Consider the following 144179-nt stretch of genomic DNA (forward strand, 5'->3'; position numbering starts at 1 on the left):
AGAAAGAATGCTATAAATTAATTTAGCTATTTTTTTATTTTAATCCCATTTATATCCCGCCCTTCTCCGAAGACTCAGGGCGGCTTACAATTTAAGCACAAACCAATGTGCTTAACAGTAGCCTTCATTCTGTGTATATGCCTGCTTATTAGGGCTTTCACACACACCCCAAGCGGCATTATTACAAAGTCAGCTTAATTGCCCCCAACAATCTGGGTCCTCATTTTACCTACCTCGGAAGGATGGAAGGCTGAGTCAACCTTGAGCCTGGTGGGATGCGAACCTGCACTAATTGCAGGCAGCTGGTGTTACTTAAGGAGTATTTAGGGTATTTTTAATTCAGAATGTTCTTTGCAGCAAAGATTCTACTGAAAAAATAAAATGAATAAATTATTATTTTTTAAAAAGTTTTTATTGTTTTTCCCCCATACATTCAGTAATATTTATTCAACAAACGTGCTGAGTTTACATTCGCTAATACGTATTTAGTTCCTAATCCTTTATTCTTTCCTTTAGCCATCGATAAAATGTCCCAAGTTTGGTAATATTCCGTTTCTTCTTTTTCTTTCAGTCTCATACTCAAACTATCCATCTCTGAGCATTCTACTATTTTATTATTATTATTTCTTCATCTGGTGGCATTCCTTCATTTTTTAAACATTGTGCAAATATAATTCTTGCCGCTGAAGTAACATGCAAAATCATATATATACTTGGTTTATCAGTCTTTTCTGGCATTATACCTAATAAAGAAAGTTCAGGTTTAAAATCTATGTGTTCTCCCAACATATTTTCTAGCCAAACTTGGATCTTTTTCCAATAACTCTTTTACTTTGTCACATATCCACCAAACATGGTAATAAATACCTGACGTATGTTTACATTTCCAACATCTATCTGACATGTTTTTGAACACTTTTGCTAGTCTTGCTGGTGGCAAGTGCCATTTATAAAACATTTTATATAAATTTTCTTGGTAGGAAGTTGACATTGTCAGTTTATAATTTCTTTCCCGTAAATTTTGCCGTTTTTCTAATTCTATATTGTATCCAAAATTTTTCGCCCATCTTATCGTTGTTTCTTTAACTTGTTCGCTTTCCATTTTCAAAGTTAATAAAAATATATACATTTTCTTAATTAGTTTCTCATCAGAAATTAACAATATCTTATCAAACACAGTTTGTTCCTTATAAAATCCAACAGTTTAACATCTTTATCATAACTAGCTTGCATTTGTAAATGTGCCCAAATGATAAGTTGATACCCTCATTTTCCATTTCATGTTTAGATTTTAAATTTCCTTCAGAGTTTAGAATATCTCTCTATGTCCAGATTTTTCCAAAGTCTACTAAATTTGGGTGTACAAATGCTTCCATTGCTGACAACCACCCTGGAATTTTCAAATATATTTTACATTTTATTTTTTCCCCATGTTGTTAATAATGCATTTCTTATATAGTGATTTTGGAAGTATTTTATGGATTTTATTTTTCCCATACCATAAAAAAGCGTGCCACCCCACTTGTAAATCGTGCCCCTCCAGATATAACAACCTTTTATTTCTAAGAGTTATCCATTCTTTTACCCACGTTAATGCAGATGCTTGATAATATAACACCCACTCTGGTAAACCAAGACCTCCATTTTCCTTGGCATCTTGTAACATTTTCATCTTAATTCTAGCTTTCTTTCCTTGCCAAATAAATTTCAAGATTAATGAATTTAAATCTTCAAAAAAAATTCTCAAGTTTTATAGGTATTGTTTGGGATAAAAATAAGATTTTCGGTAGTATGTTCATTTTCATTGTAGCAATTCTTTCTAATATTGACACAGTTGCAATTTTTTTCCATTTTCCCAAATCTACTCTTATTTGATCCAATAGTTTTGTATAATTATCTTCTTTTATCATTGAACATTTTGCTGTTAAATATATTCCCAGATATTTGATCTTTTTAACTATTTGAAATTCTATTTTTTCCGACATTTTTTATTGTTTATCTGTAAGATTTTTAACTATTACTTTGGTTTTTTCTCTGTTTATTTTCAGTCCTGCCATTAATAAAACCAATAATTCCCAGAATCCCAGAGCCCAGAGATGCTTGATAGTGAGAAGTGTGGTATATACATTTAATAAATAAATAAATTCTATCTGTAATATCTACTTTTATCAAAAGTTACTGGGGTAATAGGGGAGCCATAATATTTCAACACTTCCTGTTATTGCTTTGAATACAAAATTGACTTCAGCACTGCAATCCTTCCTTACCAGAAGTGTTCCTACTAAACATAGTTGAATGCACTGTAAAACAGATAGCAGCAAAGGAAACAGGGTGGATTAATATACTATTCTAGGCATGTTTACCCAGAGAATAGTTCCATGGAGATCAGTGGATCTTGTTTCCATGTAAGTATGCTTTGAATGTCAACCAAAACAAGTTTTCCACATAGCATTAATTTTTTTTTTGTTTGAAACATTTATCTAGCCTGTTATTCAGATATGGGCTATTAAAACAAAAATGTATCTCCCAACAAATTGGAGAATATCATATAGTATGTTTGGATGGAGGGTAAGATCCCTAAATATTTGTTAAAGGTGCAATCAGTTAATGAACTACTTAAAATATGAAGATACTGCAAACAGAAATGTTCAGGATTTCTACTTTCTCTATCTGAATCACAGGGGGATCAATTTGAACTAAAATGTTGAAATATTCATTATTGCCATTGCAATCATTATATAATAAAGAGATACACAAATTCTTTGTGGAACTATGATCATATAAATTGTCACTTGACACTTATCAGCAATATTTTTTTTTTTTTTGCAAAATTCTAACTTGGCTCACCGCCCTTCAAAAACCTTCTATTTCTCTGCATATACCAGCATGTTATGTGTTACTTCAAGTCATTTTTTTTACTCCTGGCATCTACCTAGAGTAGGCCCTGCAGTTTTCTGGGCAGGATTTCAGACATGGTTTGCCATTGACTGCTTCCTAGCACTGAGACACATTTACCGGCCTAAGAACACCCAGCTGGCTTTGTGCCTAAGGCTAAAGTAGAACTCATGGTCTCTTGGTTTCTTGCCTGATGCCTTAAACACTACACTGAACTGGCTCTACATACAGTGTAACAGCATTCTATCACTTAAGCACCCAATTTCCATTGTTAAACTTACTTTTATGTTTTTCTTAACATTTCCCATCGTTACTTCCATAAAACAAAGTAGGCAGAAGTGTACTCTTATATACAGTCATTGTTATGACCAACCTTAATCCCTACCAACAGACAATATATTGGACAATGTAGTTGTTCTACTGGCACTTGTATGCTTTAAAATCTCTGAATTTTCCAATTTTTAGCCAACTTTCTTCCAAGAAAGGGCAATGAAGGTCGCAGTCATGTAAATAAACAATGGTGCTGAGGCAAGCCTCACCCCTTTCGTATACGCACAGCACAGTGATGTTGCCTGTATGCTGCTTTTATTCTTCCATCAGTAAACAGCCCAACCAAAGAATTCCTAAGACTGCCCCCCAGCCACACAGACAGACAAGACACCAGGATATGAACTGACAGCAAACCGCACTCCTTACTAGCACTGATGATGTGACCTAGTTAGGGAGATGAAATGTCTGCAAGAAAACAAGCAAGCTCAGAGAGCACCAAGGGCCCCTCATTTCAACCCTGAGCTACAAATATTCTCCTTCATTGGTTTTATTCTTCCAACAAAAGCGGCAATAGCCTGCAGATGCCACTGCTTTCAAGGTACACACATTCATAGTGCAGTGTTTTTCCAAACTTGGCAACTTTAAGATACGAAGACCTCAGTTCCGGAATTTTTCAGCCAGCTTGCTGGAATTCTGTAAGATGGATTGGTCCAAATGGCAGAGGTCCAGTGATAGTGATGGGAAGCGGCTGAGTGATAAAGCAGCAGAGAAGCTTCATGATATAGCCCTCTCATCAATCACTTATTACCTGGGCTCCTGTTAAGCACTGGTTTAACATTCTTTCAGAAGAGTTTTAAAACCTATGTTCAAAAGAAGCTGAAGAGCAGCTGTCTAATAAGGGAACTGCCCTGCCCTCTTTACCACATTACTGTGAAGCTCTTTTTCCATTATCAGTCATCTGCTAGTTGAGTTCCTTTTGACTCTTCTTCTGTAGAAGCAGGAAAGAGTTTAGCAATCTGTCCAGCAGTGTCAAAGCTTGCTTTCTACTCCAATCTCTCCCTTGATAAGGGACAATTATAGGAGGTTGCTTTCTCTCCAGGCGATAGTATTTGGTAACAAAGGAGGTTAATAAAATGGGAGCAAACCACCCATTCTTTTATGTTATATTTTCTGAACACAGCAATTCCCAAAAGGCAGAGTAGGAATCAGCACGGGGGACAGTGAATTTTAGGTTGGCTTATTTTTCCCCCCTGCTAGCTCAAGAGCTAATGGACAGCACATTAACTAAGACTCAAGGAAATCCTTACAGGTTGGATTGTTTTCTCTTGCTGGATTAATATACTGTATTGTATATGTAAACATTCTTTCAATGGAAGTGTACATATGTTAACAAGTATAAATATTAGGGCATCGTCAAAGTATATAAGTAAAGCCGCTTGACAAGAATACACGCGGGAACTTTGACAGCTGTCAAAGTTCCCCGCACTGCGCAGGCGCCTCCACTGACAGCTCGCGGCTGTCAAACTCCGGACCGTGAAGAAGCCTGAGCTGTCAAAGCGTCCACCGCACTGCGCAGGCGCAACCACTGACAGCTCGCGGCTGTCAAAACACCACACCACGCGGAAGCCGGAGCTGTCAGAAGAAGACGACGCTGATTGGTCCCCGTCTGACACGGCGCCAAAACAAACACTGCTGATTGGTCCTCGCGACCAGCTGCCGGCTATAAAAGCCGAACAAGTCATTCAATGTTGTCTTGCTCTAAATAAACTTGTTGTTAACTAGCCTGTCGTCCCGAGCGGTCCTTTGGCTACTTCACTGGCGACGAGGATGGGATCGCTCCGGAGCTGAAGTCACGGCCGAGGAAGAGAGTTCCCGGCAAGAGCTGACACGGAAGTTTTAACTTCCATCGGAGCAACCCAGGACCGGACGACATGGCAAACTTCGGCCGTGTGAGGGAGTTTGATACCCGCCATCCCGAGAGATGGCAATCACACCTCGGCCAAGTTGAAGGATTTCTCCTCGTCAGTAAAATCACTGACGACCGAGCAAAGGCCGCCGCCCTGCTGTACATCAGCGGGCCCCCGGTGTACGACGCAGCCGTCGGCTGTTCAGCCCAGTGCCCATCACGGACGTCTCCTACGCGGACCTGGTGGACCAGCTGAACAAGTACTACATGCCGGCTCGCTCGGAACTGTACTGGCGGGTGCAATTCGCACAAAAGAAACAACGGCAGGACGAGCCCGCCAACGAGTTCATCGCCGGGGTCAGACACGCCGCGCGGAACTGCTGCTTCCCCGACCTGGAAGACCGCATCAGAGACCAGGTGGTGATCGGTCTGAGGGACGAGAAGCTACAAAAAAAACTGACGTCCAAACCCGACATGAATCTGGCTGAGCTGACCAGGGAGATCATGGCATACGAACACAGCCACAAAAAGAAGCCGACGAACACGACCCCAGAGACCCCGGCGACCGTCTACCAGGAAAGCGCAACCTTCAGCGACAGCGGAGAGTCGGTAGATTTCACCGATGGAGAAGCCCTACAGCGCAGGATGGAGCACCGACAGCCGAGGAGGGGAAAAACGTCGGACCGCCGAGGATTCAGGGACCCTCCACCGCCACCCCCGCGTTACGTGCAACGAGCCGCCTGTGCCAGCTGCGGGGGCAACCATGCCCGTGGAAGCTGCCGCTTTAGGAACGCAAAATGCCACAACTGCGGGAAGACTGGCCACATCAAGCCGGTGTGCCGCAGCAAGGGCCGGGACAACGTCAATGAGGTGGAGGCAAACCCCCCAGGTAGGCCAGCTGCCCAGGCCAACAGGGAAACCCCACCAGGCAACCGGGTTGAGACAATCGATAGGGTAAACTGCATAAGTTCCAAGGTTAAGGTCTGGGTCAGAATTCAGGGGGTGCCTTGCCACATGGAGGTGGATTCAGGGTCAGCGGTCTCCTTAATTTCGCTAACAACCTATCAGGAGATCTGTCAGAAAGGCCGAAGACAAATTCCCCTGAAACAAACTCAGGTTCACCTTGCAGACTTCCAGAAAACCCCTATTCCGTTGGAAGGGAAAGCCAAGGTCCTTGTACAGTATAAGGGGTTCAAAGGTCCCCTGGAGGTTTTAGTTACGCCAGGGAACCGTACCAACTTGATAGGGCTTAACTGGTTCACTCCACTAGGCATCGCCTTATCAGGGGTTAATACCATTCAAACACCCAGCCTGGAAGCCGTTTGCGAAAAGTACGCCGACGTTTTCGAGGGCACTTTAGGGAAATATACAGGTCCCCCCATTTCCCTGCAATTAAATCCAGCAATCCAACCAATTAAAATAAGAGCTAGGAGGGTACCCTTTGCCCTCAAAGAAAAAATTGAAAACGAGCTTGACCGACTCGTGAGTCTAGGGGTGCTTGAGCCAACAGATGGGGGAACCTGGGAGACCCCTATTGTCACCCCAATCAAACCTAATGGCGAAGTGAGAGTATGCGCTGACTATAAGGCGACAGTCAACCTAGCCCTCAGCCCCCATGCTTACCCGGTGCCAGCGGTAAGGGACGTATTTGCTTCCATCCGCTCTGGCACCATTTTCGCCAAGCTTGACCTCACGCAGGCGTATTTACAACTGCCTGTCACAGACGACACCGCGGAAGCGCAAACTATTGTCACCCACCGCGGTGCTTTTAAAGTTAAGAGGCTTCAATTCGGCATATCTGCAGCCCCGGGTATCTTCCAGGGTATCATGGAAAAGACCCTGAAAGGAATACCCGGGGTCTGCCCCTATTTCGACGATGTTCTCATCGCCGGAGAAAATGAAGCTAGTTTAGCTGACAGGCTGTCAGCTGTGCTGAGCCGGCTCAGAGAAGCCGGTCTCAAACTTAAGCGGGAAAAGTGCTCCATTGGAGTCACTTCTACAGAATTCCTAGGGTATAAAATCGATAGCCAGGGCATCCACCCCACCTCTGAGAAACTAAGGGCTATTCAAACCGCACCCAGCCCTAGGAATAAGCAAGAGCTTCAATCCTTTTTGGGACTGTTAAACTTTTACCATGCTTTCATTCCCCACAAAGCCACTATTGCAGAGCCTCTCCATAGGCTCCTCGACAAGGGTACAACTTGGTCCTGGACCAAGGAACATGAAAATAGTTTCCAATCGTTAAAAAAGATTATCTGTCAAAGCTCAACCATCACCCTTTTCAGAGAAGACACCCCAATATGCATCGCTTGCGATGCCTCTCCCTACGGAATTGGGGCAGTCTTAAGTCACCTATTCAAGGATGGCACACAAAGACCCATAGCCTTCTATTCTCGCACTCTGACCAAAGCTGAAAGAAACTATGCACAAATTGACAGGGAAGCCCTAGCGATAGTAGCAGGGGTCAAAAAATTTCATGATTATCTGTATGGAAGACCATTTACGATATTTACAGATCACAAACCCCTGCTAGGCATATTTACTTGGAATAAAATTACACCACAAATCCTCTCTCCGAGAATCTTAAGATGGTCAACGTTCTTAGCAGCCTATTCTTATCAACTAATACATAAACCAGGTAAGGAATTGGGACATGCTGACTGCCTCAGCAGACTGCCCATACAAACCAGGGACTCAGATCCAGCCCCAGCCAGCCAAATTTTAGCAATCTCTCAACTTCCTGAATGCCCCCTGACTGCAAACATAATAGCTAATAATTCAGCAAAAGATAAAATACTTGCCAGAGTCCTCAAATGGGCCACAACTGGGTGGCCAGCTCAAAACCCACAACCCAAATTCCAACCTTATTATAATAGGAAAAACGAGATTTCAACACATAGAGGATGCCTGCTATGGGGAAATAGGGTCATCATACCAGAGGAAAACATAGACCAAACATTACACATTTTACATGAAGGGCACCCTGGAATTGTAAAAATGAAAGCAATGGCTAGAAGTTACGTGTGGTGGCCTAGCATAGATAAACAAATTGAAAAGTATGTGGGTGGGTGTTATACCTGTCAGGAGACCAGGAAGGAACCCCCCCAGGCCCCGATCCATAAATGGGAGACTACAAGGAACCCCTGGTCACGTATACATATAGATTTTGCAGGGCCTATCCAGGGCCAAAGTTTCTTAATAGCAGTGGACAGCTATTCCAAGTGGCTGGAAGTCACGCCCCTTAGGAAAACAACGTCCGCAGCCACTATTCAAGCCTTACGGAAAATATTCGCAACACACGGCCTACCTGACACCATAGTTTCCGACAATGGACCTCAATTCACCTCTCGTGAATTTCAGATCTTCGCTACGAGGAATTGTATTAGGCTGGTCACGGCGGCGCCGTTCCACCCATCGTCAAACGGGATGGCTGAAATTATGGTTCGATCCACAAAAGAAGCATTAAAAAAATTCGTTAAAGGGAACTGGCAGAGGCGCATCAGCCAGTTCCTCTTAGCACAACACACAACGCCATGCTCCACAACCGGCAAATCACCAGCGGAATTAAGATGGGGAAGGAGGCTAATAACACGTCTCGACAGACTGCACCCCGACACATACCCAGAAGAACCACAACACCCCCACCCCGGCCGCACACTTAACCCTGGTCAACTAATATGGGCAAGATCATACACAGATAAAAACAAGTGGGTCCAAGGGACTGTAATAAAACAAACAGGGCCCATCTCATACCTTATAGCTACGCAGGCACAGGGCAACATACGCCGCCATATTGACCAGCTCAGACCCAGACAACCACCACACAATGCTGAGCAACCAACCAGTGCCGACGTACAACCCCCACCGGAAATGCTGCCTATCCCAAACCAGGAAGTTGAACATCAAAATGAAGAACTAGACCCAGACCACCCACCGCCCCTTCGCCGATCAACCAGGAATCGGAAACCACCCACCTATCTAAAAGACTATCAGTGGGCTGGTTCAAACATCCAAGAGGAAAGAAACGCACCAGGGGAGGGGTAAGGGGTGTATTGTATATGTAAACATTCTTTCAATGGAAGTGTACATATGTTAACAAGTATAAATATTAGGGCATCGTCAAAGTATATAAGTAAAGCCGCTTGACAAGAATACACGCGGGAACTTTGACAGCTGTCAAAGTTCCCCGCACTGCGCAGGCGCCTCCACTGACAGCTCGCGGCTGTCAAACTCCGGACCGTGAAGAAGCCTGAGCTGTCAAAGCGTCCACCGCACTGCGCAGGCGCAACCACTGACAGCTCGCGGCTGTCAAAACACCACACCACGCGGAAGCCGGAGCTGTCAGAAGAAGACGACGCTGATTGGTCCCCGTCTGACACGGCGCCAAAACAAACACTGCTGATTGGTCCTCGCGACCAGCTGCCGGCTATAAAAGCCGAACAAGTCATTCAATGTTGTCTTGCTCTAAATAAACTTGTTGTTAACTAGCCTGTCGTCCCGAGCGGTCCTTTGGCTACTTCATATACGACTCTGGCGATGTGATTCCCTTACAAGGGTTATTCATAAAGACAAATTGTTTGCATTAATGTATGCAAAACCATGAATCAAGATTTATAAACTAGAATGGTTAGTTTCACACCCTTCTAAGTTAAAACCAAACAAAGATATTATGGCTTAGTGCAATCTGTGAACTCAGTCATTGTATTTCACTTCTGCTGGTATTGAATCTGTAACTATTTCAGAGACAAAATTGTTCAACATGATGCGTTTACTAAAATTTAAAGAGTTTCAGCTAGTTTAGTCATAACAGCTTAACATACACAGGATTTTGTAGTAAGTGTGAACTCTTAAAATTTCTTCTACTTGTTTACCATTACAAGAAAGCACATTTCTTTTAGTGGACGGTTGCTTCAGGTCTCCTAATTGGCTGGCACATGCCACAGGGAGATGATACGTTGAAGGTTCAATCCTATTTTGAGCACTCAGCTTCACTGCCAAACATGTGAGTAAAACAGCCTACTCCTGAGAGGGTCCAGCATTTTCCTACCAACTGATCTAATTTCCAAAAGCTAGCAGGAATCTGTTCTTGTTTCTCCACTAGTCTTGCCTATAAATCACTCCTGGAAAGTTAATTCTAGTAGAGAATTGTAAAAGAGAGAATGGAGCAAAGAGTGTCACATTTTGATAGAAAAGAGCTAGGAAAAACACAGCAAAGACAATCATCACTGGAGGGCTTAGGGGTGTTTCCTGTCAGTGTCCTTTTAGTGCTACCAATCACAACTGTTCTGGTATATTCCCACTGATTGTTCAGTTCAAGTATAAAAAGGTAAAGGTTCCACCGCACATGCGTGCTAGTCGTTTCCGACTCTAGGGGCCAGTGCTCATCTCCGTTTCAAAGCCGAAGAGCCAGCGCTTGTCCGAGGACATCTCCATGGTCATGTGGCCGGCATGACTAGATGCCAAAGGCGCACGGAACGCTGTTACCTTCCCACCGGAGTGGTCCCTATTTTTCTACTTGTATTTTTACATGCTTTCGAACTGCTAGGTTGGCAGAAGCTGGGACGAGTAACAGGCGCTCACTCTGTTACGCGGCACTCGGGATTTGACCCGCCAAACTGCCGACCTTCTGATCAACAAGCTCAGCGTCCTAACCCACGGAGCCACTGCGTCCCTATAGTTCAAGTATACCAATCCCTTTTTCAGGGTATGCTTCTCAATAATTTCTGTCTGCTCAGTGGTCACTCAAAGCCAGAGGTGTCCAACCTTGGCAACTTTAAGACTTGTAGACTTCAACTCCCATAATTCCTCAGCCACTATGGCTGGCTGTGGAATTAAAATCCATAGGTCTTAAAGTTGCCAAGGCTGAACATCCCTGGTCTAAGCTGTTTCATCCCATTTCACCATATTCTCTATTCATGTTTAAATAAAGCAACAACTGGCTAGAAGTCTTATTCCTGACTTAAGATAGAATTGAATACCGTATTTTCCGGCGTATAAGATGACCCGGCGTATAAGACGACCCCCTACTTTTCATGTTAAATTATAGGGTTTGGGCTAATAACTCAATATTTCACTTCCTGGCACACAATCTGCATATTAACAACTCGTTTAGCGTTAGTACCCTTTTTTTATAAGTGCCACAATGTTGCTAAAATAAAAGAGGTAAACTTCATGACCCTCCCAGCCCGTGCATAAAACAGAAATGAAAAGGCTTATTAAGCCTTTCCGTTCCCAAATACCAAGGTTTCCCCCAAGTTTTGCGCGGTTAAACAAACGGCATTTGCATATTGTTTCTCCACGGAGCACAAAATTCGCCCGAATTAAGGAAAGTGGGGAGCTAAAGAATCTGGGGCTACAGGGAATACCTCTGGCACGACAGGCAACCCTGGGAAACACGAGGACTGTAGCAGCACCCTCAATTCGCACAATCCGATCCAGAAAGCGCCCGGAGGCTCCTTCGTTACTTCTAACTGCAGAACGTCTCCACGTCCCACCTGCCTTGCCTTTCAAACCCCGCCCCCTTTTCCCCTGTAACATTTCTCTGCTCCGCCTGCTCTGTGATTTGCCCAGCTTTGCTCCTTCCCCGCCAAATGGGCGCCTCGCCTTCTTTCCTCTGAGCTCTCTCGCTTGGTGCGCTGCCGCTCAGTTCCGCACTCCGTGACCGGGTGATTCTTCTGGTCGGCGCGGTCAGGCAGTGCCTCGGCAGGAGCAAAGGTGCTCCCTTCCTACTGTTCAGCGGCGCATCTCTGGGGACCGCCTGCCCCTCCTCTCGTCGGGGACCTGACAGCCAGCATTGGAAGCGCCAGCATGACCAGTCCTAGAGAGAGCAATGGCAGCGGCTGCAGCAGCCGCCCCATGATTTGATGAGAGTTTGCCCTCCATCACCCGTTCGCTGTTGGCCGCCTAACCACGGGTCGCCATCGCCTACCTCCATTCACCCAGCGATCCCGCCATCCAGCAGAAAAGATCAGAGAGGTGAATAGTATTTTCCGGCGTATAAGACGAACCAGCGTATAAGACGACCCCCAACTTTTGAGAAGATTTTCATGGGTTAAAAAGTCGTCTTATATGCCGGAAAATACAGTAGTCTGGATTTTTCTTGTCAGTTTCACAATCTACCTAGGAAGTTTGCTTTATTCTATGAATTTCAATCTGAAGTTGGAAATTGACAGTTGGAAAAATTCTGGAGTTCATTATATCCCCAGTATAATCAAATGCTCCTTTTAAATCACTGTGTTATTTCCTCAGATTGGAAATGCGGTAGGTGAACTTTACATGACAGTGTCAATATCCCTTCCTTGCCTTCTTTTGCGATTGCAATATTAAAAACAAATTTTGCCTCTAATGATCAGTTTATACAATTGCTGAAGTAGTAGCACCATTATTCAGATTTTACTGCATTGGGTGAGAAAATCTGTCTTACCCTGGTATCCTTGTCTCTAAATCAGGAAATCAAGATGAGGGAAAGAAATCTTAATAGACAGAATAACGTTTTGGTGGTTACAATACTGACCAAATTCAAAACACTAATAATAATAATCTGATAAGAAAGAAAAAAATGTCTGAATAGTGGACATTATAGTACTTAGAGACAGCAAAATAGAAGAGAAAGAACTGGAGAAAATCACAAAACACAAAGACCTACAAATAAAAGTGGAATAACTGTGACAAAAGAAAACAAAGATAGTACCAATAGTAATAGGTGCTTTGGGAGCAATCCCATAACAACCTGAGTACCACTTGAACACTAAAAGCATTAACAAAATCCACCATCAAAGGCAATTGCAAAAAACAGAGAACATTTGCCTATCATAAGTCCTTGGGAAGGACTCAGTAGGTGAATAAAAATGCCAAATCCAGTCTAAACATCTGACTGCCTGAGTGACCAACAATAACATCTACTAATAGTAATAGCACTTTTTTTTTGTCTTGCAAACGTTTGAGGGAGCAGAGCAAAACTGTTCTTATTACTCAGGACAAGTTTTGGTTGGGTGATACTTCTCTGCAAAAACTTTAAAATTGCAAAGAATTGAATGTCTCCATTCCAGCAGCATTTGGGAATCCATAAATAGTCAGAAGACCTACTCAAATCCTGCCTTATTTTCATTGTGAAATCCAGGGACTTGGGAAAGTTGGTCATTTTGGGGTCTCTCTTACATTCAGCTGCTCTAAGTGCTATTTCCTTAGGCTTCTCATTATTCATGAGCTTTTAAAAATTTAGGAATTGGAAAAAGAAACAGCTTTGCTTTTCAGGGTACGAAACGACTGTGCAACTGAAAATTCCCAGCCTATGATGAAAGTTTCCTCAACACATCATTCAGCTTCCCAAGAGGCAGCAACTAACACTGTATCTTTTATGCATATGACTTCTGAATGCATAAGATAATCCTCTGCTTGGGTCCCATTCCCCACTATAAAATGTTTTGTGGTTAGAAAAAGAAGATGCAACAATTACAAATATTTTGTAGCATTATTTCAACCTTCTATAAAATTCCATGAATTAAAAAGTTGTACAAGCTGTTGTACACCCAAGGGATTTCTGGGAAATTCAAATTCTTATGGGAAATATAGATATTTGTGAATATTTATTATGCATAAATGTAGGAAAGAATTTTGCTTCCTGACCGAAAGTCACTATGAGAGACATTTATATAATTGCCAGAGAGAATAAATGTGCTCATCAGCCCAGCTGTTCAGGTAATAGAAGGAGCAAATTGTTGATTGGTTCACCAACTGTGCCAAGACATATTGTGGTTCTTTCAGTATTGGCTTAACGTATAGTGTGCACCCAGCCTTTTCTATTTATAAATGATGTTTTATGGCTACAAATGCACGAACCTTTTTCGTGCATTTTGTCAACAAGGCATTATTTTTATTTGAATAAGCTGCAATTATGGGTTAGTCAACATATTACAGTTTAAGAAACAATAACTTAAGAACCAGTTTGGTCTAGTGATTAAGGTGCTGGCCTAAAAACCTGGAGACTTGGAGTTCTAGTCCCACCTTAGGCATGAAAGCTGGCTAGTTGGCGTTGGGCCAGTCACCCTCTCTCTCAGTCCAACACAACACACAGAATGCTGGTGTGGAGAAAAGAGGAGGAAGAAAGAATATGAATGTTCGCCACCTTAAATTACTTATAAAGTATGACAAATTACACCAGTTATCAATGACAGGGTTTGAACATTCCATTTCTTTCCAATTTTCTTGTTAAATGATTCCATCTCTGGCTTGAAAAATGAACCTTGTTTTGTTTGTCAGATAAAGCCAGTAAGAGTAAGGAGTGACATTGCTGTACTGAATAGTAGAAAACTATGAAGTTGATTGAATTCTTCTTGAGTCACTGTTTAGCCCTGCTTATGCCAGGCTTCCCACCATTAACACCAATGTTTTGCTTTCCAAAGCTACAATAAGCATTTATTACTCAGACTTAATTATAGCAAACTCCACTAAGACTTGTCCATAATTTGAAAGCAGCATTAGGCAAGCAAAGAAACGTGGTATGTGTATCTTTCATGAAGAGAAAGTGTGACCAACAAGGGGAAAAAATTCTGAGGCTTGAAGAAAGACTTGGTCAGTGGCAAAAGAGTTTAAGCTTGGACACTTTTCTCCTTAGAATCTCCATTTTGTTTTAATTACTAGTTGAAAAATTCCTGAGCTTCAATGTTTTCCTCATGCCAAGGACTGCGATTCAGGAGTTCAAACAAACCCTGATTGGGAGGTGGAGGCAAGGTTGGAAATTTGAAATGTGTTAAGGCAGAAATTTAATTCCTTAGCCCCAAAATGTACCCCTCCCCATGCAAAAAGGATCCCATGCCTCCTGGGCTACAAAAGGACACTTGTAAATCACACTTTTCCACTCCTGTCCAATGGCCTTTAGGATACCCTCTTAATATAGTAAGATGGCACCCCTTGCTTTTCAACCTGGGAGTCAAAAAGAGATTCTCCTCACTATCTCAATAAACTCTTTGTATTACTTTGCTATTGTTAATAAAACAATAGAGTAGAAGCTGTAATGGCGCAGTGGTTAGAAGTATTGCAGGCTAGCTCTGCACACTGCCAGAAGTTCAATCCTGACTGGCTTAAGGTTTGACTCAGCCTTCCATCAGAGGTTGGTAAAATGAGGACCCAGATTGTTGGGGGCAATATGCTGACTCCGTAAATCACTTAGAGAGGGCTGTAAAGCACTGTGAAGTGGTATATATGTGCTATTGCTCTAAGAAATGCTAATAAAATTAATCCTTTTTATTGCATTGTTCTTGTTACAATCCAAGGTATAGTTAGCTGAATCCAGGGGGTTGGGACTGATGATTAGACTGAGCTGGAAATCATATTAATTTCTTCTCCAGTCCCATTAATTTCAATCAATTGTTCCCATCTGGTTGCATAATTATAAAGCAATTACAGGTTTTGGGGATATCAAACTTCTTGTAGAGAATGTTGTTTATTGGTATTTTATTGTCCTAAGCACATTAGTAATAAAATAATGCCATCTTGTGGTGCTTTACTAAAATATGTTTAATATATCAACAATATCTTATTATTTGTCTATAGCACATGGAAGAAAACCCCTACTATGTTTATACTTTATACTCAGGTAATACCATTTGACTTATCCAGGCAGTCGCCAGGAGTCAACATAGATTAGGAGGCACCAAGGTGGATGGATGGATGGTTAGCTAGACAGACAGACAGACAAGATTTTATAAGGTTTGGTAAATGAGGCAGAGCTACTACTATTGGGCGGAATGATTTGATAGTATCATTGTTGTTCACAATCCAGGGATAAGGGTGTATATGTATTTATCTCATAACGATCAGGTTATATTGATTTTATAGTTAAAAAAAATAAAAGTAGGGTGCACGCTTCCCTGCCTAGCAATACCAGTAATTAAAAAGCCATTTCATTCATTCCCTTTCTTTCCAAATAACCTGGGATTTTGTTTTGAATGATCATTAAGATACACTTTATAACTTTTTCAGTTGAGCAAATAATATATATTTTCACACACCAAAATGGAAAAGATACCTGTTATTCACTATGACATGTCTAGCTGTCAAAACAGGATTGGAGGGAGAATTATTGCATTTATAAATATAGAAGCTACCCCTTTTGCTTTTTATTGGTAGTAAAAACCCAAGGAAAGCTACCTAATACACTATGGCTATGGCTGCCAGATACAGAAAACTGATTTCTGCCACTCAGATATAGGACCAGTAATACGGTATTACCATCCTGGGGATACTTCTACCCAGGATGAAAATATAATTAAAAAATGTCTACAATGTAAGCACACTTCCTATAAAGTAAAATGTAATTTGACCCAGAATTTTATGAGCATAAAATGGTATGTGTGATCCTCCAAAGTAAAATAAAACACCTATTTTACAAAGCCTAAAGGTCTAAATTTTACATTAAACATTCACAGACAACCATATACTGTTCATGTCTATGCATAAAAACAAAATGCAACAAGAGAAAAAGGGAAACTATTGGTAAACATGACAAATTGTTTTCTTGGCCATTTCCCAAATCCTGCAAGCCTTTCTCGGCTCCCTATTTAAAAATATGCATAGCATTATGACTTTCAACAATGATATATCTACTCCTATTTATCTACTTGTGTCATTGACCCAAAACTATCCTGCCCATTAACATAATAAAAGATATTTATTCATAATACATATTTAAAAAGTTGGATGCTAGAAGCACCCTTCCAATATTATGAAACAGAATTGGAAAATTACCTCTAAAGAACTCACTGAAGTACCAAGATTTTCTTCTTCTTCCAAATGTCTCTGATTATTACTTTAAATGCTGGCTTTTCCAAAAGGAGGATTACTCAGATCTTGAGGCAATTATTCTGAGAAAAATGTAGCAGCATCATTGGATGACATCATTATGTTAAAGGAGAAGTACAGGACATGTAATTACTTAAGAGGTAATGTTATTTATCTGTTTTTATAAGATTCCTCATCACCTTTACCTTGCTATGGGAATTTAAAGAAACATCTATGTACTACAGTAAATTACACAATTAATAATGGGATCCTTTTTAAAGAAAAGTCCTGGCTGATTTGTCAGTGGCACTATTAGTTTACAATACTGCTTAGCAAACTGATGCCTTCACTTTGTATGAGACACATTGACAGGGTCATTTGGAATACTCCAAATATGTTAGGAAATTATGGACTGTTTGGAATGAAAAAAGTGAGCTAAGTGATTACCCAACATTGGAAATACCTAATACACAAGTTATTTGGCAAGGAGAAGGAAAAAATAAGTTTGAGACAATTCCCTAGTCCCATTTGTTTACCTAGTATACAGATTATATGCAGATAATACAGATAATATCCAAGTATCAAGATATGTTTGCATGAAAGCATGGGAGAAACACTGATATTTTTCCATTTCTGTTGTGATGCACAGTAATACAGCAAGATTCTTAGTAGGTTCTGGATAATGGCAATACAAATCTATTAAATTCAGCTCTAAGCAGATTGTACTTTGCTGGGGGGAAAAACAGCCTTAAATTGCTGTTGGTGTTGTGCCTAGACTAGTATAGTCCAGAATAGTTATTTGGACTATTTCAGGCTGCTTTATTTTTCCACAAATCTAATGTGTCACTTGGATTAGGGTTACTCACTATAATGTCTTGGTTCCAACAGACAAGAGACGAATAAAGCAGACTGCGAGGCTTGCAAATTCCTCAAAAAACATGTTTATTAGTTACAAAGTTTTGGCAACTCAAAAGTGAAACCAAGTCTGGAGACACATGTAAACAATTCCACAATACAAAGTTAAAAATCCCACCCCTAGAACTATGCAAGCAACTGCTTTCCCCAATACATCTTCTTGGCGGGTTTTGTACGCAACACCCAGCCTGCAGGTTGGCCATGGAGGCGTTTTTCTTGGACGCGCAGTGGCTTGGGTTCGTTGGTGCTTGACTTTCAGGGGCAGTCCAGCTTGATGTCCAGTACCACCACCATGCAGTACCACTTGCGCAATAGGTTAGGAAAACCTTGAATGATGCAGGCTTGAAGCAAGTCACAATCTAGCCCGTTTGAAATAGTTGATCAGTGAATGTTCTGGGCACTGCCCAAGCCGGCTAGCAACTCTCCTGAATTCTTGTACTCCTTAGCGGGGCGACGTCTTTTGCTTCAGGCGGTGGATTTCTTTCTCGGCCAACAGGGCTCAGGATTCTTCAAAATGACCCCTCAGTTGCTCCATGAATAAACTGTTGTGCAGTTCAGGAGTCCCTTGATCATGGAGGTTGGCCACCCAGTCGGCTGCTTCCCCCTCTAAATTTGCTGCCACAGCATTCACCATCATAGCCCCATACAGGTAGGCACAAGCCTAGCCATCTAAATGAGCTCACACCTGGTTTAAGAGGATCAGCTTCTCTGGATTCCCATCAAAGGTGGGCTTAATGGGACGTGGCTCAAACCTCGGCGGAGCTGCCTGTACCTGCTGCTGGGCTTGGGCAGCTTGCTGGTCCTGGGGACGAACCACTCTCTGGACTTCTCTTGGCTGGTCTCTGGGACTGGCATCCTGAAGCTGCGGCAATGGACTTGGCTGGGATACAGGGCTTGGTATCACAGCTGGTTGGGGGGATGGGCAAAGCAGGGGGGAAGAGATGGGTAGCTCTTGGCATTTCCCCCCACAGCACCCACCTTTTGGGCAACAGGAATTGTATCCTTTACCTCCAGCCAGCCAGCCAAACTTCTCCTTCAGCTGTTTGAGCAAGGGGCTGTGGACTGCACACTCTCCGGAGTCATCCCATCCCATCGACCCCTTTCCTTTCTTGCCACAGGTGAAGAACCCTGGGATGGCAGCAATAAGCACTCCTCTCCAGCGGTTACAGGAGTGCTCCTGCACTGAGGAGCAGCCTCGGCTTGAAAGAGGTTCACTAGGGCTGTAGCTCCTTCCTTCGGTACCAGCTTCTCAGGTTGGATCAACGTGGTTTTCAGCCGAGCCCCTGCCAATGACGCCTCCTTGGTGGCTGGAGCGCCAGCCTTCGGTCCAGCAGTCTGAGTCTTGTTGCAGCTAGCAGCGGTTTCAATTTTCTCCTCCATCTCGAGTTTTTGCCAAGTCTTTACCACTCTCCCAAAAGTGAGTGGGTTGGCGGTCGGGGCCCAACACCCCAAGAAAATGAAGTTTTAGGAGACTTGATTTAATGTCATGGTTCCAACAGACAGAGACGAATAAAGCAGAACTCCGAGGCTTGCAAATTCCTCAAAGAACATGTTTATTAGTTACAAAGTATCAGCACATCAAAAGTAAACCAAATCTGGAGACACACGTAACAATTCCCCAATACAAAGTTTAAAATCCCTCCCCTAAAACTATGCAACTGCGTTCCCCAATACATCTTCTTCACTTCACATCCTATCAGTGTGCCTTGTTTCACCAGAAGGGCCTTCTGTGCATGACGCATAAAGCAACTGGAGCATTGCAACATGAAGAACCACATCAGTTCCCATGGCCTCTTGACAATAGCACTTTTCGTCAGCTGATTTATGTCCACCCCACCTGTGGGTACTGAAACAGCTGCAAACTAAACTGTTGTTTAAGACTGTATGACTTCATTTCCCATTAGAGAAAACTGTTGCTTCAGTCTTCCTTTCATCTCTTGAGCTATAAGTGCTGGAAGAGAAGTATTAGTCTGAGGGCTTTGCAGCCTTGCTTCAATAGACCAGACCAAACAAGTGAAAATGAAAATGTTAAAAGAATTTGTCAGTTTCCTCATCTTCTTTAAGGCTGCATAGCTGGCATAAAAGTACCAGGTTGCCTGCGTTTCGTTTTTTATATCAGGTGGGTAAGGGGGATTTTTAAAATTTAATTTATATGTATTATTATTTACAGGGCAACTTCTTGCTCTCATCATCATTTCAAATCTGCAGAGGTGAAGATAACTGCAGATCATCTTCAAACTGTTTCTGAGGGTTTGAGAAGTGAGAATGATGGTACTATAAAGAATTTACAACTCTTTACAGAATACACTAAAAATAAAAAATATGGCCCTTAGAAATAATAAGTTGATAGCGTTAGAGCAAAATGTCCTCCTAGAAGTACCTATAAATTATTGTTTATTCATAAACTAGAAAGGAAAATGAGACTGTTATTCTAAGACTACTTAATTTACCACTTGTTCCATCAAAATAGAATTTCCTCCTGAAAAGGTACATTTAAAATAAGGATTTAAATGTGACCTAAATCTTTGTTTCATACTTTAGAATCAAACAAGAAGACAGAGATTGCTATTACCCAACCATATAACGTCGTTCGGCATTTAGAGTCACCTTTCTACAACTGTAGAGAGAGAGAGAGAAACAATACAGTTCTGAACATTTCTTCTATAGAAAGTTTTTCATGGAAGATATCATAGAAGCATGTCTCTAGGGGGACTAACACTCATTCCATCTATAAATGGACAGCCCTATGATTTATAATATATTAGTACATCAAGAAATATAATGGATATATCAAGCGATGCAATTTATTTAGTTGTATTTTTATTTATAACTTATTACCGGTATATTGTGTAAGTAACTGAAATTAATCATCAGTTCATATTAGGATTGGGCAATTTAATAGATTCCAGATATTTTAGAACACATTGCTACTTACTTTGGGCCATTTTGTCCACGGCAAGGGGAAGCTGAAGTCAAGTATTTGGAGAGCACCTATTCAGATTATTAACTGCTGATTTATATATTGCCATTCATACTGCACTGATTAGTCTATGGCACCTTAAGCTTTGTTCTATGTTTACTTGCAAGGCTTTATGGCTCCCCCATCAGTCCATTGAGTATATTGTATCTGCTTTGAAGCAGGCACTTAATTTTTCTCTTCCTGCTCCCGTCTCATGTCACTCCTGGCTTTCTTTTGAGACTATGAGACTTGCCAACTGGGATTTTAAAAAATAAAGAAGGACTCAAACCTTCAGCGCTGGATTTCAAAGACAATCAAATTATAACATCATCATCACTACAAGAATGTAATAAATTTTAAAGAGTTTCCATTTGGTTAACCTTGATGCTGAACAAGAATAAGCCTAATTTTATGGTATAAATATAAGAAATGATTAACAGCATTAATAAAGCTTATTAAGATATTGATATTTTATAATGCATTATTTAATACATTAAATGTATTAAATGTACAATTAAGAAGCTGATATACAATTTATTGATATATTTTAAGCCATGCGTCTCTCGTTCAGTTGATTATCGATTGGGGAGAAAGGAAAGGTGGGAAGGTGATTATCAGCGAGCAGGATCATTTCTGTTTACTTGCTACTACCTCACTACCTGTTTCTATCATTTGGAGGGCCAGAGGCTTCTTGCTTCTAGTCTTTGGACCCAAAATTTAACTTAATTACACCAGTGGCAGGTAAACAGTTTAAATTACTCACTTGCGCCTTGACCATACCAATTTATCTGGTTCTTGATTATTCAGGCATCTCTTTAAGAGTTAGTACTAGAATTGTCATTCATAGCAAAGGAACAAAGATGAAATCTGTGCTTAAGATTTTATTTATTTATTTGTCAAATTTATATAGTGGCCCACGTTCCCCGTAGGGGACTCTGGGTGGCATATAATAAATAAAACAGCCGATATAAAACAGACAAGACTCCAAAAGCCACAGTAATAAACAGCATAAATACAAAAATACTACCGTAGCTCTGGGACAAAGGGAAGATAAAAATGAACCCCTCAGCAATGGAGCCATTGGGACAAATATCTGATTCCCTGGCAATCTTGAGGGCTTTATGAAAAATCAAAAGGGATTAAACTTAGACGCTTATCAAAGTTTTATTTTAGAACAGAAGTGCAAAATGTGTGGTCTCAGGGATATATTCATCCCACGAAACCTTAAGAGTGGAACTCCCCAGAATCCCCTCCCACAAGTTTATAATTTTAATGTGAGAGAAGAAAAACTGCTCAGTGTAGGACTGGGGAATAGTCCTGTTAAGTATATTTAATCTAATTCAGTTTAGTTAATTTAAATGTAAATGAATAGAATTTGATTTGTCCCCTTGTTCCACCTGTTTTTTTGGAATATACTGTAATCCCAGGACACCACACAAAAGCAAGCCATTTGGGCTTAGAAAAACTGTTCTAAACTCTTGTGTAGTTGTAGAGGATTTAAAAGCTGATTCGACTTATTGGCCTACCTCTATGGAAAGCAAGATTGTCCCTTAGTTAAAAAAATGTATTGAAAAAGGCTTAGAATGAAGTGACAAAAAGTGACAGAGACTGGATTGTTTTCCTTTTAGAATCCAGTTGATCTCTGAGATTTCTGGGATGGAGATTTTCTCATTTTGACATGAACTGCGGAGGCAGCTATCTTAAGGGGAAAAAATCTATGTGATAAAAGAGAAATGATCAAGGGGTTGTTAATTCCTCTCTGGCTTTTAAGATAACATTTCAATAATCCTCAAGTACCTGTGTCTATTTGGAGTCTTGGATTATTGTTCTTCATAACATTATGTCCTACAATCAAAGTTGACATGTGGTTTGTGGGAGTAGCAAGAGCTGTAGTGAGAAGAACAATGAAGCAAAATGGAAGCCACAATATAAAATAAGTCACATGGCTCCAGGATATTTTGGGGGGAAGCTTCTTTTTAAGTAAGTATGAGAGGTTTCATTGAATTTCATGTAGTTTATTTTTCCCATCTCTGCATTAGTGCACATCTATGCCCTACAGGCTATATATCTCCCTCATGTCACACTTTCAATAATCAGTCTAATATCTCTCTTTTCCACAAATTTTAGAGCAGAAGCATATTACTATACTTCATTTGGATAAGTACCAGCTTATAGACAGACACCTTTTAGGTATATGTTAATAGCTTGCTAACAGTAGTAGTATTAGTAAAAAAGAAAGCTGATAACAAATATTCAAAATAGTATGCATCTAAGACTTTAGACCAGCTATAAAATGTAATTCCAGAAAAAAAAATCAGAATTGATTTATTGGCTCTTTTAAACCTCTCCCTTAATGACTAAATTGATTATTTGTTTAGTTGTCTTTTTGTGTGTGGGAACACACACTCACAATTCAAAACAATTGTTCAATTTAAAAAAAATACTGGGCAAAGGTTGGAAAAATATAAATCAAAATAAGTTGCCTTATCTCAAATATCTTTCCTATTAATCTTCTAGACTTCTTTGAAGAAATTGATTGCCTGCTATTAGTAGAATGCTTAATTTTTCCATATATTTACAAAAGCATTATAACCATACTTTGTGTCTACAACAATTAATTTTCAATACAATTTATACCAACTGTAAGATTGATGTTTCCTAGTGTTGTCTAAAAAGGGGGTCAAGTTTATATAAAGAATATATTTGATGGTGACAGAACACCATTATCTGTGTTTGTAAAAATACTACACATAGTAGTATAAATTAGTACAGCTTCATCTTCTTAAGATGGTTGACAGCTGGTGTTTCCTCCCCTCTCTAGTGCCTGCCGTTGGCCTAGTATAATTATTGGCCCTCCCATCTGTCTTATTTTTCTCAAACAAATTTTCTAAGTGGTAGTGGTCTAAAAGCAAAATGTTGCTCAACTTTCCATCCTAGAATGCTGCTATTATTGTTGTTTGGTCTGGATGTAACAGTGGATTCTGCTGAGAAACAAGAGACTTTTAGAATTGGAAGGTCATAACCTGAGGTTTGAATGGCATGGATATTTATGGTATGATAATGTTAAAATCGATGTGGATTTCATAAATCATTTTATTAAAATAGCCACATTGAGAATATGGAATAGATATAAAGTTGTGACTGAAAACTCTTCTATGGATCTCAACTCAGGAAACATACAATAGAAAACAAACAGCAGACAAGAACAAATGATTGACATATTGGGAATTACTGGAAAACCATTGAGGGAAATTTAAAATTTTACTTTCTGTTTTTTGTTTTTTTCTTTCTTACTTAAATTAGTTTGTATTAGCTTTCATCTTTTTTAAAACCTTCATTGAAAATGATATTTTTTTAAAAAATATATATATCATACTGCCGTTATCAGGTGACTATGCTTGAGAGTATGGGTTACAAAAAAAAGGACAAAAGGGGCATCTGCCAATTTACTTTTCTCACTTTGGTGAAAAGGAAGGGGAAAGCTGACAGTTGCAGCATCCTCATTGGAGTTTTAAGTGACAGTGGAGCCTGGGAAATGACAAGCAAGGTTTAAATCCCAGACAGCTCTGCTGTGTGAAGGGGGGGGGGGAAGTTAGTATATCAGTAGTGTACCAATGACTGATGCCTGGCTTCCTGTAATTTGGAATGTGAAATGACATTCTTCTGTTCTGATCTGATAGGTATGTTCTTGAAAACCAGCTTCATGTAATTCTACTGCGCTTTCCTTTATGCATGCTTAGAATACCAAGCAAAGGATAAAGGCAATACATCCTTGGCAATTAACCTTTAGGTAACTGACAGCATCAATACTGCCTAGAAGAACTGTTAACTTTTTGTTGTTGTTGTTAGTTGCGAAGTCGTGTCCGACCCATCGCAACCCCCATGGACAACGTTCCTCCAGGCCTTCCTGTCCTCTACCATCTTCTGGAGTCCATTTAATCTCACGCCTACTAACCTTTTTTTAAAGAACAACTAATACTTGCCCTCTGGACTGAATGGCAAATAATATTCAGGGCAGAAAAAAAATTACTATAACTTCAGTGAAGCAACTTTAGAATTTAAAAAATTACCTCTAATCCAGAGAGAGCTGAAGAAACTTTTAGGATGAGAAGTGAAATGTCTTCAAAGAAAAACAAGAATCTCCATAGACATTTACCTCTTATCCATGTGTCAACACAAATGTTAGATTTTCACTTTTCCAATTTAAGTTAATAGCTAGTCCTCCACAATTTTTAAAAAGTTTTGTGTACATATCTTCAAAGATAAGTATTTTGTAGATTATTTCCAACACTGCATTCATTTTAATGGACATATCCTCCTAAGAAAGCCATGCTGCATACATTTTGGATTAGATAATTGCATATCAAGAATCAGATAAATGTGAATACTGAAGGATAACTGTATTTCAATTATCAAATACGTTTGGAAATTTAAGAAGTTTTTACCTAACTGAAAAATAAATTTCTTTCTTCTCTATAAACAAAGAGAACAATGCTGCAGTTAATGATTTTAATCTAACCTATGACAATATAGGTTTATTGTAGCTTATTCTATTATTCTAAGAACTTATTTCCTTCCTTCAAATGTTATATAAACTGCAACAAGGAAGTTGAATTTTTTTGTTTAGTATTGTACATTTCATACTACATAACTTACTTTCTTCTCAACACACAAGGAAAACAATGGTGAAACTATAGTACTTTAATCCATCTACTACAGTGTAAGTTTATTGGGGCTTGTTAAGAACCTTTCTTCCTTTAAATGTTATATAAACTATAACAAAGAGTATTTGTCAAAGTACAAACTGCACATTCAGTACATTCTATACTATATTTCCCTCAAAAAAGTCAGGCCGGTATATCCACATTTCTCCTTTATATAGGTAGTCCTCAATTTATCACAACAATTGAGTCCAGAATTTTGGTCTTAAGTTGTACTCATAAGTCAAATCACCATATGACCAGAGTCAATTTTATGTCCATTTTTATAATGGTCATTAAATAGGCCATTGTGGTCATTAAGCAAATCACATGGTCATTATGGAAATCATGTGGTTATAAATCTGAATCCAACTTAATGAATGGGATTTTTTTTGCTGGAAAATGTCACAAAACATGATTACGTGACTGTGGGATGCTATAACTGATTATTAATGTGAGCTGGTTGCCAAGAACTTGAAATGTGATCACATAATCATGGGTGTGGTATTGTAGTTGTAACTTCAAGGACAGGTCATAATTAACTTTTCATTTCAATCCGTTGTAACTTTGAACTGTTGTTAACTGACCACTGATAGGTCAATAACTACCTGTATTCTTGCAATACCTGAACAGAACAGAACAGGACAGGACAGGACAGGACAGGATAGGTTGAGAAGAAGTAACTCACCAAAACAACTCCATGTCCACCATAAAACTCATGACAGAAAAATCCATGGTTAATCTACAGTATGTCAAATAAATGTGACATTTGTATAATTGGTACAAGTAAGATTTTTTGGGAAATTGTTTATTTATGCTTACATAATTACTTCTTCTTTCACATTAATGTATTGTTCTGTTCTAAACCAAGGTCATACCTAGTTATATTCAGATCACATCATTGTTATACAAAGGGCAAACATTTAACATTATAAACATTCTTTTCTTTAGGGCAGACATGTCAAACACAAGGCCCGGGGCCAGATCCGGCTCGCAAAGTGGTTTCATGTGGCCCACGAAGCCATCCTGGAAACAGTGAGGGAACGGCCCCCACTGCCTTGGCCCTGGCCCAGAGACCCTCCTTCTGCCAGAGACCCTCAGATCTGTCCCACTCCTGCCCAGGCCCCCATAGGCACCCTTGATGCGAATGATGTAGAGCTGGCCACGCCCACCCAGTAGGCCATACGCACTCTAGCCACGCCCACCCAGTAGGCCACGCCCACCCTGGCCATACCCACCCGGCCCCGAGGGCAACCGCAATGCTGATGCAGCCCTCAATGAAATTGAGTTTGACACCCCTGCTTTAGGGTATAGCCTTGAAAGCTCGACATTTTTACATTCTCTTGATTGTATTGCATTTTGTGTCTCTTAATTTGAGATGTGAGCCAGGAAGTTGAAGTACAGTACAAAATAAAATTATATGGATATATTTAGTTGGACCAAAGCTTTCATTGGAACTCCATTTACTAGATTATTCCATTCCACAAATATTTCTTTAAATCAAAGTTCTATTGTTGATTTCCTCACTTTTTAGTTAAAAAATAGAACCCCTAGTCTTAATCCATTTATTTGCCATTTGTTGAATTGATTTTGTATTTGTGAGAACCAACAAATTAACATAAACAATCTGACCACAAGCAATAATATTGTAGTTGTAGTGCAAATTAGAATGCATTATTCTTATTTACTTAATATATACTTCTGAGAAAACATTCCTAAATGTATGTTTATGCTATATATTTCTTACATATAGCTCAAAAATTATGTCTTTCAGGACATTTTATAAGCTTTTGGTATCAGTTACTTTATATCATCTAGAATCAGGGGTAGGCAATCTCGGCTCTTTTATGACTCATGGACTTCAACTCCCAGAATTCCTGAGACAGCTGACTCAGGAATTCTGGGAGTTGAAGTCCATGAGTCCTAAAAGAGCCGAGGTTGCCTGCCCCTGGTCTAGATGAAAGAACAATGAATATACACAAACTCGTTTAGTTGCTGTAATTTTTCATCATTTACATATAATTTACAATCATTCACTCTATTTTTCTGTCAAACATGTTGTTGTTGTTAGCTGCGAAGTCATGTCCGACCCATCGCGAACCTATGAACAACGTTCCTCCAGGCCTTCCTGTCCTCTACCATTTTCTGGAGTCCATTTAAGCTCACACCTACTGCTTCAGTAACTCCATCTAGCCACCTCATTCTCTGTCGTCCCGTTCTTCTATTGCCCTAACTCTTTCCCAGCATTAGGCTCTTCTCCAGTGAGTCCTTCCTTCTCATTAGGTGGCCAAAGTATTTGAGTTTTAGCTTCAGGATCTGGCCTTCTAAAGAGCAGTCAGGGTTGATCTCCTCTAGGACTGACCGGTTTGATCGCCTTGCAGTCCAAGGGACTCGCAGGAGTCTTCTCCAGCACCACAGTTCAAAGGCCTCAATTCTTTGGCGCTCAGCCTTTTTTATGGTCCAACTTTCAATGCCATACATTTCAACTGGGAAGACCATAGCCTTGACTATACACACTTTTGTTGACAGGGTGATATCTCTGCTTTTTAGTGTGCTGTCTAGATTTGCCATGGCATTCCTCCCAAGGAGCAAGCGTCTTTTAATTTCTTGGCTACAGTCCCCATCTGCAGTGACCTTGGAGCCCAAGAAATTAAAATCTGTCACTAGCTCCATTTCTTCCCCATCTATTTGCCAGGAATTGAGAGGGCCGGATGCCATGATCTTGGTTTTCTTAATGTTAAGTTTCAAGCCAACTTTTGCACTCTCCTTCTTCACCTGCAACAAGAGGCTCTTTAGTTCTTCACTTTCTGCCATTAGAGTGGTATCATCTGCATATCTTAGGTTGTTGATATTTCTTCCGGCAATCTTAATTCCAACTTTTGATTCATCAAGCCCTACCTTTCTCATGATGTGCTCTGCATATAAGTTAAATAGGCAGGGCAACAGTATACAGCCTTGCCGGACTCCTTTCCCAATTTTGAACCAATCAGTGGTTCCGTGTCCAGTTCTCACTGTTGCTTCTTGGCCCACATATAGGTTTCTCAAGAGACAAATAAGATGGTCTGGTACACCCATCCCTTTAAGAACTTTCCACAGTTTGTTATGATCCACGCAATCAAAGGCTTTAGCATAGTCAATGAAGCAGAAGTAGATGTTTTTCTGGAACTCTCTAGCTTTCTCCATGATCCAGCATATGTTGGCAATTTGATCTCTAGTTCCTCTGCCTCTTCGAAATCCTGCCTGTATTTCTGGTAGTTCCCGATCCACATACTGCTGGAGTCTAGCTTGTAGGATTTTAAGCATAACTTTACTAGCATGAGAAATGAGTGCAATGGTGCAATAGTTTGAGCATTCTTTGGCACTGCCTTTCTTTGGAATTGGAATGTAAACTGATCTTTTCCAATCCTGTGGCCACTGTTGAATTTTCCAAATTTGCTGGCAAATTGAGTGTAGCACTTTTACTGCATTGTCTTTTAAGATTTTGAATAGCTCAGCTGGAATACTGTCACCTCCACTAGCTTTATTGTTGCTCAGCTTTTCTAAGGCCCACTTTACTTCACATTGTAGGATGTCTGGCTCGAGGTCAGTGACCACCTCATTGTGTTTATCAGGGACATTAAGCTCATTCTTGTATAGTTCTTCTGTGTAATTTTGCCACCTCTTCTTAATCTCTTCTGCCTGTTAGGTCCCTGCCATTTTGGTCCTTTATCATGCCCATTTTTGCATTAAACGTTCTCTTCATCTCTCCAATTTTCTTGAAAAGATCTCTGGTCCTCCCTATTCTATTGTTTTCTTCTATTTCTTTGCACTGTTCATTTAAGAAGGCATTCTTATCTCTTCTAGCTATTATTTATTTATTTATTTATTTATTTGATTTATATACCGCCCTTCTCCTGAAGGACTCAGGGCGGTGTACAGGGCAATAAAATAAGAATACATTACTGTAGTTAAATAATTTTAAAACCCAAATCCATCAGGCCAGGCCGGCTTGTTCGAATAGATAAGTTTTTAGATCACGCCGGAAGGAGCGAAGGTCGGGGGCCATCCGGAGTTCAGCTGGTAAGCGGTTCCAAAGGATTGGTGCACCCACAGAGAATGCTCTCCCCCTGGGGGTCACCAGCCGACATTCTCTGACCGGTGGTACCCTGAGGAGGCCCTCTCTGTGGGAACGTACCGGACGGAGGGACGTTGACGCCAGCAGTAGGTGCTCCCGCAGGTAATCCGGACCCATGCCATGTAGGGCTTTGTATGTCATCACCAGCACCTTGAATTTCACTCGGAAGGCAACTGGAAGCCAGTGCAGCTCACGGAGCAGAGGTGTAATATGGGAGTATCGGGAGACCCCCAAAAGAACTTGTGCAGCTGCACTCTGTACCAGCTGAAGCTTCCGAGTGGTTCTCAAGGGCAGCCCCATGTAAAGAGCATTGCAGTAGTCTAGACGAGAGGTCACAAGTGCATGGGTGACTGTACGCAAGGCATCCAGGTCCAGATAGGGTCGCAACTGGCGCAGCAGACGAACCTGGGCGAAGGCCCCTCTAGTCACAGCTCCTATATGATCTTCTAAGGAGAGCTGTGAATCTAAGAGGACACCCAGATTGCGAGCCTTATCTACGGGGGGGTAATAACTCGCCCCCAATATTAAGAGATGGAATAATCTGAATTTCCTGACATGCCGGTATGTACAGCCATTCAGTCTTGTCCGGGTTGAGTTGAAGCCTGTTCCTCCCCATCCAGACCCGGACCGCTTCCAGGCAACGGGACATCACGTCAAGGGCATCACTGGTGTGGTTTGGGGTCGAGATGAAAAGCTGGGTGTCATCAGCATACTGATGATATCCCACTCCAAAACCACGGATGATCTCACCTAGCGGCTTCATATAGATGTTAAACAGGAGAGGTGAGAGGACCGACCCCTGAGGAACTCCATAAATGAGAGGTCTCGGGGTCGATCTCTGCCCACCTGCCAACACCCACTGTGAACGTTCCAGAAGGTAGGAGGAGAACCACTGAAGAACAGTGCCTCCCACTCCCAATCTCCTGAGACGCCGCAGTAAGATACCATGGTCGATGGTATCAAAAGCCGCAGAGAGGTCTAATAGGACCAGGACAGAGGAATAACCCCTGTCCCGAGCTCGCCAGAGATCATTCATCAGAGCGACCAATGCCGTCTCCGTGCTGTGTCTGGGCCTGAAACCCGATTGGTACGGGTCTAGATAATCAGTATCTTCAAGGAACAGAGGAAGCTGATGCGCCACTACGCTCTCAACAACCTTCGCAAGAAAGCGAAGGTTGGAGACCGGGCGAAAGTTGTTTAAAACAGCTGGGTCCAAGGAAGGCTTTTTGAGGAGGGGTCTCACCACCGCTTCTTTCAAGGCTGCGGGGAAACTGCCCTCTTTCAATTATCTGGAATTCTGCATTCAATTGGGTGCATCTTTCTTTTTCTCCCTTGCCTTTCGTTTCCCTCCTTTCCTCAGCTATTTGCAAAGCTTCCTCAGGCAGTCATTTTGCTTTCTTGCATTTCTTTTTCTTTGGGATGGTTTTGGTTGCTACCTGTTGTACAATGTTGCGAACCTCTGTCCATAGTTCTTCAGGCACTCTGTCTATCAGATCTAATTCCTTAAATTTATTTGTCACCTCTACTGTATATTCAACAGGGATATGATTTAATTCATACCTGAGTGGCCTAGTACTTTTCCCTACTTTCTTCAGTTTAAGTCTAAACTTTGCAATGAGAAGCTCATGGTCTGAGCCACAGTCAGCTCCTGGTCTTGTTTTTACTGACTGTATAGAGCTTCTCCATCTTTGGCTGCAGAGCATATAGTCAATCTGATTTCTGTGTTGACCGTCTGGTGATGTCCATGTGTAGAGCCCTCTTGGTTTGTTGGAAAAGAGTGTTTGCTATGACCATCGTATTCTCTTGACAAAATTCTATCAGCCTGTGTCCTGCTTCATTTTGTACTCCAAGGCCAAACTTGCCTGTTATTCCGGTTATCTTTTGGCTTCCTACTTTAGCATTCCAATCCCCCATGATGATAAGGACATCATTTTTTTGGTGTTAGTTCTATAAGGTGCTGTAGGGCTTCATAGAACTGGTCAATTTCATCCTCTTCAGCACCGGTGGTTGGAGCATAGACTTGGACTACTGTGATATTGAATTCTTTGCCTTGGATTTGAACTGAGATCATTCTGTCATTTTGAGGATTGTATCCCAGTATTGCTTTTCCTATTCTTTTATTTACTATGAAGGCTACTCCATTTCTTCTGAGGGATTCTTGCCCGCAGTAGTATACCTGATGGTCATCTGAATTAAATTCACCCATTCCTGTCCATTTTAGTTTGCTGATACCTAAGATGTCGATGTTCAGTCTTGTTATCTCTTGTCAAACATAACTACCTTTATTTTTGGTACATAAATTTTTCAAATTCATAAGAAGGCCTTGCCTTAATGGATCAAGCAGTTAAAAGTGGCAGCGGAATGTTTATACTTTCAGATGTGCAAAATTGATGTCTGCCCTTCCAGGTAGACAGGAAACATGACTAGATGAACTAATTCTACTTCATTGTAAGACTATATTAACAGAATCTAAGTTTTTTTATCTGACCGTTAAGACATTGGGGATTTCTCGTCCAATTGTTTCCTAGGCAGATCTCTTCCCCTTGTCCCCCCCTCTGCCAAATCATCCACACATCTGAACTGAAGAAGCTTCTTGGATGAGAGCAAAATATCTTTAAGGAAAAACAAAGAAATTTCAGTTGCCTCTTGAAAAAGCACCTTTGGGACAACCATAACCTGGATGGTTGAGAATCTCCATAGACATCCACATATTCTATTACAGATATATAGTTGCACATCTGTTTCAATGATATCATACTCTATGGTAATGGATGAGCTCACCCAGCAGCCTCATGTAATGTTAAATAGGAGAGGGGAAAGCACCGAACATTGTGGCAACCCACATAATAGGGGCAGAGGATGGGACATCTCTTCCCCAATCACCACTAATTGAAATCTATTCTAGAGGAAGGAGGCAAACCAGCATAACACTATGTGGCCATCTCCCAATCCTCTGAGCTGATCTAGAAGGATACCATGGTTGGTGGTATTGAAAGCTATCAAGAGGGGAAGGATGGATGCACAACCCCATCTTACTCATGTCAGAGGTCAAAAATATGACCAATATTGTTTCCATTCCATACCCAGGCCTAAATCTTGACTGAAAAGGTCCAGATAACTGACTTCCTCCACAGCTCTCAAAGTCTGTTGTGCAACCACCTTCTCAACTAGCTTCCCCAAAAAAGAGAGATTGGGTGAAAATTGTCCAGTATGGTGGGTTCAGTGATGGCTTCTTGAGGAGAAGCGAATCAAGGCACAACCTCACTCAAAGAATTAGCTACTATACTGCTAGAGCCCATACACACATCTATGCACATGCAAGCACACATAAATATGTATATAGCATACATGGAGATTTTTGTTTTCCATAGGAATTCTGGATAGCACATTGAAATTATGGTACAAATTGTGTTAAAGAATTGAAAATATTGCTACAGTTACCTAATTTAAAAATGGCAGGTGCAGGAGAATGTGCAAATTATTGAACCATTATACCAATTCTTCACAGAAGATTTTGCTTAACATTATAAACTTTAGAGGCATACATGGGGAGAAGAATGCTAAATGACTAGGCACTTTAAAAAATAGATAGGAGATCAAATAGCTCATGTAAGATGAATGATGAAGAGTGATAGAACACAAGAAAGTATATTTTTGCTTCACTAATTATAGCAAGACCTTTAACTATGTCATTTAGACAAAAATATGGAATGTGTAAGTATGGCATACCACTTCTACACCTCTTCTTTTTTTCTGTTCATAGACACTTTCTGTTCAATTTGTAAAATTGAATTTACAAATATACTGTTGTTTTGGATATTGGAGATGATAAGACAAGTATATACAGTATATTGTTTTCATATTTATTTAACTAATATAGCAAAGAGAAGAAAGACAAGATCAGCAATGAATTTGGAGATCAAAGCACTAACAATTTGAGATGTGCAGGGAATACAGCTATATTAAAAGGTAAAGGTAAAGGTTCCCCTGCACATGTGTGCTAGTCGTTTCCGACTCTAGGGGCCGGTGCTCATCTCCGTTTCAAAGCCGAAGAGCCAGTGCTTGTCCGAGGATGTCTCCATGGTCATGTGGCCAGTATGACTAGATGCCAAAGGTGCACGGAACGCTGTTACCTTCCCACTATAGTGGTCCCTATTTTTCTACTTGCATTTTTACGTGCTTTTGAACTGCTAGGTTGGCAGAAGCTGGGACGAGTAACAGGCGCTCACTCTGTTACGCGGCACTCGGGATTCGACCCGCCAAACTGCCGACCTTCTGATTGACAAGCTCAGCGTCCTAACCCACTGAGCCACTGCGTCCCTACAGCTATATTAGTCAGACATAAAAAAAAGAATTAGTCAAAAATAAAAAAGAATTAAAAATAGAAATTGAAAAAAATGTTGGTTAATGCTAAATATCAAAGAGGGAAGTATAATAGTTTGAATGTCTGGTGAATTTATAGTTGAAAGTGAAGAGAATGGATAAATATTAATAGACAATATATTGAAAAAGAAAATACGTTAATCCTAAGGAGGAAGAAGTTTAACTGTAACAAGTTAGACAAGATCATAAATGGCAAGGTCATTTAAATTTTTATTTATTTATTTTTATTTTAATTCCATTTATATCTCGCCCTTCTCCGAAGACTCAGGGCGGCTTACAAGCTTAGCAGTAGCCTTCATTCTATGTATATGCCTGCTTATTAGGGCTTTCACACACACCCCAAGCGGCATTATTACAAAGTCAGCTTAATTGCCCCCAAATAAATATTGGATTGGCTAGAAAAAGAGTATTTCCAGTTTCCAGTGATAGTATGGCTATGATAGTAGCTTTCAAGTGATGGGTTTCGAAATGATTAGTAAGAGCACTTTGGGTTGCAAAAGATCCTGGACCAAATAAACTTTGACTTTTCTGTTGAGAGTAATGATCAGTAACAGAAACTCATATATTCTTACTTAGAATAACAGAGTTGGAAGGGATCTTGTAGGTCATCTAGAAGTCAAGCTCCCTGCCCAAGTAGGAGACCCTACCTACACCATATCTGACAGATGGCAATCCAATCTCTTCTTGAAAGCTTGACTTCTGAAAGCAAGCTGTTCCATTGGTTGATTTTTCTCACTGTCAGAAAATTTCCCCTTATTTCAAGGTTGAATTTCTCCTTTATCAGTTTCCATCTGTTATTTCTTGTCTGGCCTTCAGGTGATTTGGAAAATAGGTTTACCCCCTTCTCTGTGACAGCTCCTCAAATATTGGAACACTGCTATCATGTCTCTGAATGAGTTACAACTAGACAAAGCACTAGAAAAAAATATTATGCTTAGGAAGGCTGAAAGCAGGGGATAATGCATAAGACTGAGGGACAGAATACAAGAGATTTTGAGTTTATCCTTGCAAATTATTATCCAGGCAAGAAAAAGTGGAGATGACGAGCATTTGTCTTGCCGTTATCAGCAATATAAACCTTCCTTGAGAGTACAGAAGTATCTATGCAGGGATTCTGAAGAAGAAAAAACATTGTTACTACGGAATACTAATATTACTATGATGATTTGGTTCCTCTAATATTATTTTTGGAATTTTCCATTAATCTTAGCTTTTTCTTCGGATATTTTGGATATAAAGTTTGTTATGCTTAGGAACATTTTGTTTTTATGTTTTAAACCGCAACAAATTATATTGGAAAAGCAATATATACAAAGTTCTCAAATAAATTTTAGAAGCCCTATGGCATAATTTAAGAAAAAGTAGTAACAATTAGGGTCCTTTGTTGACTATAGTTAAGACTGAATTACAGGATTATTTTACTTAACTACTTTTATAAGTAAGTCTATTAAGTATAGTAATAGTATTAATACAAACTACAGTCAGCTGCCAAAAATTAAAAAATAAAGGAATTTCTAAGCCAATCCAACTGCTTATAAGGTTGTTTGCAACTAATGCATAAACAGGAGTTAATAAAAAAGAGATATGATTTTTAAAGATATAGTAGAAATGCCAAATGTTTTCCAGAGTTAAGTGTGGTTTGAATTTAATAAGTAAGGGATAGGAGGTGGTGGAATACCATGGGCTCACAGTGGTAAGTTATATTCCCAAAAATGTCAGGTTAGGCAAATTGAAAGATACTGATGCTGCAGCAGCAATTATACTGAAATCACCCCAAAATTAGGGTTCATATACCTCAGGGCAAATTATGGCATGTGTTGATCACATTACATTTGAAATTGTCAGTAATTTCCTTTATGTGTACTGTACATTATATTTTTACATATTTATTGTCAGAAAACAAGCCAACACCTTCCCTTGGGGGAGAAGGAAAACGTTAAGCTATCAAGTATATTCATGGTAAAAATAATAATGAGCTATTCACACGGTTGGATATTTTTTTTAAAAAAAAAAGTATTCCTGATCCTAATGACTTGAGAAGGGATTTATTAAAAAAACACATTCGTCCATGCACTCCTTAAACAATTTCGAAGTTAACGACTGCCAACTTTCCCTCACTCCCCTCCTTCGGGGCCTTTCTCTAGAACTGAGGGGGGTCAAGATGGGAGAGAAGGCAGCCGAACGACCAGGGAGGCTGGTGCAACTGCGGCCATTTTAAACATGGGTGCGAGGCGGGGTGGGGAAGGGGGAGGCAGAGGTGTTGGGTTCGTTGTCAAATTAGCCACACTTTCTTCTTCTGTGGGGCTGGCTTCTGGGAGGGAGCGAGCCCCCCCCCCGCAAAAAAGGCCGATAGACACAGCCTGGGGGGTCGCGTACTGATCGGCGCGGCTTGATCTCGGGGCACCGGCGGGGGTTGAGGGGAGCGCCGCAAGGAGGGGAAAAGCGTTGGCCGCCGCACAGCCGCCACAGCCGCAGCCGAGAGGCGGGGAGGGGGAAGGGTGGCGGCGAGGAGCAGCCTGGCTCGGTTGGGTTCATTCGTTCTTACCGCCCCGCCTTTGGGTGGCAGGCAGCGCAGCGGCCAGAGCGAGCCCGCCGGCGGCACTGCAGCGGCCTCGTCTTCCTTCTTCTCTTGTCTGCCGCGAGCGGCTGAGAAGCTGCTGCTGTCGCCGAGCACAATAAAGGGGGAGGAGGGGAGAGGCGGGTGAAGAGAAGGCACCCGGCAACGTTTCGCTTTCGCGCTTCGTAGGCCTGGCCGGGTGAGGGGCCCTTGAGCAGCCATCCCCCAGCACAGCCGGCGCCTCCAGCCAGTCGCTGGGAAGTCGGCCGGAGGAGGCAAGGCGGAGGCGGAGGCGCAGGCCGAAGGGAGAGGCCTAGTGTGCTCTACCTGCACCTCTGAGACGCGGCGCCTAGGCCAGAGCGAGGAAAAAAAAAGAAGGCTGGTCGGCGCGATGGTGTGAAACGAGAGCAGCGCCTGAGCGAAGATGGCCGGTGGCGGCGGCGGCAGAAATGTAGGAAGCATCCGACAGCCGGGCTTTCTTCTCGAGGGTAAGTGGATTTCGCGGAGAACTGGGGCGAGTTGGGGGGGGGGTTGGAAGCCGAGGCGCGCTTCCCCCAAAAGAAGCCTTTCCCTAAGAATTCATGGCGTCCTACTTCCGAGTAAACCTATCTCGAAAGACGGCTCGGGAAGGGAGCAGCTGGACCCTCTTCGCGTTGGCTTCCACGAGTGGGAATTTTCTATCCTATAGGATCGGGAAGGCTTGTGGGAGTGGGGTGAAAGAGGAGCAGGAGCGGTTTACCGTCTACTTCTTTTTTCTTTTACAAAATCCAAACAAAAGCAAGAGAAAAAAACCTGCATGCTGGGAGGGGAAGCGGTGGTAGGGATGGCTGGCAAAGGTTACTATTTAGATAAGAGATGAAGCTAATTGAGTCAGACTGTTGTGTGGTAGTAGTCTTCATTGTGGCAGCTGCTGGCACCCCTTTTACTTTTATTTTCCTTTTGCCCCATAAAGAAGGTTCTCGTTTTCTGCATTAATTATTTTTAACTCTAGCTTGAAGATACTGAGAGGAAAAATAATCAGACCGATGATAGAAAATGCTGATGTGAGAATGACTAAACCCGGTTTATATGGTCTCCCCCACTATCCCCCAAATTTATGTGCTTCTGCCCCCATATCTTGCTGGACATTAATGGTGAGAAAACAGTTTACGTGCTATCATAGTTACCTTTACTGGGAAGTTGAGGCTTATTCTAGGAAGGTGGGCATATGCCTATGTTACCTTAATTGAGCATCCATATTAGAAGAAATATCAACTCCAGGCCAACTCAGAAGTCACAAAAATGGGCTGGCTTTTATCTTTTCTATATATTTTGGATAGAACAAAATGTGAAAAGTACCTTCCAAAGTTAAGCATAAAATGCTAGAATAATAAATTCCTTTTGGTAATTATATTTTCTTTGATGACTTAAATAGCTTGATATTCTGCTTCTCTTTCCAAGAATAATTTAATGGAGTTTTTTTTCTTATAAAAGAGATTCTAAGATGACATTTTTTTAGCTGTTGTTTAATTTTGAGAGTAGGATATATTCCTATGTTGAATGTGCTGTCTAACATTGATAATGTTACTTTTAATGTTTATATCCATGAAATGAGGTAATAAGGTTTCATACCAGCTCTTCAAATTCTGTGAGGAAGAATGATGTGAAAGCAGGTTCATATGTTACTTCTTTAGATTTCTGTGGAACTGTACTGGATTTATTATCAGAGCAAAGATTAAACTACCTTTTTCCTATATGTTGAATAGCATATACGTATATATAATTCAGCAGTAATGCTTACAGAGTCATCAATATGTTTCCTACCAGCTTTGCATACCTAAAAAGGAAAATATGAAGCATTCCTAAAATTTAATGGTATAGGGATTGTAGCAGTGCAGTGACAGAAAATGACACTGCGCTATTGAAGCATGCTGAAACAAAAGGAATACATTGATAGTTGTCTCATTTGGAAAGTTGTATATATGAAATGGCGCTCTGGTTGGGCAGTTTTTGCCACATTATAGTGATAAACCTCTTCACAAATATTTGTGAAATAAAAATGGCTATAATGTCATATGAAGTTGTTTCATAAATAGTGCTTCTCAGGCATATAAGCTTTTATGCAGTTTAGTCTCAAATTGCTATTGATAAGTGTACTTCAGTGTGTTATCTCAGTACAACCACAGGGGTGTAGTCCACATTAACTAGCATTCCACTTAACAGTCAGGTAGGTACATTTGTGAATCAATCTTGAGCCATTTATTTTATCTTGTATTAATACTTATCAGTATTAGTAATTATTACTTATTAGCATTATTTTAGAACTTCTCACAAGTGTTTGTATATAAATGTGTAGGCACATGAAATACTGCTTGGATTGCAGGATTATGAACCTGTTGCATTTACTTCATTCAGCTTGTTATTTAAATCAAATATAGGGATAAAATTCCCTTGGAAAACAGGGGAATATTTACTAAATGTTAACTTCCTATATTAACATCTGAATTACATATATAATAGTTCCATTCATATGTAATGATCTCAGAACAGTTATGGCTTATTAGACCAAGAACTAGTGTTCCTCCTATTTTTGTTGCATAATTTAATCCAAGTATTCTAAGCTTTATTTTCCAATTTCCATCAAGATTTTAGAAACCATTTGGTTCTTATTTTAATATATTATTTTTCTAATCAGTTTGCAGTCTATTAACTGTCCTCAGGACCAAGCTAATTTAAGACTGAACTGGGCCAAGAGAATAAGGAACAAGGAAGAGACATTGAATTATTGGAATGAACTGGGAGGGCAAGAGGAGCAGGATAGGGGTGTTTTCACTGATGGCAGAGAATAAATGGTACTAAGTAAAACAGCTGCAGTGACATTTGTAATTTTGAATAGGTATCATAGATTGCTATGGTGACAGACACAGAAAGGCTACCATAAAAAAGGAGGAAACAAAATGGCTGTTGTAGGTGAATGGCTAGTTCAGAGTAGAATAGCAAAATCTACATAAGGCAAATAGAAAGTGGCTCTTTTAATAGACAGTCATCATTTTTATATATGGTCACCTTTAAATATAAACAAATTAATACATGATGTGTATGACTGTGGTTTCTATACTGATTTTTAAAACATTTTAATGAAAGTTAAATATCAGTTTTGTATTGGTATGATAAAGATAGTTAACACATCAAAGCAGAATTTGTACCAAATCAATATCAAATAGAAAAATGAAGCTTGGATCATTCCTCACTGCTATAATTTGAGTATTGTATTCTCATTTACAGGTTACTTATGTTCATTGCACCACAAGCATGAACTTGTTTTATTAATGTTATTAATGATACATAGATCTCATGTTTCTATAGCTCTAGAAGATGATTTGAGTGAACTCCTGTTAAAGAAGATAATTGAATATTTAGTTTAGTCATTATGACATACCAATAGTTACCAGCTAGTTTACCTTTTCTAAATCTTTTTAAACTGATCATTGTATATAATAGCAATCAGCTTATAGAAGTCTCTTTACCCTTATATTTTCCAGATACATTGTAGCAGCATTTGTTTACCTATGTATTTATGTTTATACATCATTCCAGTTGAATAATAGTTAAATATTTATAGAATGGAATGGAATAGAGCAGAGCTGGAAGAGACCTTGGAGGTCTTCTAGTCCAACCCCCTGCTTAGGCAGGAACCCTACCATTTCAGACAAATGGTTATTCAATCTCTTTTTAAAAACTTGCAGTATTGGAGCATTCACAACTTCTGGAGGCAAGGTGTTCCACTGATTAATTGTTCTAATTGTCAGGAAGTTTCTCCTTAGTTTTTGTTTGCTTCTCTCCTTGATTAGTTTCCATCCATTGCTTCTTGTCCTGCCTTCAGGTGCTTTGGAGAATAGCCTGATTCCCTCTTCTTTGTAGCAACCCCTGAGATATTGGAAGACTGCTATCATGGCACCCTAGTCCTTCTTTTCATTAAACTAGACATATCCAATTCCAGCAACTGTTCTTTTTATGTTTTAGCCTCCACTGCCCTGATCATCTTTGTTGTTCTTCTTTGCACTCTTCCTAGAGTCTATAACATCTTTTTTACATTGTGGTGACCGAAACTGGATGCAGTATTCTAAGTGTGGCCTTACCAAGGCATTGTAAAGTGGTATTAACACTTGATTCTACCCCTCTGTTAATGAATAGCCTAGAAGTATGTTGGCTTTTTTGGCAGCTGCAGCACACTGTTGGCTCATATTTAAGTGAGTGTCCATTAGAACAATCAGCATAATCAATGGCTGCAAGACGGGAGAGATAGTATTAATGCACAACACAAAGTTGAGGAAAAGCGACTTAGCAGCACTGTATGAATTGTATGAATAAATTGTTTGAATAAATTCTGATTTTGACTATGATGCATATTATGTAGTAAGTTTACTAGTCAACATGTATTGCATGAATCTAGGCACTGTATGAAAAAATAGCTGATGGGGTAGTGTTATATATAAATCTGAACAATTCTGGCTTATGCAACAAACACTGGCATCCTTCCCATTTTTAAAATGCAGGTAAGTTGATATTTTAGTCAAGATTTTGTCAAAATGTGTCGAGTCAGGAATATCAGTAACACTAGCCACTAGAGACTAGAATGTTGGAATATTATTTAGATTCAACTCAGCTCTTTCTTAGTTTCTAAATAATACAAATGTCTAATAGGAACATTTTTTCTAAAATCTTTGTGCTGGGCAGTGGGCATGAGCAGAATGCATGATAAATAATACAGAAAGAAGTAGGAAAAAATGAAAGCAATATCCTTGTTAATATTGTTTTTTGTTTTTTAAGCATAAAACTTATTTTGGAAGGGTTTTATTTTACTAAAGTGGAATCTGCTTGAATAATACTAAGGAATTTGAAATTTGGCTTTGAGTTGCATTGGTATATTTAGTTTTTCTGATAATGCATTCCTTTATCTGGAAGAAAAAAACTTTGTGGACAATGTTGAAGGAAGTTAAAGTTTTAACTTTATTTAACTTATTTAACTTTCATTTTAAAGCTAGGTGGCCTTGTTGCTGATTAATGATATCATTTTCAGTTTTATCACTCACAAGCAATCTAAAAATCTAAAAATCTGGAGTAGTTAATGTGGGAGTCCCAATTTGTAGGATGTTGTTAAAAATAAAAAATAGCCATTTGAATTGTGCCTGTAGTCATAGTAGAAAGGGGTCCTGTTTTGCTAAAATTGATAAGAGATTATCAAAAACTTTAATTTTGAATTAGCGTGGAAACAATTCACAAAATTATTTAGTGGCTTTAAATCAGAATTTAAAATGAAAAACAGTATGTTTTTTGGTCTTTCATTTTAAAGGACTGTATAATTGGATATGTGCATATTTTATGCAAATAGCCTTTATTTTTAATATTTTAATAACCCTACTTAAAACTGTTGTGGCAGTGTGACAGATTAGTTTTGGAAGTTCCTATGGAGTTTTTTTTATATACTATTTAAATGCCAATAGAAGAAAATATATGTAGTTTCAGGGTTGAACTATGCAGTCCGTGGTGTTCTCTGAGCTTGGTTGGTTGCTTGCAGACGTTTTATTACCCAGCTAGGTAATATCATGCTAATGAGTGTGAGGCTTGCTCCCTGTTTACATTCAGTAGTAGGTTTCTCCTTAGTAATCTTGTAAGATATTCTTTTCTGCTTGATTATTTGCCTGAATAGGTTCTTATTTGGGTATTGGCTGTTGGAGGGGATATGTTGTGGTCTTTTTGTTTCACTTTCCTTTTTGTTGTCCCTTTTGAATGGTGTGAAAATATGGTTTATTTCTATGTGTCTACTGATGGCTGATTTGTCTGAATGCCAAGCTTCCAGGAATTCCTTAAAAGTGTTTGATTTAGCTTGGTGTACAGATGATGCACACAGTTCCCTGTTGAAATTTAGTTGAGTCTGTCCATGTGAAATGATGGATCATGTCTTCTGATTGCTAATTCATATTCATGGATGTGCTCTGCTAGTTTTTTGCCTGTCTGTTCTATATAGTAGTTATTGCTATCCTTACACTATGGTGTAGAAACTTCTGATTTTTCTTCATGGGGTACTTGTTGGTTAACTCAAGATGTTTTGAAGGTTTAGCTGGTTTGTGTGCTGTGGTGATGCTGTGTGGTTATAATAGCCTCTTGGTTGTTTTTGAGATGATTTGGATATATAGCAGTGTTATACTTTTCATACCTTGTTACACTGTAGTGAGTTGAGTGATCAGGCATTATTTTTATATAAAGTTGCATGGGTATCCATTTTGTTGGAAGAAGTTGTGCAGGTGATCTGTTTCCTTTTTCTGTTGTTCCAGATTGCTGCATTGAGTTTGAACTTGTCTGAATAACATTCTTATACAGCTCCTCTTATGGGATGTTGGGTTGTTATTTTGGTAATGGAGCATTTGGTTAGTGTGGGATGTTTTTTCTGCAGCAATCCGGAACACTGGGGGTCCCAGCTGCTGAAGGCATTCCACAGATACAATGCTTTGACCCTCCACTCTAATTGCCTCCCAGAAGCTTCTGAAACAGGAGTTTTTTCCCAGGGGGTATATGTGGGTTGATGCCAGATGCCATTTGAAAAGTATCTTTGTATATTTTGTCTATTAGCTTTTATATTTTTAATTCTCATTGTCATTACTGTTCTTTAAGTTATGACCAGCTAAGTATTGCATATGATTGCAGCAGGATATATATGTGATTGATAAGCAAATACGTAAAATGGAGAAGTACTGATTTTTGTTACCCATATTTTCACAGCCAATATGAGTAACAAACACCTATGTTCATGTTTCCTTCCAGTTGTATTTGCAGTTTTTTGCTAATATTTCTCTAGACCTTTTTTGGTATATTTTACTTCATTTAATGCTATGTACAGTGAATATTAATTTGGCATATTTCTTGTTGACAGAATATAGTAGATGACAGTGAAATAGATGCTGCCTTGTACCATTCAAAATATACATTGTTTAATGTGTATATTTGTAAAAGGATACAATATTTGATGTACTATATCCCCCGAGGACATATTTTTCTGTTGGTTGCTAAAATGGCATATAATAAGCTTTGTATTTTTCAAGTATTTTGTGCAATAATATTTATTAAAATTGTTGGCTACCCATCTTAGCACTAGATAACTCTGGGCAGCTATAATATTAAAAGGATGAAAATATACAAAACCTATGCACAATGTGAAGAAAATACTATAAAAATATTAAAACTCAATCCTGACTACAAGATGGGGAGGGAGGGAGGGAGTAGGATGAGCAGGTAGGGAGGATCTGTTATTAATCTATATTCGTGACTTAAATTCAAGAGTAACAGTGGCACATGGCAGAATGCAGAGATATGGAAACTTCCTCTTCTGTTCAGCTACCGGCTATCCAACTAACCTATGTACTCAGCTTCTAGCATTTGCAGTGGGTGGTGCTTGAATATGCCTCTCTTGAATTAAGGCAGCAGTGGCATCTCAGGGGGGATAGTGAAAGAATGATGCTAGAAATTGCAGAGGCAGGCGATTGTTGAAACAATGTAGAGAAAAAGGGGAAAGAGGGATGAGGTACATCAGAAGCCCTGTGAAAAGTTGGATGGAGTTTTCCTTTCATATTGTGTATGCTTCTGTGGCATTCCCAGGCAAAAGAAGGAACAAACTTTGATAGTGCTTCCACCTTGCCTGTGCAGTGTATTTTTTAAAAAATTGTGACCGTGTATTTTTTTAAAATTGTGACCACTTCAGCTGTATATTGTCTGCTAACTATTTCCTAAGAGGTAATAATTCACAGTCTGAGATGTTTTAATTGTTTAATTTTTTCAGGCTGCAGTAGGAATGGAATTCAGAATAGAACTAATTACAATTCAGATTTCATTTACACCAACGGAAGTGGGGAATGTATTATAACAGGAATTTTAAGCACCATATTCTAGTAGATGTGATTGATGGCGGTTCCTGTTTCTGTTACGTTTCTTCCTCATTCCACTTTAAGTCAAAGTACAAATGGTGTGCATAACTAGCGCAGTAAGGAACATTCATTTTTAAGGAGTCAGAAGCAACCCTTTGCCAGAATTAGTGTATTTATGATAAGACCACACATGAACAGTATTTCTCCAAAACTGCTGTGCTATCCTACAAGTATTTGGTTTCAGTAAATTTCTGACAATTGAATGGGAATATGGTGCAGTCATTTTTGGCATGTTGTTATATTTGCTGGCTAGCTTGTTTTGAAATCATCATAATGCTCTTCAACTTTATAGGATAATACTGTATTTAAAATAAAAAATTGGAACTAAACTATTATAGCAATATTAAAAAATGAATGAACTTATGTATGAACATTGCCTAGGTTATTGATTTCACCATTGAGAAAACACAGTTTGATTCTTAAGAGCTTCATATGGATTTTATATGGTCCCCAAGAATTTCTCCAGGTGATAACACACGAATACATATTTTTAGTAGTAACGTTGAGCAAAACACATAAAAGGAATGAAGATTGTTGTTGTTAGTTGCGAAGTTGTGTCCGACCCATCACGACCCCATGGACAACGTTCCTCCAGGCCTTCCTGTCCTCTACCATCTTCTGGAGTCCATTTAGGCTCACGCCTACTGCTTCAATGACTCCATCCAGCTACCTCATACTCTTGTCATCCCCTTCTTCTCTTGCCCTCAATCTTTCCCAGCATTAGGCTTTTCTCCAGTGAGTTCTTCCTTCTCATTAGATGGCCAAAGTATTTGAGTTTCAACTTCAGGATCTGGCCTTCTAAAGAGCAGTCAGGGTTGATCTCTTCTAGGACTGAGCGGTTTGATCACCTTGCAGTCCAAGGGAATGAAGATATATAGTATACATATCCACTTTCCATCATGATGTTCTGTTCCAGCCTCCGTGAGTCCTTGTTATGCTCACAAGGAGAAACCCCTCTTCCAAGAAACAGGCAAGAACCGCAAGAAAAAACCAACCCCTTTTATTCTCACAGACCTGAGTCAATGTCCAAGGCAAACAAACACAGTCCACAGAAACTTGATCCTCAACACAAACGGTTGCCTTTGGTAACCAGCACCTCCCACACCTTCCCTTTTATAATTCAGCCAAGGCATGGCTTCCTAATGCCTTCTCCTTTGCCTTTGGAGCCGCCCCATTGCATTCCTCTGTCCTACTCGCTTCTTTTGCCTGTGCTTTCATGCATCCTGGATTTGTCCCAGCTGTTCTTCATCATTGTCCAACTCAGGCTCCCAGCACAACTGTGTCTCGGCGAGTAGAGGGGCTAGGCTCCTTGTCCCACTGTAAGTCTTGGAGCTCCTCAGAGCCTTCCTCTAACTCTAATGTCACTCCAGGCCCCTCCTCCTCATCTGATTCCTCAGACTCAGCTGCTGGATCCACTGGCTGGATGGCGAGGAATCACAACACATGATATGTTCAACCAAAGCTTTCTTATAATGCTTTTTAGAAAGATAAAAAGTGCAGGCCAGGATACTAAACATAGTTGGACCTGTGCTAGTTTTATCCCAAGTATACTCATGCTATTTTATGGAATGGTGCAAACTATATAGAGACTGCCTTACAAGCCTGCATCCCACCATTAGGAAATAAATGCATTAAGTGCATATGAACTGTATATACCGTATTTTCCGGCGTATAAGATGACTTTTTAACCCATGAAAATCATCTCAAAAGTTGGGGGGTCGTCTTATATGCCCAGTCGTCTTATACGCCGGAAAATAGTACATAAATCAATTGAGCGCCCCCGTTCTTGCAAAGCAACTTCAAGCCTCCTTAGTCCAGTCCCCCCTCCAACGTGACTCTCCCTTCCCACCCCCAAGAGCCTCTCAGCCCCTTCCCCTCCCCTTTGCAAACGCCAGACCCCGGGAGCTCTTGCGTCTATTCCAAAGGGTGGGTGGAAGGAAAAGCCCCTTTTGGCTCCGGCTTGGCTGCAAGTCAGCGAGCCCGGGAAGGCACGCCCTCCCCTCTCACTGTGGAGGAAGCAGGGCAGGCTGGTGACTGGCGGGAGCCGGCAGGGCAGTCCTGCGCACGCGCGCGCTCCCCGGCTCCTAAGGAGTCCTCGGGGAGCTATGGCAGGTGCCTCACGCTCTTCCCTCTTGAGGCAGCATCGGCGGAGCCGTCCAGTGTCGGGCGGGAGCCAGCAGTGTGCGTGTGTGCAGGACTGCCCTGCTGGCTCCCGCCCGACGCCGGACAGCTCCGCCGATGCTGCCTCAAGAGGGAAGAGCGTGAGGTGCCTGCCATGGCTCCCCGAGGACTCCTTAGGAGCCGGGGAGCGCGTGCGCAGGACTGCCATGCCGGCTCCCGCCAGATGCCAGCCTGCCCTGCTTCCTCCACAGTGAGAGGGGAGGGCGTGCCTTCCTGGGCTCGCTGATTTTCCGGCGTATAAGACGAAAAATCTTGAAAATCATCTCAAAAGTTGGGGGGTCGTCTTATACACCCAGTCATCTTATACGCCGGAAAATACGGTAATTTAGTTTGGTTTTGCCCACTCCTTTCCCCCAGTTTGAATAAACCTAAATTATACTTTGGGTTGTTCATTATTAAAATTGCTTTATTTTATGTATAGATATATATTTATGAGTTTCTTGGAACCAGAACTGATGCTAACTTATTTCTTTACAGCTTTGGATAAATCACAGTCCAAGCGGGATGGAGGTTTTAAAAGTAGCTGGAGCTTTGATCATTCAGAAGAAAGTGAAGGAGATACAGAGAAAGAGTAAGGATACTTTACTCTAGGCGGTTGAAAAATATATAGTAATAGAACCTTGAATAATAATTCATTACTAATAAGATATTCCGCTTACCTATTCTGATTTTCTTATGCACAAGTATTATAGCATAATTTAAACACAGAGAAATTAGTTTCTTTTTACATAATATGTGGTGCATTTTCAACCTAACCTTTTTCAAAATATGCTATTCTTTATTCCAAAAATAACTAAACATTTTAAAATTCCTAGAATTTATAATATAGGTATGATTGAATTAAAGACTGTACTTAATTTAGATTTTAAAAATGAGATTCTTTTTTAAGAAATACTACAGAAATAATATTTCCAATTATTCATGTTTGTGCCTTCTACATTTTATTTCTGAATGTTTGAAAACTGTAGACCAGGTAGAAAGAAACATTATCAAATGAATGCTACCTACATCTACTGGAGAGGTGTTTCCCCCCTCCTTTTTTTTGCCTACGCATGCAATATAAATTGAGAAATATTGCCAAGGTTATAAAGTCTGAGATTCTTAACTAGGAAAGGTGAGATAAATTGAACAGTCTTGAAACCATAAGGTCATCTTCTATAATTAGATTTTTATGGGACTGAATTGCATTTTATTTTTATTTTTCAAATTGTACAGATTTAGAATAGAGGAGCAGATTAACACTCTTTTCCTAATAAATAGGCTGATGTGATAACAATTACTAACACTTCAAATGTTTATTTTAGTGAGAATGACATAAATAAATATGAAAATGTTTGAATATAAACTAAATATATCCTCTAGAACCTAGATCTTCTGATCCATATTTTTCTAAATATAAAATATGTAAATGCATATGAATTTGTACAGTTTATATACAAATTAACTTAAACAGTTTTTGATATGTATAAATAGTAACGTAAGTCATATTCCCTAAGCAGTGGAATATTTCAGTATTGAAACAGCAAGAGAGAGAAAAGGAAATGAAAGATGGATGGATGGATGGATGGATAGATCCACAGATGGAACTATGTGTGTGATGGGAGAGTGGTGTGTAGTTTTAAGTTAAACAAAATGTCTTAATATTCTTGGTATACACATTGTTAATTTTAGGGGTTTCTTTTTTCCCCTCTATCCCAAGATAAGAAATGAACCTATGTTATAGCAAAAGTACAAAGTATATTTTTATGCCATTAATTATCGTCCTATTAATTAATTTGATGAGATTTATTATGCATGCACCCAAAGACTCTACGTATTTCAGTTACGTTTTACCCCAAATTGTAAAAGCAGTCTTTGGTGCTTGTTAACTTTAACTGTGAACTCCAACAGTAAGTATAATTAATTACATAGCCACAATGTGGTTACTGGAAACCAAAAGGGAGACAATGGCATCTTCAGGGAAATTGTAGTTTGTAGGTAGCAATTCTTAACCAGATGAATTGTGTGTTTGTGTTTGTGCACATGCAGTCATTAAAAAAGTCAAGATTAAAGCCATTGCCATGTGATGAAGCCCTGCTCTTTTATATGTGCAATACATGTAAAAAAAAAAAAGATGGGCTTTTACTCTCATGATTGTGGCTGCCATTTTGATGTTTTTTGCCATTCCGTGCAGATGCCCTTGAATTTCTTTGCCAAAGTCCTCTAAAGGCTCAGGCTACTCAACAGTCATGTTTAGTGCTTCTGTGTGTCTCTGCATATTTAGGGATCAGAGCAATATGTAAAATTCACAACACAATAAACTATGATCTACTGTTTCAACATTAATATTATCACAGTGACAGCATCTTCTGAAATCTACCATACAAGTAAAGTAGTCCTTGGTTAAAAAATGTAATTGGGACTGGAATTTCCATTGCTTAGCATTGTACATGTGAAGGAAGACATCATATGACCACATTGCTTACAGATGGAAATCTTGGTTGTCCCCATTGCTGTCATTAAATCAGGATTGCAAATTATTAAGCGAAAACCTTCTCATGACTTCCTGACAGCTTCCAACAAGCAGAGTCAATGGAGAAGCCAGCAGGAAGTTGCAGCTTGCAAACAGACCAGTGGGCAGATAAGCGTCTGCCCCTGCCTAGTGCAGACTTAGCTGCACTGCGCTGGCTGGGCTGGGGGTGGGATGGTGCAGAAACCACTCTGTGCTCTGGTGCCCAATCAGATCTTTGCTATCTTCTTCCACTGCTGATGAGAAGCACTGCCTGGTCCTTTGTGAGGTAGCTGATGGCGGAGGATGGCCTTCGTGAGGCCTTGCAATATAGGTAGTCCCTGGCTTATTGAGGGCGGAGTTGAATAGGACCCTGCGATTGTAAATGCAGGCAGGACTCCAAGTGCAGTTCAAGATTGCAGATAGCAGTCACAAGATGCATTTCAACCAGACATAACAGAACTGGTTGCCAAACATTTAAAATGAGGTCATGTGACCATTGAGGGGGACATTTTACTATGGCCAGAATTGCTTTGTGGGCCACAAAGCGCCCTTTCTGAGGCCATTGTAACTTTGAACAGTTGTTGAATGGCCGGTCATAAGTCAAGGACTAAATGCGCTGGACTTCAGCAACAACCCTACGTCTGCCTGGGAGAACAGCTAGATTTTCAGAGACATTTAAAATATTAAGGTGGGAGCCATACTGATTTCTGGGGGAAATATTATATAGGGCAGGTGCTGAGACTTTTTTGTCTCCTGGATGTTGTTTTTTTGTTTTTTTTTTTGTTTCCTGGATGTCAACAAATGACGTTGTTTAACAGAGGGAACCAAGAGTATGCCTATTCTCCCCAATCTTATTGGGCGGGCACAAACAATGCGAGATATACAGTTCCTCAAATAACTAAATCCAATGCCATAAAGTCCTTTATAGATAATAATGAGCATCTGGAATTGTCCCCGTATGCCCCTAGCAACTAGTATAGGTCATAGAGCAATGGAATCACATGGTATAACAGACCATGTCCGTCACTACCTGCATTGCCATATTCTGGATCTGTTGTAGCCTCTAAATGCTCTTGAGAGGCAGCCTTTTAATAATGCATATTAATATGTGATGTAGGAACTCCAGGGGTTCATATTTTTCCAGGGCAAAGCTGCTTGTTAGTAGAATAGAAGTAAGTGTAATATTAGTAATAGCACTTAAACCAGACATGTCAAACTCGCGACATCACGTGACGTCGCACAACGTATCAGGACAGTTTTGCTATTGCCGGCAATGAGGTGGGCGTGGCTTCTGGATGACATGTCCAGCCCACGGGCCGGGGGTTTGACACCCCTGACTTAAACACTCACCAAATGATAGCTTATCGGGTATCTTTATCAGTGAAAGCTATGAGATATTGTAGCAAAAACACACATATACACAAACACAGTTATTGTGGCATGCTGTATTTGAGAGTGACACCAAGAGTTGGGCTAGTTGGAGATGTGACAATGTATTTAAAGTACTGTACAGGTCAAATCCCTTTCTTAATGTTATACAGTACCAGGGAGATATATATATATATGTATATGTATATGTATATGTATATGTATATGTATATGTATATGTATATGCATATGTATATGTATATATGTATATATGTATATATGTATATGTATATATATGTATATATATGTATATATATATATGTGTGTATATATATATATATATATATGTGTGTGTGTGTGTGTGTGTGTGTGTATATATATATATATGTGTATATATACATATATGTATATATATACATATATATATATATATATATATATATATATATATATATATATATATATATATATATATATATATATATATATATATATATATATATATATATATATATATATATATATATATATATATATATATATATATATATATATATATATATATATATATATATACCGTATATACTTGAGTATAAGCCGAATTTTTCAGCCCACTTTTTGGGCTGAAAAATTCCACTTCGGCTTATACTCCAGTCAACAAAAAAACTTACAGAGGACTTGTGCGCGGCCGAGGCTTTGGTGCTTCCGGGATCGCGCGCACCTCTCCCAAGCCACCACCATCCGGAGACCTGCCGAAGTTTGGGGAGGTTTGGGGAGGTGCGCACGCACCTCCCCAAACCTCCCCAAACGTCGGCAGGTCTCCGGACCTCCGCGCCTTGCCTGCCTGCTTCTTTCCGCAGCGGAAAGAAGCAGGCAGGCAGGGCGCGGAGGAACGGAGACCTGCCGACGTTTGGGGAGGTTTGGGCGCCTCCCCAAACCTCCCCAAACGTCGGCAGGTCTCCGTTCCTCCGCGCAGACCTGCCGACGTTTGGGGAGGTTTGGGCGCCTCCCCAAACCTCCCCAAACGTCGGCAGGTCTCCGTTCCTCCTGCCGACGTTTGGGGAGGTTTGGGCGCCTCCCCAAACCTCCCCAAACGTCGGCAGGTCTCCGTTCCTCCGCGCAGACCTGCCGACGTTTGGGGAGGTTTGGGCGCCTCCCCAAACCTCCCCAAACGTCGGCAGGTCTCCGTTCCTCCTGCCGACGTTTGGGGAGGTTTGGGCGCCTCCCCAAACCTCCCCAAACGTCGGCAGGTCTCCGTTCCTCCTGCCGACGTTTGGGGAGGTTTGGGCGCCTCCCCAAACCTCCCCAAACGTCGGCAGGTCTCCGTTCCTCCGCGCAGACCTGCCGACGTTTGGGGAGGTTTGGGGAGGCGCCCAAACCTCCCCAAACGTCGGCAGGTCTCCGGACGGCGGCGGCTTGGGAGAGGTGCGCGCGATCCTGGAAGCACCGAAGCCTCAGCCGCGCACAAGTCCTCGGTAAGCTCCGGGCGGTCACTTGCTTCGCGTCTCCTGAGGGAAGGGGGGGCGCCTGGAGCGGGCGTGTTTCCTCGCTTGCTGGGCGCCGCGATTTGCCCGGGGAACGCGCGTGCCCCGAATGGCAGCGTGGAGCGAGGAAGCGGACAGCCAGGGCTTCCCCGAGAGCCGCGGCCACACAGGGTATTCCTGTGTATTCAGGCTTGCAAAATGGCGGATCGAGCCTCTGCTGGTGGCAGAGGCTTGCAGAACGGCGGATCGGCTTATACTCGAGTCAATAACTTTTTCCAGTTTTTGGGGGTGAAATTGGGGGTCTCGGCTTATACTCGAGTCGGCTTATACTCAAGTATATACGGTATGTGTGTGTGTATATATATATATAAACGAAACATATAATAAGTACAGAAATTAAGATAAAAATAAAATTAAAATCATCTGTGCAATAAATTAAAATTAAAAACTAAAAATAAATTAAAAATTGTAAATATAATTAATTAAAATGCCTGTCAGTCCAGGTCAGCCTGGTGGAATAGGAGTGTTTTGAGGCCGCGGCAAAAGGAATGGAGATTTTGGGCCATCCGAAGCTCGGGGGAGCTGATTCCATAGGACTGGCGCTCCCACAGAGAAGGCCCTCCCCCTGGGGAGGATGTATGTGTATATATATACACATACATACATACATACATACATACATACATACACACACACACACACACACACACACACACACACACACATATACACATTGGTTTGTGCTTAAATTGTAAGCCGCAGGAGATATATATATATACAGTATAGCTCCTCAGGATCCTAGCTGAACTTGCTATCTCAGGGCTATGCCTTTGCAGCATCACACTGGCCTAATGCTAACACTGATTTCAGCATTCTCCTTACCCTGGTAGTTCATATGGTCGCGCATTTCTTTCTTCTCAGATCACTAGGAGGGTCTGCTTTTTTTTCCTCCCTGCTGTTGCTTCCTTATGTTTTGTTCTAAAGCAGCTTTCAGTTTTTGGATTGCATTGATTGATTTATTGCCCTTAAATCATTTTAAAGAGATATAGTGTAGTGTTAAAGGCACTGGGCTGGAAACTAGGAGACTGAATTCGAATATTGTCTTACGTTGGAAGCCAAAATAGGTGACTTGGTGCCAGTCACACACTCTCTGTCCTTGGACAGCAACTGTTGCAGAGGATTTCCCCCCCCCCCAATGTTGAGTTTTATTAAAAGACTTTAATATAGCAACAAAATAACGTAATGTTAGACTTGCCAGACAGGTAGGAAGGAGGAATGGAGATTTGAGGGGATCATACATAACATTGCAGTTTTGAAATCTGCAATGCTAAAATGTTGAATTTTATGAGCCCTGTTTTTGAAATAAAATTGTATGCAAACTTCATCTTTAAATAAAATAGTGCTGTTTTTCTAGAGAAAAAAGATCAAGTGAAAATATTCTTTGAAATACGAACATTTTGTAACGATTGTTGAAACCCGGTTCTGTGGTCTTATTCTATAAGTCAGTTGGTGAAAGTTTAAATATATTTTTCTTCTTATGTAGTGAAGCCAATTTGCTGGCGTTTGATGAAAGCGATGGAACTTGCAGTCCCAATGGTGAAAGAAAAGTGAGCATATAAAATATAATGTACATTTATTCACTTTACAAATGCCCTATTACAGTTGCTAAGTGAGTCATGCATGATTTTATGATTTTTTTGCCATGGTTGTTAAACAATTCACTGCCATTAAGTGAATCATGCGATGATTAAGTGAATCCAGCTTCCCCCATTGACTTTGCTTGTCAGAAGCTGGCTGGCAAGATTGCAAATGGCAGTCACATGAAATACGCCCCCACCCACCAAGGAGGCTGCAACCATTGTAAACACATACCGGTTGCCAAGTGCCCACATTTTGATCATATGACTGTTGGGATGCTATGACAGTCATAAGTGTGAGGACCCATTGTAAGTGACTTTTTTAAATTGTAACTTATGCTGTTGTAACTTTGAACAATTACTAAATAATAGTTGTATGTTGGGGACAACCTATGTAGGATATTTACTACTTTGCATAGTGTTTGTATCATGAAAAATATAAAATTATTAGCAGCCTGGTAATTAAACTCTCACGTTTCTTTGGAAATTAAGAAATAATTATTGTTTGTTTACAATGGTATATATGTTTGTGTGGTGTTGAACAGATAATGTCAAGAAATCAGTAATTCATTGTCTTATCAAAAATGCCAGATCACTTGACAACAATTTGTTTACACACAGCACCAGCTCATAATGTAGCTTACTTTGACTTCAATGAAAATTAATAATACTATGTGAATATATTCAATGTATTTGGAACCGTATGTGTTATTATTTTTACTTTTGACGCCAAGCTAAAAATTAACTAAATTTGTGGATTCATTTCATTTCATTTTATTAATTTCGGAAATATAGGTAGTCCTCGAATTACAACCATTTTTTAGTGACTGTTCAAAGTTACAATGGCACTGAAAAAAGTGACATGACCATTGTTCACACTTATGTCCATTGTAGCATCCCCATCTGATCAAAATTCAGACACTTGGCAACTGTACTGCATCCAGTTTTGGTCACCACATTACAAAAAAGATGTTGAGACTATGGGAAAAGTGCAAAGAAGAGCAACTAAGATGATTAAAGGCCTGGAGACTAAAACATATGAAGAACGGTTGCAGGATTTGGGAATGGCCAGTCTAGAGGAAAGAAGGACTAGGGGGGATATGATAACAGTATTCCAGTGTTTGAGAGGCTGCCACAAGGAGGAGGAGGGGGTCAACTTATTTTCCGAAGCACCAGAAGGCAAGACAGGAAACAAAGGATGGAAGCTAATCAAGGAGAGAAGCAACCTGGAATTAAGGAGAAACTTCCTAGCAGTGAGGACAATTAACCAGTGGAACAGCTTTTGCTTTCAGAAGTTGTGGGTGCTTCATCACTGGAAGTTTTTAAGAAAAGACTGGACAGCCACTTGTCTGAAATGATATAGGGTGTCCTGCCTGAGCAGGGGGCTGGACTAGAAGACCTCCAAGGCCCCTTCCAGCTCCATTCTGATTGATTGATTGATTGGTGGTTCATATTTATGGCGGTTGCAGTATTCTGGAATCATGTGATCCCCTTTTGCAATCTTTTGACCAGCGAAGTTAATGGGGAAGCCAGATTTACTTAATCATGTTTCAAACTTAACAGCTGAAGTGATTCGCTTATCAACTGTAATAAGAAAGGTTGTAAGTGGGGCACTTAACAACTGTCTCACTTAGCAGTAGAAATTTTTGGGCTCATTGTGGTGTAAGTTGAGGGCTACCTGTGTTCAGTAGATAGCCCCCTACCCCCAATTTCCTGGGCAGCATACATTTTTTAAAAAAAAAAAACATAAGGTGTAGAAAAGTATTTCATTCAGAAAATTTTAATCCTGCTATTTGAGCAGGATCTTTCAGTGTGGGGACATTTGAGGCAGTATGAAATGGATTGAAAATGTTTTAGTATTTGAAAGCTTAACAGAAGTATAGTTTCCTATTTTAATATGATGGTTTTTGTTGTTTTATTTCAGCCATGTCGCCACCATTTAGTAGGTTTTGGAGTCAGAAATGATACCTTAAGGACATACAGCAGACGAAACAAAAGTGACACTCCTGGAACTTTAAAAAGCACGCCAACTGGACTTAGCATATCGGGAAGCAGCAAGAAAATATGGTGTAGTGCTTTTCAGATGATCTCAAAATTGTTTAATATATAGTATATTTCTGGAGGAAATGTTAGTTATGAGAGTGCTCCTAACACTGTTCAACTGTCTGTTTCCACTTCGCTGATGTATTTTAAGCAAGTATAAGAACACATCTATTATAATATCCAAATATTATTATAGATATTGGAATATATAATTATGTGTTAAAATGTCTCAACTACACAGAACTTTACAGAAACAGAATGAACAGATAGGAGCGCACTATTTGTGCTATTGAACAATCAAAAAGAGGGGAAAATATTCCCTTTCCAGTTAAAGTTTATGGTGTATCCAGTGACGTCTGCATTGTTAGGAAAAGAGTTGCCGGTGGATAATATCTTCTGTTGCCAATATCTTCAGTTGCTATGTTTATTTATTTATTTATTAGATTTATATACCGCCCTTCTCCCGAGGGACTCAGGGCGGTGGACAGGGCAATTAAAATATAACATACAAAAGTTAAAAATAGATTAAATTAAATTTAGCCCCAAACAAAATAAATTTAATAAATGTTGAGTTGTACAATGAAAAATCACAGTATGCAAGGGACAAAATTAGACCTAAGCTACTGAAGACTATGTGTTCCAATAGTAGTATTATGCTACACTAATGGCTTGTGATGTGCTTTTAAATAAAGAGTTACGGCCACATTTTTCCAACAAAGGAATATGCCCTATACCAGGGCTTTTCAACCTTTTCACCTATTGTACCACTTTTAGGATATGGCAACATCGGAGTACCACCAGTCGCCTGTCAAAAACTTGATGAGCAAAAAATATATATGAAAAAAGCGATGAAGTATAGGTAGTCCTCAACTTACAACAGTATGCTTAGTGACTGTTCGAAGTTACAGTGGCACTGAAAAAAGTGCCCCCCAAGCCACAACCGAGCAAGACACCTGTCTGCCCGCCTGGCAGTGCTCTTCCTCCTGTCCGAGGTTTTCGTTGTTGTGAGCATTTCTGCTGAGGATTGGCAGCGGGGGTGGGGTGGGATGGTGTTTGGTTTTTATTCCCCCCCCCTGCTGGGTGCTTGCAGCAGGTTTTGGTCATTTCACATGACCCTGGGACACTGTGACCATCATAAATATGAATCAGTTGCCAATCATCTGAATGAAAATCAGAAGACCCTGGAGATGCTGCAAAATTCCAGTTGATCGGCGCTTCTTCTGGGCTCAGCAGAAGCACCAGGATCAGCGCTGAGCTCCAGCTGGAGCCTAGTGCTGATCCTGGCGCTTCCACTCAGCCCTGACAGCCCTGCAGCTCCAGCCATCTCTCGCTCAGGCTGCTGCCACCGGTTCAGCTCGTTGCCTTCTCCCACTACCACTTTTCTAGGATGGTCGCGTACCACCTGCCAGGTGCCAATGTACCACACGTGGTACCCGTACCACTGGTTGAAAAGCCCTGACTATACTACAGGCTTGATGTCTGCTTTTCAGAAAATGCTGACTTAGGCTATTGTTGCATCAATTTTCTTTTAATCCTAGAGCATTGTTTTTGAAATTTTGCATCATGGCTTATACCAATTTGTGTAAAAATAAAAACTGTCTTTAGCAAACATTCAAATAATTGTTCTCTTTCCCCTCCAGCCAGAGCAGCCACAATCTTGCTAGTGCCTTGGTTGGAGGACAAAGAGGAGAAGTTTTTGAAATGCTACCTAGCGAATGAATTAATTTATAGTTATTTTTTCTTGAATTTAATAAACTAAAACTTTATATTAATTGTTGCATTTCCTTGCAAACCATGCCAGAAATGTCTTCTCAAATTACGCCAATTTGGTAGCAGCTCTGTGGTTTCTGGAAACAATTCAGTATGTTCTGGATCAATACAAAATTCTCTGGTTTGATAAATTTGGCATATCCCTACTTCTTTATATTGATCTTATCAGTGATCATTGTTATAGCTTAGATTCACCAATCGTGTTTAAAATCTTAACAGATGTTATGGCTTTACCTTCTACAGCTCAAAAGAAAGTAAATTCTTCTCTTGAAATCTTTACTAGTTGAAAATAAAAAAAATAGTTTTAGTATTTCCCTTGTACTGTGAAATTAAGCAATGTTAATTTTATATATTCTTCAGGTGAATAAAATGAATTGAAATAGTTTGATTTTTAGATCTTTTAGGGAGGATCTGCAAGTTTTGTCTTTCTAGTTATAATCAAAAGGGAAAGATAATAAAATCATACCCAGTAAAACTTGTATAATTAGTAACCACAACTATATCTAGTAATTCTTCGTCAGCTCTTTTGTTTTTATCTTTAATCTCCTTTGCCCATTTACTAAGCAATATTTCCTAACGCATTTGCTGTGATCATCATCACCAAGATTATTAACTAGTTTTTTGAAATGGACAAATTTGTTTCAAGATAGAATTATCTTTTTTCTTTTGATTTTGTATTTACTGTTTAAAAGAAAAACAAAAAGAAAACAAGCAAAAAGAAGGAAAAAACGGTTCAGGAATATTTATAAGTGAACAAAGGAATTTCTATACACACAATGCTTAGCATTTCTTTGATTAAAAATTAACCGTAGAAAACATTTAAGTTGCATTTAACTACATTAACTAGTTTTAATAATGTAAATAAGAGTTTAAATATCTGAGCCTAGTGCCCAAACCTTTAATAATACTGAAACTTCAATTGTTATTCAGTTATTAAGAATGAACTTGTGAAACAAATTATTTGTGTGTGTGTGTTGAGAAGAAATAAAAAAGTGCAACTTTTTTGGGAAAGATTTTTTCCCCACCCTGCTACACTGGCTGCAGAACATCAGGATCCTTCCTATTTCCTGTACTGGCTGCCAGTTGCTACTAATGAAGCACTTAAGCAATTGCTACGATTAGACAATGTGGTCGAAGCTCCGATCCATCCATTCGTTCATTCATTTGGAGAATAAAATGACTTTTAAGACTATTTAAAATGAGTTGAACATTTGGTCCTGTTGTGAATAATAATAATACTTTTTCTATTTTATTATTATGTTTGCAGTGTAAATACTGAAAATATATCCTATTCAGAATCAGAAGTCCAGGCCAGACATCTTTGTGCTCACACACAAACGCGAGTAAAAACAGCGGCCCAGAAGTAAGTTCTAAAAGCCATAGGCTACTAGTCTGACTTTATTGGGTTTGTCTTCTGTGCAATTTGTACTCAGTAGATAAACATGATGTGCTATTCATAGAATCAGAGACAAGAGGGGATCTTTGTGGTCATCTGGTCTAATCCCTGCTCAGTGCAGGATTGATTAGAGAAGGGTCCCCCACCCTTGGTCCGTGGACTAGTACCGGGCCACGGCATACCAGCAACTGGTCCACATAAACAGCCCTATCCGTGGGATGCAGGCAGTACATGAAACTATCCCCCCTCCGGTCCATGGAAAAACCTCTCCATGGAACCGGTTCCTGGTGCCCAAAAGGTTGGGGACCTCTGGATTAGAGCATCTATGATAGATGGTAATCCAGCTTCTGTTTGAAAACCTGAGCAAAAAGGAACTAACCGCTTCATATGGCAGCCTATTCTTCTTTCTGAAAGCTGATCTTTTGGGGTAGTTTCTTCTAAGGTCTGGTTTGATCCGACTTCCTTGTAATAGTGATCCATTTATAATGGTCCTGTCCTCTGGGCTAATGTAGAATTTAAAAGATTGGGTCAGCCTTTCAGATATTTGAACACTGATATCAGGTTTCCCTTCAGTCGTTTCTATCTAGACAAAATGTGCCAGTTTGGTATAGTGATACCACCTGCTATCACATTCCAGTTTGTGGAAGTACCATTGATGAACATTCCTACAGCAGTGTTCAGTAAGCTACATTATCCACTTAGAATTCATCTAACTGGCCTTCCCTTTAACCAGTTTGTTAATGAGAATGCCAGGAGAATCTTTGTCAGATGCTTTGTTGAAAATAGGGTACATTATGTCTACAGTACTGCTACAGCCTGCTATGGAACCTAACCAAAAATGAGTAGTCCAGATTAGTCCAGCAAGGTTTATTCATGATACATACATGCTCGATTATGAATTACTGAATTCTATATACAAAACAATCTTTTTGGAATTTTCTTAGTTATTTATGTCAGACAGACAGATCTGTAGTTTCTTGGATCAATTATTCTCCGTTTTGAAGATAGGGATAATATGCACCCTCCAGTTATTCTGGATTTATTAAAGATATAAGGATTCACCTAAAGTTATCAGCAAGGCCAGTCACTCTCCTAAAATGTATTTCCTTTGAACTAAAAGATTTAAATTTATTCAAGATAGAACAAGTATCCCTGAATATATTTCTATCCATCTCAAACTTTAGTTCAGTTCAGTTCCATCCTTCATCCTGTTCTTCACAGTTTCCCAATAGGATACATACTCTCTAGTGCCAGGGGTAGGCAACCTCGGCTCTTTTATGACTCATGGACTTCAACTCCCAGAATTCCTGAGTCAGCTATGCTGACTCAGGAATTCTGGAAGTTGAAGTCCATGAGTCATAAAAGAGCCGAGGTTGCCTACCCCTGCTCTAATCAGAAGGTGAAGCCAAAATACTAGTTAAATGGGTCTGCCTTCACTTTGGTCTCTTTAGCATTTTTCATTTTAATTGAGCAACTGGTATATTTTTGTCTTTTTTGAATGTTGAGTGCATCTGAAGAAGGCTTTCTTGTGTGTGATTTTTAGCTTTGTTTGCCAGCCTCCACTCATTCTGAGTTGTAGCTTTCCTCTCTATAGTTCTGTGCTAACTGTTTGTATTGTTCTTAGTGATATTTCTTTCATCTGTGTATAGTCATTTTATTTGTTTGATTCAGCTGTTCATTAAGTTCTTTGTGTGTCTATGTTAGCTCCATTAGTTTGACATTTGAATTATTTTCAATTGTGCTTTTAGTATCTCTTTTTTTGACGGGAACTCTCACTATTTAAATTTCTTTTTCCATTAGTTTCCGCTGCTACAATACTTTCACTGTTCATGTATCACCCAATACAGTACTATAGAGGCTTTAGTTGTTGAAGTATTCAGAATTTCGAACCTGTGGAATTTAGAGTTGTTGAGTAATGTTGGATAACTTTAGTACTTCAACTTTTCCTTGTAGCAAAAATCAGTTGAGACCTTTTGAAAATTGGGTCTGATGGTGGTTTCTAATCCTTTTGCCTTTCCTTGTCCAGCTCTGTATTATATTCATTCTAATTCTTCTCGGAAATTGTATTTATGTTTGTTGGTTGAAATCTGACTTTAAAGATTGTGGGTGTGGGTGTGGGTGTTTGCAGCTTTATATGTGAATTTGAAGCTGTAACATTTGTATGGCCTAGAGCAGGGGTAGGCAACCTTGACTCTTTTATGATTCATGGACTCCAACTCCCAGAATTCCTGAGTCAGCATTAGCTGACTCAGGAATTCTGGGAGTGGGAGTTGAAGTCCATGAGTCATAAAAGAGCCGAGGTTGCCTACCCCTGGCCTAGAGCTTTATTCAAGAATGTGGTTCTGAAATTGTTTTCCATTTGTATGCTTTTGAAAGTTTCTGAAACAATCATTCTTAGTTTTTTATTTTATAATAGGGACACAGTGATGGCATTTTGATTTGTGACAGATTGCTATTTCACTACTAGACATGTGTTTTTAATACAGGAGTTATTTTTCTCAGGTTTGGCCATTTTATTTTCAACATTGTTTGTAATTTGGCAGTATTACAAAATAATGCATTTTTTTAATATTACCAAGAACCATACTCATGTCCTACAATGAGCTTCGGAGAGTCCTTTCATCTGATCCAGCAGAGTTTTTCTTACACATCTCAAGGAAAGTTTAGTTTTCCACTATCACTATGAAAGACATCTTAGCTTCTTTGGCTTATGTTGGCAGTTTCTTTAAAATACTTCATTTTTTTCAGTAAATAAATTCTAGACATATATATGGGCAACTTTTAGATGTTTTGTCTATGTAAGATGGGCACCGTACATCTGTTTTGTTTATATACTGCAGACCCATTCCAATGGATGAGATTGCACTTGGTGGCACAGAACAGATTATAGTTTTTTTCTTGCAATAAAACAGAATTTTAGGGGAGATAGTTACAAGGACGGAAGAATGGGACAAAATAGTGCTGGAGTAAGATTGAGTTCTCTCTCCTTTTTTATCTCCACTTGAGACTATTAATCAACCACTAGTGCTAAAAATTTCATGTCTAAATGTTTTTGCTTACTATGAACCTGAATAAAGGATGGCTTATCCCCCCTACCCACTCCCTTTCCTTGAAGTTTGTATTGGGCTCTTCTGCCTTGAGATCCATGGAATACCTTTAAAGAATGGAAGCTAAAGTGCTATATTCTATCTTTCCATCCAGCCTTGTGGAGGAAGAGCTGGTAACTCCCAAGTTTGCTCATTGAAGCAGGTCCTTATTTGATTACTGTATTCCTTTAAATAACTGTTGGTCACCTGAAAATAATAAGGCAATCAGCTGATAACTGCATCTGGTTTCAGTTACTTTATTTAAACGTGTAAGTTTAGTGCTACTTAACAAGTTCTGCATTTGATTTAAATATTAAAATACAGGTTTCTAAAAGCACATTTTAAAGATCTCATATTGAAAGGCTTTGTATTTTACAATATTTCTCTCTTTCATATTTTAAGCAATCGGGATCTAAAAGAAAGGTAAGCACAAGGTGAAATGGACATGATGATGAGAATGCTGTAGAAATATTTTTGTTTCCTTGCACTTCTGAATAGAATTTCTTACCTGAGATAGGTAAATGAGGATTATCAACAGATAATCATTTCTGGTTACATTTATTCATAACTTGTAAGTTCTTCAGGCTTCTGGCTTATTTTGAATAAGCAAGTGTGCCAATGCACACCTACTTCATTAGTCCCATTTTACTGCTTCTAATCAAAGCATGTCAGGAATTTGAATAAAGGTTGCCTTTAAATCAGACATGTCAAACTCGCGACGTCATATGACGTCACGCAACGTATCAGAGCCTTTTTGCCATTGCCGGCAATGGGGTGGGTGCGGCTTCCAGATGATGCATCCAGCTCGTGGGCCAGCAGTTTGACACCCCTGCTTTAGATTCTACCTTGATGTGGAAAATATAAATGATGACTTTAACTTGACACAAAACTTGGTGAATTTAATTACTGAGATGGTCTGAAGGGTATATGACATTGGAAATAAGAAAGAATCTTTAGTGTGATGGAGATGCTTATAATTTAGAATCAAAATCATGTAAAGGCTTACATGACTGGTAAAGGTTTACTTTAGCAGGACAGAAAACTTCCAAAGTTTTATAATATTAGATGGTTTTTTCTCTAGAGCTTACAGTTAACAAGAAGGCCTCATTTAACAACCACTCCCTCAGCAGCTGTTCCAGGTTACGATGGAGCTGAATGAGTGGTCCTTATGACTGGTCCTCAAAGGTTTGGCTGTCCCAGCACTCCTGCGGTTACATGATCACAGTCTGGGCACTTGGCAAATGACTGACATTTACAATGGTTGCAGCATCATTTGATAGCTATACATGACATTCTTTGCTGGCTTCTTAAAGTCAGTTAGGAAACCAGCAGTCACAAGTTGCTCTGGCAACTGGCTTGGAATCATCCATCCCTGCGTAACTTGCACCGAGGCTCATGAGCCATTGCCCCGCCGAGCAAGAACCACCATTGGTCTACTGTGCATTGCATACACCTTACCTGCCCACTGGCCTGCTTGCAAGTCCTTAATGACCCATGATTCTTGCTTACCAATGGCAACAGGGAGTGCTAAGATTGCTGTTGCTAAGCAATGCATCATGTGATGTATTTTGTGACTACGTCACTTAGTGATGGAAATTCAGGTCCCAATTACCTAGCTTAACAAAGGACTAACTGTAAGAGATTTGGAAAGGGGATGTCAGAATCATGATGGCAATAATAGATTTGGTTATTCAGATTATATTCAGTTATAATTTTTATATACTATTTAGTGCATTCAGACTTCTTTTCTGCTTAGGTTGTTATGTCTTGGCCAAGTAATGTTAATGCATCTGTTTTGATTTTCAGAATAGAAATAGAGAATGAGAAGGATTTAAATTATTTGTAAGCATTTTAAAATTGTTAAATTTTTAATTTGTTATAATTATAAAAATCAAAATTATGATAAACAATAAAATAGTTTATTGTAAGTTATAATTACAAATAATTATACAAATTATAAATTTTTAAAATTTATTTTTAATAATAGTGTATTGATTGATCTTGTAACTTTTATCAATAAAATAAAATATGGAGCATAGTCTAGTTTCGGAATAAGGAGGAAACAAAATGTGTTAATATAAGTAGTCAATAATTAGATAAATGAATGTTCTTTACAGGATATCCCAGTTTGTTCAGTGTATTGGGTTCTTGGGACCACTTTTATAAACTTAGCAGTTCTGCATACAATGTATACATTTGAGCTCAGGACAATCTGTGTTTTGGTAGGCAGTGGGGCATATGGGAATACCAGCACAACTTCAAATGTCTGTTGATGCCCCCCCCCCGACTTCTTGATCTATTTGCTCTTTTTTAAAGATCCTTTTCGTTTAAATGAATAAATGACAATGTGTCATACTTCAAAACATCTTTAATTAGCCTCTCATCATCATGTTTATTCAACCAACTAATTGTAGTCAACAAAGATCTCACCAGTAGAATATTTTGGGGTGGGGGAGGAAGGGGGCTGGTTAGTTTGTTGGTAAAAGTGTCCTGATTATTTAGTTAAGCTTTTGGATAAAGAGATGTTTTGTGGTAATACTATTTCCTTATTATCATCAGACTATTAATTTTACCAGGTTCTGATAGCTCATTACAATGATTAATAGTGTGGTTTTATCTTACCAGCAGCAATAACAAAGTTTAGAGATTACCGTATATACTTGAGTATAAGCCGACTCGAGTATAAGCCGAGACCCCCAATTTCACCCCCCAAAACTGGGAAAAGTTGTTGACTCGAGTATAAGCCGATCCGCCGTTCTGCAAGCCTCCGCCGCCGGCGGAGGCTGGATCCGCGCTCTGCAAGCCTCTGCCGCCAGCAGAGGCTCGATCCGCCATTTTGCAAGCCTGAATACACAGGAATACCCTGTGTGGCCGCGGCTCTCGGGGAAGCCCTGGCTGTCCGCTTCCTCGCTCCACGCTGCCATTCGGGGCCCGCGCGTTCCCCGGGCAAATCGCGGCGCCCAGCAGGCGAGGAAACACGCCCGCTCCAGTCGCCCCCCCTTCCCTCAGGAGACGCGAAGCAAGTGACCACCCGGAGCTTACCGAGGACTTGCGCGCGGCCGAGGCTTTGGTGCTTCCAGGATCGCGCGCACCTCTCCCAAGCCGTCGCCGTCCGGAGACCTGCCGAAGTTTGGGGAGGTTTGGGGAGGTGCGCGCGCACCTCCCCAAACGTCGGCAGGTCTCCGGACCTCCGCGCCCTGCCTGCCTGCTTTCCGCTGCGGAAAGAAGCAGCCTGCCTGCTTCTTTCCGCAGCGGAAAGAAGCAGGCAGGCTGCTTCTTTCCGCAGCGGAAAGAAGCAGGCAGGCTGCTTCGTTCCGCAGCGGAAAGAAGCAGGCAGGCTGCTTCGTTCCGCAGCGGAAAGAAGCAGGCAGGCTGCTTCGTTCCGCAGCGGAAAGAAGCAGGCAGGCTGCTTGCAGGCTGCTTCTTTCCGCAGCGGAAAGAAGCAGGCAGGCAGGGCGCGGAGGTCCGGAGACCTGCCGACGTTTGGGGAGGTTTGCGCGCGCACCTCCCCAAACCTCCCCAAACGTCGGCAGGTCTCCGGACCTCCGCGCCCTGCCTGCCTGCTTCTTTCCGCTGCGGAAAGAAGCAGCCTGCCTGCTTCGTTCCGCAGCGGAAAGAAGCAGGCAGGCTGCTTCGTTCCGCAGCGGAAAGAAGCAGGCAGGCTGCTTCGTTCCGCAGCGGAAAGAAGCAGGCAGGCTGCTTCGTTCCGCAGCGGAAAGAAGCAGGCAGGCTGCTTCGTTCCGCAGCGGAAAGAAGCAGGCAGGCTGCTTCATTCCGCAGCGGAAAGAAGCAGGCAGGCTGCTTCGTTCCGCAGCGGAAAGAAGCAGGCAGGCTGCTTGCAGGCTGCTTCTTTCCGCAGCGGAAAGAAGCAGGCAGGCTGCTTCTTTCCGCTGCGGAAAGAAGCAGGCAGGCAGGGCGCGGAGGTCCGGAGACCTGCCGACGTTTGGGGAGGTTTGCGCGCGCACCTCCCCAAACCTCCCCAAACTTCGTCAGGTCTCCGGACGGCGGTGGCTTGGGAGAGGTGCGCGCGATCCCGGAAGCACCAAACCTCGGCCGCGCACAAGTCCTCGGTAAGTTTTTTTTGTTGACTGGAGTATAAGCCGAAGTGGAATTTTTCAGCCCAAAAAGTGGGCTGAAAAATTCGGCTTATACTCAAGTATATACGGTAATTCTGATTCATTTTATTTAATTCTTTACCTAAAAGAATGGTGCCATTGCTAAAGCTCCCAGATACCTGAAAATTTCTATTTTATTGCATGAATTGATATAAAGTTACTAATTATGTGATATAATCTGGTTCAAATTATAAAATGTGACTGTTTTGTTTTCTCTTTTGTGAACTCCTTCACATAAATTATGATAAGGATTTTAGGATAAAGTTTTAAATGTGTTGGTTTTGGTAGGATATTTCACAACCAATTTATTTGATTTTAGATATATGTCTTTTCTCCTTACCAGTATCTATACAGCTGGCCAAGTTTGAGAATGTATCATATCACTTGCTATGGATATTGAAATAAAATTAGCTTCTGTAGGGAAAAATAATGTACATATTTGGAAAAATACTGTATGATCTCAGGCAGAAATTATTACAACTGGCTTATAGTGGGGTAGCTCAGCGTTTAAGGTTAAGTCCCAGCTCCTACAATTGCAATAACACTTAGACTTATATATCACTTCAATGTGCTTTACAGTGCACTCTAAGCAGTTTACAGAGTCAGCATATTGCCCCCCCCCCCCAATCTGGGTCCTCATTTTACCGACCTCGGAAGGATGGAAGGCTGACTCAATCTTGAGCCTGTGAGAGCCAACCTAGCAGTTTGAAATCGCGAGTAGATAAATAGATACCACTTCGGTGGCAAGGCAATTTTGCTCTGGATGTCATGCCAGCCTCATGACCATGGAAATATCTTCGGACAGCGCTGGCTCAATGGCCTTGAAACAGAGATGAGCACCACCTCCTTTAGTCAGCAATGATTAGTAGAATAAGATCCACAGGGACTGTTTTTATTGGTTTACAGTAGAAATACTATGCAAAATTATATATCACCATTTATATTTATATATCACCACCACCCATAGTAAAGATTAGATATAAATCTGATGGATAAATTTAAGGTCATAAATAATACTACTTTGAGAAACATACGTAGAAAAGAAAACAAGCACAATTTTAATAGAAACTACAGTGATACTTTCAGATATTGATAAAGTAGACTCTTCCAAAGTTCATGTCATACTGCAGACCAGAATATCTCTGCCAATTGGGCAGATAAAACTCAATCTTAGATCAGTTTTTCCTCCTTTGCTAAATTTTATTGATTATCCCCTTCTTCCTAACCAATCGCCGCTTTAACAGACCATTCAAAATAGACATGGAGATTCATAGTAAGCATAGCTCTTTTAGAACATGAACGGGAATACATATTGGCCCCATTTTACTTTCATGCACTATTTGCACTACAGTGTCAGCCCTTTGTACAAAATCTGGCCAACATGTATTCATATTTTAGTACATTTAGTAGAGCTATACATACATTTATACATACAGTCATGCCCGAAATTGTTGGCACCCCAGAAATTTTTCCAGAAAATCAAGTATTTCTCTCAGAAAAGTATTGCAGGAACACATGTTTTGCTATACACAGGTTTATTCCCTTTGTGTGTATTGGAACACAACAAAAAAAGGGAGGAAAAAAAGCAAATTGGACATAATGTCAAACAAAACTCCAAAAATGGGCTGGACAAAATTATTGGCACCCTTTCAAAATTGTGGATAAATAAGATTTGTTTCAAGCATGTGATGATCCTTTAAACCCACCTGGGGCAAGTAACAGGTGTGGGCAATATAAAAATCACACCTGAAAGCAGATAAAAAGGAGAGAAGTTCACTTAGTCTTTGCATTGTGTGTCTCTGTGTGCCACACTAAGCATGGACAACAGAAAGAGGAGAACTGTCTGAGGACTTGAGAACCAAAATTGTGGACAAATATCAACAATCTCAAGGTTACAAGTCCATCTCCAGAGATCTAGATTTGCCTTTGTCCACAGTGCGCAACATTATCAAGAAGTTTGCAACCCATGGCACTGTAGTGAATCTCCCTGGTCATGGACGGAAGAGAAAAAATGATGAAAGGTTGCAACGCAGGATAGTCCGGATGGTGGATAAGCAGCCCCAAACAAGTTCCAAAGGAATGCAAGCTGTCCTGCAGGCTCAGGGAGCATCAGTGTCAACGCGAACTATCCGTCGACATTTAAATGAAATGAAACGCTATGGCAGGAGACCCAGGAGGACTCCACTGCTGACACAGAGACATAAAAAAGCAAGATTACAGTTTGCCAAAATGTACTTGAGTAAGCCAAAATCCTTCTGGGAAAACGTCTTGTGGACAGTTGAGACCAAGATAGAGCTTTTTGGTAAAGCACATCATTCTACTGTTTACTGAAAACGAAATGAGGCCTACAAAGAAAAGAACACAGTACCTACAGCGAAATATGGTGGAGGTTCAATGATGTTTTGGGGTTGTTTTGCTGCCTCTGGCACTGGGTGCCTTGAATGTGTGCAAGGCATCATGAAATCTGAGGATTACCAAAGGATTTTGGGTCGCACTGTAGAGCCCAGTGTCAGAAAGCTGGGTTTGCATCCGAGATCTTGGGTCTTCCAGCAGGACAATGACCCCAAACATACGTCAAAAAGCACCCAGAAATGGATGGCAAGAAAGCGCTGGAGAGTTCTGAAGTGGCCAGCTATGAGTCCAGATCTGAATCCCATTGAACACCTGTGGAGAGATCTTAAAATTGCTGTTGGGAAAAGGCGCCCTTCCAATAAGAGAGACCTGGAGCAGTTTGCAAAGGAAGAGTGGTCCAAAATTCCGGGTGAGAGGTGTAAGAAGCTTATTGATGGTTATAGGAAGCGACTGATTTCAGTTATTTTTTCCAAAGGGTGTGCAACCAAATATTAAGTTAAGGGTGCCAATAATTTTGTCCGGCCCATTTTTGGAGTTTTGTTTGACATTATGTCCAATTTGCTTTTTTTCTTCCCTTTTTTTGTTGTGTTCCAATACACACAAAGGGAATAAACCTGTGTATAGCAAAACATGTGTTCCTGCAATACTTTTCTGTGGGAAATACTTGATTTCTGGAAAAATTTCTGGGGTGCCAACAATTTCGGCCATGACTGTACATACATACATACATATTCATGCATTAAAGATGCTACGCTTGGCTGGAAAGCTAACGGCCTGGGTTTTTTTTATTTTTTGTTTTTTTTAATTCCATTTATATCCCGCCCTTCTCCGAAGACTCAGGGCAGCTTACAAGCTTAGCAGTAGCCCTCATTCTATGTATATGCCTGCTTATTAGGGCTTTCACACACACCCCAAGTGGCATTATTACAAAGTCAGCTTAATTGCCCCCAATAATCTGGGTCCTCATTTTACCTACCTCGGAAGGATGGAAGGCTGAGTCAACCTTGAGCCTGGTGGGATGCGAACCTGCACTAATTGCAGGCAGCTGGTGTTACTTAAGGAGGCATTAGACCACTGCTCCACCAAGGCAGACCCGAGCTCCATGTGACAGGGTGAGTTCTCATTAAATGCCCCAGTTCCTGCCCATCTAGCAGTTTGAAGGCATGCATAATCAAGTACCACTTTGGTGAGAAGGTCATGTCATTTGTGGGCCTTGGCATAGAGTCATGCTGGCCACATGACCATGTCTTCTGACATCGCTGGCTCTCTTGGCTAAAAAATGGAGATAAGCACTGTCCCCTAGTACAGGGGACATGACTGGACAGGGGAAATCTTTACCTTTTTGTTAGCCCTTTGAGTAGGCCAGGTTGTAAAATAAGTTCCACAAGAACTATTGGAACTCTCTTTTATTGATGCAGAAAGTAATAACAGAATCTTGAAAGCCTGACAGAGATTCTCTATTCCCCCATATTATACCAAACAGAATCCAGGTGGGGTAATCTTGAGTTTCTTTCTATCCCTTCCTTTCTTTCTGGGCCATATGGGTGTTTTGTTTTAATGGTTGTTGAATTTCTTCTTGAAGGCTGTCTCCATACTTCCTTACAGCTAGAAATGAACCATAAAGATCTCAAACCTATAGTATATGCTTCATCCTTCTCAAGTTCAGTGGAATAAGATTGGAAGCTTCATTCTCTTTTTTAACTTCAGTGCAATTAATTTTTAGATTAAGCATTCTGTGTTAAATTTAACAACCATGGCTTAACCCACTCTCTTGTTTGCTTTAGATGACAAAAGTAATCATAGGAAATTGTAATTAATATAAAACAATTAAAGCAGCCAGGTTCCTTATGCCCACAATATGTTGTATTACTGTTGTTATTTCAGTTTATTAGCTGCCTCAATTACCAAAAGAATTAAGGATAAGAAAAAACAATGAAACACAATTGACATGTAAGGGGTAAAAGCATTGCATTATGACTTACTATAGCCATTGAATATGTCACAGTAATTGTGGGGAGGGGACTTAAGTCTCTCTTTTGGATGTGCATGCAGTTAGCCACAGAAATACTGTATTCTTCCTTAGTCTGAAATGAAGCATCTTAAGCCTTTGCAAGTGTCATTTTTAATATACGCTTCAATTTTTTAAATTTAATTGATATTTACTTTAATTCATAGCAAATTACATCATTTATATCATAAAAACTTTAATACAATAACAGGAATTGCTGTAGGTACTATAAAATTAAAATTAATTAAAATTTGCTTAAAATTAAGCAAAATGTAACTGATAGATATACAATGGACTTGCTCGTTATTTGTGGGGGATATGTAAATGGAATTCCATTTGCATCTTTAAATGAAGGTTCACTGATTAGAAATACAACTGTCTAGTATATGAAATGTATTTGCAAAGTGTCATAGGTTAATGATAAAGCAGAAGTTTATGATGTACTGTTTTAAGTGAACAGATTTTTTAAAAAAATAGTCACTTGTTTATTTTTTATAAATTGTGATTAAGAAACATTGTCAAGTAACTGACAAATCCATGATGTTTAGAGAAAAAGAGATATTTTTTTAAACTAACTAGATAGGCAGAAAATACACAGAGTTTTATTCACCATACATCTAAAGCAGGGGTTCCCAACCAGGGGTGTGAGATGATATTCCAGGGGGTGCGAAAACTTGGGTTTTCAAAATTATAGTGCGTATGCATAATTCGTTGTTATTTTGAACTTTTGTAAAGGGAGTGAGAATATACCAGAAGCGTTCTAGGGGTGCGGGGTATAGAAAAGGTTGGGAGCTGCTGATCTAAACTATTGCCTGCAGTAAGTGTACTGCAATTGAGATAAAATATAAAATTTATCAAAATTCAATAGAGTAGTGGTTCCTGCCATCTAAAGTTTCTATTATTGGGCAATTATTATTTTAAATGCTAAAATTAAATAAATAATAAGTTGGTTATTTCTAAGATTGCTATTTGTTCTGTAAATAAGTGTGGTAAGTGTAATTTTCGCTGAGCATTTAGTTTGTTTAGTATTCATGGTTATCTCCCCCAAATTTTAGACTAATAGGGAATAGGTTTCTCATTTTATCACCAGTTTTCTCCTCCACCCAATTTAGTGAAATAGATTTTCCATTGTACTGTAACAACCATTGAAGAACACGTCAATTTTAAAGGATGTATAATAATGATTCTAAGATAGCTAAAGAATATAACATGCAGTATCAACTATCCTAAAATATGTGTTTGCATCTAGTAAAAGTTTAGTAAAGAGAGTTATTCACATACGATAATATGCTAAATTGCTAAGAATTCTGGCTTTTTTGATAGCGATCAGCATGTGTGTCAATTCTATAAGATCATTTCTATTGAGCTTTTTATTCTGGGAGAAGTAGCTAAACCAACCAGAAAGACTTACATTGTGGTTCATTCAGCATGTCCTCCAAACGGTTGTTCTCTTGAGAAGTCAGAAATTTGTTATTCTTAGCTTTTGATTCCTTGCTACTTTAGAACAAGTTAGAAAACCTAGTAGTTCAATCAGGTACTGAACAAATCAAATGGAAGCTTTCTGGTTTTTTAAGTTTGGCATGCTGACAGAAGGGATTGTTAGACATTAAAATGTCTGATTTGTTTTATAAGCTAAAATTCATAATAGCTTAGGTGGACTATGGGCAAACTGATTGCCAGAAAATAAAATATAAATAGCGAAAGAAACCCTGTATTTTTTGGGATGTAATCCTCCCTCTGCCTCTCTCTCCATTATTTATTGTAACAAAAGATTTACTTTTTCAAGTACCTTACTACACTTCACTCAACAAGATTTTTTTCTGAATAGTTATTGCAGTACTGCAAACTTTTTGTGTCTATCAATACCTTAAAAATGTCAACAACTCATTTTATGGATACTTTCATCTTAACTGCATAATAAGAATTCCTGTCCCTCCCCCCCACACACACACACTATGGAAAAAATATGCTTTTCTCCTCACACAAAACAGTTTATCAGGACAGTGGCAGTAACTACATACTTATTTTATGTAGCTGACTGATGGAACCCATTGATCAGTAACAGCATTTATGTTGTGGTTGAAAGTCGAAGATAATATTGTCAGGAATTTTCTTTTTTCATAGCCTTTAGTTTTACAGGTAATCCTTGATGAAAGACCATGATTAAGCCCCCAGTTTTGGTCATAAGCCATGAAGGCCAACATGTGGCTGCACGTGATTTTACAACCTTTTTTGTGGAGAACATGGCCACCGTTAAGTGAGCCAATTGTAGATGCAGGCCATTAGCCAAATGCCCCAAATGCATTCATGTGACTGTCGGAGGTCATAAGTCCCAGTTTTGGACTTTGTCATAACTTTGAACAGTTGATAATGGACTGGTTGTAGGTCAAGGACTGCCTGTATACTGACCAAGGAATGGAACTTAAATACCTAGATACAGCATTTAATAAGGTGGACAATCTTAGTGGCTAAAATCACCTTTATATTCTTTTAGAGGTTTAAAGGGCATAGGATAGATGTAAATGGGTGAGGGATTTGTGTCTGTGTGGGTGTGTGTCAGTGTTTACTATGATAAGCTTTTCTGTAATTCCTACTTTAAATTGGTAGAAACTCAACAAATTTCAGCATGGTCAGACAATGTAGTGAGAGTCAAAAATAAGACATTCAAAAGTTTCGCATAGCCTTTCAGCCACTGGTTTAGAAACCTGTAGATTTCAATATTCCAGTTTTCTACAGTGTAAAATATAAATGCTTTTAAACATTTTGTTAATTTGCTGTGCTTTAAGTATAGTTGCAATTTTTCTGAATACAACTTCTGATTGACTTTTCCTAGGAAAGAATATCCCCATAATATTCCAAAGGTGGATAACAATTGCAATCAATGGTCTCAGCTTCAGGACATGAGTATGTTTTTTTTTAATTGTTAAAAAATATTAAAATGATTTAAATGTATATTACATATAAAAAAATGCATGTTCTCAATAGAAACAGTTATAAAAACAAATTTTTTGTTCTGCTTGTTTAAAAACTACTTTTATATTGATCTTTTTTTCCTTTTTTCTTATTTTGTTTTATTACTTTTTGGCAAGAACAAACCTTTTACTTAAGGAGAGGATTAATAGGGCTGTAAGTTATATTTTTAATAGGTGATATGAACATTTCAATTTATAACAATATGTTTTGAAGTGGAAAATAAATCTCTCTCCAACTATCCAGTAGTGGGAATTATATTTATGCTGCTTTCTTAGTTGCCATTCTCTTAACTACTTTACCACTGTGTTGTTACACTTACATTTTTTTCCCTTAAAGAACTTTACATTGTTCGATTCTGATTTACTTAGTTATTTAATATACTGAAGTCAACACATTCAGTTTGTAGGCTAGGGGTCTATATTGTGATTTAGAAAAAAAATAGGTCTTTGTGTTGGTATATCAGTTTTCATTTGAAGTTTCAGCTACATGCTGCTTAGAGCGAGAAGCAGTTGTTTTGAATGAATAGCTTTGCAGGCTTTTTCTCCTTGAATTATCATAGGTGCCTGGGCAGAAGCAATTAATAACTATTTTTTCTTCATCCTGATGAAAAGCAAAAGAGTAAATTAGAGTTGCTGTTCTTCAAGTGAAGATATTTGGTGGTAACTAGTAATGATCTCCCTCTTTTTATTTTTATTTTTTTTAGAAAGAGTGATGGAGAACAGAGATGAGTCTGGTTCAGAGTCAGAGTCAGGAATTACAAGGAGGGTACAACAGAAACGGCAATGCAGTTTATATCAGGCTGGTTTGCTTCCATCTCCTGCCACCAAAACTAATGCAACCCACATAGAGGTGGGTTATATATTTACTTTTCCTTATTTTCTGTTAAATTCAGGAAATGCCATTATTAAAAGGGTAAAACCACAGTTTAAAACTTTGATTATAAAGTCTTTTATAATTGTCACAATTTGGCTGCATATTCCTTTTCTAATACTGTTGTTGTAACAGTTTGCCTTTTTAAATCTAAAATTAGTTTCTTTTACACACTCCATTAGAAAATAAATTAATTACATTAAATTAATCTTCAAGTTGTAAAGTAGTGGACTTGCTGAATTAATGCTCTCACTGCATAAACAGGTAAATATTTTAAAATATTGTCTTTCAACAAATCTGTGATTAAATATTTGAAGGTGTTAAAATATAAGAGTAAAGGCTTGGAAAAAGAATGATGGTGAAAAACCTGAAAAAAAGCAAAAAATACAGCTGAATTAGCTGGTAATTTAAATTAGATGGTAACTGATGACAGGAGCTTAATTCTATTTTTTTAAAAAAAAAAGAAAGTTAGATCTGTGAATCTATACAAGTTGTATTCAACACCTGTTACGTTTATTCATAATAGGATTATAAAATATGCGCAAAAATATCTTTTTTAACCCTAGGGCTTGGATAGTTACTCCAGAATTTGCCCATGCATTGGAAAAACAAATGAAACTGAAACCGAATGCCATCTTCCTGGGGTTTTTGTTAGAGGCTCGCAAAGACAGTCCACGCAAAGCGTGCCTTTACATGACAATTTGACACGAGAATCGATACATGACAGTTCAACGGAGCAACATTCTTTAAGCACGGGATTAAATGCAAAAAAGTTTTATGGATCATCTCCTGGAACCATTTCTGCAGAACTCATGGTGAGGCGCAACATAGGTCCTGCTATGTTACGGCCAAATGGAAAAGTGGGTTCTAAAATGACTGGACATTTACGGCAGAAGAATACAACAGCATCTGAACTAAATGATCCAAGTATGTGGTTTTTTTTTAAATTAAAGCTAGGTAAAAATTAAAATTATAACCTTCACAATTTTGAAGAGGAAATATATCGCTGGAGTTACTTAATGGTCTTGGAGCATGTTCTGAAGGTCTTTGATGTGGCAGAGTTCTATGTGTGTCGAACTAGGAAGTTCTATGTAGTGCTTTTGTAGAAACCTAGGAAACCTGCGTTTAGTTCTAAGTTCTAAAATGGGAAAAGCAGGTTATAAATGTGAATACTTATGCTGTTTGCTTTAACGTATACTAGAGCAAAACAGAATATTAATGTATTCTTTTAAAGCTACAGAGAATACAAAATGCATTTGCATCTTAGATGCCTGCCTGTTGACAGCTCTGCTTTTGAGATCAGCCAATGCGGGTTAGGTGCTGTGACACATAGAATTTTATCTCGTTCTTCCATATCTTAAACTTCCTATTTAGAATTTGATAGTAAATTTTAGTTGTTGTGACAATTTTAAAGGTTCATATTTTAGTTATAAAATATAAACCTCAGACAAATGCTTTTGTTTTTAGTTGTTCTGTCCAGTGATGATGAAGAAGATCAGATTGGTGTCACTAATAGAATGGAGAGCATATCGCCACGCCCAGCAGATTCAGCCTGTTCTTCTCCTGCACCTTCCACAGGAAAAGTGGAAGCAGCCCTGAAAGAAAATACTTGTGAACTAGAGCAAAGGCTAAGTGGCATTACAACGGAAACGGAAGCTACAGTAGCATTACCAAGAAAAGCAAGAATGAAAGACCAGGTAGCTCCTCCATATGCAGGGTGAAATGATTATGTAAGCTTATCAGTGATTTCTCTGTGTAAGTGGAAACGTTTGGATAATGACTGCATATGTACACATGGAGTTTCAGAGAGTCAGGTGTACATTTATCCTTCTAATGTATAACTCATTATCTTTCAATAGGATTACTGCATAGCTATCTTTTTAGGTATCTTTTAGATATTTATCTGATATGCATGTTGGCTCTCTAAAACACAAAGTGAAGAATTGCAGTTAATAACTACTAGGCTTTGTGAAAAATATCAGGTTTCCCAAACAATATGGCAAACTATTTTTGAAAGATGTAAAAAAAAAAAACCCACTATTAAATGCGGTCCTGAAGATCAAGTGCAGTACTGAAGATCAAGATTTCAAAGAAATGAAATCTCACTGGATATGAATGAGTCCGTTGATGTAATTAAAGCTGTTAGTTGGATTGGGACATTAGTTAAAACTTGCCTCAGTCATATGGGAGCCACTTTTCCATACTACTTTCCATGTTAAATTTGATTGTCCAAATCACAGGAATTGTGTAAGAAGAATGAAATCAAAGGTCAACAACCACATCGGTTTCAAAGATGGAGCACTTAAATTGGCCAAAGAGGATTTTATCTCCATGTGGGCCATCACTTCCATGTTGCTTCTATTCCTGTAGAATCAGAAACATGGAAAACAGCCCAGGAGAGTTGTTGTAATAGTTTTGCTAATAAGTATAAATCACTTTCAGGAGATAAACTGATTCCACAAGGAAAAGCATCCTTAAATTAAAATACATTGAAAATTGTCCCAATTAATAGCACTTCACTGTAAGGATTTCATGGTGGGGATTTTTGTTTTTTAGTTTGAGCATCACTGCAAGAATTGGATAAACAAAGACAAAAATGCACCATGAACAGGCTCCTTAAATGCTGTCAAGGGGGACAACTTTCACGGTATGTTAATCTAAAGACTTAATAGTCATGGCAGCAACCTTCTGTAGGGGTATTCTAAGTTATGAACTTGTTAAAAAATGCAAATATGCTTTACGGCTATCCACTAGATAAAATGGATTGAAATAATGTAACATTTATACAGACCACACAGTATTAGACACAAATGCCACAATATCTCATGTATGAATAATTTAGTTGCCTACACTGTAGAGTTGATACAAAATGAGATGAAAATAGAATCTGGTAATTTCAAGTACATTGTTATTGTCCAGTGTCTTGAACTTGGATTTTTTTAAAAAAAGGTGTACAGGGGAGGGAAGGGAGGTATATGATTCAACTAAAATAAAATCAGTGGGACTGTTTCAGCATCATTGTTATTTTTAACTTGATGTTCAGTGCTTCTAAAATATAGTGTACTGTTTCTAATGTTGCACTTTTAGAATTGTTTTGGCACTGTTTTTATGTTTTGATGAACATGTGCAGAATAATTTTTATGACAATGTTTCCTATTCTTTTCACTTTGATATATCTTATACATAAGGTCTGCATGTGCCACTTTTTATGAAACTCTGAACCTGTGTCGATTCAGATGGAATGTACAATTCTTCATTTTGAACACAGAATCTTTTGTGAATGATGGTTTATACATAACAGTGATTCCAGTCTATTTTACTTAGGGTGATAAAAATGGGGATATAGCATTTTTCCCTTAGGAAAAGAAGACACAAGAGTCCAGAATGGAACTGCACCCAAAACAAAGAATGCCTTAAGGGCATCGTACATTCCTGCATGTTGACTCATCAGTACACCCAAGTACTTATGAGATTTTAGCATTCATGTGAGAATTTTGTGAGAGTTTGGCTTCTTTTTTTTGCTTTACAATCTTAAAAGATTTTCTAAACCCTCATGAGATTTGGATCATTGTTTTATTTTTAAAAACCTATTAGGTTTAAATTAATAGTTGTGAGTAAATTGTAATACTCAAGTGTTAACTACAAGAGCATTGAGGAGAGCTGTTGTCCACAGATACCATGTTGACAAACCTAGTTTTAAAATCCTAACACATGTTGGCTGGGAGTTGAATCTTAAATCTTAAAGCTGCCAAGGTTGAGAAATGATATCCTAGCAAACATAACCTAGAATGAAGTTACTGAACAATTGCATCTCTAATTATAGGCCTTGTTATATCATTCTAGTCATTAAGAGAAATTATATTGGTGACATCACCTTCTGGAGATGTCACATGGTAATGATCCAGGAAAGGGATTTTCAGACTTTTATCTCCTGGAGCAATCTTCTCTCTACCCAAATGAAGGCTTATTGGTATTAAGTTTTGAAATCTGTTGAAGGATACATCTAGTATTTGCTTAGGGCTTTTTGTAATAATGGAGGTTGCATGGTACATCAAAAGCACAGTACCGAAAAAGGTTCCTATGACTTTATCACTTAATTCAAATACCTTTCTGATGATTTTAGACTTATCCTGCTTTGTCTTGCAATTATTACTGATGTAGAAAATATCTTTAAATAAATTATGCTTGCGGTATGGAAGCAGTTCATTCAAATTCAGAAGAGTTACATATAGATCCATTCATAATTTGTACATATAATGTGGCGTTGACATACTTTTAATATTTACATTGTTGCCACAAATAACCTGAAAGTTAAAAAGAAAAAAGTTTCACTTGCAAATATTACAACCAGTTTTCAGTAATTCTGAAGGATAGCCCATATGTTTTAAATGCAAGTTATAATTAGCATTTTTCCCATAAATTAAGGTGGTGATGTTAATTATTTTACAGTTTGGTAACATTGTATCCAATGGTCCTGTAAAGCGTCGTAAAGTTTTCCCCCAAGAAACTGTGACTGACGTCATAATACCTTCAAAATATCAGAACTCTTACGAAAGTGTCATATTAAACTGTCGGAGTATAAGAATAGGAACTCTGCGAAGAATGGTGGTGGAGCCTGTAGTTGTAAGTAAAGTAATAGATTTGTAGTTTGTCAATTCTGTTTTATAACGCTGGAGAATCTGAAGATATAGTTAAAAATCAACTGAAATTAGCATGAAGCTTTGAGAATGTTAAGGCAGATGTGATAGAATTATACTTTTTAGAGTCAAGCACAGTACATAAAATGTTCTATTTGTTTTGCACATAGAGCAAACAGGTTGTCTCTCATACATTCTGTCACTATTCTGGGCCAGTCAATTTTCAAACAGAATAGGAGCCATAATTGTTTCCCTGTTGTGGATTCCGTTCTGACAGTCCAGAATGTGGAGCAGATCCAAAAATTCTAGATGTAGCAAATATCAAATTTTTGGACCTGCAAAGATCCAGGGAGAAGATTACGTGGCGAAAGACGAATAGAAGAAAAAAACTACTGCCATCCTGTGATTTTTGGAATAGAAGAATCTGGTGTTGCCAGTTGCCAAGTATCTGAATTCTGATTACGTGACTATGGGGATGCTGTAAAGGTCATAAGTTCGAAAAATGGTCATAAGTCACTTTTTCAGTGCTGTTGTAACTTTGAACAGTCACTAAATGACTTGTTGTAAGTCGAGGACTACCTATATAACTGTGTTCTTGAGACTTAGGAGTTAAAGGTGTTAATATATTATTAAATTGTTCCAAAAATATGAAATTTTTCAGTCTGTGAAGAAGTTTGTATATATTGAATTTGGACTGTTGCTCCCAAAAAAGTGATTATGTACTCATGGAAGAATGCTTATGTCCCAGATTATGAAAAAAAATATTAACAAAATTTGGCAAGTCTCAACTTTTGCACTGAAGCAGATGTAGGCTAGAATAATTCTGTATGGTCTAGGTTTAATTCATTGTTCAACAAATTATAATATTGAATACATTCAGGGGGGAGGGGAGAGGGAGAGAATATTAAGAGGGAGAGAAAGAATTAAACAATGTAGGTGTTAGGATTCTGTCTTTCATTTGTGTGTGTTTTTTCTAAGGGTTTTTTGGTAGAGGGTCCCCCCTCCTTTTTTTTTTACTTTCTACTTTAATATAGGAGTTTCCTTCCTTGTATGTAAATGATTTCAAACTATGGGTTGGTAATGAGAACATATACCTGTAGTAATATAAATTTTCTTTTTCAGTTTTGTTTAGACTATATTGAGATACATTTGGAAGGTTAGTATTTTATTTTTATTTTCCTGATATAATTTTTCTACATAGTGTTGTATGTGATAAATATATTACCTGTTAACTTACATATTTGTTTCTATGTGTTTATTCTGGTGAGATAAAGTATTTAATATACCAGGATACTTAAAGCAAACAGGAATGGTTTCCTTATATATAACATGTTAAATGCCAAAGAAATTTCAAACATTTGAAATACATTTTTTAGGAAAAGTATTACCGTATATACTTGAGTATAAGCCGAATTTTTCAGCCCACTTTTTGGGCTGAAAAAATCCACTTCGGCTTATACTCCAGTCAACAAAAAAAAAAGAACTTACCGAGGACTTGCGCGCGGCCGAGCTACTTTGCCTGACGCTGCTGGGGTCGCCCGGGCGCCTCTGCTCGCCCTCAGCAGCACCTGGCCCGGAATCACATGCGAAACAAGCCCGGCAGAGGAGCCGGAGCGGCGAGCAGAGGCGCCCGGCCCAGATCCTGCAAGGCCCGGCCGAGACGCGCCCCCAGCAGCGGAGCTGCTCCGGCTCCTCTGCCGGGCTTGTTTTGCATGTGAGCTACTTTGCCTGACGCTGAGAAGACCCGCTTGGGCACTCGGGTTGGTGTCAGTCTCCGCAGGCCCTTCTCGTTTCCAGGAAGTCAAGCGCGCTTGGCTCCCCACCCCCACGGCAGGGCAGGGCAGGGCAGAGCAGAGACTTGCTCGCCCTTCTGACGGCCCTGAAGAGAAACGAAGGGCTTGCAAACTCCCCGCGAGAAGCTGGGCGAAGCGCGCGGCTGGGCGAGTGTGTGCCTGCGCGCGTATTTACGAAAGAAACGCTCCGAGAGTTCTTCTTTCTCCGCCCCCTTGGGGGGAACTCTAGCGACTGCTGTAGCCGCGCTTCTCTTCTCGGCTCCGAAAATAGGGATTTCTACTCTCTCTCTCTCTCTCTCTCCCCTCCCCACCCCGCATTCTCCTGCCTCTTCGATTGCGACAATAAAAGGGCGAAGGGTGCGCTGGTTTCTTCCTCCTTCCTCCCCCCCTCCCCTCCCCTCCCCGATTGTCAGGTGAGGCAGCTGGAGGTCTGGCCGGGAGATTGTAGCCGTTTTGAAACGCCGCGTCTTGAAACGCCCGATCAGCTGATTTTCGGGTGGAAGAGCCGCGGCTTGAATCTGTTTGCATCTGCCTGAATTAGACCGAAACGGCCTGAATTTGACCAGAGTTGCTTTGTAATGGCTGGAGGAACTGCAGAGGAGGTCTTGCCGGGAGATTGTGGCCGTTTTGAAACGCCGCGGCTTGAAACGCCCGATCAGCTGATTTTCGGGGCGGAAAGAGCCACTGCTTGAATCTGCTTGTATTTGTTTGAACTTAACCAGAAACGGCTCGTAATGGCTGGAGGAACTGCGGAGGGAGTGAATGCTCCAGCCTGGAATATTTGGAAAGGCTGGGGGAACCGGATGAACTGCAGCTTAAGCGACTGTTGCCGGAGGAGCCATGGCTTGAAACGCCCCAGTTTTGGGGCAGCGTTTGCTTGTTCCCTCCCTCCCTCCCTCCCTCCCTCCCCTCTAAATCCTTCCTTCCTTCCTTCCTTCCTTCCTTCCTTCCTTCCTTCCTCCCTCCCTCCCCTTTCCCTCCTCTCTAAATCCTTCCTTCCTTCCTTCCTTCCTTCCTTCCTTCCTTCCTTCCTTCCTTCCTTCCTTCCTTCCTTCCTTCCTTCCTTCCTTCCCCAGCCCTAATCCGGAAAGTGGAAGGAAAGAAGAGTAAAGGCTGGGCGGAGGAGGAGGGGAAGTTTAAAAAGGGGGCGGCGTTCCCTTTAAAAAGCCGCCCGCCACGCCGCGCTCCCTCGCAGCACTCGCGGCGGCTGGCTTCTTGGCTCCCGGTCTCCCCCAGGCTTCCCGGCTGTGATTGGCGAGCGAGCCTCCCGAGCTCCGGCGGCCGTGACATCAGCAGAAGCGGAGCAAGCAAAAGCGAAGGGGGAAGTCTCCCCTCGTCCCGGGAGACTCTCGCTTCCCCCCACCCCCCACCCCCCACCCTCCCTACATCCCGAGCCTTCCAGATCTTCGCCTGCCTACTCGCGAGCAGGCATGTTTTCCAGCCAATCCGGGCCTGGGAGCAGGGCGCCGGCGGCACGTCCACTTTCCCCGCACTCTCCGTTCAGACGGCGCCCTTTGAGCCTGGAGTGATGCGGACGTCGGAAAAGGGCGCCGGGCGAAAGCAGCGAAGCGGGATCGCCGCGTGCCCCCCACTCCTCCTCCTCCTCCTCCTCTTCTTCTTCTTCCTCCTCCTGGTCGGCTTGACACCCCCATTTCGGCTGCTTCGCAAACTGCTTCCTCCACCCCACCCCACCCCACCTCACCCCTCCCCGCAAAAGATGCCGGGGTCGACAGCGTTTTTTCTACCCGGAACAAGCAAACACGCAGGCAACCCTGCACTATTCAGCTCAGTGAAGTCACGCTTGAAACGGCTTGAAACGCCCGATCAGCTGATTTTCGGGGCGGAAAGCGTGCGGTGTTGTTGTGTTTTTTTTCCTCCCCCCGAAAGTGAACGGCAGCTTTCCGTACTAGTGTATTGGCATGTCAAGACACCAGCACAAAGACCAAGGTACAAGGAGCCCTCCTTCAGTCATTATTGAAACATTTGATCAGCCCAACTTCTTCTTCTTATTATTATTATTATTAAATCTGTTTTTTAACCAAGCGTGACTTCACTGAGCTGAATAGATGCCGGGGTCGACAGCGTTTTTTCTACCCGGAACAAGCAAACACGCAGGCAACCCTGCACTATTCAGCTCAGTGAAGTCACGCTTGGTTAAAAAACAGATTTAATAATAATAATAATAATAATAAGAAGAAGAAGAAGTTGGGCTGATCAAATGTTTCAATAATGACTGAAGGAGGGCTCCTTGTACCTTGGTCTTTGTGCTGGTGTCTTGACATGCCAATACACTAGTACGGAAAGCTGCCGTTCACTTTCGGGGGGAGGAAAAAAAACACAACAACACCGCACGCTTTCCGCCCCGAAAATCAGCTGATCGGGCGTTTCAAGCCGTTTCAAGCGTGACTTCACTGAGCTGAATAGTGCAGGGTTGCCTGCGTGTTTGCTTGTTCCGGGTAGAAAAAACGCTGTCGACCCCGGCATCTATTCAGCTCAGTGAAGTCACGCTTGGTTAAAAAACAGATTTAATAATAATAATAATAAGAAGAAGAAGAAGAAGAAGTTGGGCTGATCAAATGTTTCAATAATGACTGAAGGAGGGCTCCTTGTACCTTGGTCTTTGTGCTGGTGTCTTGACATGCCAATACACTAGTACGGAAAGCTGCCGTTCACTTTCGGGGGGAGGAAAAAAAACACAACAACACCGCACGCTTTCCGCCCCGAAAATCAGCTGATCGGGCGTTTCAAGCCGTTTCAAGCGTGACTTCACTGAGCTGAATAGTGCAGGGTTGCCTGCGTGTTTGCTTGTTCCGGGTAGAAAAAACGCTGTCGACCCCGGCATCTTTTGCGGGGAGGGGTGAGGTGGGGTGGGGTGGGGTGGAGGAAGCAGTTTGCGAAGCAGCCGAAATGGGGGTGTCAAGCCGACCAGGAGGAGGAAGAAGAAGAAGAGGAGGAGGAGGAGGAGGAGTGGGGGGCACGCGGCGATCCCGCTTCGCTGCTTTCGCCCGGCGCCCTTTTCCGACGTCCGCATCACTCCAGGCTCAAAGGGCGCCGTCTGAACGGAGAGTGCGGGGAAAGTGGACGTGCCGCCGGCGCCCTGCTCCCAGGCCCGGATTGGCTGGAAAACATGCCTGCTCGCGAGTAGGCAGGCGAAGATCTGGAAGGCTCGGGATGTAGGGAGGGTGGGGGGTGGGGGGTGGGGGGAAGCGAGAGTCTCCCGGGACGAGGGGAGACTTCCCCCTTCGCTTTTGCTTGCTCCGCTTCTGCTGATGTCACGGCCGCCGGAGCTCGGGAGGCTCGCTCGCCAATCACAGCCGGGAAGCCTGGGGGAGACCGGGAGCCAAGAAGCCAGCCGCCGCGAGTGCTGCGAGGGAGCGCGGCGTGGCGGGCGGCTTTTTAAAGGGAACGCCGCCCCCTTTTTAAACTTCCCCTCCTCCTCCGCCCAGCCTTTACTCTTCTTTCCTTCCACTTTCCGGATTAGGGCTGGGGAAGGAAGGAAGGAAGGAAGGAAGGAAGGATTTAGAGAGGAGGGAAAGGGGAGGGAGGGAGGAAGGAAGGAAGGAAGGAAGGAAGGAAGGAAGGAAGGATTTAGAGGGGAGGGAGGGAGGGAGGGAGGGAACAAGCAAACGCTGCCCCAAAACTGGGGCGTTTCAAGCCATGGCTCCTCCGGCAACAGTCGCTTAAGCTGCAGTTCATCCGGTTCCCCCAGCCTTTCCAAATATTCCAGGCTGGAGCATTCACTCCCTCCGCAGTTCCTCCAGCCATTACGAGCCGTTTCTGGTTAAGTTCAAACAAATACAAGCAGATTCAAGCCGTGGCTCTTTCCGCCCCGAAAATCAGCTGATCGGGCGTTTCAAGCCGCGGCGTTTCAAAACGGCCACAATCTCCCGGCAAGACCTCCTCTGCAGTTCCTCCAGCCATTACAAAGCAACTCTGGTCAAATTCAGGCCGTTTCGGTCTAATTCAGGCAGATGCAAACAGATTCAAGCCGCGGCTCTTCCACCCGAAAATCAGCTGATCGGGCGTTTCAAGACGCGGCGTTTCAAAATGGCTACAATCTCCCGGCCAGACCTCCAGCTGCCTCACCTGACAATCGGGGAGGGGAGGGGAGGGGGGGAGGAAGGAGGAAGAAACCAGCGCACCCTTCGCCCTTTTATTGTCGCAATCGAAGAGGCAGGAGAATGCGGGGTGGGGAGGGGAGAGAGAGAGAGAGAGAGAGTAGAAATCCCTATTTTCGGAGCCGAGAAGAGAAGCGCGGCTACAGCAGTCGCTAGAGTTCCCCCCAAGGGGGCGGAGAAAGAAGAACTCTCGGAGCGTTTCTTTCGTAAATACGCGCGCAGGCACACACTCGCCCAGCCGCGCGCTTCGCCCAGCTTCTCGCGGGGAGTTTGCAAGCCCTTCGTTTCTCTTCAGGGCCGTCAGAAGGGCGAGCAAGTCTCTGCTCTGCCCTGCCCTGCCCTGCCGTGGGGGTGGGGAGCCAAGCGCGCTTGACTTCCTGGAAACGAGAAGGGCCTGCGGAGACTGACACCAACCCGAGTGCCCAAGCGGGTCTTCTCAGCGTCAGGCAAAGTAGCTCACATGCAAAACAAGCCCGGCAGAGGAGCCGGAGCAGCTCCGCTGCTGGGGGCGCGTCTCGGCCGGGCCTTGCAGGATCTGGGCCGGGCGCCTCTGCTCGCCGCTCCGGCTCCTCTGCCGGGCTTGTTTCGCGTGCGAGCTACTTTGCCGGCCGCTGCTGAGGGAAGATCTCTGGAGAGGAGCATAAGGTGAGCTGCTGCATTTCCCAGCCTCGGCTTATACTCGAGTCACCAACTTTTCCCACTTTTGGGGGGTAAAATTAGGGGTCTCGGCTTATATTCGAGTCGGCTTATACTCAAGTATATACGGTAATAGACCAATTGAAGAGAATAAATGAATGACTTTCAGAGATACTAGCAATAATTTCCAGTGTTTAATGTCCAAAGTACAGTGCCAATAAAAGGTAGTGGTTGAGGAAATAAGCTCGATGGGTTTTATGCTTTGAATTTTTAAAAAATATTGTATTAATATTAATATAAATTTGTTCAATAAATAAAGTAATTCCTGTTTCTTATATTTTAAACTACCTGTCATTCTATGGATATGCAAAAGAATAATTCAGATGCCACAAAATTACTGTTTTGAAGCCCAAACTATCATAATCACATTCATACTATAAAAATATATATTGAAACTAATGCTGTCTCCTTCACTAATGCATATGTGGAAACTAACCCTATGTTTTTCATTACAAATGAGATATATGCTGCTGCTTTTTGGTGTAAATAGAATCTCGGAGCTATAGAAGCCATATTATGTAGCCTCTTTTTAGGCAGGGGAGTTGGTTCATAGAAGTATGAGAAAGGAAGAAATATTCTAAGGTGAAAAATTAGGCATTTGCTATTATGAATTCTATCTCCTAGCCACCCCCCCCCAAAAAAAATGGCCCTCTACATGCTTCAAAAGCTTTTATTATGAGTTATGAAATGGGAGACTCAGCTGATTCTCCTTCTGTGTTCACCATTTTCTATCCAAGCCTATTTGTTTCCTGCCGAACCTACTGCCTAGTAATACATTACTAGACTGCTGCTTGCATATTTGGATTTTCTTTCTGAGTTCTACAGACTATCACTTTGAAAAAATGTTTGCCCACTTCCCATTCTGCTGATAGAACAGGTTTTAATTTGATACCTTCCAAAGTTCAGTCTCTAGTAAAAGCTTTGAAGTTAATTTCAGGGAATAATGGACTTTGTTCCTTATAATAAACCTTTATTGTCAAAGTACAACATGTGTACATTGAGATTAGCTGAGCCTCCCCCCATGCTCTCTCCCCCCAGCACACAGTGACAACAAACCCTCCATCCCACCACACTATGTGAACCAACTACACCACACACTGGCCTCCCAAGTCAATTCTGCATAAGATTATGTCCTATTTAAAAGCCTAACAGCCCACGGATAAAAGCTATTTTTCAGCCTGTTGGTACGGCTGGCTATATTCCTATATCTCCTACCGGATGGTAGGAGAGTAAAAAGTCCATGGTGTGAGTCATCCCTGAGAATCTTCCTCACTCTTCCAAGGCAACGAGCCCTGGTGATGTCATCCAGTGGTGTCAGGGAACAGCCCACAATGTCTTGTGCTGTGCTCACTACCCTCTGTAATACTTTCCTATCCGCGGCTGTCAGACCAGCATATCAAACCACAATACCATACGAGAGGACGCTGTCTATAGTAGACCGGTAAAAGAGGGTCATTAGCTGTTGTTCTACCCTGTTCTTCCGCAAGACCCTAAGAAAGTGAAGCCTCTGTTGGATGGACCAGAAAGTTTAAATAATAACTCTATATTTCTAATCTGATTTGTTTTTGTTTTTTTACAACCTTTGAAATAACAATATTCCTTCTGTTTTGACCATATTCTTTTTGTTTTGTTTTATTTTATTTAAAAAGTTGTCAGACAAAAACTCAAATGGGTTTGACTAGGAAATACTTGATCAGTAGCACATTTAGTGGGTAAAAATATAGACGTTTCCTTGGATATTATTGGTTTCTTCTGATAACAGTTTGCTATTATTTTGAATGAGTATTAAATGAAATTTTGATTGAATATTTTTTTATTTTTTAGGGTCAGAAAATGACACTAGAGATATTAATTTACAAACGTCTGACCTTACAAAGTGTGAGTGGTGTGGTGTACGCAAATTGCCAGTGGTTTTCTTGCAAACTGTACCTGCTGCCTGCCAGAGTTTAAGATCACAACTAAAGATGAATAGAGAAAAAGATAATGTCTGGTATGATTGTAAAGGAGCAAGTAAGTAGATGTTGTGATATTCCTTTTTAGAATGTTATGAGTAGATTAGAATATGGGAAACTAGATTAACTTTCATGCTGTTTTCTGAAAATATATAAATAATGTAGGGTTCATCGTCTCTTTCTGATTCATAAATGTGGGTTGCGTATTTTTGCAGATCCCTTCTGGAATTTTCTCGAGCCTATAAAATCCTTGGCAGTAATCCTTATATCCACATGTGCTATGTGGATAATGCCATAATAGGCATTATCATGCTGAATAACCTTAGTTTTTACTATCATGGCAACAGCACCTTTGGCATCTGAGTTTTTAGACTTCTAGAATATTTCTCCTTTTTCTAATGCCAATAATAATTCATTTCTTTAGGTTAATAGTCACAAGCTTAGCTGTGTTAAAACATATACTATTTTTACATTCTTAGTACTGGTTTTTACTTTGGAATAATAAAATGATCTGATGATGTAAATCCAGGGATCCCCAACCTATAGGCCACGGCCCACTACTGGGCTGTGACCTATTTGCAACCAGGGCGTGTGAGTGGTGTGCCAGCGTACGCACGCTCGCAGCCCCACTCGTGTGAGTGGCGGACACCAGCACACTCAGTCCCACTTGTGCCAGCGTTGGGTGCTGGCGCTTGCAGCTTCACTTGTGTAAGTGGCAAGCACCAGCGCTCACAGCCCCTCTTGTGCAAGAGGTGGGCGCCGGCGTTCACAACCCCACTTGCTTGAGCAGTAGACAAGCGCACATGTGCATACCTGCCCCTTATGCAAAATCATCCCCTCTTCCCCCCTCCTCCCTTTGCCAGGCCAGCAACCCAAAAAGGTTGGGGAATGCTGAGGTAATTTATTTTAGCAAGAGCATAGTAAAGACAAACTGTTCTACTTAAAAAGAGCATTTATAAATTCAGCATTCTGAAACTTACAGAAATTAAGTGCATTTTCAGTGGAACAACATTAGATTAAGAACTATTGTCTTTAATAAACAATTCTCTTAGATTATTTTGCTCCAGGAGTATCTCTGTTCAGAGATATTTGAATGCAGTACAAATGTGTTTGTGGACATGTTGTATTAACCCCAGCCTTCTCTTTTGCTAAAATAAACTAGATGATCAGCATGTGAATATTATATTCAAAAGACATAGACAGACATATATATCAGTGAATTATTCCAATATATAGCCTCTTCATGTGGAGATTCTTTAATGTACTGATCAAGGTCTCTTGCTTGTAACTGTCTATTTCTACAGAATAAACAACATATAAACTTAAAAGAGAATTTTGATTGCAGTTTTTGTTATTTTAAATTTATAATAAATGCATGGGCTTTTAATATTACATTTTCTTTTTTTTATAGATCCAGAAGAACAATACATCATTTTGATTTTTGAGACAGGTCTTGATCCTCAAGCAAATGCAATATTTGAAAAAATAATAACTGAAATTAGTATCAGGAACAACATTTCTGACTTTTTTGTGAAAATTACTTTTGAAGAAGCAAATAGTAGGCTTGTGGCCTTTACAAAATCTTTTGAAGATACTTCTAGAGGAAGCAGTGGTCCTAAAGAAAGCAAAACAAAACATGTACTACTTTTAAAAAATTATTATTTCTATAATTTTATACATATACATATTGTCTACAGTATTTCTTTAAAGAAAACATCAAACCTAATTTTTTAGATTATGTGTAGACTGAAAAAATGTAAAATGTTTTATTGCAAAGACTTACCGTAAGCTTTTTATTGTAAAGATTTTAAAAGCTAGAAAAGTCTGAAAGAGCCAGTCTATCATAGGAGAGAAGTATTCACATCAGAGTTCATTGTTGGTTTGTTTATTTCTTTTGTTGGTACCTCTAATATGCTAGTAACAGAAGGTTGTTCTTCCTGCCTGGTTTCTTTTTGGGTCTGTGGGCTTCTGTGTTTTAGATTGCTGAAGAATTTTTTTTTTAATCTACAGATACGGTTGCTACTGTTATTTTTTTGTATTGTTTGCAGAGGTGGGTTAGATTTTTTTTAATCCCACCTTTATTATGTTTATAAATAACTCCAAGTGACAAACATAAATAATTTCTCCCCTCCTGTTTTGCTCACAATGTCAATCCTATGTGGTGGGTTGGGCTGGAAGAGAGTGACTGGCCCAGGGTCACCGAGCCGGTTTTCATGCTTAAGGCAGGAATATAACTCAGTGTCCTGGTTTCTAGGCCAGCACCATAACCAGATGTGGTGCATTTTTTTCCCCTGTGTGTGTTCTTTGTAGGGGTGAAATGTTTTGTTCATTCAGGTTATTATGAGGGTGCTCGTGTTTTTGTTTAATATTTTATCTGTATTTTTTATTCCCTACTTTTGTTTTGGAAGTTATTTTGGGAGGGGGGCTATATATTGTGTTTATCTACTTGCCCTAATATGATAAGTGTATTTGTAGAATTTGAGGGTAGTAGTTTTGTGTATTTTATCTGTGTGTCTGTGTAGGTGTATTTGTGCACATACAAACACACACATTTTCCATTTTCAAGATAATTTTCCTTGTGTTTTACGCTGCATTCCTGAAGTACATTTGGCATTTGAAAATAGATCTCCATCTGCGCTTTATACTCAGAGGAACTGCTAGGAAGGAGATTGGGAGGGAAAAGAAGACAAGAAAAACAGTTAAACCTGAGGAATGTTTCTGTTGATGGTTGATGTTGTGAATTGGTGGCAGGTTTGTGTGTCACATAAACCAAGAGTAAGCCAGGATTTCGGGTTCAGACATAATTATTGCAATTCGCACATTTCACTAAATCTCTGTGGAGAAAAGCTCAGCCCTTTCCCATATGAGAAACAGTGTTAAGGACAGTGGCATCCATTACAAATTGTAATTACATTAAAAGTGGTGCACGTGGTGACAGCATCATCACATGTTGCAGTTACACACTTGATTCACAATGTGTCATTTTATAACTTCCATATGAAATCCCATATTAAGCGGATATCACTAGACTGCCAAAAGTTTTAGTCCCCCCCCCCCCTTAAGTTTTCTGAGCACATAATTTAGAGAACTGTGTTTTAAACAAAATTAGGATTGTCAGCCAGATCTGGAGTGTGACTGAAATGGGTAAGGGACTGAGGAACACATGCTTTATAAACAATAGTACATGAAGCTGAAAATGAAGCTGAGAATAGGCCTGAAGTGATATCCAAATGATCTAGTATTATTATATTTTATTTTATTGTATTTCAATAATTGCTTAAGAAAAAGAAAAGATGTGTAATGTTGTTTCTTTGTCAGCAAGGATTTAAATATATTATGACATTCGTTTGTTAATTTTCTTAAGGTTGTCTCTGATTCTAAAATGCAGCTGCAAAATGCAACACAGTTCCAGTTACAGTTCTTCGAGGATGATGAAAGTGGAGAGCCACATACTGTCTTCATTGGTCCTATAGAAAAGTAAGAGCTAGTTTTACTTTTTGTAATTTCTTAACATTATATGACTTCAGCTTAACTTGATATTTGTTTTTGGGTTTTTTTGCAGGTTGATAGTTTATCCGCCGCCTCCAGCAAAAGGGGGTATTTCTGTGACCAATGAAGATCTTCATTGTTTAAATGAAGGAGAATTTTTAAATGACGTAATAATTGATTTTTATTTAAAGTAAGTTGTGCAGTGTCCATTTCACGTAGATAAAGATAATTGAGAAACACCTTAACATTAAAATCCAAAATTCACAGCTAAGTAAATTGTTAGAACTAATCAAAATAACGTAGGAGAGGGTTTAAGGCTTTGAGTTCTCCAGAACTTTTTATCTGGCACAATATTAAATGAATAAATAAATAGGGGAGCGCAAGGGTATTTAAAAAAATGAGATATGGTGATCCGGCCATGAAGTCAGAAGCCTCTCATTAGCCCTAAGACGAAGTTTTGACTTTTTTTGCATATCTTTTGGTTAGTGATTTTATAGGTTATGCAGAGTGTTTAGAAGGGTTACTTACCCAGACTCTGAAAAAGCAGAATATTAGCTATCCATTTGTCTCTTATTACCACATCTGATATATTAAGCTTTTTCAGCGTTTATTGATGTAAAGATCAAGGATTTGCGTTTGTTCCCTTAATTAAACATTATTTTAGGGTTTTTTTTCCAAATGTATCGTGATATTATACTGTAGCTGAATAATAATCCAAAAAGCAAATCATTTCTGAGAATTATTACACTAGTATTGAAAATAAGTTCTGAAACTTCTTTCAAAGTTTCACTGCATTTGGATGCTCCACCCCATTCAGTAATGTCAGCACTTCAGAGGTTATGTTCTGGTTGGAACGCCGAGGCAAAATAGTTCAGGTTGTTCAGATAAAAGATTTGGAATATTACTTTTTAAAACATTTAAAGCAAATTACAGTTTATGGTTTTAGTTTTAACTTTGTGCCAAATATATTGTGTATTCTCTGTTTCAAAATAAAGGTATCTGGTGCTAGAAAAGTTAAAAAAAGAAGATGCAGATAGGATTCATGTGTTTAGTTCCTTTTTTTACAAACGCCTTAATCAAAGAGAGAGAAGGAACCTTCAAGAAACTTCAAAGCTCACGTAAGTCTAGCTAAGAGATATTTGTAAAATTTCAGTTAAACAAGCTGCCTAACAGAAATACAGGTAGTCCTCGACTCATGACCACAATTGAGCCCAAAATTCCTGTTGTTAAAACGAAACATTTGTTAAGTGAATTTTGCCCCATTTTTCTTGCCACAGTCATTAAGAGAATCATTGCAGTTGTTAAGATAGTAACACAGTTATTAACTGAATCTAGCTTCCCCATTGCCTTTGCTTGTCGGGAAGTTGTAAAAAGTGATCACATGACCCCCAAGCTTACTAAAATGGTTATAAGTGTGAAAAACAGTCACAAGTCACTTTTTTACTGCCTTTCACTAAACGAACTTTTGTAAGTCGAGGACTACCTGTAGTTATTTATGTAAAGCCAATTCGTACAATTTAATATGTTTTTGATTTGATGTTGGGATCCAATAACATCTAGAGATTCTAGGTTAGAGAAATGTACTGATATGAGTACCTGTGTGGAAGAATATAGAATATAGTAATTAATAAATTCTTACTGTGGGTAGAAAAATGCTTAATACTTAATTCCCTAAACATCTTCTAAAAAATTATAAAAACATTTCATTTCTTGTTAATTTATTCACAGAATTCAGCAGAAACGGCATGGTCGAGTAAAAACATGGACGCGACATGTTGATATTTTTGAAAAAGATTTTATTTTTGTTCCTCTTAATGAAGCGTAAGTAATGTGTAGAGCATTGGAATTTCATTTATATTGGTAGAATCCATACATCAGATATTTCTTTTAACAATATTTATTGAGCATAATATATGAATATAACTAAAACATACTTAAGGTTAATTTATATAATTCATGTGTAAGGTAAATTATAAATCATAGTTTACAAATCACAATAGTTGTGTTCAGAACCAAACATGCACATTCTGATGTAATATGGTGTGTATGCCACTGGAACCTACGATGGAGAGATCCTCAAAAGCCCTAGCTCTTTTGAGATTTTGCCTTTTAGTTTGCCACCCTTTGCTCTGAGAATATACAGGCTTTCCCTTCTCCTCTCTCACATACAAAAAGGGAATTCTTTAATACACACACTGATTGTTATGTCTCGCAGATAATCTCTAAAAGCAGCCATCGTGTTCATTGCCCTTTCAGGAACTTGTGAAGCAGATTCTTCTTGCTCTTCTCCACGTCATGCTTGAGAGGGGATAGAATTAGTTACAGTGACATGCCTCAGTATACCTGACAGCTGTTCTAAACACTTTTCTGGCAAGGAGTAAATCATATTCCTTTCTCTTAACAGAAAGAAATTAAATGAGATGCGTGCTCTAATTCCATTCTCGGGGACTCATTCATGATTAGAGAACAAAATATCTCTGAATGGGTGGGCCTTATTTGTTGTCCTCCCATTTTAGTTCTAAAGTTAGAGCAAGACAGATGAGCAGGTAGTTTCGCTTGACGTTATGTTGAAATATAGCATTATCAGGAAGAAGAGGTAGGGGAGCATTGTGAAAATGTATTGGATACTGTTAGGACGTGTTATGAAGATACCTTTTAAATTCTTTGTTGTTGTTTTTCATTTGCAGTGCACACTGGTTCTTGGCTGTCATCTGCTTTCCAGGTTTCGAGAAACCAATATATGAGGCTAACCCACACTACCAGGAAAATGTATCTACACAGGTTAAGTCTTCCTCTTTAGATCAAGATAGAAGTGCTTCATCTCCTGTATGCCCTGAAATGGATCTATTACAGCAGTCTCCTCTAACAAGGAAGTTGTTCAGCAAGAAACATATTTCAGAATTAACTGACACAAACACAGATTCGGAGGAGACTGAACCACTATACTGCAAAAGAAACTCTTCTGAGAAAAGTGGCTTTAAAAAATTAAATCATTTGAACAGCGCTATAGAAGAATTCAGAACTGTGGAACCCATATGTCCTAAACATGATCTTAAAACTTCAGAGGCAAATGGAATGCAAAATGAACATAAAATTCACATCCAAGCTAGTGGTATGTAGTCTTGCCTATTCAATTTTGTTTTAGTATTGGGAATTTTAAAAAGTACAAAAATGTTACACTTTAGTAACAGGTTGATCAACTTTGTAATTTAGAGCACAATAGGTAGATTGTAGATAAGGCAGTTATGTTATGGGTATGTGTACATAATTGCATTTCATGAACAAACCACTATAATGTTGAAGTGTAATTAATTGTCAAAATAGTTTGTTTTCCTGCAGGTAGATTTATATATTTAAAATTATTTCAGGTTACCTTTATAACCAATGTTCAGGTCAACCTCACCTTGGATTTTAGGTACAGAAGATCCAAAGTTTTATTAAAAGCACGATTGAGAGGACTTCCACCCGAGAATACCTAGAAAACCAGCTGTGCATTAGAGTAAATAATGTTTAGTCCATCATTCTATATCACGTGGTCAGCTGGATGCACCTTAAGTAAGGACGGTTGCTCCCCATTAACTAGTATTTAAGGAATAGTGCCTATGATTTAATAAGCAGCAAATAGTTGTCAGCAATACTAGCCACTGATCATCTGATTTTCAATGAATTGATTCAGTTCCTTTTTAAAAGCAAAGTGCCTAACAGTATTCTAGCAGTAAATTCCACAAGTTTGATTATGGGCTGTATAAAAAAGTCTGTTCTTGGTTCCAAAGAAGTGTTGGCTATTCCTGCCAGGTCATCTACAAATTTGATGAGTTCCCCAACTATCCCTTCATCCAAAACATTGATGAAGATGTTGAAGAGTACTGGGCCTAAAACAGAACCTTGGGGTACCCCACTGCATACTTCCCTCCATGTAGTTGCAGTTCCATTGAGGACCACATGTTTAGTGCAGTTGGCAGCCAGTTTTGAATAGGTTCCAGTGATTGTGAAAAAAATTGCCCATTTTGACTTTTGCCTTTATTTATTTATTTATTAAAAGTATATATGACCATCCAGATGACGTGACTTTCTTTAACCAATCATCTTCTTTTTTTTTTTTGCAGTAAATGTAACTGCTTTTTTTTAGGTCTACTTGCATCAATGTTTTTGGTTGGTTCAGGCTTCCTTGGAGTGTCATCTTCCTGTCTTAACATCCCTGTTCTTTATCATTATTGAGATATTATATGGGATGGGATAGTACTGTCACCCCCAGTGACTTTTGTCACCAATCTCTATTTTCCTCTGCTTCTCCAGTTCTGTTACCTTGGCCCTAAGGGAATAGACCTGCTTTCTAAGACCCAGGAATTCATTGCATCATTCATGACTTCTCTCCAGATTCTGTCCAGAATTGTATACATTGATCAAGTTCACAAAATAGCCTCACATCCCTGCAGTTGACTATATGCTTATACAGTTGTTTAAAGAGTTATTTAGATGGACAATCAGTTCACTTAATGTATCAGGAAGAGAGAGGGCCTAATATCCTGACCAACTTGCTTACTGCCAAACTTGTATGTAACCTTTATTTGTAAGTCTTTTTTCATTACAACTTATAATAAAATATATGGCAACATGTGGAGGAAAAGTAAAAGCTACTTAGTCTTGATCAATATATGATCACGATCTTGCTATATCCTCTTTGGGACTTGGGTATGTCGAGTGTGACATGGAGATTTGTAGATACAAGTAGGACTTGTGTGGGCCAAGTATGTTTTCCAGTTTTCACATTAGAGATAATCAGAGTCAAACTGTTCCTGGTGCCTGAATTCCATATGTTCATATGGAAAAAAACGTGGAAAATTTTCTCACAGTGAATAATCAGAAAACAAGCTGCTACTGTGATCTTTCACATATTGAACTATTTAATATAGTTAGTAATGATAGTGATATCCCTTTTTTAGAATTGTTTTCTTGAAATATAGAACATTAAGGATGGAATTTATAGGAGTGCTTTTATTTTGATAATTGAAACAGCAGCCTGATAGCCACTTATATGGGCATTAATTGCCATAAATAGGACGACTCCCAAGTTCTCAAATCATGGGTAAGGTTGCTGATGGTAATAGTTAAAGAGGAAGTTTTAATTTGTCAAGCCAAACTAAATCCTTTTTAAGAAGAAAGATTTATGCTAAAAAATAAACAATATTCCTTTGGAGATTTAACCTTTTTCATAAAGTTATGATAATGTTTCTTTATATTATTTTGTTAATCTTCATGATGAATACAGATGGTTTACAGAAAATCAGGCTAAACTGTAGCGAAAATTCTGCTGACAGCAATATACTAAATGAAGATGAGCTCATATATTTTCCAGAAGATCAAGATAACCAGGTAAAACATCTAAAATAACGTGATTAGGTAACTGTTATTTTTGTATACAGAGTAAGCTTTCCCAACAATGTTTTAAAAACAGTGAAAACAAGTAGAATGAGTATGGTAATCATTCTTTGAACAACTTGTTAAAATGATTCTGTTTTAAATATTGTTTGTTCTGGCATAGGTAAAATTGAGATTATTTCAATTTTTGAATTTGAGAGACATTAAACAAGCTTGTAGCAAGTGGCTGGGTTCAAATATGTTGTTAGGCCGTAACATTGTTTCCTTGGTTTGGAGCTATCATGTTGTATATATATTAGATAGCCGTAAATATTTTTTATGCCTTAGTTTGTCATTGGGAAATTTCCTGGATTGAAGGCAGAAACTAAATTTATATGGAACAGTTGTGTAAATACAGAACAGAGGTCAGTGTACAAAGATGGGAAAAATGATCAAGAATCCATTGCTTTGAAAAGGCAGGAGAAAAAAGCCTAGGATTTAACCTTTGGTCTGACAAAGACACCCATATAATAATAGGGAGGGAGGGAGAGAGACTATATAGGTGGTCCTCAGTTTAGGACAGTTTGTTTAATAACTGTTCAAATCATGGGTGTCAAACTCGCCACATCACGTGTCGCAACGTATCGCAACTTTTTTTTGCATTGCCGGAGCTGGGATAGACGCGGCCTCCGTATTTTATTTATTTTATTTTAATTCCATTTATATCCTGCCCTTCTCCGAAGACTCAGGGCGGCTTACAACCAGCCCATGGGCCAGCAGTTTGACACCCCTAGTTTAAAGTTATGGTGCTGGAAGAAGTGACTTACGAAGGGACCTTGCACGTAAAACCATTGTAGCTTCCGCGTGGTCATGTGATCAAAATTTGGTCATTTGGTAACAGGCATATGTTTATGTTGGCTGCAGTGTCCCATATGCAACCTTCCTAGGGGACTCCCAACAAGTAAAGTCAATGGGGAAGCCGGATTATTTTTATTGACTATTTGATTCATTTAATGACCATGGCAAAAAAAGTCATAAAATTGGGCAAAACTTACTTGACAGCCCCATCACTTAGTGGCTGAAATATCAGTCCCAGTTGTGGTAATAAGTAAGTCACGGACTATTTGTAGTTAGTTACTCAATAAACCATGGTAAAACAAGCTCTAAATTAGCAGACAAGTGATTTTATCACTCTTTTGAAATAAAAGTAGTAAGATAACAATTGATATTGTGTTGTATTTTGTTTGATAAAGTTCATTGGTGGAATTGTAAGGGGTGTGTGTGTGTGTGTGTGTACGCACGTGCGCATGCAGGCATGCTTAGAATTTTTTATATATATCTGCTATATGTTCATTAAAAATATTACAGTATTTTCTAATCTCTGCTCTGGATAGCACTTTCATAATCATATTCCCAGTACTAACCACTAGAAGGCAAGCTTTACTCACTTTTCTGATCGTAAAAAGTGAGAATTTTCATTACTGTACTTCCATAAAGACAGACTATACAGTTATTGTTGTCAAGAGAATACATTTTTTCAGGTTTGCTAGAGATTAGATATGATTTTTTTTTCATTCATGTAGGCTATTGACTGTTACTCTTGAGTAGCAGCTGCCTTGTTCATATCAGTTTTCACAAAGATACAAAGAAAATGAAATTTCTGCTTCTTGTTCTTTGAGGAAGCCTCCATGATACAAGGTCTAGGCATATCCTGTACAGCAAAGAGGTGAGGAAGTATAGGCAGTATGGCATTAATCTGCACAAAGGCAACAAGAATCTCAGAACCCTTTTGTTTTAGCATCTTCTCAGGAAATATAGCAGTGATTTTTGCATGTATTTCTCAAGCGCAGCCAGAAAGCAGATGTTACATTTGGCTAAACTGTGTTCATTTACAGTTTGTCAACCATATTGGTAACCAGAGAATTACTGCAAAGTTAACCATTGTTTTTAAGTATTTGAATTTACATTTTCCCCCCTTCCTAATAGTTATGTAATGATGCCTTATTGCAGTGTTATGTGTTGATAGATATTTCAGCTGCTCAATTTTATCTGCAAGAATAATTATAATAATGTACAGACAGTGGCAGTAAGAGCCCAAAGTCTTCTTGGATTTAGTTGTAATCTATAGTGTATGCTTAAATATTTGGAAAAGGAATTTAGTTGTAAGGAATTTGAATTCATTTTTTAAGTTGACTTTCTCACAGTTTGGTTTGCTTTCGAAAAAATGTTTCAGTAATTGTATAAAGTTTCATTCTGCATTATCAAATTCTACTAATCAGAATGTATTATACCACTGTTTGCTTTGACCCTTTTAATTTAAAATGGTTAAGAAGTTAAATTTTGTTTCAACATTGTTTTAAATATCAAAGAATATAGTTTGGAAGCTTACAATTTAAGTCAAAAAGTGCTGCAATATCCTGGATAAAAAGTCATAATAGTTTGACTCTTAGTTTTTTAAACCATGTACTTTTTTCTAATGAAATCTAGTAATAGCTAGTTAGATAATAAAAATTTCAAGTCCTTGTAGTTTGAAACACCAGATCCTTTAAAGAAAAATTAATTCAGTAAAATAAAATCCAGCTACCATCTTATACAAATGTAAGTAGTAGGCAGGCTCCACCATCATTGCATCTGTAGACTGGAAATTGTGTCATCCAGATCATCAGTTTTTCTCAGTTTGGAAAAAAAAGGCTTAAATATATTCTTTGCAACTATATATACTCCGGTTGCTTTTCTATATGGTCTTATCTTATGCTCTTCATTACGCACAGGCTTTTAGCCTGTTACTCGTCCCAGCTTCTGCCAACCTAGCAGTTCGAAAGCACGTAAAAATGCAAGTAGAAAAATAGGGACCACTCCGGTGGGAAGGTAACAGCGTTCTGTGCGCCTTTGGCGTCTAGTCATGCCGGCCACATGACCACGTAGACGTCCTCGGACAAGCGCTGCCTCTTCGGCTTTGAAACGGAGATGAGCACCGGCCCCTAGAGTTGGAAACGACTAGCACGCATGTGCGGGGGAACCTTTACCTTTACCTATGTTTTAAGGATGTATACCAAGGGTCTTCAAATTTGGCCCTTTTATGACTTGTGGACTCCCAGAATTCCTCAGCCAGGCATAAAAAACATGTTTTTGACTTCACCTTGAGGCATAATGTTTTGAGAGAATATTTGGAGTTCACGGTATTCCAGTGGGGGGGAAATATCTGTAGTAACCTTTGTTTTCCATTTTCTTTAGAACAGAATTCAAAATATTTTGGGAGTTGTAACCTTAGTAAACGGGGGATGTGCAGCTAGCTGCTCCTAATTGTTTTTACTCTAGGTTCACAAGAGTAGTGGATGGTAGTCCATGCTGAATATTAATCAATTATTCAAATTACAGATTTGGTGAAAGGCTTGATTTTAAACAAATAAAAAAATAAAAAAATAAAAACAATGGGAAAACACAACTTGATCAAGTTTTCTTTTTGGCTTTTTTCAAATTATTTATTCAATAAAGCAACTTTTTTTTTCTATGCTGATGCTTTTGTTAGTTCATAGATGTAGCTGGTAGCAACAAAAGAATCAAATAAAAGTCTGCCACTGCTTTTTTGATTGCATAAATAATGTTATTCGTGCTGTCAAACAACAGCAGCAGCCTTTTATTTGTTTAATCTTTACAAGAGAACAAACAAGCATGCCAGCATCACACCTAAAGCTCAAAAAAACTATCCCAAACCACCATAAAATACTTCTCAAATGAATGCTATTTTCCCTAAAACAAAAGTTTTAGAACCAATCTAAGCTAATAGCAGTTAACTAGGACCTACTATTTTCCTGGCTAGACTGGAAACTGACTGAAAAAGGGGCAGCTCAGTCATAAGCCATGAAGTAGCCATTGGGACATTCTATATGATGCTATTCAAAGCACCCACATTTTGTTTCATGCTTGGATAAAAAAGCAAATTGGGTTTCACACTTGATTCCCATCCTTCTCAAACCATCAATTTCATAGTTGGATTGTTTCAGGACAATCCATGTCCCTGCTGTTCTGTAATATATTTATCATGTTAATTTCTACAACAAATGAGCTGAGTGATGCAATAAGTGAGCAATGTTGACTTATAGCCAGTGTTTTAATTAGAAAAACCCATTCTTCTGTAAGGACGAAAGCATTTTTTTGGGCTGCTGCAAGAATTATTTTATCATATTTATGTGTAGCTCCAAACAATAGATGTCAGCCATCCAGAATTGTTTTGGGAATTGGGTACCCTCCAAGTCCAAACAATGAAAAGAAATAATTGATACTTTTATGATCCAAAGACATTCAGATGCTTTTTGGCACTCTGAGGAGAAAATATGAAATGGCTGTGGAGTTGCATACACGCTTTCTAACTGCTGAAAAAGGGTGAAAGACTGTTGGAAACTGAGGTCTCTTTTAAGATTTTACAGAATTGTAAAGTTAAGACTGTGCTATGATATAATTTTTAAATTAGAGTTTAATCATGTGTATGGAGAAATATGCACTTGGATAAGCCCTGATTTCAGGCTTCAGTTTTCAGTGTGTAAACTGGTACTGTCCCCAAAGACTCCTTTAAATTGCTTGGTAGAATCCTATGCGTATTGGGAGATGGTATTTCAGCAGAGTGTTTGAGTACCTTAAATGAACTTCTGTCTTTTTTTTTAACATCAAAAAGCAAAAACATTTTAAAAAAATAGCCGTTTCTACTAATGACATAATTATTTACATGGCAAGAAATTCATTATGGAAATTAAAGGCTGATCAATTTTTGATGGCTGTTATTGTTACAATTATTAACAGTATTAAGAAAAGTTAGAAGATGACAGTTATCTTGGGTTACATTTACACTATTTAATAATGCTCCAATATAGCTTTTTGAGAAATGGAGAGTAAGCAGATACCAGGCTTACAGAATCTACTTTATTTACATTAGCGATTTGAGGTTCATCTCCCAGAGCAGATGCAAAAGACATGAATGAAATATGAATTCAGAAATTTGTTATGAATAACATATCAAAAGTACATGAAGATTACAGTGCTTTTACACATATGTAATATCCATTCCTGATTACCCCGAACCTTTTCAATCTCAAAGGCATATTTGGAGGGTAGAATAGTAAAACATTTAATTGCTACTATCGATAAAGTTTGGGGAAGCTGAATTTCTGCCTATGTACTTCAGATCATGTAGCAGATCCCTATTTTTCTTATAACTCTGATTTTGAACATTATATTAAAATAGGTTTTTTTTTCTCTAGGACAATAGTAGCGATGATGATGGTCTTGCTGATGATAACTGTAATTCAGAATTAGGACGATGGCATCTAAAGCCGACTACATGCAAACAGTAAGTTTTAAAGTAAGATATTTATAACTTGTATACATCTTCAGGTAAGCTGCAAAGATGAAATGCCATCTTGAAAATCATTACAAGTTCTGCTCCCAAACTGTTTGTCATTTTACAATTCTTTCTAATTTACTTTTGTATTACAGGTAGTTCTTGACTTACACCCCAAAATTTATGTTGCTAAGTGAGACATTTGCTAAGTGAGTTTTGCCCCATTTTACGATCTTTCTTGCCACAGTTAAGTGAATCACTACAGTTGTCAAGTTAGTATCACAGTTGTTAAGTGAATCTGATTTCCCCATTGACTTTGCTTGTCAGAAGGTTACGATCACATGACCCTGGAACAATGTGACCACCATAAATATGTGTCAGTTGCCAAGCATCTGAAGTTTGATCATGTGATCATGGGGATACGGACACTGATTGTAAGTGTGAAAAATGGTCATAAGACACTTATTTCCAGTGCCGTTGTAATTTCAAACGGTCACTAAATGAACCGTTATAATTAGAGGACTACCTGTATTGTTAGTTTTCAAAATCTTTTTGGTATACTAGTCTGAAGGGGAAACTGAATCAAGTATTTGTTCCATCTGTTTTCCTTGACAGAAAACTTTCACTAAATCCTGTGCTTCAATAGAGAAGCCTGGGTCCAACTGCAGTCTTCTGAGGAATAACAATCTAATTCTCTGGCAACTTTGATCGGCTGTGTCCATCATCAGATGGAACTAAATTCAGAAAAACAGACATAATTAATAATTATTATTTGATAAAGACATAAATTCTGTTTGCCGTGAGACTATTATTACGTCTTTAAGCCAGACTTTGGCCCAAGTTGATTCTGAGAGGTGGTTGTTCTGTATCTTATTCTCTGGCTGAAATCTAAGAATGGCTGATCCATTCCTGACAGTTAGAACAATTAATCAGTTGGACAACCATTTGTCTGAAATGGTATATTCTGCCTGAACAGGGGGGTTTGACTAGAAGACCTCCAAGGTCCCTTCCAACTCTATTATTACTATTATTATTTATTAGATCAGATGCCAACTTTTCTTTGAAAAGGGGAAAATTGTTTAAGTATCCCAACATTTTACCTCAAAGCTATTTGTGTTGCTTTTTTGTTTTCCGTTCAGTTGTGTTTGATTCTCAAAGACGAGTCCGTGCAGTTTCCTTGGCAGGTTTGCCATTGCTTTTTTCCTAGAACTGAGAAAACCATTCGCCTAAGGTCAACTGCTGGCCTTCTGTCTAAGTAGGGACTAGAACTCACAGTCTCCTGTTTTCCAGCCTGATGCCCTAACTACTGCATCAAACTGGATGTCACTTTAATGTTTTTATGGTGTCATCAGTTTCTTAATTTTTTTTGTGATAGGAAGTTTTAATTACCATTAGAATTGCCTCCTTATATCCAGGTAGTTCCCTGACTGAGAAAAGAAGAACATTGCTGTTAAATTTTGAATAGATCAAAAATAACTGGGTGTAGAACAGAGTATATTTCTGAAGTCCTTTTTCCAAATTCCATTTAGTGAAATCCTTTAGGCATTATAATTTGCAAGTTAAAATTGCATCTGTCCTCCTGGAATAATGTGGAAAAACAATTTATTTCTTTGTCTATATTATTTCATATCACAGCTGTGCATATTTTTAAAATGGCTTAAGGAAGTGCCTCAAAATTTGTGTTTTAAGTAGCATCTCTCTGCTACTTAGTAAAATAGCTGTATCTTGTTTACAGATTTCCCTGTAAGTCTGAGTAAAGATGTTACTACTTGAAGAATTGTATTAGACATATTTTAATCAAGCAACTCATTTAAGCAGTCGTGTATTTAATTTTTTCAGTCTTGCAAAAATTCCACAAGAATTGTTTGAAACATACATAGCCCAGTCTGTAGTACTGTTCTAAGCATTAATTTTCAAATATTGTATAGAATGCAGGTTAAGAGACTGACTCATAATACTGAACTATTTTTTCCTTTGTGAAGAGCTCAATAAATAGTCATAAGCTGTAACAGAGTCTCTTGCTCAACCTATAGGGAAGGATGTTAAAAGTAGGTTTTAGTCATCAACCCAAATATCACTGAACAAATAAAAAAAACCTTGTTTTTAAAATCTTACAGGTTCCAAAAATGTGCAGGACAGGTAATCCCCAAGTTACAAGCATTGACTTAACGCTCATTCAAAGTTACATTATGAGTGCCTCCTAGTGCTTATGAGAAAGTCCCGAAATTACGAATGTTGCCACACCACGGCGGTCGTTCACCCTTGCAAGTGACCACAGTAGTACGGCAACATTCACCCTAGTCCTCCCCACCCACACCCCACATCTCCCTAGGTACTAGGCCTTCAATACTCACCCTGCGAAGATTGAGATCCTTCCATTCTTGGCTGCTCCAGGCCTTCGGTGCGTTCGCAGAGAATGGAGGTCTAAAGTAACACAGGATCATGTGAGATCAGTGTCGCAAGATCTCATGCTACTGATCTCTCATGATCTCATGGTACTTTAGGCCTCTGTTCTCTGCAACAGAGAATAGAACCAAAGCCAGGGGACACTTTTGCAGCCCTCTGGAAGGTGGATCTGGATGCTGGAGGCCTTTTCTAGGCCACTGCCGCCCGGATCTGAGGGAAGGGAATGCTTCTATGGCCCTCCGTAGGCCCGATCTGGGCATTAGAGGCCTTTTCCAAACTGCTTCTTCCCAGAAACAGGCCTCCGGAGGGCTGCAGAAGCATCCCCCAGCCTCAGAGCTGGGCGGCACCAGCCTGGATAAGGCATCCAGTGCCTGGATCCACCTTCCGGAGGGCCACAGAAGCATGTCCCGGCCTTAGATTCCAGCGGCAGTGGCCTGGAAAAGGCCTCCAGCGGCCGGCGCCAACCTCCAGAGGCACACGGAAGCATTCCCCAGCCTCATCTGGGCAGCAGCAGGAACCAAGGCAGAGAAGAGACAGATCTTTTCAAGTTGAGTCCGGTGCAGCAGGAAGAGAGAGGGAAAACATGAGCTATCTTAGTGGGTCGGAAAGGCTTGGGGGCCTGGTCCATCACTAGGCCCTCTATGGCCTTCCCCACCCTGAGATACCTCATGTGAACTTAACGAACCACATGCATCTTAACAAGCAAGGGAGTGATCTTAGTTGAGGTATGAGATTCACTCCCACGAGTTTTCAAGTCATGAGTGGAATGGGCAGGTTCCATTACATTTGTAACTCGAGGACTACCTGTATTTCAGAGCAACGTTAAGTGTACCTATTTTTGTTCTGTTTAGCCCTGTTTTTATAACAAAGGTTCCTACTTAGTATTGAATTTAATCAAAGAAACATCTAGAAACAAAAGATATAACTAGTAGCCAGCACAAGTTTATTAAAAACAGATCATGCCAAACCATTCTTTGACAAAGTGACTGAATTAGTAGACCAGCAAAATGCTGTGGACATAGTATATTTAGACTTCAGCAAGGCATTTAAAGAATTCCACAACCTACTTATTGGTAAGCTAGAAAAATGTGGGATAGACAGCATCACCACCAGATGGATTTGTAATTGGCTGACAAACTGTACTCAACGAGCACTCCTTAATGGTACTACATCTACATGGAGGGAAGTAAGCATTGGGGTACCACAAGGTTCTGTCTTAGGCCCAGTACTCTTCAATATCTTCATAAATGGCTTAGATGAGGGAATAGAGGGGGATTTCATCAAATTTTCAGATGACACTAAACTGGCAGGAATAGCCAACACCCCAGAAGATAAACTCAAAATCCAAAAAGATCTTGACAGAATTGAACAATGGGCCCTATTCAACAAAATTATATTTAATGTGGAGAAAGCAAGGTTTTATACCTGGGCAGGAAAAGCAAAGGTACAAGTACAGATTAGGTGAAACTTGGTTGAAAAACAGTAACTGTGAGAGGGACCTTGGAGTCCTAGTGGACGATCACTTAAACATGAGTCAGCAGTGCCTTGGTTGTATAAACAGAGGCATAGAATCAAAATCAGGTGAAGTATTAGTACCTCTTTATAAAGCCTTAGTAAGGCCACATCTGGAATACTGCATCCAGTTTTGGTCACCACATTACAAAAAGATTTTGAGACTTTGGGGAAAAAAGTGCAAGGAAGAGCAATAAGATGATTAAAGGCCTGGAGACTAAAACATATGAAGAACGGTTGCAGGATTTGGGAATGGCCAGTCTAGAGAAAAGAAGGACTAGGGGGGATATGATAACAAGTATTCCAGTGTTTGAGAGGCTGCCACAAGGAGGAGGAGGGGGTCAACTTATTTTCCGAAGCACCAGAAGGCAAGACAGGAAACAAAGGATGGAAGCTAATCAAGGAGAGAAGCAACCTGGAATTAAGGAGAAACTTCCTAGCAGTGAGGACAATTAACCAGTGGAACAGCTTTTGCTTTCAGACATTGTGGGTGCTTCATCACTTGAGGGTTTTAAGAAGAGACTGGACAGCCACTTGTCTGAAATGATGTGGGTTTCCTGCTTGAGCAGGAGGCTGGACTAGAAGACCTCCAAGGTCCCTTCCAGCTCTATTTTGATTGATTGATTGATTGATTGATTGATGATTGATTGATTGATTGAAAGACTAAATCTAGTTATAGTTCACCATACAATTTTTGTAGACTTGATATTTGGATGAAAACAAAATTGAATACCATATTTTATTCATAATGTGAACAGAAAAGGGTTCTTCATATCTGTAACCTAAATGATTTAATGTGAGAGTATAGCAAAGAAGTGAAAACATACTGTATCTTTTTTAGGCCTTGCATTCTGCTGATGGATTCACTAAGAGGCCCTTCCCGATCAAATGTTGTCAGAACACTAAGGGAGTAAGTAATTAGCCTTTATAATATTAAACTTATCTTCCATATTGGAATACTCAATACAAATGTTCTTCTGGTGCTTGATTTTTGTGTTGCAGGTATTTGGAAGTGGAATGGGAAGTAAGGAAAGGGAGCAGACGAAGTTTCTCCAAAGATGTCATGAAAGGCTCAAACCCCAAAGTGCCACAACAGAACAATTTCAGTGACTGTGGAGTTTATGTTTTACAGTATGTGGAGAGCTTTTTTGAGGTGAATTTTTTGGTCCTTCAAATGTTACATTCTGATTTTTGTCCTAAGTTATTTAATTTAGTTTCAATATTTCATTCATTTTACATAATTTATATCTTACATTGCTTTAAAAATGGTAAAGTCATTGTTAAAATTACACAAGCATATAATTAGCACAGTATAAACTATGAATAAAATAAATAAATGTCAAGACGGTGAAAGAGTTTAGATTTATTAAGACTGATTTCTACTATTTAAACAATAGAATTGTACAGGTGCATTCTTAGATGAATTCCCTATTTGTTTCATGCTTTGCCTGTTGCTTCTTGAGAAGGCAAATCGTGTTTGCAGGTGTTTGTTTTCTAGAATTGAGTTCCTAGAAGGGTAGGAAGGTAACCCCCAGAAAGGGAGAAAAGTGTGAAAATATTTGTGGGAAGATTTCCTAGCAGTCTTGACTGTTGTGTAAGACTATTATGAAATGCAGATGATGGATAGAGCTGGATCCACAGAAAAGCGCCATCATTGAAACTTTTAAAAATGTGCATGAAGGATTGGGAAAAGTTTCAAATGTAACATTGACAAGATTTTTAACTCCTAAAGCTGTAGTACTTTGTACAATGTTATTATGTAGAAATTCCATGTAGACACTACTGTAAGTCTGTCTGTTTGGTTTCTCCTAGAATCCTATTCTAAGCTTTGAACTGCCAATGAATCTAACAGACTGGTTTCCACGTCCAAGAATGAAAACAAAACGAGAAGAAATAAAAAACATAATCCTGAATCTACAAGAACAGCAAAACAAAGAAAGGAAGGGGCAGAAAGACACTAATCTAACAGATAAATATTTTCAAGAAAGAACAGAACAATTTATCAGCAGCTGAATCTTTTGTCATTTATTAACTATACATCAAAAAAAAATTTAAAAGGGAAAAAAATCACCTTGAAATTTACTTGTCTCTACCAAAACAAAGGACTTCTAGTATTATCAGTAAGTAAACTTACTGTTGAGGGATATAAATCCAATTCCCCCAGTGTATTAAGTAGAATAATCTGTATATATGTTGATTAGGCCAACTTTTTTCAACCTTTGTAATTATGTTTTTCACTACTTAGGAAACCTTTGTTATGTGTTTCTGTTTATAGAACTTAATAGCAAATTCTAGACACAAAACAAATAAAATATTTATAGGATAAATTGGTTAACTTTTTCTGTGTTAAGTAAATTTATTGAATATTTCCCAGTAAGACTTCTATATTGCATGGGGAATGCTTATGTAGAAAGATAATCAAATTCATATTTTAATTTACAATTGCCATTACAAGATGTTCTGCTTCAGAAATGTGCAAAAAAAATTAAGAATGTGTCTAAATGCATTGTATTTCCAAGGTGAGTGGTTTGCATTTAAAAATCCAAGTGCAAGCAATACAATATTCAGCAACAAATGCTTCAGATTACTGGGAGAAGTGGTTCACAAATACTTGGGAAATGCTGCTTTCTGATTGCAAGTCTTACTCAAGCAGTATTTATAATAGAGTCTCAAAGGTGGCTTGAGTAGTACTGTTAGATCCTCCTTTATTATTTTATGTGGTTCCTGAATGTTGTTTAAATGTATTTTCACAATCCTTTCATTATAAATTGTATTTTTGGTAAATGTAGCAGCAAATTGCCCACCTTAAATTTTCTGTCAGAATTCTGAATGTTGCATTCATATGTGCTTTATCTATCCGAAATTTTTTTAATGTATGAGTACTATTTTTTGTAACACACAGAAAAACCAAAATATTGCTAGACATCATTGCTTGCTTGCTTCTTACTTAAACTAGAAGTCTCTAATGATTCTAAGTCACCTTGTTGGCATTATTTCCATGATGTAATTTGATTTTTAAATTGTGTAAAAAGACAATAGCTTTCTTATACCAACCTCTGAAAATCCAAAAGGAAGCAACTAGGTCTTACTACATTTTAAAAATACTCACAAGATATTGTCCTCAAATGAGGGAACTGAAACACTTTTGCAAATATGTTTGTTGAATAGCGCCTTTGTTAAAAAGAAATTCTTCTTTTTGGGAAGGAGGATAACTTTGATGTAATGAAAAATATTGTGGATGAAACAGGCAATATTGCCATTGCAACATACAATCCTTTTCAGCCTCTTCACAGTAGAACATTCTGTGTAGAAAGAATATTTGCACCCAATTTTTTACTTTTATTATGTTGATGTCACCTCAATAGTCATGTTTTGTACAGGGTCAGAGATTGCTTTGTCCAAAGAAAAATTCTGAAGAATACATCACTTTGGTCTGCTGCCCTGAATTCACCTTGTTTAAATCCTATACACCTCAATGTAACAATAATAGGATAGTAACTTAGTGGCAAAGCTTTCCATGTTTTCCTCCGTAAATTATTTTTAATAGACGCACAATAATAGGGCTCTCATGACACTGTCAGTATTAAAACAAATAAAACAGAGATTATTTGTTCCAACAAATTAACATAAAATCAATTCTTGGTATTAGAAAAGAAAGAGAAACATTTGTTCTACATTTTCCAGTCTATGTCTAAAATTTGTCAGAATAGCAGTAGAAAAGCAAAGTAAGAATAAGGGGTTGACAACAAATGTAATTTACTTATTTTGAATTTTTTTTTAGTGTTACTTGAACACATGGTAGGGAAACCTTAATAGCAAAATGCACATTCTTGTGCAAGATTATTTGTTGCAATATTTGGACTTATATGAAATTAGATTTTGCTTTTGTTTTTAATAGGTTGTGGCCTATCCTAGTTTTTATTTGTTTGGGTCTGTTCCTGAGAATGGCCTGGAGCTTGTATTCCTTTTCAAGATGTGAAGAAAGCAATGTTTCTCTCTTAATGTTATGGTAAAGGATCATTCATGCAGCAAGCTGATAAACATGTTGACAAAAGATTTATTTTTTTAATAAAACATTGAAAACAATTGAAATGACCATGAGTATTTGTAATGCATATTATTTAGGTAAATATAGATGTGTTCTTAGTAACAGCCTTTAAAAATAATTTATCCACTGGAGATTAATTCATGTGTTAGTTAGATTGTTCTAGAGCTCTGCCTTTTCTCATTTTAAAATTTACCTATAGTAGAATACATTCATTATAAAATTTGTAAAAGATAATTTTAAATTTAAAAACATTGGGCTGTTTTTTTTCTAATACCTTCAGATTTCATCTCTTTCCTCCATTTTTCCTTTTTTGCAATTTTATACAAGCTTATTTGGGAAAAAGGTTTGCTAAATATTAGTAAGCCTTACTTCTGAATAGATTCATTCAACTGCATTCTTGCTTAAAAGTTACTGTATATCTGTTTTTATTCTGGCACAAGGGCACAATTCAGTTCACTAAAAGGAATATGAATAAATGAATGTTTAGACAATGATATCAAGTGGCAGGCTAATTAATATATATCTTGCATACCTTTTCATGTTGGATGGAATAGCAGTCAAGAATTCTTATAAAAGTTTTAGGTTACTTAGCATGAAAAATTTATGACTCTCTGGTAAACATTTGCTGGCAGCAGATGTAGAGATGACATTTAATATTCCCTTGTGATGTTCTTTAATTTTCTTGCTAAGGGATTGCTTGCTCACACGAACAGGATATTAAGGGACTATTTTAAATCCAGAATATGTTATCCCAGGTACAATAGTTTATTTTTTCTTATTTAGATGTTTTGCATCTTTCTACCTAACATTTCATTCTTTTCAAATGAGACAAATTATTGCAAATGCATAAAATAATATCCTTTCTTGTAAAAGTCACCTTTAGTGATGTATAAAAATACTTAAAACAATATTTCCAGTATTTTCTTTTTCAGTATCTAACTCCATATTTTCCATTTTCCATATTCATTTACTATAGTGATTTTGCAAGCTGCCTGCATGTTGTTGCTTTGTTCTCAAAAGTTTATCCATTAAAGCATAGTGGGAGGGAACAATGTGATAAATGTTATTTTAAATTCATCCATTTCAAATTCACAGTTTGCTGTCTCAAATCAGGTTGTAGAATGTGTGGAGGAAGGTGACCCTACACTAAATCATTTCTCTCACACCTGCTTGCTTTCATTATGCAGTCAGATTTGAGACAGGAAGCATATAATGTCATGCTTACATAATGAAGCAGTATAATCCAATAATATTTTTATTCCTATTTTTACAGATGATCTCCAAAATGCTTTTATTTTACTCATCTATGACTTCCCATGGTTGAGCTGGTTTTACACTGTTCATTAGCAGCTCTTCAAGCAAAATGCTAGCTTTTTTTCCAGGAAATCTAATTTTATTGAGTTGCTAATTTTGCTGCATTGTTCTTCTCCAACAGGAAAGACCAAGAGCTGTATTTCATTCCCTGCACCTTTTCTGCAGTTAAATCTTTTACTAGAGACACTCTTTAATTATATATGTTTGAGACTCTTTATCAATCAGCATCTTCATTGCTAAGGATTTTGAAAAAACTATAGCCTTTCATACCAGTTTTGTCTTGTTCTAAGGTTGGTGTTTACCCATCTGTCTTTAAAGATGGGTAGCAAAATGGAATTGACTTTCTCTTTAGTCATGCTTTCAAATTACATGTCCTACAATTCAGCAATATACATTTTTATTTGGTTAAATCTTGTCAAAGAAACTTGTTCTCAGCAAGTGTAGAATTTCAGCTTATTTTTTTCTCCTTAAGATGAGAACCAATAGTGAGGTCAAAACTTAATTTTTATATATTAAATTCTAGACATGCAATTAAGTAAACTTGGACTTTCCACTATAATTTTAGGAATTCCATTCAAATAGTAGTTTCTATAATAAATGTTCCTCAACTGTGGTCTTGGGTAAAAAGCGGAGCTTCAGAAAATAAGATGTGGATGCTTTGTATATAGTAAATGAGTGATGTTACACATAACAAGTGCACATAAACACAAACCCTCAAATCACTTTATTAAAACTATACTGGTTAACAAAAAACAAGTACTGTGTCATGGTTCTGACGGAGACAAAGCAGAACACGGGACACTTGCAAATTCCTCAAAGAACATGTTTATTAGTTACAAAGTACCATCAAATTGCCAACATACGCTGGATCATGAAGAAAGCTAGGGAGTTCCAGAAAAACATCTGCTTCATTGACTATGCCAAAGCCTTTGATTGTGTGCATCACAACAAACTGTTGCAAGTTCTTAAAGAGATGGGAGTACCAGACCATCTTATTTGTCTCTTGAGAAACCTATATGCGGGTCAAGAAGCAACAGTGAGAACTGGACACGGAACCACCAATTGGTTCAAAAGTGGGAAAGGAGTCCAGCAAGGCTGTATACTGTCGCCCTACCTATTTAACTTATATGCAGAGCACATCATGAGAAAGGCAGGGCTAGATGAATCAAAAGTTGGAATTAAGGTTGCCGGGTGAAATATCAACAACCTAACATATGCAGTTGATACCACTCTAATGGCAGAAAGTGAAGAAGAACTAAAAAGCCTTTTGTTGCGGGTGAAGAAGGAGAGTGCAAAAGTTGGCTTGAAACTTAACATTAAGAAAACCAAGATCATGGCATCCGGCCCTCTCAATTCCTGGAAAATAGATGGGGAAGAAATGGAGGTAGTGACAGATTTTATTTTCCTGGGCTCCATAATCACTGCAGATGGGGACTGTAGCCAAGAAATTAAAAGACGCTCCTGGGGAGGAAAGCCATGGCAAATCTAGACAGCACACTAAAAAGCAGAGACATCACCAGTCAACAAAAGTGCGTATAGTCAAGGCTATGGTCTTCCCAGTTGCAATGTATGGCAGTGAAAGTTGAACCATAAGAAAGGCTGAGCGCCAAAGAATTGAAGCCTTTGAACTATGGTGCTGGAGAAGACTCCTGCGAGTCCCTTGGTGTTCTGAACCAGCCCTCGTCTCGCAACCCCTAATTAAGAGAAGAGTCTGGAAAGCGTCCAAGGCTAAAAGGCTTCTGCCAAGATTTAATTACGCAGTTAACAAAAACACAAGAGCTTGTCTTCTCAAGCGGAAAAGTTGCTTTCAGCAACCAGCCCCTCCCCAAACACTTCTTTTATAGAGAGCTCAGGGCGTGGTCTCCCTGTGCCTCCTCCCGAGGAGTCCCATAGTCTTTCTTTGTTTGTCCCTGCTCGTCTGCCTCCTGCGTCGGGCGTCCTTGAACAGGGCCAGCTGTGGGTCATCATCCTCCGCACTCTCGGGCTCACACAGCTGAGAAGAGGTCCCCGGCTGAGGACTCTGCAAAGCCTCCAAATCATCATCAGCCGGTTCGTTTCCCTCCTCCCCCACATCTGAGTCCTCCGATACATCGGACCCGGCTGTCGGACCCACAGGCTGGCCCTGAGTCACAACACTATCCCGCACCGCAGGGCCCTTCCCTCGGGTCTGCCGATCCGGATGCGGTCGGGATGGGAACTGTTCGTGAAAAGCAGTCACCAACGCAGGGGCATGAACGGCGGTCGCGTCTTCCCATGTGAAGTCCTCCGGCCCGTACCCTTTCCACTCGATCAGGTACTGGAAGCGACCTTTCAGCCAGCGGGAATCCCTGATGCTGGCGACCTCGTACTCGGGGGTGCTGCCTCCATCACGAGTTCCTGATGGGGGAGGTTCCGCTTGGCGAAGTGGACAGGCCGGTTGTTCGGGGACCAACAAGGACCGATGGAAGACGGGGTGCACGCGCAGGGAACGTGGCAGAGTTAAACGATAGGCGACCGGGTTGATGACGGCCTCGACTGGGAACGGTCCAAGGTAACGGTGGTCCAGCTTCCTCGCCGGCCGAGTGGATGGTAGGTTCCTGGTGGACAGCCAGACCCGATCCCCCACCGATAGTGGAGGCGTATCCCTTCTCGACCGATCGGCGAACCTCTTGTAGTCGGCCTTGGCCTTCTCCAGCTGCCGTCGCACCAACCGATGGATCGCCTGTAACTCCGCCATGAATTCGTTCGCTGCCGGCTCCGGTGAGTCCACGGGAGAAAGAGGGAAGAACCTGGGGTGATAACCCACGTTGGCCAAGAACGGTGTCATCTGCGTGGAGGTGTGTTGCGAGTTATTAAAGGCAAACTCGGCTATGGCCAAATAGTCCACCCAGTTGTCCTGCTGCAGGTTAACATAGCAGCGCAGATACTGCTCTAAGATGCCGATGACCTTCTCGGTACCCCCGTCGGTCTGAGGATGATGCGCGGACGAGAGGCAAACCTTAATGTCCAACGCCCGCATCAACTCCTGCCAGAAGCGGGCTGTAAACTGGGCCCCCCTATCGGAGACGACCCTATCGGGAAGGCCGTGCAGCCGGAACACCTGTTGGATGAACATGCGACTAGTGGCGCGAGCTGACGGTAAGCCGCGACAGGGGATGAAGTGCGCCATCTTGGTCAACATGTCCACCACCACAAACACTGTTGTGAAGCCGGAGGATGGGGGTAGATCCGTCAGAAAGTCCATGGACACAGCCCCCCAGGGTCTCTTGGGCGTTGGCAAAGGCTGCAGTAAACCAGGCGGGGCCCCTGTCGCTGACTTGGCCTGCCTGCATGGGACGCAAGAGGTGACATAAGACTGGACATCGTGTCGGACTCGGGGCCACCAGAAAGTACGGGAGACCAGGTTCAGAGTCTTGAACAGGCCAAAATGCCCCGCAGCCGGGTTATCATGACATTGGCTGAGGACGAGTCCCCTGAGTGGCCCTCCTGGAACATAGAGCCGGTCACGATAATACAGGAGTCCATCCGTGACCGACCAAGGCGAATCTGGCCCCACCTCTTCCTTCCGCTGAGCCACCCACGCCTCCTGCTGCTGCGCCTCCCGGATCCGAGCCCGTATATCCACCGGCTCCCGTACCGCAGCAAAAGACTCGACGGGGATCACTGTCCTGGGCGGAAGCTTGTCTTCCACTCGGGTGTACTCGGGCTTCCTGGACAGAGCATCCGCTCTCTGGTTGTGCCCGCTTGGTATGTACCGCACCCGGAAGTCAAACCTCGCAAAGAAGAGGGACCACCGGATCTGGCGTTGGTTCAAATTCCGAGCGGTCTGCAGGCTTTCCAGATTCTTGTGGTCCGTCCGGACCTCGATTTGATGCCGCGCCCCCTCCAGATGATGCCTCCAAGCCTCGAACGCCGCCTTGATGGCCAGCAGCTCCTTCTCCCAGATGGTATAGTTGCGCTCCGAGGGATTCAATTTCCGAGAGTGATACGCGCAAGGGAAAAGGGTACTGTTGGGCGTCGCTGCCTGGAGTAACACGGCCCCAATGGCAATGTCGGAGGCGTCCGCCTCCACGACAAACGGCCGTTGCGGGTCAGGATGCTTCAAGATGGGCTCCTTCATGAAGGCGTCCTTCAAAGCTTGGAACGCCTGTTGTTCGGGGGCGTTCCACTGGAACCGAGTCTTCTTCTGCAGGAGCCGGGTGAGGGGGGCTGTCAAGGCAGCAAAGCCAGGGATGAATGTCCGATAGTAGTTGGCAAATCCAAGAAGTCGCTGAACATCCTTCACGCGACGCGGGGGTTGCCAACTCTGCAACGACTCAACTTTACTTGGATCCATGGCGATGCCCTCAGGAGAAATGCGGTGGCCCAAGAAATCAATGGTCACCTGGTAGAACTGGCACTTCTCCAACTTGGCAAACAGCCGATGTTTCCGGAGGCGCTGCAGGACCTGACGGAGATGCTGATGATGCGCTTCACGCGACGGGGAGTAAATCAGGATGTCGTCCAGGTAAATCACAACAAACTGGTCCAACAGATCCCGAAAGATGTCATTCATAAAATGCTGAAACACAGCGGGGGCGTTGGTCAGGCCAAACGGCATCACCGTGTACTCGAAATGTCCATAGCGAGTACCAAACGCTGTCTTCCACTCATCACCCGGCCGAACCCTGACGAGGTTGTAAGCTCCACGCAGGTCCAGTTTCGTGAAGATCTTAGCCTCCCGGAGTCGGTCCAAGAGCTCGGGGATGAGGGGCAGCGGGTAGCGGTTACGCACCGTGATAGCGTTGAGTTTCCGGTAGTCACAGCAAAGCCGTAACTCGCCCGACTTCTTTTTGACGAAGAGCACGGGCGCAGACACTGGCGAGGACGAGGGCCGGATGAATCCACGAGCCAAGTTCTTTGTCAGGAAGTCCCGCAATGCGGCCAACTCGGGCTCCGACATGGAGTACAAACGCCCCACTGGGAGAGGCGCATCAGGGACTAGGTCAATGGAGCAGTCGTAGGGCCTGTGCGGGGGTAATTGGTCCGCCTCTGACTCGCTGAACACGTCAGCAAAGTCGGACAGTACGGGAGGCAAGGAAACCCCTGAGGAACCCTCCACCTGGCCGGCACAGATATGGCGGGTGTGGTCCACGCACTGCAAACTTGGGAAGGTGACCAAGTTCTGAGACCAATAGATCTGTGGATCATGCGCCCGGAGCCACGCCAGTCCCAAGACCACGGGGAAGTGCAGATCCGAAGTGACGTAAAACTGAATGGCCTCCACATGGGTACTGATGGCCATACACACGGGTTGCGTGGCGGCCGTGATAGGCCCGGACAGGAGCACTCGACCATCGATGGTCTCCACAAGCATGGGCGGATCCACCGGACACTGGGGAACAGCCCATTTGGCCACAAAGGCCGAATCCATAAAGTTAGTGGTAGCCCCAGAGTCAATTAAGGCATGGACCGGAATCCCCTCTGGCTTGCCAGGAAGGATCAGTCGTGCCTCCAAAATCAAATGCCGTGGAGGTTCACAGGCACCGTCGGAACGGCGTCGCTCGGCGTGATCGTTGTGGGTCGCCCGATCTTTCACACCGTCTAGATCGGGCTCGGACCGTTTCCCGATAGCAAAGCAGGGGACTTTCTCGGAGCTGGCTTGGTCACTGACGCCCGCTGACGCTTCTTTGGGCAAGAAGCAGCCAAATATCCAGGGTCCCCACAGTAAAAACACAACCCCTCCGATCGTCGTCTGTCCATTTCCGACACCGATAGACGGGACCTGGCGGCACCCAGCTCCATTGGCTCCTCCCTCTGGACTGGGGGCTCACGCACAACAGGGGCGGCAGGGGTCTGTGGGGTGGCACGGCGACTCTTACGCTGCTGCAGCCGGGCATCGATCCGCAGACAAAGATGGATCAGCCCATTCAGATCTGAGGGAATGTCCACGCGGGCCAGCTCATCCAACATCTCCTCTGACAAGCCATCCTGAAAGGCATCCACGAGCGCAGCCTCATTCCAGGCGGAATCCTGGCTAAGCAGCCGGAAATCGCTGATATAGGCCTGTAGGGGGCGCTGACCCTGCCTCAAAGCTTTCAGACGTCGGGTGGCGGTCTGCGCCTTAATCGGGTCCTCGTACATGAGGCGCATATGGTCACAAAACCCCCCAAAGTTATCCAACAAAGGGCTAGGCTGTGCCAACAGAGGCGTGCCCCAACGAGCTGCATCTCCCGACAGAAGGCTCAACACGAATCCCACCTTATCTCGGTCAGTGGGGAAATCAGCTGCTCTCACGCTGATATAAAGCTGGCATTGTCCCAGGAAGGCAGGAAACAGTTCTGGTTTACCAGCAAATTTATCCGGCATAGCTAACTGACATTTCCTCCTGGGTGGGGGGGCAGCATGTACCTGAGCCTGCAGTTGTGCCACCTGAGTGGCCAGCAAGGTGAGTTGCTGGTTGAGCTGGGCATTCTCGGCAAGAAGCTGCTCCATCGTAGTATTAAGGGGTGGGTGGCTGAAAGCAAACTGTTCTGAACCAGCCCTCGTCTCGCAACCCCTAATTAAGAGAAGAGTCTGGAAAGCGTCCAAGGCTAAAAGGCTTCTGCCAAGATTTAATTACGCAGTTAACAAAAACACAAGAGCTTGTCTTCTCAAGCGGAAAAGTTGCTTTCAGCAACCAGCCCCTCCCCAAACACTTCTTTTATAGAGAGCTCAGGGCGTGGTCTCCCTGTGCCTCCTCCCGAGGAGTCCCATAGTCTTTCTTTGTTTGTCCCTGCTCGTCTGCCTCCTGCGTCGGGCGTCCTTGAACAGGGCCAGCTGTGGGTCATCATCCTCCGCACTCTCGGGCTCACACAGCTGAGAAGAGGTCCCCGGCTGAGGACTCTGCAAAGCCTCCAAATCATCATCAGCCGGTTCGTTTCCCTCCTCCCCCACATCTGAGTCCTCCGATACATCGGACCCGGCTGTCGGACCCACAGGCTGGCCCTGAGTCACAACACTTGGACTGCAAGGCGATCAAACCGGTCAGTCCTAGAGGAGATCAACCCTGACTGCTCTTTAGAAGGCCAGATCCTGAAGTTGAAACTCAGATACTTTGGCCACCTAATGAGAAGGAAGGACTCACTGGAGAAGAGCCTAATGCTGGGAAAGATTGAGGGCAATAGAAGAAGGGGACGACAGAGAATGAAGTGGCTGGATGGAGTTACTGAAGCAGTAGTCGTGAGCTTAAATGGACTCCAGAAGATGGTAGAGGACAGGAAGGCCTGGAGGAACGTTGTCCATGGGGTCACGATGGGTCCGACACAACTTTGCAGCTAACAACACCATCAAAAGTGAAACCAAGTCTGGAGACACACGTAACAATTCCCCAATACAAAGTTTAAAAATCCTACCCCTAAGGCTATGCAAGTCTCTGGAGCAGCCAATAACTTTCCTTCCCATGGGATAAAAGTTTATTTAGACTAGCGAAGCACTTGGCAAACCTCCCTCCCTCCATTCTATGAGGCAACCGAAAATGAATAGGGAAAATGGCTGCAGCTATGTTCATTTGTAGAGTTGATATACTGTACAACATGATAGTTTCTTTAGACTATAAAAATTATTTTTCTTTTGTTATAAATGGCTACAAACAAGGAGATCAACCTTGACTAGGTTATCAAAGAATGCTTATACATACAAAAAAAAAGATATTGCCACAAGAGTCTTTTCTTTCCAGATAAATAGGGCACGACTCAAAGAAGCCTCTAAGGCAGGGGTGTCAAACTATTCCAAAACCGCACCCACCCCATTGCTGGCAATGGAGAAAAAGCTCCGATATGTTGTGCGATGTCACGTGACATCACAAGTTTGACATGTCTGCTCTAAGGAAATCTCCGTGAAAAAATGAAAAATGTGGCAAGTTCAGGTAATGCAAATGTATGATGGAGAGAGGCAAATCCTAGAGCAGAGGTCTCCAACCTTTTTGGCTTGGCAGCCCGGAAAGGGAAGCAGGCACCGCTACATGTGCAAATGGGCTGTGTGCATGCATGTGCAAAAATGAGCCCTGCATGCACATGCAAATGGGCTGCGCACAGTATGCGCACATGCCAATGGCTACACACAAGCGCATGTGTACATGCAAATGGAGCCGCATGGGCACAAGTGCTGTAAATGGGGTGGTGCTAGCCCTGGCGTGAGATGCTCAGGGCAGCACTAGTGCCAATGGGACGCTCGGGGGCAGGGTGGCCCTAGCACCAGCAGGATGCTCGGGGTGGCGCTAGTGTGAGTGTAGGGGGTGAGTGCGCGTGCACTGGCCATCCCTTCATGTGGCCTGGTAGCCAAATGGCTGCGGCCCGCTAGTGGACCATGGCCCACGGATTTGGGACCCCTATCCTAGAGAACATAATCAGAGATCAAATTTGAAGTGTAAAAATGTGTTGCAAGACCAGATTTAAATAATCAAGGGAGCACTTAAAATACCAATAGACATGTCATACACATGCCTGGCAAGAGTTGGCTCAAAAACACAACATCCTGGTAGCCCAATAGCTTCAGAGGCACGCCAAGTTGAGCCCATATGATAATGTTTTTTAAACTGAGGGGTTGCCACTGCCAAGATCCATGTATTTGGGTAGGATTGCTTGTGTTAATGATATTCAGCACTGGGAACATGGATAATGGAGTCAAACAATTTAAGAAACACTGCTGTACGAGATGCAGAAACAAAATATGGAAAGACCTTTATCCCAATTGAGAAACTAAAGCAGGCGTCCTCAAACTTTTTAAACGGGGCCAGCTGATTGTCCCTCAGACTGTTGGGGGCAGGCGGACTATAGTTTGAACAAAATTAATTATTTTAACCAAAGCATCCTTAGCGATAGGATGGGAGACCACCAGGATAGGCCAGTAACCGTGCTGCTGTTATCATGTTCAACATCAAGTTAGTTTCTTTAACATCACAATCTACCACAATACCCAATAAAAACAATTGCGGAGAAAACTTTATCTTTCTCTTAAAAATCTTTTGAATGTTCCACCAAATTTTGATCCAAAAAGCTTTTATATTTCTACAAGTCCACCACATGTGAAAATAAACTCCTGGACAAGAGCTGTGCAGCCTTAAGAGAAGATTGGCACGAAGATATTTGTGATGAGGGAGGGAGAAAAACAGGCAAGAAACATAGCTTGGGAAGTGTCACAATCCATGAGGAATGAAAAAAGGCACCATCGGCTGGAGATGGCCAGCAATTGGCCCTCTCCCACTTCACACACCTGGTTCTGTGGATGCCGCGAGCTGAAAGTGTGTCAGCAATTGCCGCCCAGCCTGCCTGGTTTTGGCAGGCAGCACCGCGCTTTCCTCACAGGGCAGAGAGGCTGGGCCAGGCGAGGCAAAGCTAGTGAGAAGCTGAACCTGCCTTGGTGTGCTCACAGGAGGTGGCGAACAGCGCAGGGCCTGGCGTCCCAGGTGAAAGCAAACTAAACCGGGCTGCGTTTCTTGCCTGTTTTTTGCTGCAACTTGTGTGGCTGTCACGAAGTTATAGATTGGCTACTCCTCTGCTCTCTCCTTCCCCCTTCTCTTTGGTGAAACTCCAGCTGACTCCTCTTCCCAAGGCTGCATCTTCTTTCTCTCTCCCTCTCCCGCCAAACTTGCCTGCTTTTATAGCCTCCCGTCTCTCCCCTCCTCCTCCTTTCTCTTCCAGGTGTGCCGGAAGTGCTGATCCTGGGGCCTTTGTCTAGCCCCAGCAGCCTTGCAACTCCTGCAGGGCTCTCTCAAGGCAAGTCCTGCACTACGCCGCTTTAGCTCTTCCCCCCCCCCCCGCATGTCCTGCGCTGCACTATACCACCAACGTTTGCCCAGTGGGGCGGATAAAAAGACAAGGCAGGCTGCATCCAGCCTGCGGGCTGTAGTTGGAGGACCCCTGCACTAAAGCAACAGAATATGCACAATAGAAGCATCAGTTGACATTATTGACATCTGTTGACATTGTTACCTCGTGCTATGAATCTACATAAATGAATATTGTGATTGAAGTATATTGATTATTTGCCCTTTCAAAACAGCTTACATGCCTTTCACATTTTTTTTTTTCAACAGAAGTCTTAACAGGTACTTTGCCAGTGTTACATAAAGCTACGTCCTATCTTTCCTCCATGACATGTTCAAGTAGGTAAAACAGAGACATACACAACAGCATCCTTCCAAAACAAGCACAAGCAGTTGGGGGAACATTTTGCCATTTCCTTTCAGTCCTTCTGGCAGGTGGGCCATGTAGCCTTATGCTCCACAGTCTCCACAGTTCACTTGAATGGCATTTTTTATTATTATTGATCATCGCACAGTCAGCCAGATGTTCAGACTGGATTTGGCATTCTTGTCTACCTACCGAGTCCTTACCAAGGACCTGGGATAGGCAGATGTGGATGTTGGATGGTATCACAGATATTGTCGCAGGATGGAAGCAGTTCCTAGTAAGGCCGCCTTTTGCAATTGACTAATGGCGAATTTGTCAATGCCAATACTGTTCAAGTAGTGCTCCAGTTGTTTTGGGATTGCACCTAAGGTGCCTAATCCCAAAACAACTGGATGATGATGATGATGATGATATTATTATTATTATTATTATTATTATTATTATTATTATTATTATTATTATTATTATTATTATTATTATTATTATTTTGCAAAAGGTGTAAAACAGACACATTAAACCTTTCAAGATTTGAAAATTTCCTCTATGTTCATGTTCAGGACATCACTGACCATGCTCCTGAAGCTCTTAGAAACCGTTTTCAAATTACACCAGGAAGAAGACAGCCCATTTCGCAATCAGGAGTGTTTTCCTGCCCTGCAAAGAATATCGTAGGCGGTTGGACTTTTCAGGACAGAAGGACTTTTCAGGGTAAAAGACTGCTGGGTGGAAAATGATTAACAAAAATATTTTATTGTCTGCCACATGCTTACTCCTGGTGCAGGGATACTAGCTGGATGTCACCGAGAACCTATTTGGAATGAGGAAATACGTATTTTCCTTGTTTCAAGAAAATTTCTTGTTCTTGTAAACATCCATTCTTAAAATTTGATCCTTCTACAAGACCATACCTTGCCTGCAGATACCATTAGGTATAAATCTAATGGTACTATTGTTAGGCAGAGAAATAATGTATCACAGACATTTAGTGAAATTTCTTAAGATTTGCTAATTGAATAGGTAAATGAATTCTTACAGATTTCCTGAGATGGAAAAAAGCAAGGGATAGAAAATTATTCAAATTACTAGTCTAGTGTTAACAGTCTTCTTCAAAGTTTTTTTTTCCTTGCCAACACATGGGGGGCAGTATGCACCCGAACATGCTTTATTGCTAGCACAAGCAATAGTAGAGCTGAATTAATGTGTTCTTTTTTTTTTTTACTCTTTCTTTGGACAGCATTAGCTGCCAAAAGCTTTTTTAGTATCCTTTTGATTTATTTATATTCCTGCCAGTTCATGTTAGGCTCCACTGAATAAATGAAAACTAATTTTAAGCTTGCTTTTGTTAAAGGAAAAGGAAAGGTGCTCAGATGTAGAAATCATTTTACGAACTCTGCAAATGTTATTTTAAGCTTCTGGAGAATCTGACACTTTATGATTTCTTAAAGAGGTCTCTGAGTACAAAGACATAATAGGAGACATAATACACCCACACAGAGAGACACACACACACAAAAAGGACACCCACAGGGAGGAGAGTATAAGTCTTGGAAATGCTGCCAACACACTGATCAACGGATGAGAGTAGACTTGGCTTCCAATGTCTAGGATGCTCTTCCTGGATGGCAGAGCCTGCATTATTCCCAAAAAGTGGAGGGCAAGAAAAGAGAAGGAAGGTTTGCTTGGCCTGATCAGACCACCAGAACGAAATCCCACAAGAAACTCTTATTTTTCTGGCAATCAAATAAACCTAATTGCTGGAATGCAACCCCCATCCCGGTCCCCACCCTGGCTAGCCCCAGTGAAGTGACAAGGAAATAAGCAAGTCACTGAAGACTGAGTTAAAAATAAACATGGGTGCAGCCAAGAGAAGTAGTTAACTTTAATCATCTCTGGAAGGATCCTTTGGGCTCTTTTCCTTATACCCACGTCACACCTCAAGAATGAAGTAGGCCTGGCCTACTGTCGGCATCTTGTCCCAAATAATCCTATGAAAACTTGAAGAAAATGAAATGCCTAAAGTGAAACTTCAGAGTTGAAAGGGCAAGCTTTAGAGGTTGTCTCTGGTTTTAGAGCGGCCATATAAATATTCATTACTTCTGTGGTGACTGGAAAACTGCCATCTGAGGGGGAGGCATTGTTTTAAGCTTGTCTTTCTGTTCCTGGACAAAGAGATCCCAAAATCCCTTTCTCCACAATGACTGAGGAATGTGCATATCAGCTGTGTAGTCACCGAAAGGGTCACATGCCAAGATGGAAAGGAAATAAACTTGTTCAGGGTTGCTTGGAACAACACAGGAAATACTGGACTGAGCAGTCGGGATTGATCACCCTCCTGGCTGTCCTGTACTACAGGATTAACCACCTACTTGGATCTGCTTCCCTTTTTTCTCTCTCTCTCCAGTAAATATTTACACTGCATTTTATGTATTGTTTTTATACTTTTTTTTCTGTAGCCTGCCCGGAGTCACTTCTTGTGAGCGGCCACATAAATTTGTTTAGTAAATAAATAAAAGTATTTGACAATTCTTTCCTAACTCTTACAGAGGTAAATGGGAAGGCCTACCTGTCATGCTGAACGGAAAAACGAGCAAGAAATGGTAGTGGAGAGCATTCACTCAAACAACTCCCCCCCCCCCGATAGTTTAGGGAACAAAGAAATGGCCTCTGAAATAGTCAGCAAACATGATGCCTAACTAATGTATTTACTAATATATTTTGTGATTTTAAGTCACAAGAACTAGCCAAGTGCTACGTAGCTATATCTACAATATCTATTAAGGGAAGAAACTAGAAAGATTGTGCTCTGTAGCTGCCTGCAGATTCTAAGCGTCTGATCCGTAGATGCTGCTCACAGTTTATGTTTATTGCCTGTTTCCTCCATTTCAATCTTTTCCAAAAATTCCGAAGAAAGGCATTTATAATTTAATATATAATTTAAATTTGTTTGATCATATACCAGATAAGCATTTGTCAGGTGCTTCGGTGTGTCATATTGATAGTCCTTGACTTACGACCAGTTGCTTAGAGACTGTTTGAAGTTACCACAGACTCTGCCCCTCCCCCCAAAAGCAAAACAAAACACGTTTTGCCAGTTTCCAGCATTTGCTTCCATTTTTGGTAAAGACTGCCCATTGGATAAAGTGGATTTCCTCAATTACCATGGCGTTTGCTTAATGACTGCTGTAAAAAAAATTTCATAAAATCCGTTTTGGTTGTGTGATGTCCCACTTAACGTTCACAATGACTTAGGACTGTAATTCCAGGGTCAATAATCATCATAAGTCTCATAAGGACGACCTGTGCTTAGAATAGTAGCGTATATTGTTTCTGTTAATCTATCTTTGGAGGCCAACCAATAGCACTGCAAACATTAAGTTTTGCTTCTCAGTTTTCAAAATGCTACTATTCTGTACCCTTGATCCAAGTCTAGGTTACTGTATGCTGCAATATATACAATATATGCTACAATATATAAGTGAACAGTTACTCTTAAATCACAGGTTTGAGATCTAACCACAAATATGGATTCGCTGGTAATCTGATAAAATAAGGGCATGGTGGACAAAATTAACTTATTTTTTAATTAACATCTCAGCCCATCACTACATCTCACCAAAGTATTCTCAGGCAGAAACATTTACATTGTGTTTTATTTGGCAATTTTGTGCCATTTGGTTCTTTTCAAGTTAAAAAAAAATCCCAGAGATGCCTTTTGGAGGAATCATATGATGCCTATGGGCGTTTTGTTGATTATCTTTGACTTACTTGACACTTCTAAAACTTTTAATGAAGTTGAGCTGCACATAACAGATCAGCATTTTCAACTTTTCCTAGCAGCTTTCATTACCTTCCTGTAGTCACTCAAAAGGAAGCATTTACTTGAACAGCCACTTTTAGTAGCGTTTCCCCTAATTTCATGTCTTCCAAAAGTATAGGCACAATTCCCAGAATCTCCAGGTGATATGCCCAATGCTGGGAATTCAACATATCTGGTAACAAGAAATTTGAGATATTTGATGATCCCCAAGAAGCCAGAGATTATACAGGATGTATCAAAAGTTAAAACTTTTGGAGCACTGCGTATAGCATCAGATTTAGATAATACAACCTATACTGACTGCACTGAGCAAAGGGCAGATCTTTCCAAAGAATCTTGGATTAATTAAACTGGCATTTTAGGATATAAAAGGAGGCATGAGAGCCAGTCTGGTATAGTGGTTAGTTTCACATTAAAACCTAGGAGTTTTAAAGTGAGTTCTAGTTCCGCCTTAAGCACAAAGCCAGCTGGGTGTCCTTGGCCAGTCATTTCTCAGCCCTAGAAAGAAAGCAGTGACAAACCATTTTGTGAAAATCTTGCCAAGAGAACTGCAGAATGTATCTATCAGGTGTCAAAACTGACTTAAGGACAGTTTTGGCACAAACATTTGAAAAGGAGCCACAGGTTCATAAATCTGAAATATGCTTTGAGAACATTTATTTTTCCCCCTTCATAATGATTGGAGTTATGGTGACTGCAGTAAACTGGTGCCAGAAGGAGCTTCATAGCAGTTTCTTTCTTTTAAATAGAATTGGCCAGTTTAGGGAATTGTTGACTCTGCTTGCACTTTCCCCCACCTGGTTTCCTTTTGTCATTTCTCCTAAATTTCAGCCTTCACTCTCCCCAATAAAATCTTACTTTAGAAAGATTTTTCCCATGTGCATGTAGTTCCAATATGTACCATATTGCTTAGAGATAATGTAAGTAAAAGTGGTGTTAAAACAATCACCAAACATTTTTTTCCATTTCCACCAAGGGAAAGAGTTTTCAACTGAGAAAGGATAATGTTTTTGATGGTGTTATTTTTCCCCACATGAAACCACCTGCAGGAAAAAAAAAATTTCAAACTGGCTATGCATAGTGCTGGTGACCTCTTGTTTCTCTCATAACTCAAAGACATATGTTTATGGAATGTAACATAAACACAAATTACAACATATAAGTTGATGTGTTACTCTCAAGCGTATTACTAAATAATGAATCTCACGCCTTAAAATCTACCTGAAGCATTAACTGCCCTTGGAATAAAACAATGACACTAAAATAATAAAGTACTCCGGAATATTTGGAAACTGGTACAAAATGTGGCAGCATGGGTACTAAATGGTGCCAGCTGCATGACATACTGTATGTGACACTACTACTCTGTGAGCTGCACTGGCTGCTGGTGTGTTTTAAAGTGCAATTCAAGGGGGTGGTTGTTACCTTTAAAACCCTACAAGGGGGAGGGTCTTCAAACTTGGCCCTTTTATGTCTTGTGGACTTCAACTCCCAGAATTCCTCAGCCAGGTATGCTGGCTGAGGAATTCTGGGAGTTGAAGTCCACAAGTCATAAAAGGGTCAAGTTTGAAGACCCCTGGCTTAGCACATATAAAATCTTTATATTCTTGTTGGGTGCATTTTATGATAAGTACAAGTAAGGATGGATCCAAATTACTGCCTTCCTGAAGTTCAGTGAAACTTTACAGCCCATATGCACAGAACAAAGTTTCCTCCAAGGTGTAGACAAAAAGAGAAACTTAAATAACTTTCCTGAGAAAGTTAGTTAACAGTTCAGTTTTTAGCAAAACGTGTTTCAGAATTATTTATTTGCTGTGGAAATCAAACAAGGTCACTAATACTTTTCAACTGTGTTGTTTTTGAACTTTTATACTGGTACTGGTTTGGCCTCTTGGATATTCATCATTCATCATCATCCAGAGTTTTGACTTGCAAGAAGATGTTCTTTCTCTGCTGCAGCCCCTGCCTTATGGAATATTCTCTTTTTGGAGATTAGAATGGCCCCAAACCTGTTGGCCTTTTGCAAAGCTTTAAGAACCTGATTATGTGCCCAAGTCCTGGGCTTGGAATATGTGAAGAACCCCTTTTATTTGGCTTTACTATTAGTTGGTTAATCATCATTGCTACTGTTTGTACTTATTTACTTTGAGTATGTTTTTATTGTCTTAATCAGGGCTTTTTTTCTCATAGAACGCTCAGAACGAAGTTCCGGCACCTTTTTTGGATGGAACCTTGTAGGGTAGGCAAGGCAGGTTGTATGACATGTATGAGTTCCGGCACCTTTTTCTTTTACAAAAAAAGCACTGGTCTTAATGTTTTTTAGATTGTGTTATAATTTCAGAACTGTAAGCCACCCAGTCATTTGGTTGAATTGAACAGCTATGGATGAATAAATACATAATATATCATGACCCTGGTCCCCACAAAACAGGATGTAGAGAAACTTTTAGGCTAAACAGAACGAGTAAATTTCAAGACCATTATTAGAGTGGGTGTTACTGTATCCCATACCTTAGCCACCTTTAGAGATTAGGAAAGAATATGTTAATTTTAGCAAAGGTTTGTGTGCTCCCATTTATTTTCAGATCAGCTGGGATTAATATTCAATTTAATAATGTGTTCTCATGATACATCATCCCACCGTTTATTTACCTGTTTAATCAGTTGACTGCATTAAACAAATTAGGAGAGAGTGTTGCATTCTGTTCAACACTGTAGAAAGAAGAAATATAGGTAATAAAAATGGTCTCCAGGGTTTTGGGTGCACTGTAGTATTTGTATTTTTTACACTGTTTTTATTTAGACTTATATGTATTATGTTTGTATTATTTGTATTTGAATAAAATAAAAATAGTTTTTTTTAAAAAAAACCTGTAGAAATTGACCAGCCTAAGTCTGTACATCTCTTGGAGGCTCCCAATTTGCCCGTCACGTTTAAGTTTGGCTGGGATCCCGTTGGATTACGGCCTCTCTCGCACTAGGAGTCGTGCCTCGTTTCCCTAATTTTTGCAGTAACAATTTCCTGTAGTTCTTCCAGTACGATACACAGAAACCCCTGGATCAAGAGGAATCTTCGCCATCCAACAAGCTGCTTTCATAGACTTCTCCCAAACCGAAGGAAGCCAAAGCAAGCCGACTTCTTCTCAACATTTCTCGCCCGTCTTTTTAAGGGATATAACCATGATGGTTGCATTATGATTACGACCATGACTTATCACTTGTTGCTTTTATGTACACTTGAGAGCCTCTGCAGCGGAGACAAATTCCTTGTGTGTCCGATCAGACTTAACCAATAAAGAATTCTAATTCTGTTACGATGTAACTTAGTATTTATTGCACGCTTTGGGGGGGGGGACAAAAGGGAACGGAGCTGTGGAGGAATGCCCGCGCGGCTCAGCCGGCTTACATCCATTTCTTCTCCACGATTAAACTATCTGAAGCGCGGTCTGTTCTGACCTAGGATGCCTGTAGAAGTCCTGCACAAAAGGGGGGAAATGGAGCGGAAAGTCTTGCACTCCGTTGGAGCTCAGGCGGCGTCTCAGAAGTCATAAATCACAGGGCTGGAAGGGACCTTGGAGGTCTTCTAGTCCACCCTCTCCCCCTCCCAAGGCAGGAGTCTTTATAACCAGGCCGGCCAAACGAAGGCCCAATCTTTTCTCGAAAACGAGAATGAAAATCTTTAGGAGCGGGAGAGGGATTTCAACCAGGGGGTCTTCAAACTTGGCCCTTTTATGACTTGTGGACTTCAACTCCCAGAATTCCTCAGCCAGTGTGCATGGCTAAAGAATCCTGGGAGTTGAAGTCCACCAGTCATAAAAGGGCCAAGTTTGAAGACCCCCTAAAAACCTTGCAAACGCTCCTTTTTTCTTATCCTGGGAGCAAGGCCGACGGTACCAAGCGACTGCGCATGCTCTGCCCGGCAACCATCGCATGCTTTTCCCCCCACCCACCCTCTTCTTCCAGCGTTTGCATTTATCCAGAGTTTTGCACTGCGCGCGCAGTTTCCATCAGCGGTCCAACCACCAGATTTAAGGGGGGGGGAAAAACGGCGGGGGGGGGCGGGTGGAGTGCTAAACTTCACTCCTTTGACTGCGCATGCCCAGAAATCCTGAGCAGGACTAAAACCAGCCGCGGCTTCTCTCGGTGCTTCCCTCTCCCTCGGGGCTTTTCCCCTTCCCCCCTCCCTCCCTCCCTCCCTCCCTGGCTTCCGTGAGGTCAGAGGAGACTCCGCCCAATGCAAGCCGGCCTCTGCTCTGAAGACGGCGAGGGCGGAGCTAAGAGAAACCTCCGAGCCGCGCAGCGCTGGAGTTGAGGCGGCATCAGCTGAGGACGGAGCGACGGTCGCGGCAGGTAAACTTTTGGGGCAGGCGGCGAGCCGAGTTGGAGCCGCAGCCGGAACTCTCGGCCCCTCCTCTCCCTTGTCCCGGCTTGGTCGGCCGGCCGGCGCGGCTTGTCTTTCCTCCCGCTGCCCTCTTTTACATCCCGACTTTTTTTGCCCGCCTCTTTCCCGGCCGACGCGTTTCACCCGGTCTCTTTGCTTGCTTGGTTCTTTTCTGGAGTTTCTTCGGATCTTTTTCCTGGATGCTTCTTTCCCCCCCCCCTCTCCCTCCCTCGATATTTCCCCGGGAATTCTGGTTTGAGGTTTCGACAGGTGGAGGTGGGGATGCCCCGAAGAGTTTCAGGAGGTCTTCCCCAAAAAAAGCTTCGGAAAAGTTTCTGTTCGCTTTTAGTCGCGGCACTCTTCAGAATAAGAAGAGACTGAAGTCTCTACTTATCCTGAAGAGACTGGGCAACCGCTTGTCTGAAAAGATATAAGCTCTCCTGCTTGAGCAGGGGGTTGGACTAGAAGACCTTCAAGGTCCCTTCCAATTCTATTCTGATTCATGATTCAAAGGATCCGCTGGAAAGGGGCATTCACCTTCAAAAGCATTTGTAGCCAGCATATTATTATTTTTTTATACTCGAAGGTGTGGATGCATTTTATTTGTTGGCCCTCGAGGTGTGTTGGGTAAATACTGTAAAATAATGCTTTTTTATTCTCTTGTCTTCAATCTTCCCCAATGTGGTGCACTTCAGATATGTACAGTTCCTGTCTCTATTAAACATTTTGGCTGGGGGTGATGGAAGTTGCAGTTCAACATATATGGGAAATATCAGGTTGAAGGAAACTGACGCACATGGGTATATGAATCCAATATATGATTATAGAAGCCAAGGGTGTCAATTATTGAAAAATAATGACTCACCTTTAGCTTTTAAATGGAGTATTTGTTCAGGGTAGGGAAGTAATTGGGCTGGGAGAGGCTGTAAAACTTGTTTTTTAACCCAGAGAAAAAGTTGAAGTTCTCTTTTGAAAAATAATTTTCAATTTTTCCCTCAGTTGCTTCCTTGGAGTAATAAGGTAAGGGAGACATTTAAGACAGAAGAAGGATCTAATCCTCCCAACTAACTGGTATTTGTAATTGAGGTGGAGAGTTTTTTAAAAAAATGTTTTGTCATATGGCTGTGTCCAGGATTAGGTCCTTCTTAAGTTTAAACTCTTGCAAAATATTAAAAACAGTTTCAGGGTGAGGAGCCAGAGTTATTCAAAGGTTATTTCTTCATAGGGATAGTAACTCACCTATTTATTCCATAAACCAACATACCACTTGAGAACAAATTCAGAATGTGATGATTAGTGTGTAACCTGGGTTGCTGGTGTTAGAAGAAAAATCCTGAGCCTTGACCAGAGCAGACAAAGAAAAAGGAAGAGGAAATGCTTTGGGATTTATTGCAGTCAGGGAAAAGATAGACTTTCTTATCTTGTGCCAGTAGAGCACCAACTTTCTCAAGATATTTAGAAATAGATGTGCTTGCATTGAATGAATGGTGCTTTCCCCCCACTTTGCTTAATATTGTCTCATCTGCTGGAATTAAAAGGCAAGTGTCACGTTTCCTTGTAGACTATGTTCTAAGATGTGATTGACAGAATAAACTTGGCAGTTTAGGGATGACATGGCTCCACACAGAGCAGCTTTCGCTGTTGGGATGGGGAGTTACAGCTTGCCTGGTGTTTTTTGAACATCAGAAGAGATGACTTTGTCAGCTCTGTCACAGGAAGAAGGGTGGAATCCAAATGCGAATAGAATGTATGTTGTTGTTTAGGAAATTGTTCATCTGAATACCAGGCTCACTTGAGCATATTCATCTCTAAGTTTGATCTGTTAAGGTGAAAATATCCCATGCATGCATACATACATACATTTGCATACTTCTGTGTCTGTTCTCTTTTGTGTATAGGAGATAAAATAGCTTGACCAGATATTTTGATGACCTGAGGGATTTAATTAATTACTCCCCATCAAAGGAGTAATTTGTAATATACTGAATATCATATCAAGAACTTTCTCCTTTGAAGGTCTTCATGAGTGGAGTGGAGAGGAGATTTGATGCATGGGAGAATGCTTCAAAACAAAATGGGCTACTCTGACTCCAATTTGGTGTTGATATATCAAGACATAAACTTGGCTTTAGCATCATGTATGATTCTGTATGAATCCAGTCAGTTATGACTTATTGTTGAAGCAATACAATTAATAATTTAATACAATTAAATTTTAATGTCATGTGTTAACCACACCCTGCCTGCATAGCTATTGATCGATAAGCCAGTGTATTTTGAAGGTACTAGTTTGGGAAAGGCTGAAATATGAGGTCTTTACAGGACAATTGTAATTTGTTGTATAGCACACAGTTGACAAGGTGAGAACCAACTACAGCAGGAAATTCTGTAAGTGTACTTTAAACTGCAAAGATAATTTTGAATTGGATTAATGAAGAAAAAAATAGCTGATAATTATCTTAAATTTGTAACTGTAGTATTTACAATAAAATTAACCAGGTAATTATTTGCAGTTGTTGATATTAACAGTTTAGTCCAGTTTATATAATTCTGATTTCCAAAATTAATGGTATTTTTGTTTGTGCAGTTTTGATTGGCATATAGAAATGGAGCTTCTTAACATATCAGTAAAGTTCTTGTGTTTTCTGTGGCCAGATAACTTTGTTGATGTTGATGTCTCTAAATTCCCTGACCCCCCCCCAAACAAATTTCTTATACCCATCTTATTTAGTTTTGAATTAGGTAATTTAAAAATTATACCAGTAAATAAAATATAAGCGTGAAATGTTGTCTTGGAGCTAAAGAGGTATGAAACCACTTCTGTATCTCTCCAAAGTAACAGGACTGCTTTTTTTGAACATCTGTTATCCACCTTTTCCCTATATTCCATGTCATGTCCTGGGGTAGCTTTCTCTCCAGTGTGATATCTTCCAACTGTGTTGGATGATAATATATTAAATTTATATTCCATTCAACTTTGAATGTAGTATTTGGAAATTCTGGAACTTCCATATGCCTTCCAACTTATATGGAAGGCATCCGATTGGGAAAGGCTGCTTTTTATATTTATAGAAATTCCAAATAACTTTCTCTTGCTGTTTTAGGTGTTTAGAGTAAAACTCTTGTATTCTATATGTATGCACAAGAATCCCAAAAGGCTCTGAATGCAGGGCGGGAGTGGTGTGTGCAAAAAGCACACCTGTTACTGTAAAAAACTTGCATGCAGAATTCTCCCTAGAGATACAGGTCCCAGCAAGCAGGTCCCAGCGGTAAAATGACTCGGAATTGCTTTTCTCTTTTGGACAGAAGAAATAAACAAGCACCACCAAAATGTTGCATTAATAGGTTTAGAAGATGAAATATTGTTCAGTTTTTAAACCACAGCTTCAGCAGCTCATGTCTAAATTTGCAATTCATACACCAGAAAAAAAACAAGGCCATTTCTGAAAAGTGAGATAATTTCTCACACAGCTCATGAAACCATTAAGTTGTAAAATGATCCGTGAACCTGATCTGAAATTCAGGAGAGTACAAAGGTTGACATCTGAATGAAGTCTTCTTGTGCTGCAAGTATAACACATTAACAGCCCTTTGAAAAGTGATACTTTGCTCTCCAATCTACTTTCTGGAACAAAAGATCTTCCAACAGCAGAATACTGTTATAAATTCTTGATGGCTATTTGAACATCTGGTGGATCTCTCTCTCCTCCCCCCCTCCCGTTTTGCAGAATTGCACCATTATTTTGATCACAATTCCTAAAATGGATTTTGAAAAAAAAGGGGTGTGTCTTTATTGGGAAGTTAACCAGTGGAAACAATGGAAGGGATGATAAATGGTTTCAGTTGCTAATTTCTCTCTAGGTTGAGATTAGGGAAGAATATTGTAAACCTATTTTAAGGCATGTATTTTAGTGTTTTAAGACAAAAGAGTTGCTGATTTAATATTCTTGATGTATGAATCCTTTCACAACAGACGCTGTGAAATGGCTTAGTTGTTAGCCTATTGCGTTCTATATTTTAGTTTGTTACATGAAAAACCACAAAACTCTCTTAAGTTGCTGAATATCCAAGAGGCCAAACCAGTACCAGTATAAAAGTTCAAAAACAACACAGTTGAAAAGTATTAGTGACCTTGTTTGATTTCCACAGCAAATAAATAATTCTGAAACACGTTTTGCTAAAAACTGAACTGTTAACTAACTTTCTCAGGAAAGTTATTTAAGTTTTTCTTTTTGTCTACACCTTGGAGGAAACTTTGTTCTGTGCATATTGGCTGTAAAGTTTCACTGAACTTCAGGAAGGCAGTAATTTGGATCCATCGTTACTTGTACTTATCATAAAATGCACCCAACAAGAATATAAAGATTTTATATGTTCTAAGCCAGGGGTCTTCAAACTTGGCCCTTTTATGACTTGTGGACTTCAACTCCCAGAATTCCTCAGCCAGCTTGGAGAGAAAGTTGGATTAGTTTTGGTTTGTAGGATTGTGTAATCCCAGCCGTTGTAGCTTCTTAACAGTGGTTTATGACTTGGCATTTCTGATCTTTTTCAAATGTGCCTTAGTTAGCAAGTTATGGTTAAATAAAGTGGCTTAACAGAAGTGTCACCATGTAAATTGTGCTTAACGCAGAGAGATACCCATTGGAGAGTCTTGCTGCTAACAAATAAGGTGGGGAAAAAGCAGCAAAAAACTTAGGATGTAAGCAGAAACTATTCCAATCTGTAAAAACAGAAGGGCATATCTATGTACCTCCATAACCCTAATCTGAAGTTTGGGAACCAAGCAGAATCAAAATCACTAAGAGAAGCTTTTGCTCAACAACCACAATTGGGACCAGCAACTATGTTGCTAAGCGATACGGTTGTTAAACAAGACATCACATGACCACAACGGATTTACAACCCCACTTCTGCCGTAGGCATTAAGCATGACACTATGTGATCATGACTTTTTTTTTCTGCCAGCTTCTCCACTGACTCTGCTTGTCAGAAGCTAGTTATGAGGCATGGAAATGGTGGTGATGTGACTGTGGAATGGTGTGATGGTTGTGAAGTGCCCGAATCTTAATCACGTGACTGTGGGGATGCTGCAACAGTTCTATGTGTTGCTTGTAAATTGTGAGCTGATTGTAAAGTTACTTTTTTGGTGCTGTCTTAATTTTGGTTGCTAAACCAGGGCAGTTGTTAAGCGAGGATTGCCTTTCCCTCCTTGAGAGTTCGTTTTGAACAATGTGTAAGAGGAGGCATTGGCTGCAAGATGATCAGAGCAGTATCTGATAATCCTTATCAACCATTATCAAAGTGGTGACACAAAAGTGCCTGTTATGCTCACTGGATTCTGTGTGGTTATAATGTTAGTTTTTATTTGTGGTGGTGGTGGAGAAGGCTCTCGTGTATTCCTTGGACAGCAAAGATGACCAGCATCACATCAGACATGTCACGGGAAGGCAAAATCACAAAACTGCATCTCACTTATTTTGGCCATGTCATGCAGGGGAATTCACTGGAGAAAGCAATCATGTCTGGAAGAATTAGCGGTAAAAGGAAACCTGGCCACCAAAGAAGATGATGGCTGGACTCCATTAAACTTGACACCAACAAGAGCACAGAAAAAACTCAAGGAAATAGTGCAAGATCTGAAGATGTGGACAGACCTGGTCCATAGAATCGCCAAGAGTCGGACATGACTGGATAACATCATCCTAATGTTGGCTATAGAAGTTTCCATTCTTCATCAGACGGGCAGGATGGGATCTACCTGAACTTCTACTGCTCCCCTCTCCCTTTAATTAAAGGGCTTCTGGTTAGGCATGAAGGCATCTATTTTGGCTAACAGTCATAGTTGCCACATCATGGCTCAATGTATAATTCAGGTCAATCTGTAGTATTGTTTTTCTCTCTCTACAGAACTGATTAAAATGATGAATCTATAGTGGATGGTTTAATATCTCCCTGTTGGATCACTGCCATCCACCCCCCACCCCCCTTTTTTTGCTGATAGAAGCTATTCTGTTGTATGTGATAACTCTCCCTTTGCTATTGGTAGATGCTGTCCTAACGATGGAAAACTCCACTTGGACTTTACCTTAGGCATTATTTGAAAACCGGGATGTAAAGAACAGCTTCTTTAGAAAGGGAAATAGTTTAATTAAGAGCCACACTCTCTTGCCCCAACCTTTATCTTTTTTTTTCATTTGTTTTTAAAGATAGGACATATTTGGCAGATGTCTTTCAGACAAGGTCACGTGGCTATCAAGGGTATCTTTGCAAGCTGGAAATAAAGTTATGGGCAGAGGGACAGGGATATACGTTCTGTTTCTGTTGAATGAAGGGACTGATAAAAATGTGCTGATGTATGTGTAAAAAGGAGGCAGCTTTGTTTCAACCTTGGAATTGGCTTAGCTTTTTAAGTCAGGCAAGCTTGTGTTTTCCTCAGTATAAACCAGGGGTGTCAAACTCAATTTCATTGAGGGCCGCATCAGCATTGCGGTTGCCCTCAGGGGGCCGGGTGGGCGTGGCCTACTGGGTGGGCGTGGCCAGCTCTACATCGTTGGCATCAAGGGTGCCTATGGGGGCCTGGGCAGGAGTGGGACAGATCTGAGGGTCTCTGGCAGAAGGAGGGTCTCTGGGCCAGGGCCAAGGCAGTGGGGGCCGTTCCCTCACTGTTTCCAGGATGGCTTTGGGGGCCACATGAAACCACTTCGCGGGCCGGATCCGGCCCCTGGGCCTTGTGTTTGACATGTCTGGTATAAACCTTTGAGCAAAATAGCTTCTAAATGGCTTGTAAAGATGGCCCAGAGGTATGCCATGCTTAACATACGTTAAGACTTTGCTCATTTTTTTTCTATAGCGTTCAGGGCTCATTTTTAAAATAGTTATATTATGTTTTTATTGAACCCTTTTTTCAAGTTTGCCTGCATAGAAACTAACCTGGGTTGCTTAGAGATAATGAAAAACAAGCGCACTCTGCTGCACAACAACCTGCAGTTTCATGCTTGTTTCATTATTAAACGTTCTGAAAAATTCATTGGATTAGATGTTTTAGTAAAAAAAAAACACCAGCCATATAAAAAGGAAAGGTTGAAGAAAATAGAATGTAATGTAGCTTCAAATTGGGATTGTACTGGAAAAAGATGAAAAGGACTAAGAATTAAGTTTTCAAAGAATAATTTGTATATATATTAAAACAGTAGATAGATCGTTTGTTCTGCTGGCGGATGGAAATCCTCACTATGATGTAGTTCTTTCTTGTAGTTCTTGGCCAAGTTCTCTCTATCTTAAAATAAGTTCAAATTCTACAATAAGAGATGCCAGATTTTGTCTGCAGTTTATATACTTTCTTTAAATTTGGCAGTTTGCATGATCTTACTTTGCATGACTAAGTTTCTTAGACGTGGGAGAAAAGGATAACAAAATAGAATTTATATTGAAATTTCAAACTTAAACATTGAATAAATGATTGTAAGAGTTAGAATATATTCATATTCTGTAAGGTAAAGGTAAAGGTAAAGGTTCTCCCGCACATGTGTGCTAGTCGTTTCCGACTCTAGGGGCCGGTGCTCATCTCCGTTTCAAAGCCGAAGAGCCAGCGCTTGTCCGAGGACGTCTCCGTGGTCATGTGGCCGGCATGACTAGACGCCAAAGGCGCACGGAACGCTGTTACCTTCCCACCGGAGTGGTCCCTATTTTTCTACTTGCATTTTTACGTGCTTTTGAACTGCTAGGTGGGCAGAAGCTGGGACCAGTAACAGGCGCTCGCTCTGTTACGCGGCACTCGGGATTCGACCCGCCAAGCTGCCGACCTTCTGATCGACAAGCTCAGCATCCTAACCCACTGAGCCACCGCGTCCCATATTCTGTAGGAATACACAAAGACACCGTAGAGGCAAAAATGGTTTTAGAAAAATGTTCTTGTCAACTTTAACCACTTTATTTTCGTCTTTAGAAATATATCTATATCTATATCTATATATCTATATCTATATCTATCTATATGTACACACACACAGACATACACGGAGAGAGAGAGAGACAGAGAGAGAGAGAGAAGAGGGAAAGTTTTGTTAAAAAAATTGACTTGTCTCATATAATAATAATAATAATAATAATAATAATAATAATAATAATAATAATAATAATAATAATAATAATAAAGTTGGAAGGGACCTTGGAGGTCATCTAGTCCAACCCCCTGCTCAGGCAGGAAACCTTATACCATTTCAGGCAAATGGCTGTCCAGTCTCTTCTTAAAAACTTCCAGTGTTGGAGCATTCACAACTTCCAGAGGCAGGTTGTTCCACTGATTAATTGTTCTAACTGTCAGGAAATTTCTTCTTAGTTCTAGGTTGCTTCTTTCCTTGACTAGTTTCCATCTGTTGCTTCTTGTCCTGCTTTCAGGTGCTTTGGAGAATAGCTTGACTCCCTCTTCTTTGTGGTAGCCCCTGAGATATTGGAACACTGCTATCATGTCACCCCTCGCCCTTCTTTAAGAAGGGTTTACATACTTCCCTTTTTAAGAGCTTCGAGTTAACAAAAACTTTATTGAAACAGGCATAGCTGCAAACTATGCACTCTTTTGAGCAGCTTGGAAGCATATTGTTTATTTAGGTGCTTTGCATGAACATCATAACCTGGGATTTGGTCATCATTTTTTTGCACTGTCTGCAACAAGCTTCCTGTTTGGTGTAAGTGGAAAGGAATGAGTAGTAAATGTGTACCTGGTTGTTAAGTGATAGCAACATCAGTCACAGTTCTCATTTCTTAAAATTCTTTAGCCTGTATTATGGTATATATAGGAATTTTTCCCCATTTCAGAGTTAGAGCAGTGAAACTGAAAGTGCTGTGTGATAAGAGTTCATTCACTATAATGTTCATTCATTGGCTGCGCTGTAATAAGGATTCTTTAATCCTGACAGTTACATGTTTTGAGCCATTCTGGCTTGTAAACATTGTGGTGGCTTGGTGTGCTGTGCAAATTTAGGCTGTAGCAGTTTTTGATGGTGTGTTGGTTTCTCCAGTAGCCAATCTTAATTTACTGTATTATCTCCCAGCTCTTAATAAGAATTCATTCTAGAACCACGAATAAAGGGACTTAACATTGGTAAATGTGCATTTGATTTTGGTCTGAATATTTGAAAGTTGGCATTGCTTGTACTTTTCACCTGAAACAGTCGGTAAAGAAGATTGTTTTGGCCTTCCCTTTGGGGCAGTTGTGTTGCTCTGTGCCATGCCCTTATTTTGGTGTAAAGTTTCATATTCAGTAGACAAGGAAGATATTCAGTAACAAATTTAGGCCAGGGATCAAAGACAAAAACACAATCCTAATTTCTCCATAGCAAAACAGCATGGTTTGAATGTAAATCAAGCTTTTCCTGCCTAGTGACTAGTGTGGGGCCAGGTTGACTGACAATTCTGGAAACTGCAATTCTCAATGTGTCTGGAGGAAATGTTTTGAAAATTTTTTACGTGGAGAGTAGCCCTGTAAATGTGCTGCATTTTACAGCATTTTTCTTTTTTTGTATGCGTGACACTGCGTTGCCATCTTATTTACTGACTTAGCAAATCTTTGGCTTAGTCTGCCAAGTATATTCTTTTTTTTCTTCTTCTATTCAATAGTGTCCAATTCTTGGAAGCTACCTGGAAAAGTCCCTGAAGTTTTCTTGGAAAGTTTTTTTTTCTTTTTTCAGAAGTAGTTTGCCCTTGCCTACTTTCTAGAGCTGAGAAAAAGCGATTGGTCCAAAATTATCCAGCTGGCTTTGTGCCTAAGGCTGGAGAACCTCATGATCTCCCCGTCTCTAGCTACCAGCCCAAACTGTCTTTCCAAGGGTAATAAGTCAGGTTATATGGCTCTCTTAATGGGGTCTGATAGTGGTTATGGTACAAATTTAAGGCCAATTGTTTCAGCAGTTGACAGTCTACTGACTGTGATGCTTGATAATTTCTGCTAGTAGCTGTTTCTTAGCTTATCTGGTTATTCATTTTCTTTTCCCACTTTTATTTGTTGCTAGAATTACATTTTGCCTTTTTCTTCAGGAGCCCCAGGCGGATGATGGAGAACAGCTTTTCCAGTTTCCCTCTGCAAGGTAGAATGGGCTGACGGACAAAATGACTGACAGGAAGGCACCCAGGGAATCTCCCACAGTCCTAGTCCAGCTCTTTAACTTCAACATCCATTATAGCGCACGCTAATCCAGGTTCCTTCTCGGGGCCTCAAAGATAGAAAAGTGATACCTTGGCCTGGTAAATTTTTAATGAAAGCTGACTAATAGGAGTAGAGAGGAAACTAATGGGCAAATAAAAACATTAAAACTTTTGAGTTCTCATGGTGTATTGAATTTGACACGGATTTATTTATTGCATTTTCAACATGAAATGCCACTAGGAATGGCATGTAAGTGGGTTTTTTACTAGAGTAAAATTTCAGCAATACATTTGGGCCAAAATAGCTCTTTTTACGTACTATTTATGACAGGCAATGGATTATTAAGGAAAACAGGCACACTGAAACTGCCCTGCTTGTACTGGGTAGAATTACTGAGTAGCGTGCATTAATATTTTTGTGAATTGTTTTGTACACGTGTGCTTTAATGCAGAGGCAGAGTCTAAAAATAAAGTAATGCATCTTCAAGGCGCTAAGGAGGCCGGCCTCGTACGGTCCCTTTGCCCATTCCTGAATGCAGCTCGCTCACGATTTGCACCATGTTGGTCCTTAAAGGTCTGTTTGCATCCCAGGGTTACTCTGTGGCCAGTTAAGCCCAAGAACAGCTTTTGCTGCTCTGCCCTGGAAATGTTTTCTCTCCCTTAGCAACCTAGAACTAAGGAGAAATTTCCTAACAATGAGAACAATTAATCAGTGGAATGGCTTGCCTTCAGAAGTTGTGGCTTCTCCATCACTGGAGGCTTTTAAGAAGAGACTGCACAGCCACTTGCCTGGAATGGTATAGGGTCTCCTGCTTGAGAACAGGGGTGTCAAACTCAATTTCATTGAGGGCTGCATCAGCATTGCGGTTGCCCTCAGGGGGCCGGGTGGGTATGGCCTGGGTGGGCGTGGCCTACTGGGTGGGCGTGGCTAGAGTGCGTATGGCCTACTGGGTGGGCGTGGCCAGCTCTACATTGTTCGCATCAAGGGTGCCTATGGGGGCCTGGGCAGGAGTGGGACAGATCTGAGGGTCTCTGGCAGAAGGAGGGTCTCTGGGCCAGGGCCAAGGCAGTGGGGGCCATTCCCTCACTGTTTCCAGGATGGCTTCGCGGGCCACATGAAACCATTTCGCGGGCCGGATCTGGCCCCTGGGCCTTGTGTTTGACATGTCTGGACAAGAAGATCTCCAAGGTCCCTTCCAACTCCTGTTCTGTTCTGTTCCTTATGCCTGGTTTGAGATATCAGTAGGGCAACCCAGTGCAAACCAGTATGCATGGAGGTGAAGAATGGCCTCAGCTGTTGTGGCCTCCTGATGGTGCTCCTATTGATCCATGCACTGTTCTCTCCTTCCCCAGTCCGTGCTCCCTGCCCATTCTAACTGCTGCTCATTCCTCCTTATGGCAGAAGCCAACCAACTGGTCTGGAATGGCTCCTTGAGGTGGCCTCTGCATTGGGGAGCGACTGTTCTCCCAGTTGCTCCAAGGCTGCTGTTCTGGGTCTATAATAGCATCCTAGTTCTTCGTTTTCATTTCAACCACATTCTGACTCTCAAAATTTTGTTTCTTTCTATCAGCCTGGGACATGAGTGGTACATGTACATTGTGGGGTATGTTTCCATGGGAATGAGCAATAACAAAGAGAAGAAAAGGACACCATGCTTTGCTGCAATAATTACTAGCCCTAATGTCAACGCTGATGATTCATTCTCAGATGTCTTTACTCATGCAATTTCGTACGCAGTCAAGTGGTTAATAATTTGGTGACTTTGGATAAATCACTGCAGTTATTGCGAGAAGAATGTATAGAGAAGGGATTCAAGAGCATAATTAGTAAAATTCTGCTTTAAAACTTTAGCCAGCATGGCTCTTGCCAAAGTGGCAAAGGATGATAACTGAAGTCCAATAGATCTACAGTATGATAGGTCAGGAATAGTTAATATAATTTATACCCAAAAGAGTTTACTGCTGTGCATTGGATTGGATAAAAATAATGCCTCGGTCCTTCTAAGAGACCGTCCTAGGAAGATTATTGCTGGAGGATCCATACATTTTGTGTCATAGTTGATAAATAAAATGCTGTGCAGTTCTTCACCTCCCAAACATCTACGCATGATGTTGTACAACTTGATGTTTTTTCATTTTTTCTTTGACCCTTCCCACAAGATTCCCTCAGAATTCTTTTTATAAATCCAATATAGAAAAATTATCCAAGTATTTCTTTTGATTTATTTATTGTATATCCCTTTTAATTATTAAGACATCAGCCAGTTTGTTTTGTATCTTCAGTGTTACATCTTTTTCCATGTCATTTTTTCTTTTCTTTTTGTTTTCTCCTATTAACATCGTTTAGACACGCTCTCTCTATAGAGGCAGACTTTTCTATTGACACCATTCAAATTAACTTCTGACTGCATTGTTCAAAAATATCCTTCAATATGTACAATGTGTTTCCTTTTGGCATGGGAAATACAGTAAATAGACAGTTAACAGAAGGTTTTGAAGTTTTAGTTGTTGGTTTTACCTGTTAACTATGTTTCCATATAGTACATAGATGTCAGGCTGACTGGGTTGGGTAAATATTGTTCTAGAAATTTATAAATCGTGTGCCTGTTTCACAAGGAGGAAGGAATTGTTATCTTTAAAGTATATTTTAATAGTATTCAACTGGGGGAGAATTTATGTATATGTCTGTTTAATTTATTTTATGCACTCTTTTTTGTGTATCTTGCTTAGTTGTTTTTTGTTTTGTATTTTTTTTTGGAGTTTGTATTTAAATGTTTTAAATAAAAATAAAAAATTGTGAAAAAATATGTCCAATGTTAGAATGTTTTGCTTCATTCTGCAATTTTAAGGCAAGTTTACCTGCTCTAATTGTAATCTTTAGTTTTCTCTAGTTCCCCCTTGTGTCCAATCTTTAAAAAACTTATTGTTTTATATTTTTGTAAAAAATGAAAACAAAAGCCAGGGGCAGTGGATTTTGCTTTTCTAACAGGTTTTGCATATCCCCTTGCAAACTCTTAAAATTTGGGAATTTCAAAGACAGTTTCTAATACAGCAGCAGTAGACTGACCAGTAAAAGAAAAGGGGTCTTGTATGTATCTTTTGTAAATGCCAACACAGAAAAGAAACTGGTGTATTTTTTTTTAAAAAACGGGCTTTTTAATGGCCAACTTCATTTACTTGGATTTTATTTCATTTGGAAGCAGATATATGGAGCATTGGGCTCTGGACTGTTGAATAAGTGTGACAAGGATTCTCTGAGCAAACTCATTCTGGGAATATATAGAGAAGGTAATTTCTATGCAAAATAGCCACAAATTACTTCAGTTCTTTTTATTTATATTGAATATATAGAATTCTTCCCTATCTAATTATGGTTTGTGCTGAATGTGGTTAATTTTTCAGGTGAATTAACAGACTGCTGCTTAGCCAAGGCTTTTGATTGAACTTTTCCTGTTATATTGTATATTGTGGTGGTCCTATTTGAGGATGGTGCCTTTGAGGGTTTTGTTAGTTTGTTTTATTGTGGCCCATTTTGGCACTTCTTCTAGTGAAAGGCATTTTAAGCATAAAAATCAATAACATGATACTGTTATTCATACCATGGTTATACTGATCCAACACATATGGGAAGCAAATGTGATTTGAGAATGCTCGCCTTCTAGTTAATGGTGATCTGTTAGCATGGCAATTTAGATTCCTCATTGTCAGGCTGGGAATGAGAGTTGGCCATGAATAATACAAAAAATCTGGTGGAACATTTCTGTTATTGCCCTGGCTTTTCCCCTAAATACCAGCAGAAAGTAACTTTTCAAGCAGAAATGAACAGTGAAATAATTCTGGGTTCCTTCTGAATCTTGATCAGTGTAATTTGTTTTATTTATACTGATTTATTTACACTTAATACTTTATTTATATTTACATTCATATTTGTGCCCCAAAGAAGTGGATTTAGGTAAATCATAAAGACAAACGTCCATCTCTGAGTACGGTAAGTATAGTTTAAAAGCCTCTTATGTTTCCTGTATCTCACAAAGAAATGCATTGGATTCCTACCGGTATAACCATGAAATTACGATAATTTAAAAAGAAAAAAAGACCTATATTATTCTGGAGAATAATCCAAATCTTACAGACATGTAATTACCGTATATACTTGAGTATAAGCCGACTCGAGTATAAGCCGAGACCCCCAATTTCACCCCCAAAAACTGGGAAAAGTTGTTGACTCGAGTATAAGCCGATCCGCCGTTCTGCAAGCCTCCGCCGCCGGCGGAGGCTGGATCCGCGCTCTGCAAGCCTCTGCCGCCAGCAGAGGCTCGATCCGCCATTTTGCAAGCCTGAATACACAGGAATACCCTGTGTGGCCGCGGCTCTCGGGGAAGCCCTGGCTGTCCGCTTCCTCGCTCCACGCTGCCATTCGGGGCCCGCGCGTTCCCCGGGCAAATCGCGGCGCCCAGCAGGCGAGGAAACATGCCCGCTCCAGTCGCCCCCCCTTCCCTCAGGAGACGCGAAGCAAGTGACCGCCCGGAGCTTACCGAGGACTTGCGCGCGGCCGAGGCTTCGGTGCTTCCAGGATCGCGCGCACCTCTCCCAAGCCGCCGCCGCCGTCCGGAGACCTGCCGAAGTTTGGGGAGGTTTGGGGAGGTGCGCGCGCACCTCCCCAAACCTCCCCAAATGTCGGCAGGTCTCCGTTCCTCCTGCCGACGTTTGGGCGCCTCCCCAAACCTCCCCAGGTCTCCGTTCCTCCGCGCAGACCTGCCGACGTTTGGGGAGGTTTGGGCGCCTCCCCAAACCTCCCCAAACGTCGGCAGGTCTCCGTTCCTCCTGCCGACGTTTGGGGAGGT

At 40.4% G+C, this 144179-nt stretch overlaps 2 protein-coding genes across 7 annotated transcripts in view; both read left to right on the forward strand.

The window, feature by feature from the left end:
• The first annotated feature begins 36677 nt into the window (after positions 1-36677).
• On the forward strand, positions 36678-109591 carry SENP6 (SUMO specific peptidase 6). Of its 3 annotated transcripts, XR_014024722.1 has the most exons (25): positions 36678-36965; positions 47094-47187; positions 53503-53566; positions 55521-55663; positions 58677-58772; positions 62294-62314; positions 73200-73270; positions 74043-74188; positions 74776-75136; positions 75677-75906; positions 78659-78832; positions 79969-80002; positions 87278-87463; positions 88817-89043; positions 90770-90882; positions 90968-91084; positions 91890-92012; positions 92623-92715; positions 93582-94006; positions 96164-96267; positions 101508-101596; positions 106347-106415; positions 106508-106658; positions 107318-107625; positions 109404-109591. XR_014024722.1 is itself a non-coding variant. In XM_081314659.1 (24 exons), the coding sequence occupies exons 1-24, from the start codon at positions 36902-36904 to the stop codon at positions 107516-107518; spliced, it is 3396 nt and encodes a 1131-aa protein (XP_081170785.1). In that variant the 5' UTR covers positions 36678-36901; the 3' UTR covers positions 107519-109591. The 3 variants fall into 3 exon arrangements, 2 of the variants coding, with proteins under 2 accessions (XP_081170785.1, XP_081170786.1); XM_081314659.1 differs by having other exon boundaries at positions 107318-109591; XM_081314660.1 differs by lacking the exon at positions 62294-62314 and having other exon boundaries at positions 107318-109591.
• Positions 109592-129094: 19503 nt separating this feature from the next.
• The window catches only part of MYO6 (myosin VI), a 121043-nt gene continuing 105958 nt past the window's right edge, over positions 129095-144179 (forward strand). For all 4 annotated transcript variants that reach the window (XR_014024701.1, XM_081314587.1, XM_081314588.1 and 1 more), the window contains exon 1: positions 129095-129164. The gene's annotated coding sequence lies outside the window, so the exon portion shown is untranslated. The remainder of the gene's footprint in view (positions 129165-144179) is intronic.

Source organism: Vipera berus (assembly GCF_964194415.1).
Source record: "Vipera berus genome assembly, chromosome: 1".
In the NCBI taxonomy this organism is placed as follows: Eukaryota; Metazoa; Chordata; class Lepidosauria; order Squamata; family Viperidae; genus Vipera; species Vipera berus.

Excerpts from the sequence above, each read along its gene's own strand:
- SENP6 (XM_081314659.1), top strand. The coding sequence starts at position 36,902 with ATGGCCGGTGGCGGCGGCGGCAGAAATGTAGGAAGCATCCGACAGCCG. Across the intron at positions 58,773-62,293 it reads GTAAAAACAGCGGCCCAGAA|CAATCGGGATCTAAAAGAAA; the intron begins GTAAGTTCTAAA and ends TCATATTTTAAG. Across the intron at positions 90,883-90,967 it reads TTCATTGGTCCTATAGAAAA|GTTGATAGTTTATCCGCCGC; the intron begins GTAAGAGCTAGT and ends GTTTTTTTGCAG.